This window comes from Dendrobates tinctorius, unplaced genomic scaffold (assembly GCF_039654945.1).
Source record: "Dendrobates tinctorius isolate UK_male_01 unplaced genomic scaffold, ASM3965494v1 ptg000203l, whole genome shotgun sequence".
Taxonomy (NCBI): domain Eukaryota; kingdom Metazoa; phylum Chordata; class Amphibia; order Anura; family Dendrobatidae; genus Dendrobates; species Dendrobates tinctorius.
Window position 1 is genome coordinate 880,374 of NW_027361870.1, and position 144,179 is coordinate 1,024,552.

At 42.4% G+C, this 144,179-nt stretch overlaps 1 protein-coding gene across 1 annotated transcript; it reads right to left on the reverse strand.

The window, feature by feature from the left end:
• Positions 1–20,760: 20,760 nt before the first annotated feature.
• On the reverse strand, positions 20,761–115,332 carry SERTAD2 (SERTA domain containing 2). Its single transcript, XM_073553773.1, has 2 exons — positions 115,098–115,332; positions 20,761–29,243 (listed from the first exon to the last, which is right to left on the reverse strand). The coding sequence occupies exon 2, from the start codon at positions 29,237–29,239 to the stop codon at positions 28,307–28,309; it is 933 nt and encodes a 310-aa protein (XP_073409874.1). The 5' UTR covers positions 29,240–29,243; positions 115,098–115,332; the 3' UTR covers positions 20,761–28,306.
• Positions 115,333–144,179: the final 28,847 nt, after the last annotated feature.

Sequence of the window (144,179 nt, forward strand, 5' to 3'; positions counted from 1 at the left end):
AAAATTTCTTCAATATGACTTGAATTTATTTGTAAAAAAAAAGGAAATTTGTCAAAATTTTTGAAAATTTCGCAATTTTCAAACTTTTAGTTTTTATGCCCTTAAATCAGAGAGTCATATCACACAAAATAGTTAATAAATAACATTTCCCACATGTCTACTTTACATCAGCACAATTTTTGTAACTTATTTTTTTTGTTAGGAAGTTTTCTAACAAAACTTCTCAGTTTTACAACAAAATTTGCAAAACCATTTTTTTTTAGGGACCACCCCAAATTTGAAGTTACTTTGAGGGGCGTAAATGACAGAAAATACTCAAAAGTGACACCATTCTAAAAACTGCTCCCCTCCAGTTACTCAAAACCATATTCAAGAACTTTATTAACCCTTCACAGCAATTTTTGGAATGTGGAAGGAAAAAATAAACATTTACTTTTCTTTCACAAAAATTTTGCTTTAGGCCTATTTTTTTTATCTTTCACAAGGGTAACAGGAGAAAATGGACCATTTGTTGTGCAATTTATCCCAAACATGCCGATACTCCATATGTGGGGGAAATCTACTGTTTGGGTGCACGGCAGGGCTCGGAAGGGAAGGAGCACCATTTCACTTTTTGAATGTAAACTTTGCTGGCATAATTAGCAGACACCATGTCATGTTTGGAGAGCCCCTGATGTGCCTAAACAGTGGAAACCCGCAACAAGTGACACTATTTTGAAACTAAACCCCTTAGGGAACATATCTCAATGTGTATTGAGCACCTTGAACCCCCAGGTGCTTCACAGAAGTTTATAATGTAGAGCTGTGAAAATAAAAAAAAAAATCACATTTTTCCCAGATAAATCTTTTTTAGCCCCAAATTTTGCATTTTCATAGGGGTAAAAGGAGAAATTGCGCCTTAAAATTTGTTGTGTAATTTGCCCTGAGTGCTTAGATACCCAATATGTGGAGGAAAACAACTGTTTGGGTGCACGGCAGGGCTTTGAAGGTAAAGAGCGCCATTTGACTTTTTAAATGTAAAATTAGCGGACGCCATGTCATGTTTGGAGAGCGTCTGATGTGAATAAACAGGGGAAACCCACCACAAGTGACACCATTTTGGAAACTAAACCCCTTATGTAACTTATCTAGATGTGTATTGAGCACCTTGAATCACCAGAAGTTTATAATGGAGAGGAGTGAAAATAAAAAAATGAAATTTTTCCCGCAAAAATCTTTTTTTAACTCGGAATTTTGTATTTTTACAAGGGTAACAGGAGAAAATGGACCCCAAAAATTGCTTTGCAATTACACCTGAGTTCCCTGATACCCCATATGAGACACAGTGCAAAGCTGAGAAGGGAAGTAGCGCCGTATTACAGTGCAGATTTTGCTGCACTGGTTTGAGGGTGCCATGTCACATTGGGAGAGAACAGGTAACAGAACAGCAGAAGCCCACATAAGTGACCCCATTTTACAAAATAAACCTCAATTAATTCATCTAGGGGTACAGTATTGATATCAAAGGTGTGTCACAGAATTTTATACCCTTGGATATTGAAGAAAAAATAATTTACAATTTCACCACCAAAATTGTGTTAGCCCCAAATTTTACATTTTCATACTGAGAAAACAGTAAAAATGGCCACAAAATTTGTCCTACAATTTCTTCTGAATGTAGAATTACCCCATATGTGGCTGTACAGTACTGCTGCTTAGCCATACGGAGAGACTCTGGAGGGACGGAGCTCTATTTGCCTTTTGGAGTGCAGAGTTTCCTAGAATTGTTTGCAGACTCCATATGCAGAGCCCCTAAATTGTAGAAAAGCAGAATCCCCCCTCAGATTTCCCCATTTTGGAAATTATACCTCTTTGAGAATTTATCTACAGGTGTAGTGACGATCGATTTTGACTCCATGGGTGTTTTCCAGAAACAAGCAGCAGTGGATGTTGCTGAGCGAAAATTGCAAACTGCCGTTGTAGTGCCCAGCTCATGCTTCTGGAGACACGCACCTGTAAATTAGGCGGGTTCTCAGTGTACAGAAATGCCAAAAGCGTGCGCTAAATGTGCTTTAGGCACACTGGGGCTCAGAAGGGAGGGGGGTATTTAGAATTTAGAGGGGAGAATTTGCTGAATTTCTTTTGAGGGTGAGGAGCCATTTCGCTTTTCCAGAGCCATTGTGTTACCAGTAACGTGGAAGCCCCTATACAGTCATGGCCAAAAGTTTTGAGAATGACACAAATATTATATTTTCACATGATCTGCTGGCCTCTGGTTTTTATGTGTGTTTGTCAGATGTTTTTATCACATACAGAAATATAATTGCAATCATATTATGAGTAACAAAAGGTTATATTGACAGTTAGAATGAGTTAATGCAGCAAGTCAATATTTGCAGTGTTGACCCTTCTTCTTCAGGACCTCAGCAATTCTCCCTGGCATGCTCTCAATCAACTTCTGGATCAAATCCTGACTGATAGCAGTCCATTCTTGCAAAATCAATGCTATTATTTTGTCTGAATTTGAAGGTTTTTGTTTGTCCACCCGTCTCTTGATGATTGACCACAAGTTCTCAATGGGATTAAGATCTGGGGAGTTTCCAGGCCATGGTCCCAAAATCTCTATGTTTTGTTCCCTGAGCCATTTAGTTATCACCTTTGCTTTATGGCAAGGTGCTCCATCATGTTGAAAAAGACATTGTTGATCGCCAAACTGCTCTTGGACGGTTGGGAGAAGTTGCTCTCGGAGGACATTCTGGTACCATTCTTTATTCATGGCTGTGTTTTTAGGGAAGACTGAGAGAGAGCCCATTCCCTTGGCTGAGAAGCAACCCCACACATGAATGGTTTCAGGATGCTTGACAGTTGGCATGAGACAAGACTGGTGGTAGCGCTCACCTGGTCTTCTCCGAATAAGCCGTTTTCCAGATGTCCAAAACAATCAAAAAGGGGATTCATCAGAGAAAATGACTTTACCCCAGTCCTCAGCAGTCCACTCCCTGTACCTCTTGCAGAATATCAGTCTGTCCATGATGTTTTTTCTGGAGAGAAGTGGCTTCTTTGCTGCCCTCCTTGAGACCAGGCCTTGCTCCAAGAGTCTCCGCCTCACAGTGCGTGCAGATGCACTCACACCTGCCTGCTGCCATTCCTGAGCAAGCTCTGCACTGCTGGTAGCCCGATCCCGCAGCTGAAACACTTTTAAGAGACGGTCCTGGCGCTTGCTGGTCTTTCTTGGGTGCCCTGGAGCCTTTTTGGCAACAAGGGAACATCTCTTCTTGAAGTTCTTGATGATGCGATAGATTGTTGACTGAGGTGCAATCTTTCTAGCTGCGATACTCTTCCCTGTTAGGCCATTTTTGTGCAGTGCAATGATGACTGCACGTGTTTCTTTAGAGATAACCATGGTTAACAGAAGAGAAACAATGATGCCAAGCACCAGCCTACTTTTAATGTGTCCAGTGGTGTCATTCTTACTTAATCATGACAGACTGATCTCCAGCCCTGTCCTCATCAACACCCACACCTGTGTTAATGGAGCAATCACTGAAACGATGTTAGCTGGTCCTTTTTGAAATGTGTTTTGGGGGATAAAGTTCATTTTCTAGGCAAATATTGACTTTGCAAGTAATTGCTGTTAAGCTGATCACTCTTTATAACATTCTGGAGTATATGCAAATTACCATTAGAAAAAATGAAGCAGTAGACTTTGTAAAAATTAATATTTGTGTCATTCTCAAAACTTTTGGCCATGACTGTACGTTTGTTAACAGATGACAGATCTGAGTGGGGGCTTGCTTTTTTGTGGATTGAGTTGAAGCTTTTATTGGGAACATTTTACATAACATTTATGATCACATTTATCCGTCCCTCTACAATGAGCACTTACATCGGAGTTTACATCTAAATCTCTGTGTGACGTGAAAGATGAAACCCTGATGGATCCATTCACTCTAATGAGGCAGCAGAGTTACTCTGGACTCCATCTGGCCTCTGCTCCACGTTGTCCTTTTCAGAAGCACAGAAAACTGTGGCCAATGGCACTTTTATGCAATCCTAAAAAGACGGACACCACTGGATCACAGGTCAGACAGCGTCCACAGTGCTTCCATCTGCCTCATTATAGGTATCTTCCACTAGAAGTTCTGCCTGAATCATGTATTTCAGAGATTCACACGGAAATCCCGATGTAAGCGCTCAGCGCAGGATAAATGTGCACCAATCCTTACTGCGATCTTTTGGAGGCAGAATGAAAAAAATCAACAGCATGTGAAGAATTGGTTTTATTTATATTTTAAACCGTTCTTCATGAGATATAATTGATTAGGCGACTTTATTCTTCGGGTTGGTGCGATTACAACGATACCAGATTAATACCGGGTTTTTATGTTTGGCTGCTGTCACACACTAAAAGACGCTTTTTATTGCAAAAACTAGTTTTTGCATCACCACATTTTCACAGCTAGAATTTTTCCATATTTCTACCGACAGACTTATGTTAGGTCTTGTTTTTTGAGGGATGAGCTTACGTTTTTATTGGTACTATTTTCGGGCACATGACATTTTTTTATCACTTTCTATTCCGATTTTTCAGAGACAGAATGAACAAAAAACGGCAATCCAGGATTTACTTTTTGTTTTTTTATACTCTTCTGCATGTGGTAAAATTGGTACTGCAGCTTTATTCTTTGGGTCAGTACGATTACAGCGATACTCAATTTATATTTTTTTTATGTTTTGGCGCTTTTACACAATAAAAACTATTTTATGGAAAAAATACTTATTTTTGCATCGCTTTATTCTGAGAGCTATAACTTTTTTGCTTTTCTGCTGATGGAGCTGTATGATGGCTTGCTTTTTGCGGGACAAAATTACGTTTTTAGCAGTACCATTTTTATTTATATTCGTCTTATTGCACTATTTGTTCAATGGTGTGATAATAAAGCATTGTTTTTTGCCTCTTTTTTTTACAGTGTTCACTGAAGGGGTTAACTAGTTTGACAGTTTTATAGAGCAGGTTGTCAGGGACTCAGCGATACCAAATAGGTGAATTTTCATCATTTATTTTTTTATTTGCATAAATGTATTTATTGGAAAAATATTTGTTTCTTTTGTTTTCTTTGTTTGGGGATTTTTAAAAAATATTTTTACACTTTTTAATTTTTTTTTTAAACTTTTTTACATTGTCTCATCCTGGGACATCACTGTATGGTGTTAGATTGCTGATCTGATACTCTGCACCACAGGGAACTCAGTGATCAAAAGGAAACAAGAGGAAAAACTCCCTATTGTTGCTGGGTACCAGTCGGCAGATCTCAGCAGGCATACTGCACAGGCGCTTGCCATATTTTTTCTAGGAAGATGACACTGAGGGTCGGGGGATGGAGCATAAGTGACAGGGGGATGGTGAAGGTCAATCACGTGACAGAGGACCTTAAAAACGGCCCTGATCATGTTATCTAGGGTCTCAGATACCCCCGATAGCTGAGACCCTGGATAAAGGTACTGTCACACTTAGCGATGCACCAGCGATCCCGACCAGCGATATGACGCGGTCAGGATTGCTGGTGCATCGCTAAGTGGTCGCTAGTGAGCTGCCACACAGGCAGATCTCACCAGCGACATCGCTGGGGACGGGGGTCGCTACTTACCTGTCAGACGAGGCGATCCTGACGTCCTCCCGCCCGGCTCCACGCGTCGCTCGTCGGCACCACAGGAAGCCCAGCAGGAAGATGACGACGAGAAACAGTCCAGGACGTTCTCGTGCGATCAGCGATAACCAGCGGGGGAGCCGGTCGGAGGTAAGTATCACACATAGCGATATCGCTAGCAATATCGCTATAACGTCACAAGATCAGTGACGTTATAGCGATATTGCTAGCGATATCGCTTAGTGTGACAGGCCCTTAAGTTTCAATGCTGGGGGGCGCTATACCCTTATTTCTCAACGCCTTTAAAAGGCGCATCAGTGGTTGTTAAAGGGTTAATCATATTTTAAGGGATCATGTCATGAATAAAATTGATGATATTTTTATGAATGTCCTTCACTTAAGAAGCAGCTATTTTTGGCTGTACCTCCTTGGTGGTACATGTATTAGGATAGCTTTAAGATCAGGTGCCGATCTTGCAGCTTATGAATGAACTAGACATTATCCACTGCTGCAAGATATCTGGTAACACAAGACCGTTTTGTAAATACGGAGTTTAATGTTTCCATGGTAACCAAATATTTGTGAGAATTTGTGAAATCCTGTTCTTTTTTTTATTAAAGGCTGGCTTGTAAATGGCATGGCTGCGACACAGAACAGTCAGGACCTTTTCATTTCATCGTCTTTTTCTTTAAATCTGTATTGACAATGGAAAACATATTTTATATACAGTGGTGTTCAAAAGTTTACATACCCCGGCAGAATTTGTCAAACTACTGTGATTTCTCTTTTTAAATCATAATGACAACCCAAAACATCCAAATGACCTTGATCAAAAGTTTACATACCCTGGTAATTTTGGCCTGATAACATGCACAGAAGTTGATACAAATGGGTTTGAATGGCTACTAAAGGTAACATCCTCACCTGTGACCTGTTTGCTTGTAATCAGTGTGTGCATAAAAGCTGAGTGAGTTTCTGGGATCCAGACAGGTTCTTGCATCTTTCATCCAGCCACTGACATTTCTGGATTGTGAGTCATGGGGAAAGCAAAAGAACTGTCAACGGATCTATGGGAAAAGGTTGTTGAACTGTATAAAACAAGAAAGGGATGCAAACAAATATCCAAGGAACTGATAATGCCAGTCAGCAGCGTTCAAACTGTGATTATCAAATGGAAAATCATGAGCTCTGTAAAAACAAAACCACGGTCAGGTGAACTAACAAAAATGTCGTCCACAACTGCCACGAAAATTATTCAGAAAGCAAACTCCCCCCCAACAAATAACATCTGCTGAAATACTGGACTCTCTGAAAACTAGTGGCTGTTTCAAGATGCACAATAAGGAAGCACTTGAAGAAAAATGGGCTGCATGGTCGAGTTGCCAGAAAAAAAAGCCATTACTGAGCAAATGCCACAAAGTATCTCACCTACAACGCGCAAAACAGCACAGAGACAAGCCTCAAAAATTCTGGAACAAGGTAATTTGAAGTGATGAGACCAAAATTGAACCTTTTGGCCACAACAATAAACGTTACATTTGGAGAGAGGTCAACAAGGCCTATGATGAAAGGAACACCATTCCTACTGTAAAGCACAGAGGTGGATCACTGATGTTTTGGGGTGTGTGAGCTACAAAGGCACAGGAAACTTAGTAACAGTTGAAGGGAAGAGGAATGCAGCACGTTATCAGCAAATACTGGAGGCAAATTTGCAATCATCAGCCCGGAAGGTGCGCATGGGACGTACTTGAACGTTCCAACATGACAACGATCCAAAACACAATAGCAAATCGACAAGGCATTGGCTACAGCAGAACAAAGTGATGGTTCTGCTGTGACGATCTCAGTCTCCTGTCATTGTGTCATTCTCAAAACTTTTGGCCATGACTGTATAGGGGCTTCCACGTTACTGGTAACACAATGGCTCTGGAAAAGCGAAATGGCTCCTCACCCTCAAAAGAAATTCAGCAAATTCTCCCCTCCAAATTCTAAATACCCCCCTCCTGACCTCAATCTCATTGAGCCACTCTGGGGAGATCTCAAGCACGCAGTGCATGCTAGACAACCCAGGAATTTACAGGAACTGGAGGCTTTTTGCCAAGATGTGTTGAGGGGATATGACTGCTAGATAAGAGAGCAAGTGGGTTTTTCAGCAGTGTCTGAAAAAAAAAAAAGGATATTGTCTGTAGTACAGTCCATGGTTGTTGCCTGTGATACGATTTTCAGTTATGGATAGGAGAAAGTAGGTCTAGAGTGACGGACTCGACCTGTAGGGGCACGTGACGAAAGGGCCCGTCACACTAAGCGAGATCGCTAGCGATATCGCTAAAGCGTCACCGATTGTGACGCAGCAGCGATATTGCTAGCGATATCGCTATGTATGATACTTACCTCCGACCGGCTCCCCCGCTGGTTATCACTGATCGCGCGAGAACGTCCTGGGCCGTTTCTCGTCGGCCGCTTCCTGCTGGCGCCGACGAGCGACGTGTGGACGCGGGCGGGAGGACGTCTTCATCACCGCGTCTGACAGGTAAGTAATGACCGCCGACCCCTGCTATGTCGCTGGTGAGATCTGCCTGTTTGGCAGCTCACTAGCGACCATTTAGGGATGCAGCAGCGATCCTGACCGGGTCGTATCTTTGTCGGGATCGCTGGTGCATCGCTAAATGTAACGGTACCTTTAGAGTGATGCACTCAGCCCGTAGCTAATAAATTGAGGTTTGCCGCGTGATTTAGAGTGATGGACTCGGCACACAAGGGGGCTTGATAATTTGATTAATACAAGGTAATTTTTGTAAATTACGGAACACGGAAATCAGACAGGGACCATGTGACAAGAACAAATAGGAAGTGTGTGCTGCATACTCAGTTATCTTTAGAATCTCAGGTTTGAGTCATCTCCCCCATTCTTATTGTTTGGTGTTTGTTATATTTCTTTTGGCAGCTATTTTGGGAATGGCAAATGTGTTTCTTCTGGCAGTCATTTTGGTAATAGCAAATGTGTTTCTTCTGGTGGCAGCCATTTTGGGAATGGCAAGTGTGTTCCTTCTGGCAGCCATCTTGGCAAAGGCAAGTGTGTCTCTTCTGGCAGCCATTTCGGCGAAGGCAAGTGTGTTTCTTCTGGCAGCCATTTTGGGAATGGCAAATGTTTCTTCTGGCAGCCATCTTGGCGAAGGCAAATGTGTGTCTTCTGGCAGTCATCTTGGCGAAGGGAAGTGTGTGGGGAAGGCAAATGTGTTTCTCCTGGCAGCCATCTTGGCGAAGGCAAGTGTGTGTCTTCTGACAGCCATTTTGGTGAAGGCAAATGTGTTTCTTCTGGCGGCCATCTTGGAATGTTGCTCCAGATCATACAAACTGAGCCATATCATCATGTGACTCACATAGATCTGTCTAAATCAGGGTTCCCCAACTCCAGTCCTCAAGGCCCACCAACAGATAATGTTTTCAGGATTTCCTTTGTATTGCACAGGTGAAGCAATTATCACCTGAGCAATACTAAGGAAATCCTGAAAACATGATCTGTTTGTGAGCCTTGAGGACTGGAGTTGGTGAACCCTGGTCTAAATCGAGTGAGGCAAAATTCAGGAAGACACATACAACTTCCAGTGATGAACATCTTAGATTAAGGCTACACACCACACCACCAAATCCTTGTTAACCAGTAATGACCACTAACGGCCAATACTATATTCCTTTGGGAAGTGAACCAGCTTTACCCATGTTCCCTGTCACAATGAGGTCCAGTGGGCCACCGACCCTCTCCCCTATTACTCCTGTGGTGAACCCAACAATCCATCCACCTGGATCATCTCCAGCACCGACCTTTCCTACTGTCACTTCCACTGACAATTTATCCGCACACCTACACGAGATAAGCCAAGCAACAACCTCTCCTCCCAACGCTTCCACAACAACAGCACTCTCACGCAGTTTACCTAAACCTATACCCAGTAACTCACAGGCTCTCTCACAGCCAAGCGCACACCTGTATGGGACAGTGGCAAATTTATCAAGGGGGGACTCAATCTGGGAGGGGGATACCAACATCACAGGAAGCACAAAGGGAAGGTAATGTTGGCAACCTATTTTTGAAAAAAGAACTTCCTGAGGGACCCTTGTTAGTGGTGGGAAAGGGTGATGTAGCAACAATGGAAACTCACGCTATTGTTAATGCTGCCAATTCTCAGTTAGAGCACATTGGAGGTGTGGCTAGAGCTATAGTGGAAGCAGGAGGGGCGACTATTCAAGCTGACAGTCGACTCTTTGTTGAGTCACGTGATCAGATAGCTGTTGGGGACATAGCAGTGACTAAATCTGACAATCTTCCATGTAGAATGATCATACACGCTGTGACCCCTACTTTTGACCCTATTCATCCAGACGTTAGTACTCAACAACTTCGCGCAACAATAACTTGCATTTTGGAGTATGCGAATATTAGTGAGTAGATTGAGACCTTGACAATTCCCGCTTCAAGATATGCTTTCCGAGTGGCTCATGACTTCGGCAGTATCTGGGCAGCCAGAGGATACCTAACGTCCAGTGGAACTCCTGTAAAATATGCTGCTTCCATACAAGAACTTGTGACCGCTCTAGATCGATCTAAACTTCAGAGGTTGTGGATTGCCCGCCAGAGCAGTGGGGATACTCGGTACTGGGCCGGTTCTCACAGCGGCAGTGACCCAGTCTGTGGCCCTGGGCGTCCAATAAAAGAGGATATTTACAGGGGAAAAATAAAGAGTTTGTAAAGTGTTCTTGACCGCACCTGTGGTTTCTGGTCAGAGGTGACCAGCACAGCAGGAAAGATCCATTGGAACTGATGGTGATGTAGCAGAGTTGGAATAGCTCTCCACAGGCAGAGCTTTGTCCCAGGGCAGTTGTGATAGAGATGTTGTGTTTGATGATGATAGATGTAGCAGAGTTGAATAGGTGATGCAGGAATAATTAGAGGACACAACAGAGTGCAATTTCCTTTACCTTTTACTGAGCTGTGCAGGTATAGTCCAGGGCTCAGGTTACAGATGGTTCTGGAGTCGGTCAGCCTGAAAGCAATTTGGGAATCTCCTTATTCAGGTGGGTTGTGAGGCCTCCTTTCTAGAGCTATTCTCTGAGGTACTTGCTGCTGTAAACGCTATTTAAGTTCCTCTCTCTGTCTGATGCTTAGGTAGAACTCCACTTGCATGACAGGCAGCTGTAGCCTGCTTCAGGGATTGCTCCTATCTTGCGTCTCTGGTTCACACGAGCTGCTGTGTCATCGAGTATCAACTGGGACAGAGGATCTGCGGTCTTCTGTCCTCCAGATTCTGCTGCTGGGGCTTTAGTACCCACACAGCCTCTGACTCTGGGGTCTGGTCTCTGGTGCTCAAGCCTGGAGGTGAGCTCAGCTATAGCTCCTGTCCCCAACTCCTTTCCACACGTCTTGTCTCTCCCCTGTTCAGGCTCTAACTAAAACTAGCTTTCTCCTTCTGACCAGAGAGAGCAGCTCCCCTGAAGTCGGATTTAGAGCTCCCTCTGCTGGCCTGGAGCAGGAACTGCGTTGTATGCTGGAACTACCTGATAAGGGAATTCCTTCTTTGCTTCCAGGCATTACATCACTCCCCTGGAGGGAGGAAAGGCCATTGTGGCAACCCAACTACTGGGGTGCCACAGTTGCAGTGAACAAGATCAAAGCTCATGGGAGATTGGATTCTCCAGAAGCAAGGGGGAACTTCTTTGCTGACAAAACAGCAAAAGCGAATGCTGCAGATCCATTTGGGATAGAGAAAGCAGCAGTGTACGTGTCAGAAGACACTGAAGAAGGGCCTCAAAGCTCTCTTATGAGGTTTATCCATCTACATCAAGACAAGACACCAGATGATGAAAAGAAGTCATGACAAGAAGAAGAAGCAAAAAAGGATGAAGATGGAGTCTGGAGGATGAACAAAAAGATCTGTCTACCCCGTATCTGTAGCCCTTGGTGACAGAATTGGCACACGGTATCACCCATAGAGCCAAGAATCAGATGAATGACTTATATGGCATCTGGGATCTTTACTGTCACCCAAAAATATTGCAAGTCTTGCCTTGTGTGTGCAACATGCAATCCAGCTCAGGCTCAGAAAGTTACTCAAACATTTGGCTAAACCACTCCATCCCTTTCAGAGAATTCAAATTGATCATATTCAAATGCCGAAAGTAGGGAAGTACGAGTATGTACTAGTAGTGACTGACATGTTCTCAGGATGGCCCGAAGCCTATCCAGTAACCAACATGACTGCCAGAGTGACTGTTAAGAGGCTGATGACTGAAGTGGTATGCAGATATGGGGTCCCAGAGGTAATTGAGAGTGACCAAGGACCCGCATTCATTGCAGCACTGACTAAGGAACTATGGACATTGGTAGGGGCTGATTTAGGGTTACACACTCCATACCACCCTCAGAGCAGTGGAAAAGTAGAAAGACTAAATGGCATCTTGAAAAATAAAATACTGAAAGCCTGTCAGGAGGTCAGACTTCCTTGGACAGACATTTTGCCCATTGCCTTATACTCAGTCAGCAACACTCCAAGGGAATCCCACTAAACTCACACCATACGAGATTCTTTTGGGGGGGTCTCCAAGGTTGGGCCAATATTTTCCACAACAGCTAGCCTTAGGAAGTGATAATTTACAAGAGTATGTCATTAACCTTACTAAACAACTGTCACTAATACATGCGCAAGTTTTATCATCCATTCCAGATCCAGATTCCAGTGAAGGTACTCATACTTTCCAACCTGATTACTATGTGCTGGTAAAGAAGTTCATCAGAAAGACATCCCTGGAGTTGAGATTTGAGGGTCCCTACCAAGTGCTTTTGACAACTCAGCTTCTCGCAAGTGAGTATGAGCCCTTATGACGGTAATTTGCTTGCATCAGAAATTTTTAGGGGCTTCATAGCAAAAGGGCTTAATACATATCCACATGCCAATTTTTATTTCTTTGATCCCATAGATTTAATTTATGCCTAGATTTTCCTCACTTCACTAATTTAGTACTGATGGAACACACACAAATAGGATTTCAAAAATATTTAAACACAAGTTGTAATGTACAAAAAAAAGGTAAAAATCCATCGACATCTTTATATCTTCTATCTGTTGCTGCATTTCTGAGAATTTAGGATTTTAATTCCTATGTAAATGAGGCGTTAAGTGCTATAGGCGTAACAGAGCACTTTCCAAGCCTCTACCTCCTGAGGTTGCTTCCCCACCAGCAACAGCCTTTTTAGCTTGATTGACAACCTAGCATATTATTTCCTTGCCTGGTTCCTGATGTCACGGACACTGAGCTATCAATCAAGTTAAAGAGGCTAGTGCTTGGCGGGGAAACAACTTTGAGATGCAAAGGCTCAGGAAGTGCTCTGTCTCTCCCAGAACACTTAACACTTCATTTTCTTATCAATATTAAAACACTAAACTCTAGGGAATGCAGCAACAGATAGAAGATATAAAAGTGTCGATGGATTAATATTTCAATGATCCGCATGTCCAAATGTGTGGTTTGGATGAGCTGATCTTCCGGACAGATTCCCTTTAATGATGACTGGCTATATGAGTCCTATTTTGGGTTGTGCATATCGTTATGTTATGTAGATCTTTGCTTTATGACGGCTACATAAGAAAACATGGAATATCGCTCAGGTCTGAGCTGTAGATCGGAGTTTGTCTTCTCTATTTTCTTTGCTCCGTTTCCTGTTTCTGATCAGCTATGTCTATAAATAGAGCTACATTTTCACTCTTCTTGAAGGTCATGTAATAAGTATTTCCTTGTGCAGTCAAGAATTTGTTCCATAAGAGAAAAGGGCAAACATTTGTAAAAGTGCTAAGCAAATCAGTCAGCATTCAGCAAGCAGTTCAGGAAAAAATGTGTTGTGTGCGCTTCATATGTATCTTCTGCTGATAGGGCGGCTCGCCCAGTTGTCGTGTGCCGGTACACCATCTTCCTCCGCACAGCCCAACCATGGTCGCTCGCGGCTTCCTTAGTGAATGTTCACTCCTGAGTTTTTTTTGCTTGGATTTTTCATGCTTAAAATTCACTTCCAATTTACAGGATGTAAATGACGTAGATTTTTTTGTTGCAGTTTAGTAAGAACGTGTTATTTTTGCTGCTCTTTTTTAAGTTTTTGTCGATTTTTTAAAATTATAATATGGAGTGTATTAATAGGATGTCTTTATTTGGTTTGTTTCTAGTGATGAGCGAATGCACTCAGGTAAGCTGTTATCGGAGCATGCTCGTGTGCACTCTTCGGCGTGCTCGAATAATATGTTCGAGTCTCGGCGGCTGCCTGTCTCGTGGATATTCGACAGCCACAACACATGCAGAGATTGCCTGCTGTTAGACAAGCAGGCGCAGGGAAATTGAACATATTATTGGAGTGCACCGAAGATACTCTATTAGCACCCAAGCAAGCTCAGATGACCCCTTATCCGAGCACTTCGCTCATCCCTATTTGTTTACAATGGAAAAACAACAAAAATGCAGAAAGGAATCGACATGATGCCTCTTTTAACACGAGTTAAAAGCACTAAAAAAGTCGTGATATGTGCATTATAAGCACGTTTTCTCATTCAAATAAACGGGAAGCCTGTTGCAAGAAGATTAAAAAAAATATGTGGATTTGAGTGCCATAAAAACAAGTGAAAAACTCTTATGGGATCAGTGCGTTCCAAGTCCCATTGCTGGTTTTTGTTCATTCCTTCTCTCAAAATCAGAATAGAAAACGATCAAAAAATGTCATGTGCCCAAAAAACGGTACCAATAAAAACGTCAACTTGTCTGGCAAAAACAAGACCTCACATGACTTTGGGCCAAAATATGGAAAAATTATAGCTCCCAAAATATGGTGATGCAAAAAAACAGTTTTCGTAATAAAAAGCATATTTTAGTTGTGACAGCAGCCAAACAGAAAAACCTGATATAAATCTGGTATCACTGTAATCGCACCGACCCGAAGAATAAAGTCACCTAATCACTTACACCGCACGCGGAACGGCATATAAAATAAATAAAAGCAATTTTTAACATGCTGCTGATTTTTTCCATTCTGCCTCCCAAAGATCGCAGTAAGGCTCAGCGCAGATTTATCCTGCACTCTGTGCTGAGCGCTTACATTGGGGTTTCCATGTAAATCTCTGAAATACGTAATTTAAACAGATTCCCCAGCGGAAAATTCCCTATAATGAGGGAGATGAAGGCAATGAGGGAGATGAAGGCAATGTGGATGCCATAGGACTTGTGATCCAGTGGTGTTCGACTTTTTTAGGATTGCAGAGTTTTGTGCACTTCTGAAAAGGACACCGCTGAACAGAGGCTTAATACTGTGCCTCAAAAGTAGCTTTTGACCACATATGGGATATCGGTGAACTCAGGAGAAATTGCCCAACAAACTTTGGGGTCCATGTTCTCCTTTTGCTGTTGTGAAAATATAAAATTTGTAGCTAAAAAAAAAAGATTTATCTGGAAAAATGTGATTTTTTTATTTTCACGGCTTAACGTTATAAACTTCTGTGAAGCACCTGGGGGTTCAAGGTGCTCAATACACATCTAGATAAGTTCCCTAAGAGGTCTACTTTCCAAAATGGGGTCACTTGTTGTGGGTTTCCACTGTTTAGGCACATCAGGGGTTCTCCAAACATGACATGGCGTCCGCTAATTATGCCACCAAATTTTACATTCAAAGAGTTAAATCGCGCTCCTTCCCTTCCAAGTCCTGCCGTCTGCCCAAACAGTAGATTTCCCCCACATATGGCGTATCAGCATGTTCAGGAGAAATTGGACAACAAAATGTATGGTCCATTTTCTTCTTTTACCTTTGCGAAAGTAAAAAAAAATTACGTCTAAAAGAAAATTTTTGTGAAAGAAAACTAAAATGTTTATTTTTTTTCTTCCACATGCCAAAAAATCCTGTGAAGCACCTGAAGGGTTAATAAACTTCCTGAATGTGGTTTTGAGCACCTTAAGGGGGTGCAGTTTTTAGAATGGTGTCATTTTGGGGTATTTTCTGTCATATAGGCCCCTCAAAGTGACTTCAAATGTGAGGTGGTCCCTAAAAAAATGGTTTTGCATATTTTGTTGTAAAACTGAGAAATCGCTGGTTAACTTTTAACCCTTATAACTTCCTAACAAAAAAAAAAATTATGTTTCCAAAATTGTGCTGATATAAAGTAGGCTTGTGGGAAATTTTATTTATTAACTATTTTGTGCAATATGACTCTCTGATTTAAGGGCATAAAAATGAAAAGTTTGAAAATTGCAAAATTTTTGCCAAACTTCTGTTTTCTTTTTTCACAAATAAACACAAGTCATATCAAAGAAATTTTACCACTAACAAAGTATAATATGTCACCAGAAAACTTTCTCAGAATCATCGGACTCAATTGAAGAGTTCCAGAGTTATAACCTCATAACGTGACAGTGGTCAGAATTGTAAAAATTGGCCTGGTCAAGAAGGTGAAAACAGGCTTCGGGGTGAAGGGGTTAAACTAAACCTTTTTTCTTTTCCATGCGGTTTACATTTTGGAAATCTGGCCTTTATTTAAGGGGCATCCCACCCACGAGACTTCATTTAAATAATGATGTCAAAGACATTTTGAAGCAGCGCCTCGTGAATTAGCAGGTGATCTATTCCAGGACCGCTGCCACATTTTCCTTTCCTCAATCTGTGCCCTACATATCTCCAGCCATTTGTTCCCAGTGCTGAGCAACAGCTACAGTGTTACAGCTACAATGCTAGCAGCTGCTGCCCTGACACAGAGCTGTAAGATTTCTAAATGCAGCTCCGGCTACAGCCGGCTGTAAATTCTGAGACCCTGACCAAGGTGCCGTCACTAACGAACGTGCAAGATGGGGCAATGCAGAATATAACGCCCCCATTACAGCGCATGTGGCATTGATGCGCGTCTTGACTCATTTCTGAAATACATAAGTATCTTCTATTATTACATAATATTTAGCAAAAAAAAAAAAGTCAAGAAGGGACGACATGGAAATGTAACGCCGAGATGTGCAGCAGCTTCTATATTTATAAAGGGACCAGCTATCTGGTCGGCTGAACGAGTATTTGGCTGAAAAAGGTATCTAACGTGTATGACGGGCATTAAACAAGTTGTGCACTACTTGGACAACCACTTATCATACCCCACAATTGGCCCCAGTAAAACAAAAAAGCCTATACTCACTTTCCGTGTTGGCGTCGTACCCGCAGTGTCGGCACTTGCTCCTCCCGGGGCTCCCGTGTGGTTATGACACGTGACCCAGGTCCCCAGTCAACGCTGGCGTCAATATCCACGCCTCATGTCGAATTGAACAAGAAGAGGAAGTCAGAGATCAGCTGCAGCCAGGACTTCCTCTTCATATTAAATTCGACAAAAGGCGGGGACAATGACGCCAGCGTTGATTGGGCGCCCGTGTCACATCAACCGCACAAGAGCCCCGGGACCACGACTGTCAACACCCCTGGAATAGGGCCGGCATGGGAGAAGAGTATAGGCTTTATTATTTTATCAGGGCCAAGCATGGGGAAGGAGAAGGAGTTGTCCAAGTAGTGGCTCCAATATATGTATGGAAAAGATGATTCTACGACAGTTCATCTAAGGTAAAAAAAAAAAAAGCATCTCAGACTCAGCATCAGCCAATGATGCAGCCAGTGATTATCATTGACTGAAAAAAAATCCAACATACCCCAATTGGTGTTTTTAACAATAACGATAATTAGATGATCAGGCGACAAAAATTCTTAGGCTAGGATCAGACCGCCATAGATTCTCGCATTCGAGAGAATTGGGCCGATTTTGAAAATTACAGTCTGATCAAACTCTGATTAGATGTGTCATTTATCACGCTAATGTCTGTTTGTGCTCAGAGCAATTTATGATCAGTCTGCAGTGAGCTCAAGAACAAGGTCTCATTATACCCCACACAGGAGTCGTCCAAAACAGGCATGCTGCTCCTGTGTGAGGTGTAATTGCAGCCCCAATCTCAGATCCAGAGCGATAAGGCTACGTAAGCACGATCAGGAAATGGCAGCACTTTGGAAGCAGCGTATTTTCTAACCGTGCAGATTTACTGCATCCAATACATTCTATTGTGGAAATTTGTGTTAAGGAGACTAGCGTTTCCGCAACAGAAATTGACATGCTGCAGCTCGTAAACCCACAGCATGGGTGAGTGTATGCAGTGTCAAATAAAAGCTCAGTGGGCATGGGATTTCTATATTTCCCATCCATTGTGTTTGTATTGTAGAATGCAGCATTTTGGACTCAGCGCAGGTGAGCTGTGTCCAAAACGCTGCTATTACTGATCGTGGGAATGTACCCTAACAAGTTGCCTGAGCACAGAAAAGCTGATAGAAGTTTTTAGAATGTGACACAGCTAAACTCAGCTGCACTGCCCCCTCTCCCCCAAAAGCGATTCGAACAAGAGGCAAGACCAGGAGATCAGGGCTGTCTGACATAATACATCTCCCACACTGAAAAATCTGCTGTAACCTATTGTGGAAGCATGTTCTTCTTTACTGGGAGTGTTGCTTACTCTTGGTCAGTATCATAGAGGAAGAAGTATATGCCCCAAAATACTTTGATAGTTAAGATCTCCGTAACACATTGTGTTTACAGTTCAGCATGATAAATTTGATGAAAGGTCCTCTTTAACACTGTAAAATGATTGTGACTAAGAACGCTCCATTCACGATAATCCAGCATTCTAAACAGGCTGCCAATCACCTAACAAACTAAATGGGCTGCACAACTATTCTCAGTATTATCCTGTGTAAAGCAGGACAAGCACTGCTGCATACAACGTAAGCCTTTGTGCACTGAAAGCTATATCACAGATCATTCAATGTGCATCTGGAGGGTACTCACAGGTTATTAAACAACGATCAGTAAATATAATCGGTGATCGTTTAGTGATCACTCCCCAACACTATGATTGACAGAATGCTCAGCAGCATGTACAGTAAGTGAGCACGGGCTGTGAAAGTGCTGGAGTGACTACAGCGAGCGCACTGTGGAGTGAGCTGTGACTATAACGGCTCCCTGTACCTCCCCGATGATTGGAAGTGAGCCGCTGCAGGATGTAACTTAAAGGGAACCAGTCACCGGAAAAAAATGCTAACAACTTGCAGATATGGAGTGTATCGCAGGTTAATAGCGTTCTCAACCTCCCTGGCATCCGCAATTAGCTGAACGTTGTGGGGAGAAAATGCACTTTATTCCCCCGGCAGCGTTCGGTCTCGGGGGCAGTGCCGGTTAAGTCACCGCTCTGAGCATAAAGAGCAGCAGCTGTAATCGCACCCCCGGCACTGTGACAGCTGATCCTAATGCAGAGCCAGTGTCAGTCAGTGCTGGGGGTGCGAATATAGTCATTGCTCTCTATACTCTGAGCAGTGACTGAACCTGCGTTGGTGCCGCCCCTGAAATCCAAATGCTGCAGAGTGGAATAAGGTTCATTTTCTATCCCCCTATAAGCGATCGGCTAAGTGTGGGCTCCAGGCAGGCTCAGGACACTATTAACCTGCAGATGAACCCGAGGTTCAAGTGTCTATCAGTCTTAAATTTTGTAAAAGGCTGGAGTACTGCAAATTTCATCCCTCTTACAAGCTGCGGTTCAATCCTTAGGCACACATGTGTACAGACCATGCATAACAGAGTTGCCCTAGTTTGTCACTTCAGTGGTTAAAAGTTGTTCTGAAGAAATTCCTATGACACCCTTCATGTTGCTAATACTGTATGATTTGTGGTTGCACATCTGGGCACGGTTTGCTGTCTTGAGTTTTTGGCAGAAGGGAACATTTTTGAACAAGTTACATTAAATTTCACAGAGCAATTCACTTAGGCTTCTTTTACATTTACTGTGTTTTTGCGGGCCGTTTTTGCAGCCCCAATAGATTTCTATGGGGCCGCAAAAATTAGTGGGAGCGCAGTGTGCCGTATGGCCGTTAGGGCCGTATTTGCGGTCGTGAAGAAAGATCAAGCCTGCTCGATCTTTTTCACGGCTTACAGACACGGCCCCCAATGAAAAACAGTGGGGCCGCTAAAACAAACGGAAGTTTGTTTTTGCGGTGCACCGTCACTTCCGGTTTTGTGGAACGCCGGTTTTTTTTCCAATACTTCTTCCATAGCATTGGAAACATGAAAAACGGCGATCCACAAGTTTTTTGCGGTCCATTATTGCGGCAGACCGTGAAAATTGCGTCGATGTGGCCCGCAAAAATGGGCCGCAAAAACCCGGTAAGTGTAAAAGAAGCCTTAGTATTATGGTATGTTTCCACGGTCCGTTAAGGCAGCGCTTTGGACGCAGCTCCGTCCAAAGTGCTGCCAGCTTTGGTACACACGGTGATTCCGCACGTGTTCATCGAACCATGCGGAATCACCGCATCCTATACATAGACTGTGATATTTATCTTGTGGAGACTGTGCATCTCCGCAAAAAAAAAAAAAAAATAGACACGCTGCGGTCTATAAATACGCACCGCATGTCCGGTTACGCAGGTCTGTCACCTGCGTCTTTGAACACATAGTGGTGATGCGATTTCATAAAATCCCTTCCACTATGCTGTAACATCTGGCTGCTGCGGATTGGATGCTGCGGCTGTACGCAGCGTCCAATCCGCAGCAAATACTGAACGTGGAAACATACCCTTAAGCTTTATTACAAACTGTATTGTCTTTTGGTGTGAAATAAGCAAACTTGTAATATTAATCCTTATTGCTCATGTGCCATATGTCCCTAGCTACACCACCTTTAAAGGGAATCTGTCACCAGGTTTTTGCAACCTAATCTGAGAGCAGCATATTGTAGAGAGAGACCCTGCTTCCAGCGATGTGTCACTTCCTGGGCTATGTGCTGTAGTTTTCATACAATCACTGTTTTATCAGCTGGAGTTTATCACTAGAGGACTAGTGAATGTAGTGCTCCACATTCATGAGCAATGTATAACCCCGACCCACCACTGATTGGCAGCTTTCTGACTATGCACAGTCTACACAGAAAGAAGCCAATCAGTGGTGTGGGAGGGGTTATACAGGGCTCAACATTCAGAAAACTGCTAGCACTCAAGCATAAAAAAGCAACACAATCAGCAGCAGAACAATAATACAACTTACAGAAATGCTTCTTTTAAATGTTTATTGTATAATATAAAACTACAAAAAGACTGCTCATTTCCATGTACATTTGCCCATTCGTTTTGCTCTACAGCCCATACCTACAAGTGAATACAGTAATTTGATATCAGACGTGTCTGTCATATTGCATAGAAAAGGCACAGCTGTAAGGTCTGTAGGAGGAAAATGCGGCCTTCATTTAGACAGTGAAAAGTTTCATGCGTTGCCCAATTCTAAAAAAAAAAGAAAAAAAAAATACATTTTCTGCAAAGAAAAAAAAAAAAAAAAAATTTGCATAATAGTCAGAAGTTTGGTGTTCTAGAATTCGAAAAACTGAAAAAAATTATGGAGACGGGTTTTTTATTTTTTTGCAGTTTGTCTATTGAGGGATGTGTCATACAAGGCAACTGTTCGGGATTAGAAAAGTATTATTTACCGTCCCCAAAAACAGCGCCATTCTTGTGGCTTTGTCTGGTACTGCAGCAAGTTGCATTCACTTAAATGGGGGATGTAATAACAGGCTCTGCCCATAGTGAAGGATGTTGCATTTCTGGAAGAAAAACTTTTTTCTATAAAAAAAAAAAAAGGCACAAATAATTTGATGTTTGTTATATAAAAAAAAATACATATAAAGGGTAAACTTTAACATATTAAAATTTTTGGGATAAAACTAAGCAATTGTGGAAATGAAACTAAAATCCAGTAGAGGGCAGGCCTACAGGGCAGCTTGATTTATTTCACAGAGAGTGTATAGAAAGGTTATAAAATATTTTTCTAGTACTAATTAATAGTTTATTGTGTAATACTTTAGCCTTCATCAATATAAACCTAAAAAGTCACCGAAAAAAGAAAAAGAACCAAAACAATAAATTAGCAGAAGTAAAGCTGTGGTATTCCTGATGTCAATCTGTATTATAAGAGATTTTATTTTATTTTTTTTAACATATATTTGGGTAGAGAATTTATTGAGTAAAGATAGATTAAAATGCAATAAAAGGTACAAAAGCTAGAATAGCAAATAGCGTTAATATTACATTTAACAGTAATAATTTTAATGGCGGAGCAGGGATGGACAATACGAAACTGGTATGAGAACTTCTGTAATACTTTGAAAAAGTTTAATAGTTCTAAATCAACTGTGTACGCATTTGGAAAATCCATCTGTCCAGAAAAAGAGAAAAAAAAAAAAAAGGGGCTTGTCCAAAATAAAACAAACAAAACCGTTCTGCTTTCTTGCCGAAACAGCGCCACCCTTGTCCATTGACTGTGTCTGGTATTGCACCCCAGCTCTATTAAAAGTAAAGTTTAGCAGACAGATGTGGAGCTGTCTTGGACAGCAACTATGTTTTTTATGATACAAGACAACCCCTTTATCTTTGGGATTTCGAATACTAGAACACCAAACTATTTTTTTTTTAATTTTTTTTTTTTTTTTTTAAATTTTAGTTGTGCACCAATGGATGGGTATGGCAAACATTTTCCTATCCTTGCCTCACACCCACATTTGAAATGGACATGCATTCCTAAACAGAGTACATTCCTACCATACATTCTGTACATGTTACAATCCAGATGTTAGCTTCACAATAAAATAAATATATTTACAAAAAAAAAAAAATCAAATAAGAAAATAACTTAGGGAAACATCACTTCAAAATCATAGCTGATCGTCTCTGCTCAGTTCTTGTCATCTCATTGCACATGAGTTGGTAGAACATCTTTCTATTGGGGTTTTAACCCTTAAATTGATTTTTTTTTCTCCCCAAATAATTTTAAATAGAAAAAAAAAAAAGTATATTAATGTAAGATGCTCTTAAAATGACTGGATTCGTTCACGTGGCATACAGGTTTTCCAAAAAACAATGAAATTTAATTAAAAAAAAAATAAAAAATAATTAACTATAATTAGTCTTTGCCAAGTATCAGAAGAGTAGCCATTTTGCATTTTTGTAGTTTTTACTATTTTATGAAGTTTTCACATATGATATAGTGGAAAAATGCTTTTATCGATACAAGGTGGGCAAAATGTCCACCAATTTAGTTTTTCCTTATCTTAACATCTGAAATTTTGTGCAAATAAACAGGATCAAAGCTGTTTTTTTTCTGTTACACCCATTCACCTTTACACAGCCATTGTGTTAAATGATAAAATCCAGGCTACCTTCAGCCACCACTAGAGGGAGATAAGGAGCTTAAGGCATACTGCTCCCAGTGAACTCCAAGCCTGTATTCAGTAAGCTCTGAACTCCCCCTGGTGGTGGCGTAGAAAAATGTTATTTCCTCTATAGTGGTAAATCTCCCACCTGTAGTGGGACTGATCCAGAAGACATGACAGGTTATTGCAATTTCTTTATATAATAGTTTACCAGCTCTAAAAAAAAAACCAAAAAAAAAAAAACGTAGCTTAAACACCCATCCATACGCTATTGCATATTGCCATAAATGTTGGACAACTCTCCAGTTTATATCACACCATTGTTAGAAAATTTGGAAAATAATAAATATTATAAATTATAAATTTAATTGCCTTGAATATAACATTAAAAAATAATAAAAAAAAAAAATATTTAAAATAGTATTACAAATTAAATCATCTATACAAAATGGCTATCTTTCCGGGCTTCCATAGAAAAAAAAAATATACATAACATAAAATACATAATCATATCATCTTTGTTATATATTTACATATTTCAGCATGGTGTTGCCTGGTTGTAAACTCATTTTGTAACTTAAAATATGTCCCTTATAGAATGAAATCATACATGCTATAAAATAAATAAACTTAAAAGAAATCTATACTTTTTTTGTTTAGCAAATCATCTGCAGCTGAGTAATTTCACATTTCCCGTGCACACACACACATATATATATTTAATTATCAAGCAAACGTTAATACAAGCCTTTCACAATCAGATACTCCCCGCGACCATAGCCATTTCATGGGCTCCTTTGTAAATGTTGTCAGTGTGGTGCCTTAAAGTGCCTATCACAGACAAAACCCAAGCTGATCAACGGCAAGAAGTGAGCAGAGACCGCTTTATAAATTCGCCAGATGACATAAAAACAATTTAAAATTTCTTAAATAAATTAATATAAAAAGTAAAATTTCTAAAGAAGCAATACACATTTAAAATAGTAGGTTGCAATCTGTAGTTAACAGCTAAAAGTACCATACAGAAAGCAAAGAAATACTGCACAGAGTCTGGAGAAAGGTCTTGAAGCATTTTTCATTTTTTTTTTTTTTCCTTTAAAACCAGCAACACTCTTGTAAAACCCATGATAGATCAAAAGTTGCATTTGTTTCTGATACTTGAGTCTTAAAGAGGACATGTCACCAATTTAGTTTTTGCTCTTGCTTGATTCTCACTAGTCTCCGGTGTCTGCCATTTTTAATTTTGTTCAAATCCGACATACGGTTCCAGAGATATGGGCCTTTTCAGTTAGTGCTTCTTTTGAGGACATTCTAAAGGGGCGTGTCTCAAGGAGTAATTATGCAGAGCAGCCTAAAGACACACCCCATAGAATCCTGTGAGCCACTCCCACTTAGTAAAGACCATAAACATTAGCGGTAAATAAAAAAAAGCCCATATCCCTGGAACCGTAGGGTTGATTTGGAAAATACAAAAACTGGAATACTCAGGTGAGCAGCGGGAATAAAATAGGTGTGATAACAGGTCAATTTTGACTCGGTGACCGGTCCCCTTTAAGACCTTGTAGTAAGGTGACCCATTCAAGACGGCCACCTAAAGACATTTTTGACTTGCATCCACCTTACAAATATACAAGACACAGTTTTCAAAATTAAATAGGAAGGATAAATTAAAGAAAGAAATTAACATTTTTTGTTTACACAATTGGTAAGAGTGAACAAATATACGACAAACTGATATAAAAGTACTGAAACAGCAAAAGACAAGTGATGATGCCATGCTTGACAAACCCATTAAATATAGGTAGATTTGACTACTTCCTGCTTACGGACAATCTGAGGAATCTCATATACAATGGAAAAAAAGCAAAGTGACCCAAATGAAGGCAAGTCATGTACTGCAATGGTAATAGTGTGCTGAAAAGTAATGTGTTACCCTAGAACAACCAATACGATTTTTTATTTTTTTTTCCCCCCAATTTTCATTTTGACCACAAATAACCACTGGGTTCTTACAGCATTTTCCGGTTTAAAATTTACCATCAATCCTTTTAGCATCAGATGCGGAGTCGCTTTATAAATTTGGTGGGAACCAAAAGATTAAAGCTTTTGATCGCGTAAGCCCATTTTTATCACTAATAAGGATAAGTTGTATAAAAATTGCATACAAACCCAATTATGGGCAATTTATGATTCTGACAATGGTTACAGAAGCACAATGCCTGAAAGACATGGAGGACATGGAATACAATGTCTTATGTTGAGAAGAATGTTGACTGCTAAAGTTCATGTGTGCCCCTTTTTCCCCTACAAAAATGTGAATGAGTCATAGTGAAGACTGATAGAAATATGTAAGGGTTTCCCTACAGAATTAGTTCAGAAATGGTTCTTATGAGGTAGCTGGGATGCGTTTATATGGAAAAAAAACTAATAGAAAACTCAAAATTTTGATGAAGAAACATTCAAGTGGACGTGTCTTTGAAGAATTTGATTTAAATGAGTTCTCCACAATTTAGATGTAAATCAATCTCAGTTTTGAAGTGGGGGGAACTTAAAAAGGTTCTTCTCAACTGGCAAGTTATCATCAATCCACAGGGCAGGTGATAATATGCTTCTTGGTGGGGGTCTGAAACTTGGGAGCCCAGAGATGCCAAGAATGGGATTCTGAAATGATCCATTTAAAGAATCCCAGGGTGGCCATGTGTGCATGCCACCGCTCCATTCATTGTCTATAGAACTGCGGAGTACAGCACTCAACGATCACCGGCAGTGTCATAGACAATGAATGGAGCAGTGGTGCGTGAATAGCAACACCTAAATTTGCCAATGGTGCCGATAAACATAAGAGGGTAGATATATACCCTAACTCCACCATAAACACACTCATATACTGTAGGTCAACAGGATGAATATTCCACTAAGGAGAGCCATTTTGCATACTTTTCCCAGGGATCATTGCCTTAATGACCCTCTAACTTTAGCTGGAAATCCCTATAGCATATAAGTACCTTTTGTGAGGCTGTTGTGCAGTAACAACAATGGAAAAGGTCTGGCTGACATCTTTTTCCCATGATTACAGACACAATAAAATCTCTGGCTATGTCCAGCTTCAATTGATAACTGTCAGTCAACTGATGGTTCAGCCGATCAGATGGTTCAGCTGACAGCTGTCTCTCCCGACTGCCCATCCACAGTCGCACTCACTCTACAGACTCCTCCCAACATTAGTTGTCATGGAAGAATCGGGAGGCCTCCATACAAATCTGACTGTTGACCAAGCTCGCCAATATCGACAGGTTCGACCAATGTTAGTCTAATGTCTCTAGGGAGACTTAAAGTCTCAAGCCATGTTTGTATTGGAGCTCACATACAATGAAATTGTATATATGAAAAAAACACTGATAAAGAGTCGCCAATGCAAGCCACAAAAATGGAGGGGCAATATTTTAGGTCATACATGCTCACCATTACTCAGGGCGTATGCCTTATCAGAACTACAGATACAGATGTTCTTTGGTCCTAATTCAGAGGATAATTGACTGGTTACAGCTTGGGCTGTGTCTCTGGTAACACGTTTGTTCACTTTGGACATGAATGGGAAGGTACATGTCTGATGGATAAAAGTTGGACACAACATATGGAGGACATGGTTGCATTTCCCCGAAGTTGTATAATTGTTCAGGCTTTACAAGATCAAGGCAAGTAATTATAGCTTAGCTCTGTATTATGGAGCTGGACTTTATAAGGAAGTATTTTATTCTGTCAGGCATTCAATGAAGGTGGAGAAACAAAAAATGGGTTGTGATAACAGTAAAGGTGGGGGACTCTATTTCATAAATGAACAAACCTTGCCAGGTGGCCTCGCCCTACTTTAATACGTGTAAGCAATTAGGTTACCTAAACACAATATTAAAAGAGTGGTCCTGTTCATGCAACTATAGCCTGTAGAGAATTTTAACTTTTTGTTTAGTTTAAAGGGAAGCCATCAAAAAATGACCTATTGTTTAAAGCATTTTTTTTTTACATTTACATGTATTTATTTTTTTTTAATTTTAGCAATATTTTTTTTTAAATATTTTAATTTTATTTTTTTTTAATAATTAGCAATTTCCACAATGACCACTGGGGCTTTTTTAGACTCATACTTCCTGTCCTTTCAGGAACAGTTTTCAGCAAGGCGCTTTATCATCAGAGGTAGGATTACAATGACAGGTAACATCTTTATGCACAGCTGATAACACAGGATCCACCATTCACAATAGGCGATGTCGCAGCTCACCCTGCCTTCACAATGACCTTTTACCACGCTCATTAGACTCTTCAATACAAAAAGATAGGGTCCGAGTCTGACCATTGTGGCTATGTACATGTGTTGTTTCCTGAAACTACAGGAAGTTAGAGCCAAAAAAGCCCCAGGGCCTGTGTGAAAGTTGCAAGATTTCTATTTTAAAAAAAATAAATGCTAACATTAAAATAATAAATAACACAAAAACATGATTTAAACAATAGGTAATTTTCTAATGATATTAGAGAAACTGGTGGAAGTCTGTGACTCAGTCAAGTGGAGTCAGGCAAGTGAGAAAATAACACTTTTCACAGGGTAAGCCGAATATTTGCCAATGATATGCCATTTTAGCAACTACCTCAATTTCTTTTAAATATAGCTTAAGAAAACCCTACTCTTTAAATTTGGGCTGAACCGTAGAACCTAGAGCTAAAAAGGTATGGATCAATATTGTACATTTCAATTGGGAAGGAAATTCATATGCAAATCCTATCAAAATAACTTTGTCGCTTCATACATTACTTGTCTCGGCACATTTTTTTCTCTTTTCTTCTTTTCTAAAAAATCAATATAATAAATGACAGAATCTGTACAAAAATATTAAAAAAAAACAAAAAACATTTGGGCAAGTGGGATCTAAGCAGCCAGGTATATGCAATTCTTACTGTAAAAGCAGTAATCAGTGCCTCCAATTTTTCCTCCCAACATAAAATGCGAAAAGGGGTTTCGGGCGGGGGAGTGGGATAAAGGGTACGGATTACCAAAATACTAAAAATTTACCTCTTGCAATATCCCTAATTGAAAAAATAGACAGTTATGCACATGCAATTTACAGCGTTCCCCAACATAATTCTTGTGCTTATATACGGACAACTTAAAATTGACGTTTTAAGCTGTCGCTTGACAGTTTTGTATGAAATCTTCAGTGGACTGTAGTATGACCCTCCTTGGAGACGGACTTATAAAGGATCTCCAAAGTGGTCATACCGAAGGCACTCCAATACAGCGTAATGCAATATCTAAACAGGATCCTTGATTTCCAAAAAAAAAAGGCAAAAGTATGCATGCACAGTGCTGTGAATGTGGGGTAAGGAGTTGAAGAGTATGTAGAGCTCTTTTACGACCCAACCAAAACCTCCATTATGTGATCTAATTCTGTGAGGTCCATCTTAAAAGGCTGATTTGGGGTTACCGGTTGGTTGCTATAAGGAGACAACGTTTTGAGGAGTTCATCTGGTGCCATTTTCGAGGTTGCTCCAGTATTGGATGTGCAAGGATCAAAATCGTACATGGACGTGTCAATGTCAGAAAAAAGAATGTCATCTAAAGTTAGGTCAGTAAGAAAGCCGGTGGAGGTCGTTAATTCAAAATTCCCTGGAAGAGAATCCATTAGTTTTGGCTCACTTGTTCTATTCTCTTGTGTTCCCTCAGGCTTAAGTGTTCCTGCTGCAACAGGTTCATCTTTTAGATGGACGGCTGCTTCTGCAGCTGCCTCTGTGGAGGTAGACGATGGACATAGCTCCTCAATTTCATCCAATGCTGAGGAGAAACTGTCTTTTACTGTCTGGACAAGAGGTGGTGGTGTTAATTTGCTGCTAGAAATAAGCTGGACTGTTTGGGAAGTGCAATATGTGTCCTCCTCAAGCAGAGAGGCAGGAGTGAGGCAAGACTCTAGTGGTGTAGTGCTTATTAAGTCAGTGGGTTGAAGAGGCTGGGAGTTGAGATGGCTAAAAGCAGGCTGAGCCTCCTGGTACGTGTCACCAAGTGGATCAGAAGACTGCGAAGTGCTAATAAAAACAGGCTTCAAGCTGCCTTCTTGTTTTAGCTCCTCCTGTATCCGTCTCAACATGTTATTAATTAAAACTGTTTTCTGCAAGCTTGGCTCCGTCAGTGGCCTGTGGTTGTAGAGTTTCATAATGGAAATGTTGAAGATAGTCTGGCGCTGTAAAGTGTAGGATACTTTCGATGGCCCGTCTGTTGGAGACACCACTTTGCCTTCCAGCCCATCTTCATGCTCGTCAAACTTTCGCTTTCCCGGTTTAGCCAACATATATCTAAAAGACAAGGCAGAGGAAAAAGTTGTGACTATTGTCAAATTGCGAGTGTCATCTGAAAACAGCCAAATTCATCATTAATTTAGTGAAATGAATAACAACGTTATTGTAAAACAATCAACTAAGACATTAAGTGGGTTGTCCACTACTCTAACAACCCCTTCTGAATCCCTTTGTCCCCTCCCCCAGTAAAAAAAACATCTATACTCACCTCCGCTGCTGACGCCGATCCAGCGGTGTCGGTACTGGCTCTCCCGGTGATTGCATGACATTGTTATGTCGCAAGATCCCTGTAATCAGTCAGCACTGGCTTCACGCTTCCTTCCTTCAGACAAAGCAAGACATCTGGGGGAATTGAGAGAGCCGCTGCATCGTTCACTTCTTCAGGATGTCAATTTTGTCCATAGGAAGGAAAAGTGAAGCCAGTGCTGATTGGCCACAGGGATCTCATGACATAACCATGACACACAAGTCCAAGAAGAGGCTGTGAGTAGAAGCGTTACCAAAAATAGGGTAGTGTCCGAGTGGTGGACAACCCCTTTAAACCACTCACAGTTAAAGTAAGTAACATTGATCCAAGTTTAAATCTGCCTGAAAGAGACACTGTGTCCACATACCCTAACAGTTTTTGAAGCAGATGTGTGGAAGCAGGAAGAGTGGGCAAGCGTAAGGATTTTAGCAACTTTGACAAGTGCCAAATTGAAGATGTTCTGACCCAGCCATAGATTCCTCACAAAGTGAGGCGCATTGTGGGGTGGCCTGGTACGCAGTGGTTAGCTCTAAAGAAAATGTGGTCAAAAGGAATGACAACCCAAGGATAGCTGATGCATGGAATGGATGAAGGCTAGATTACCTAATAAAAGTCCATGTAAGAGCTAATGTGATATAATATTTCTGACACAGAAGATGGTGGACACATTTACAGGTCTTGTGGAGTCCATGCCTTGATAGATCAAAACTTTTTAAGCCCCATAAGGGGGACTGTCACAATATTAGGCATTACAGTTGAACAGGTTAAAATGCGTTAAAATAAAAAAAGAATTGTTCTTTTTTGTTCTATAACTAAAACATCCGGGGGGGGGGGGGGGGGGCATACTCAAGATCCAAGAAAAAAAACTGATTACTAGATGACTTGATCTGCTGATGATCTGGTTATATAATGTAATACAATTTAGTAGTGAGCTTGTTTGTTCTATAATCTGAACCCAGTTACATGTCAGCAAAAGTATCTGTCTGCAAAGTGTTTGCTCGGACAGGCCTTCTGGGGTCAACAGGGCAAGCGTTTCCATCTTCACTTTCGGACTACTAAACAATAATAGTGAAGCGGTCTACCTCAAACCTCTAAACCAGCCTGTAGTCAAAGAACAAGAGCTTTTTTTCTTGTATGAGTGCTATCAGTGGATTTCACAGAGATCACTTGGACATATGATATTCTGTGGGGCTGTGCACATGTCCGATTTTTTCCTGGGACTGACTGGTCGGTGAGAAAAAAAAAAAAAAAGGAGTCATGTCCGATTTTGATCTGGGGACCAGATCAAAATCTGTAATGCAGGTCTACAGGCCTGTGAAAAAAATCTGACCGCACTCAGATGAAATCTGAGTGTGGTCCAATTTTCATGGACAGACAGTATGGAGAAGGTGGAGAAACTGTTTTCTGTGTTCCCTTCCACATACACGAAAAATCTGATGCCACACTGATCACACTCTAATCAAAGTCTGATCAGAATAAATCGGTCCGTTTCTCATGCATGTGGGAAAATCACTTAACCTACACAAAGAGACTAATATACAATGACATTCATTTTTGATTTCACTGTTTTTTTGGGGATTTACAGTGATGCACATTTCTAAAAAACACTTGCAATTTTTGCCAGTTACTTATCATTCTTGATTTGCATTCAAGAAAAAAAAAAAAAAAAAAACAGGGTCATTCTTTACCAGTTTGGTGAATCCAATTTTCATCCATTTTCCATTTTAGTCCTTGTGTACATTTTTGCCATTAATATGTCAGTTTGTTTCGTTTGCAAACAAAAAAAACACTCTGCTACCAATTAAGCAGTAAAAAATGGACTCAGATAACAGCTGTATGCTGCTGTTTTTTTTTTTAATGGATCCATTTTTTTGGGGAGGGGTCATTACTCCAGGGTTGTGGAGTCGGTAAGCCAAACCTCCGACATTTCCCTGACTCCACAGCACTGGTCACTACTGAGCATGTGCATAAAGTGCAGCACAGATTCATCTCAACTACAACTCCACAGCACTGGTCACTACTGAGCATGTGCATAAAGTGCAGCACAGATTCATCTCAACTACAACTCCACAGCACTGGTCACTACTGAGCATGCACGTAAAGTGCACCACAGATTCATCTCAATTACAACCCCACAGCACTGGTCACTACTGAGCATGTGTACATAAAGTGCAGCACAGATTCATCTCATCTACAACCCCACAGCACTGGTCACTACTGAGCATGGACAAAGTGCAGCACAGATTCATCTCATCTACGACTCCACAGCACTGGTCACTACTGAGCATGTACATAAAGTACAGCACAGATTCATCTAATCTACGACCCCACAGCACTGGTCACTACTGAGCATGTGCATAAAGTGCAGCACAGATTCATCTCAAGTACAACCCCACAGCACTGGTTACTACTGAGCATGTACATAATGTGCAGTACAGATTTATCTCATCTACGACTCCACAGCACTGGTCACTACTGAGCATGTGCATAAAGTGCAGCACAGATTCATCTAATCTACGACCCCACAGCACTGGTCACTACTGAGCATGTGCATAAAGTGCAGCACAGATTCATCTCAACTACAACCCCACAGCACTGGTCACTACTGAGCAACTGAGCATGTGCATAAAGCGCAGCACAGATTCATCTCAACTACAACCCCACAGCACTGGTCACTACTGAGCATGTACTTAAAGTGCAGCAGATTCATCTCAACTCCAACCCCACAGCACTGGTCACTACTGAGCATGTACATAAAGCGCAGCACAGATTCATCTAATCTACGACTCCACAGCACTGGTCACTACTGAGCATGTACATAAAGCGCAGCACAGATTCATCTCATCTACGACCCCACGGCACTGGTCACTACTGAGCATGTGAATAAAGTGCAGCACAGATTCATCTCATCTACGACCCCACGGCACTGGTCACTACTGAGCATGTACATAAAGTGCAGCACAGATTCATCTCCACTACGACTCCACAGCACTGGTCACTACTGAGCATGTACATAAAGTGCAGCACAGATTCATCTCCACTACGACTCCACAGCACTGGTCACTACTGAGCATGTACATAAAGTGCAGCACAGATTCATCTCAGCTAGAAGCAGAGATCCTTAGCTCAGGAACAGAACAGACATTTATATGACATTTCAAAACTTTCCGAAATTATTATGAAAACATTTACAGCACATCCTGCATTGTACTACTGCACCCAATGTATTATATATTTTAGGAGTCGATCAATTTTATACTGACTCCACCAAAACGGACGCTGACTCAACAGCCCTTGTTTAATCCATGACTCGGATCAAAAGGTGGGAATGTCTTGGTCCACAAAAGAACCTGGACATGTGAACATCCCTATAAATTAATTACATGTAAGTGAAAAACGGACATCTGTATTAGGCCTTTGGAACTGGTTCAATACACACACACAAAAAAAAAAAAAAAAAAAAATCAGCAGTGTCACTTTGTAGCCTGCCACGCCAGAGGAGCTGCCAGAAGGCCCAGGTAGTGCTCAGCTTCATCACAGTGCAGGAAACCTGTCATGTAGCCTGTATATCTGAAAGCTGACACTCCTAGTAGGAATAAAGTTCATTTTCACTTTCAGTACAACAGTCGGCACCTTTCTAGTAGCCTGCAGATTAACCCTATACCTGCAGGTTCATAGTGTTATCTGTCCTGATCGGTTTCCTTTAAACATGTTTCAAACCTGAAAAACAAAGTCCATCATAGTTTTGTCCACATTAAAACACACAGCTCCTGGGTGGGAGCAATATACGTCTCGACAGCTGTGCGTTCTCTACTGGCAAAGGCTTGAGAAGATTTGGTGAGCACCACAGACATTTTTTTCCCTCCTATATTGAATATATTATTCTTGGGTCCCGCTTTTCATTTTTACATACAGACAAGATAATAATTGGTATTTATGACTTTACCCATAGAAAAATGGCAAGTGATTGTTTTCAAAGTCAACTCTAAATGGGATTGTCTTCTCCAGAACCTCTGGACCTTTACGGTGTCGGGGTCTGGGCCCACTAGATGACCCTCTGGAACAATAGTCAGCCAGTTAGCCCCTACAGCTATTCTACTAAAAGAAAGTGATCTACAAGGCATTTTTCTACATCTATTTTAAAAGAGTTACTCAACATCTCTCTCAATTCCCCTGCACTACTATACAACCAAACAAGTAGTTTGTCATCATCTTACTTTTAGTAGATTACTGCGATTACCCTTTTGTAGGTCTCGGTCATGTGATGTCAGTGACAACCTTTGGTAGGTCCCAATCATGAGGTGCCAATGACGACCTTTTGTAAATCCCGGTCATGAAGTGCCAATGACAACCTTTTGTGGGTCCTGGTCATGAGGTGCCAATGACGACCTTTTGTAAGTCCCGGTCATGAAGTGCCAATGACGACCTTTTGTAAGTCCCGGTCATGAAGTGCCAATGACGACCTTTTGTGGGTCCTGGTCATGAGGTGCCAATGACGACCTTTTGTAGGTCCCGGTCATGAGGTGCAAATGACGACCTTTTGTAGGTCCCGGTCATGAGATGCCAATGACGACCTTTTGTAAGTCCCGGTCATGAGGTGCCAATGACGACCTTTAGGGAAGAGCAGGATGCCAAGACTGCTGAAGCCAGTGATTGGCTGCAGTGGTCACAGCATATACAGCGTGCAGCCAAAATAAAACACAGACTTGCACTGACCACTGGAGGAGCTGAGGAGGGAGGCGAGTGTTGATTAATTTTTTTTTATTGTTAGATGATTTTTTCAATCTTGGACACCATATTTTCTCCAAAAAAATAAATTAGTGTTAGTGAAAATGCAGTTGCACTTCCCATTGCATCGCCCACGGCAGTAATCTGTGGGCACTGCAGAAGAGAATGAGTGCCGCCTCTTACCTGCTGACGTGGCTGTTGACCGCGGCTCTTTTTTTGATTAGCTGGCCTGGCACGATGATGTCACACCAGGCAAGATAATCAAAAAGGAAAGTCGCGCATGTAAGCATCCATCACCTGTGCGATGGCCACAAACCATGTCGTGGTTGGAAAGGGACGTGCAAGCATTTACTCTAAAAGCAATGTTTCTTCAAGAAAATACTTGCAATGGAACATCAAAAGCTTTAGAAAAAAATAATCTTCATTGTATCGCTAAAAGATTGGAGGGACCTTAGCAGTCCAGAGGTGCCATAATACACATCTGTCATATGCTTTTTTTTCATATTGACCTACTTTGTAATCTACCTGATACTTTACAAATCTAATACCACATCACTTCTTTCTGAGAATATAGTCTGACGACTTTTTTTTTTTTTTAGATTTTTTTTAAATCAATTTTGTAGTGAGGAAAGGAGAAAGAATTAATCCATTTTATGCAGCGATTGTTGTATAAACATGTGGTAGGTAAGAGGTTAACATTAGATGTTCTGTAGAAAAGGGACTAATATCTTCACTAGACATAGCGTCTCTACCAAGGTTACATTCAGTCTTAGTCAGCACAGTACGATTTCTAGCACTAAAGAACAATAGTTTTTTCCCCACAACTGTACCAAAAAATGACTGAACAGAAGTCTGAAGTTCCATTGAAACCGGTAATTGCCTACTGTGATGCTGCTCTTGCAAATACAAAAATTCAATGCCGTTACCAACAGATTTAGTGCTACCATATCACACTTACAATTTTAGCTCAAAGTGATGTCTAGTTTAAAAAATCATTTTCATCTTCCCGATAAGTAATATCTGAATAAAGGGAAGATCTACAACTCTTAGCCAGATCAGAGAGCATTTGATTTCAGTAGGTAGGTGTAATCCCCAACATCACCTCTGATGGCGCTGCAGGGAAAGTGAATGCTTACTGCCAGGGAGTCCCAATCCATTACAGGTGATCGGTGAAGATCCTAACAGGGAAACACTGATTATTTTCAAAGGACCGTCTAATATCTAAGGCGGACAGCATCTTTAGGAATTATGACTAATCACTGTGGTTATCAGTCAATGACAAGATCCTAAAACAGGGATTTGCCAAAGAAGAGACTCATAGAAGTAGCCAAAAATGTATAGTGTTACTTACATATTAGGAACAGGAAAGAAGCACAAACCATAATTGTTAGTCTGTAATCAAACAATTGAGATCTTTTTCTTGAAAGATATGCAAATTTTTGTCGGATTGCACTGGACCGATTTCATTGCATGTGTGAGCGAGCCCCAAGGCCACAATGAGCTGCTGATGAGTTTAAATGGAACCTGTCACCAGGTTTGGCCGATATGCGTTACGGCCACCGCTTTTCAGGGCTTATCTACAGCATTCTATAATGCAGTAGATAAGCCCTCGATCCAACCTGTAAGAGAAGAAAAATAACATTTATTATACTCACCTGTGGGGCGGTCTGTTCCAATGGGTGTCGCAGGTCCTGGTCCGGCGCATCCCAACTTCTTGCGATGATGCCCTCCTGTTGCTTCATGGCTCCCCGGCATCGCTCTCCTGCGCAAGCATACTTTTCTGCCCTGTTGAGGGCAAAGTAGTGCAGTGCGCAGGGGCCTCTCTTACCTTTCCTGGCGCCTGCGCACTGCAGTACTTTGCTCTGCCCTCAACAGGACAGAAAAGTACGCCTGCGCCGGAGTGCGATGCTGGGGAGCCATGAAGCAAGCAGGAGGGTGGGATCGCGAGAAGATGGAAGGCGCCATACCAAGACCTGCGACACCCATCGGACCAGACCGCCCCACAGGTGAGTATAATAAAACTTATTTTTCTTCTCTTGCAGGTCGGATCGGAGGCTTATCTACAGCATTATAGGATGCTGTAGATAAGCCCTGAAAGGTCTTGTCTAACTAATATCGGCCAAACCTGGTGACAGGTTCGCTTTAAGTTGTAGATTCTCTGCAGCATTCCCAAAATACTCATTTTGGCACTTTAACCTAAAAGGTATATGAACAGAATGTCTTTCGGGAAGATTCCACCCGGAACCTGCCTGAAAAAGCTCTAAAAAAAAAAAAAAAAGCCTAATATAATGAACATAATACACTACAACGTCAAAACAACTTGCTCTGCACGTTCCTTCTTTCAGAACATTTTTTAGCTGCTTCAGATTTCAGAAACCTGAAGCGGCTAAAAGAAGTGACCGGTCCAATATTCTGACCTCCTCATCTTGAAATCCGACATTATGCTACATATGAAATAAAAAAAAATGCTGAGTGAAAGATATTTTGACAGACATAAAACAACCGGGAAAAAAAAAAAAAAAGACGCTTCATGGAGAATAACCCCCGATGCTTTCATGAAGTGTCTTCTGCCTTAGAAAAATACAGGTATATTCAGCTTTAGGGTAGGTTCACGCGAGCATGGAAAAAAAGAAAAAAAAAAAAAAAAAAAACACAAAGTTTTATCAAGAAAACTCACGACAATTTTTCCCTCACTTGTCATCGTATACAATCCCTTTTTACTCAGAAATTATTAATCATTTGCAAAACCATTTACAGTTTCCGATGTTACAGAATTGCAATGTATTCAGTGGACTGTGACTCCATACGGCATCTGATTTTTTTTTATTTTTTTTTTACACACACCTATAGACTCGAATGTGCAAGTCTCATTTGAATCACAGAAGCAACTCCTGCATGCTGCCATTCTTGACAACCCAGTAACATGGCAACAGATTACCATTTTTCTAGATTGGAGGAAATTGAAGTACAAATGAAAAGAAAAAAAAAAAAAATTGGAAATCCAAGTTTTTGTGACATTTATTGTAAATTCAATTCACTTCAAATTGATTTGAAAATCTCGGTTTAGACCATTCACCAGCAAGAGAGCTCTGCTGAAAATTAGGCCAGCACAATTTCCTCAACCTGTGGCTAGGAGTTCCCCAGAATACAGTAGCACCTAGAATTTTTTGCAACAGAGATGGGAGAGTTTAAAAAGTTCCCCAAGAGAAGAAAAATTTGCATGACCTTCACCATAATAACCAACAGAACAAATGGCATTCACTGGAACAAAAGTAAAAAAAAAAAAAACTGTACGTATTTTATTAAATACAAATATGATTAAAATGAGATCGGGATGATTAAAAACAGTCACAATGGAGACAAAAAATCAGCATCCCAGGGACAATAACTAAAGTAGAGCACAGTTATAATAAGGATGGGTAATAGATATTGGCATTATGATGTGAACAATAATATTGTATAAGGTAAACCATAACACAAAGAATATATAAAGCGCAAGTACGTGTGTACTAGTGATCTCCATTTGTTCTAAGAGTCATTATCTCCGAGTTTACTTTCATCATTATACTGTATATTCCATCAGTACTATTACTGTGAAATATAGATATATATTAAAAAAAAAAAAAAATTGAGCACAATCCCCATCTGTGGACGTCAGGCACTCAGACTATCCTCATGGAGTCGGTTTCTATCTGTGCAGACACATGCACATTTGTGGCCTGCTGGAGGTCATTTTGCAGGGCTCTGGCAGTGCTCCTCCTGTTCCTCCTTGCACAAAGGTGGAGGTAGCGGTCCTGCTGCTGGGTTGTTGCCCTCCTATGGCCCCCTTTGCATCTCCTGGTGTACTGGCCTGTCTCCTGGTAGCGCCTCCAACCTCTGGACATTACGCTGACAGACACAGCAAACCTTCTTGCCACAGCTCGCATTGACGTGCCATCCTGGATGAGCTGCACTACCTGAGCCACTTGTGTGGGTTGTAGAGTCCGTCTCATGCTACCAGGGCTGTGGAGTCGGTAAGCCACAGTTGCGACTCCGACTCCTGGATTTTATCAGGCTCCGACTCCTTCATAAATGGCCAATTCATAACAACAAATTTACTGTTGTAAATTATTAAACATCGTGCTTATTCAGTTTCTCACCATCATATAAGTAATCAGACCACTTAGAGCAAAAACTACATTTATTAGAATACAATTAGAATATAGCAAATAACTTTTATAAACTTTTCTAAACTGTAAGTAAATATGCAATAAACACTTTTATGCAGTTAATAAGAAGAAATCTATAAATTTGTCCTCAGAAAAAGTATTGCCTCTGTCAGATCCTCCTTCATGGTTGCCCTCAAATCTGATCTAATTATTTTGAGAGCAGAGAACAACCTCTCTACACTAACTTGTGTTGGTGGCAAAGCAGTAACCACTCGGGCAACATCTCTGACAATGTCAGGATACAGAGGAATCGCTTGTTGTACTGTTATTTTTGATGAACGGTCAAATTTCTCAATTTCTTTTAGTGCACATGAAAAATTCTGCTGAAATGTACTGGCTGTGTTCCTTGATGGGGATGACTCTTCTATGCGGGAACGCTTTGCACGGTCCTTGTGATCCAAATATTTTTCGAAATTAAATTCTTCATCAGTTGATGATGAGGGTGAAGATGTGGCAGGACGACCAAATTCTTCTTGTTCCTCCTGACTGTTCTGCAACCCTTTCATCCTTACTGCTATTTCAAACAGAGCTTCTTTTCCTTTACTTAGCTGTTGATCATCTAGAAGAATCTGATGCATTGGGTCTACATAAACAGCTGCCAAAAAAATGTTATTTTGTAATAGTAGCTCCTCTCTCCGTTTCATTGATGTAGCAATGCCACTTGCAATTAACCCTCCTCTTTGGGACAGGCAAAACATCAGGTTCTTCCACTCCTTTAAGAAAATACCTGGAGTTAAGTCCTCTGCTTGTAATTTTTTAGTCACTGTAAATGGGTGCTCTAGCAATTTTTCCAGCTCAGTCACCTGATTCCACTGACTTTCATTTAGCGTCAGTTGAGGGTTAGCCATGTCTACAAGAAAGGTTTTCAGTTCAACCAAGCGCTGAATCATTAAGTACTGCCCCATCGTGTGGCTTGATCAATAATTTCCCCTTTTCCAGCACGTCTCTTCAAAATTGAGTCAACTTTAGGGGTTCTGGCAACAGTAGCCAATTTTCTCACCTTGCCAATCAGTGCAGCAGCATGTCCTTCTTGCAGACTGTCTCTTATAGCCAGCTGTAGCGTATGCACAACACAGCACATGTGATGAATGAAAGAACATATTGACATAGTTTCAACAAGATCTAAACCATCATGTTGCTGTTCATCTGAAGCAACTTCAGTTTGCTCCTCAGTTACAATACTGTGTTCCTCTATTTCAAACATTTCTGTGTCTGTGGACCCAGAATGTTCTTCTAGCTGCTGGTCACCATCATTACTCTCATTCATTAGCTTAATAGTACTTATCATATTTGAAGCATTGTCAGTTACGACAGAAAGAACTTGCTCTTTAAGTTCATAGTCTTGCAGAACCTTTACCACCAAGACCTGGAGAAACTCACTGGTGTGATGAGCTTTGGTGTCTTTTACTGCCAATGTCTTGGTAACTATTTCATTTTTGTCACAAACAAATCGGACATTGATGGCAAAATAGTTCACTCTGTGACGTGTGCAGGCATCCATTTTAAGAAACAGAAAGCGTCCCTTGAGAGTTTTTTTAAGTTCTTCCTTTTGTTTAAAAGCTTCTTCGATTACTAATTTTCTAATACTCTCTCTCTCCAGAGAAACACCAAGCTTGCGGGCCATTTCCCCATTCAGACACATAAAAGCTGGTCGTGAAAATAATGAAATAGGCACACTATCCTTTACAACAAGCTCTATGATCTGTTTTTTAAATGTATCTACTGTCATTGTCACAGTAACTTTGTCACTGACAAAATATCTTGCAACTGATGGCTGCAAAGTTCTCTGCTCCTTTGTTTGGCTGGAAGAGCTGGGCACTGGTTTATTGGTTTGGATGCAGTCCTTCTCATCCACTGCTTTCAGTACTTCTGGATGAAAGCGCTGTAAATGTCTCTTTAGATTAGAAGCTCTGGTAGGAGCATTTTTATCTTTGCCTGAATATGCACTCATCTTGGCTTCACAGCATTTGTTTTCGTCTGGATCATTTGTCATACACTGACAGACATAATGTTTTCTATCTTGAGTGATGGTGAAATGTTCAAATACAGCTGATTTAATGTGATGCTTCTTTGACATTCTCAGGTTTTTAATTCTGCATTCACAATCCAAATGACAATTGTTTTTCCTAAAAACAATTGTACAACATTATTGCCAGGTCGTACAACTGATATAGTGGTAAGTAATACTGTTATTATTCCTCATGTACTCACAGTTAACTGATGCAAAGTTTGTTGAAAGGATAATACTTCTTACAGTCTTCCTCTTCTGAGTAGCAGGCAGCTGTGAGATGCTTGGAAGACGCACACCTAGTATGATCTAGTCTAGAGGAGGAGCTTTACTACTAAGAATTTGCAACACATTTTCACTTTCAGTTTCATACATTGTAAGTAGGGGGGTTGGGGCAGCATGAGGTTAACCAAGTATAAGATTAGATAAGGGCAGTGGAGAACAGTGACACACAAGAAGTAAGAAAGGTCTCTATCTCCAGCAGAACTGCTTATCACTGTTGTTCATAGTTTGATAGAACATATATATTTGAGTAACATTTATAAAATTCATATGAAAGTTCAATTATGAAATATTAATACATTTTTTTTTAAAGCTGGAGTCGGAGTCGGTACATTTCTACCGACTCCAACCAAAACTATCTCCGACTCCACGACTCCGACTCCACAGCCCTGCATGCTACCACGAGTGTGAAAGCACAACCAACATTCAAAAGTGACCAAAACATCAGCCAGAAAGCATTGGTACTGAGATGTGGTCTGTGGTCCCCACCTGCAGAACCACTCCTTTATTGTGTGTCTTGATAATTGCCAATAATTTCCATCTGTTGTCTATTCCATTTGCACAACAGCATGTGAAATTGTCAATCAGTGTTGCTTGCTAAGAGGTCAATTTGATTTCACAGAAGTTTGATTAAGGCTGTGTGCCCACGATGCGTTTTGTTAAGCGTTTCCGCAGCGTTTCAGCCGGCTCAGACGCTGCAGAAATGCTTAAAAGATGCATCAAATTAATTAGCATGCGTTTTTGGCTTTTTGTGCCAATGCATGCGTTTTTAACCGCTCAGGAATCGCTTAGCGGCTAAAAACGCAGCATGCTCATTAATTCCCGCATTGCTGAGCGTTTTTAGCCATCCCCAATGCTCCCAGAAATCGCGTGTCAAAACGCGTCAAAAACCGCGCGGAAAAATATGTGCGGTTTCTGGGAAAGGGGATCCTTTTCCTGAGCATTTAAAAACGCTAGCGTGGGCACATAGCCTTACTTGGAGTTATATTCTGTTAAGTGTTCCCTTTATTTTTTTGAGCAGTGTATGTATATACAGTATATTGCCTAAAATACAAAGGAAATGTGCCATCCTTAAAAGCAATCTGTCACACCATTTTTCGAGTATCAGCTGCTGGCACCGCCATCAGGGGCTTATCTACAGCATTCTGTAATGCTGTACATAAGCCCCCGATGTAACCTGAAAGATAAGAAAAAGGAGTTATATTATACTCACCCGGGGGGCGGTCCAGTCTTGGTCTGATAGGTATTGTGGTCTGGCGCCTCCCATCTTCTAACGGTGATGCCCTGTTGAGGGCAGAGCAGAATACTGCAGTGCTCTGGCGGCGGACCTCTCCCGGCAGGAGCCACGACAGACAGCAAAGAAGAGGACGTCACCATTAGAAGATGGGAGGCGCCGGACTGGACCGCGACACCCATTGGACCAAAACCGGACCCGGACCAAAACCGGACCCGGACCAAAACCGGACCCGGGCCGCCCCTGGGTGAGTATAATCCAACTCATTTTTCTTATCTTTCAGGTTACATCGGGGGCTTATCTACAGCATTAGGGTAAGTGCACACATAGTTTTTAGGTTGTGTGAATTTTGTTGAAAAATCCGCAGGACAAAACCTTATCCATCATAATGGATAAGGTGTGAAACCGCAGCGGAATCTGCACAAAGAATTGACATGCTGCGGATTGTAACCCGCGGAAAAATCCGCAGCATGTGCACAGCGTTTTTGCAGTTTACCATTGAAAACAATGGTACTGTAGAATGCACCTAAATCTGCTGCGGAACCGCAGGGCCAAAACCGCTAATCCGCACCGTGTGCACATAGCCTTACAGAATGCTGTAGATAAGCCCCTGATGGCGGTGCAGGTAGTTGATACTCGAAAAATGGGGTGACAGATTCCATTTAACTTTAGGCCTTTAAGAGATCATTTCATCTTCAACTGACTTAACTGTTCACAATAACAGTAATTTTGACCAGGGGGGCCCAAACGTTTACACGCCACTGTACATTAATGTTACAAAAAAAAATTGCTGATATCTAGTAACCAGTCTGGATACACTTATGACTGGTAAACCGGATCTAATAGTGCAGCTAACAGTGAAACTGAATGCTGTCACTGAATCACTGTCAGATGTTGTAGGGTTAGTCAGTGTCACAAGCAGTTTCTATAAGAGTATGTTCACACGTAAGCGTTTTTCACCCCAGTTTTTTATGCTAGTTTTAGCTGTGTTTTGCAGTACCAGCTATATCTATGAGAATTCAGAAATCTCATGCACACCCCTTCTTTTTTTGTCCTTAGTATTTTGTGCTTTGCTTCGTTTTTTGCACAATGGAGCATGTCACTTCTTTCAGCATTTTTCACTCATTGAAATAAGTGGTGAAAAAAAAAAAAAACTAAAAAAGGGCAGATATTAGGTTTTGCTGCGGTTTTTGTGCCAAAACCTGATGAAGTAGAATCAGATTTTTATTTTGCACTAAACTTTATCGGCATGTACAAGGGACAAATGTAGCATGACTCAAACGCAGAAAAGAAACGCAACAAAAACCAAGCAATACCAGCTTTTCTACAGCAAGTTTCTTACTGCCAAGAGAGCAGGTTTTGTTGCAGAAAAAAAAACACAAAAAAAACCAACGCAATGTGTGAACAACAAGAAAAGACTAAAACACACTAAACTCAAACATGGTTTCACACATTCCACTGCAGGTTTTGATGTAGTTTTTTTTGTAGAAAAATCCAAAAATGAATCTATTAAGAATTTTAAGTGCTTCCTTCACCTCAGCTCCAGCTTTGGCTTAAAATACTGCATCAAAACTTACAGTGGAATTTTACTTAAAGAACAAAAAAAAAGCTAAGAGTAAAACTAACCTGAGGTTAAATGGGGGGTCTTACACCTAAAATGCCCTTTATAAATATCTATTTTTACACCCTGAGCCCTTTTTGAAATTTGCTTCATTATAAAATATCCTACACTTCTCTATCCTGCTAATCCATACTTTATTTTATGTGACATTGTGCTTGAGAGGCTGGACCTGCAATCCCTTCCACTCAGCTCTATCATCCCATCTGGAACAGCTCTATCATCCCATCTGGAACAGGACGTCATCAGGGGGTGGTGCTGCAATCACTTACCCAGTTTCTTTTATTGCTGTCCTCTGAAGATGTTCTGAACCATGGCGCTAATAGAAGCTGTGGGAGAACTGATCACTGCACTGACACTCAGCTTCTGTCCCCGCCAGCTGAAGCTTTTTACTGTGAAAGGCTGTGTCACAAGGTACGGTGATGGAAGCAGGAGAAGTGAGCGCAATTCTGCTTCACAGCTTCTTTCAATGGCCTCAAATCAAATGAACTGTAATTGAGGCAAAACTGGTGTCACACACCCTGATTCTACCAACTAATGATGTCTACTTCCTAGCGGAAGTGTCTAGTGAATGAACACCCTACTTAACTGCTTCACAGTTTCCAAACCCTTAGGCTGGAGTCACACATAACGAATAAAAAAAAAAAAAAAAAAAAAAAAAAAAAAAAAAAAAAAAAAAAAAAAATCGATCCCATTTTAACGGTCCGAAATCGCACAAAAGTATCTTAACCAGTGATCCGTTTTTGATGCGATTTTCATCGCACGTAAGGATCTGTTTGACATCAGTCTGGCGAGATTTTCTCGCAGGGTAGCTAAATGGACATATAATGGAGCCCAATGACAGGTTTCCCCACACAAAGAATGAATAGATCTAGACACACACACACACACACACATTATATATATATATATATTATATATATATATATATATATATATATATATATATATATATATATATATATATATATATATATATATATAATACAGTGCCTACAAGTAGTATTCAACCCCCTGCAGATTTAGCAGGATTACACATTCGGAATTAACTTGGCATTGTGACATTTGGACTGTAGATCAGCCTGGAAGTGTGAAATGCACTGCAGCAAAAAAGAATGTTATTTCTTTGTTCAATTTTTTTTAAATTGTGAAAAGTTTATTCAGAGGGTCATTTATTATTCAACCCCTCAAACCACCAGAATTCTGTTTGATTCCCCTAAAGTATTAAGAAGTATTTCAGGCACAAAGAACAATGAGCTTCACATGTTTGGATTAATTATCTCTTTTTCCAGCCTTTTCTGACTATTTAAGACCCTCCCCAAACTTGTGAACAGCACTCATACATGGTCAACATGGGAAAGACAAAGGAGCATTCCAAGGCCATCAGAGACAAGATCGTGGAGGGTCACAAGGCTGGCAAGGGGTACAAAACCCTTTCCAAGGAGTTGGGCCTACCTGTCTCCACTGTTGGGAGCATCATCCGGAAGTGGAAGGCTTATGGAACTACTGTTAGCCTTCCACGGCCTGGACAGCCTTTGAAAGTTTCCTCCCATGCCGAGGCCAGGCTTGTCCGAAGAGTCAAGGCTAACCCAAGGACAACAAGGAAGGAGCTCCGAGAAGATCTCATGGCAGTGGGGACATTGGTTTCAGTCAATACCATAAGTAACGTACTCCACCGCAATGGTCTCCGTTCCAGACGAGCCCGTAAGGTACCTTTACTTTCAAAGCGTCATGTCAAGGCTCGTCTACAGTTTGCTCAAGATCACTTGGAGGACTCTGAGACAGACTGGTTCAAGGTTCTCTGGTCTGATGAGACCAAGATCGAGATCTTTGGTGCCAACCACACACGTGACGTTTGGAGACTGGATGACACTGCATACGACCCCAAGAATACCATCCCTACAGTCAAGCATGGTGGTGGCAGCATCATGCTGTGGGGCTGTTTCTCAGCCATGGGGCCTGGCCATCTGGTCCGCATCCATGGGAAGATGGATAGCACGGCCTACCTGGAGATTTTGGCCAAGAACCTCCGCTCCTCCATCAAGGATCTTAAGATGGGTCGTCATTTCATCTTCCAACAAGACAACGACCCAAAGCACACAGCCAAGAAAACCAAGGCCTGGTTCAAGAGGCAAAAAATCAAGGTGTTGGAGTGGCCTAGTCAGTCTCCTGACCTTAACCCAATTGAAAACTTGTGGAAGGAGCTCAAGATTAAAGTCCACATGAGACACCCAAAGAACCTAGATAACTTGGAGAAGATCTGCATGGAGGAGTGGGCCAAGATAACTCCAGAGACCTGTGCCGGCCTGATCAGGTCTTATAAAAGACGATTATTAGCTGTAATTGCAAACAAGGGTTATTCCACAAAATATTAAACCTAGGGGTTGAATAATAATTGACCCACACTTGTATGTTTAAAATTTATTAAAATTTAACTGAGCAACATAACTTTTTGGTTTGTAAGATTTATGCATCTGTTAATAAATCCTGCTCTTGTGTGAAGTTTGAAGGCTCTAACTTATTTGCATCTTATCAAACCTGCTAAATCTGCAGGGGGTTGAATACTACTTGTAGGCACTGTATATATTATATATATATTTTATACATGTCATAGAGACACATTTATACATATATTTCAAATTCATACAGTTCATCATAGCAGAATAGCCGCAGAAACATTTGCCGGCTTTTGTATAATCATTCTCCTGCCCGACATGAAATGACACATGGTTTACATATAGTTAACCATTTCATTTCATGTTTTTTTTTTTGTTATGTCTATCACTATTAATTAGATGAGGGTTTGTGGGTAAAATTATGGAGTTGTAGGGGTTAATTCGTTGTATTAAATTGCAGGGACTCCTGCTGATGTCATTGAGGCTGCAGGGAGTCCCCGTAATTTAATACAACAAATTAACCCCTTAAATTAACCCCTACAACTCCATAATTTTACCCACAAACCCTCAATTAATAGTGATAGACATAACAAAAAAAACATGAAATGAAATGGTTAACTATATGTAAACCATGTGTCATTTCATGTCGGGCAGGAGAATGATTATACAAAAGTCGGCAAATGTTTCTGCGGCTATTCTGCTATGATGAACTGTATGAATTCGAAATATATGTATAAATGTGTCTCTATGACATGTACAATATATATATACAGTCATATGTAAAAGTTTGGGCACCCCTATTAATGTTAACCTTTTTTCTTTATAACAATTTTGGTTTTTGCAACAGCTATTTCAGTTTCATATATCTAATAACTGATGGACTCCGTTATATTTCTGGATTCAAATGAGGTTTATTGTACTAACAGAAAATGTGCAATCTGCATTTAAACAAAATTTGACCGGTGCAAAAGTATGGGCACCCTTATCATTTTCTTGATTTGAACACTCCTAACTACTTTTTACTGACTTCCTGAAGCACTAAATTGGTTTTGTAACCTCATTGAGCTTTGAACTTCATAGCCAGGTGTATCAAATCATGAGAAAAGGTATTTCAAGTGGCCACTTGCAAGTAGTTCTCCTATTTGATTCTCCTATGAAGAGTGGCATAATGGGCTCCTCAAAACAACTCTCAAATGATCTGAAAACAACATAGCTTTTCAGGGGAAGGATACAAAAAGTTGTCTCAGAGATTTAACCTGTCAGTTTCCACTGTGAGGAACATAGTAAGGAAATGGAAGAACACAGGTACAGTTCTTGTTAAGCCCAGAAGTGGCAGGCCAAGAAAAATATCAGAAAGGCAGAGAAGAAGAATGGTGAGAACAGTCAAGGACAATCCACAGACCACCTCCAAAGACCTGCAGCATCATCTTGCTGCAGATGGTGTCACTGTGCATCGGTCAACAATACAGCGCACTTTGCACAAGGAGAAGCTGTATGGGAGAGTGATGCGAAAGAAGCCGTTTCTGCAAGCACGCCACAAACAGAGTCGCCTGAGGTATGCAAAAGCACATTTGGACAAGCCAGTTACATTTTGGAAGAAGGTCCTGTGGACTGATGAAACAAAGATTGAGTTGTTTGGTCATACAAAAAGGCGTTATGCATGCGCTGTATTGTTGACCGATGCACAGTGACACCATCTGCAGCAAGATGAGGCTGCAGGTCTTTGGAGGTGGTCTGTGGATTGTCCTTGACTGTTCTCACCATTCTTCTTCTCTGCCTTTCTGATATTTTTCTTGGCCTGCCACTTCTGGGCTTAACAAGAACTGTACCTGTGTTCTTCCATTTCCTTACTATGTTCCTCACAGTGGAAACTGACAGGTTAAATCTCTGAGACAACTTTTTGTATCCTTCCCCTGAAAAGCTATGTTGAATAATCTTTGTTTTCAGATCATTTGAGAGTTGTTTTGAGGAGCCCATGATGCCACTCTTCATAGGAGAATCAAATAGGAGAACTACTTGCAAGTGGCCACTTGAAATACCTTTTCTCATGATTTGATACTCCTGGCTATGAAGTTCAAAGCTCAATGAGGTTACAAAACCAATTTAGTGCTTCAGGAAGTCAGTAAAAAATAGTTGGGAGTGTTCAAATCAAGAAAATGATAAGGGTGCCCATACTTTTGCACTGGTCAAATTTTGTTTAAATGCAGATTGCACATTTTCTGTTAGTACAATAAACCTCATTTGAATCCAGAAATATAACTGAGTCCATCAGTTATTAGATATATGAAACTGAAATAGCTGTTGCAAAAACCAAAATTGTTATAAAGAAAAAAGGTTAACATTAATAGGGGTGCCCAAACTTTTACATATGACTATATATATATATATATATATATATATTATATATATATATATATATATATATATATATTATATATCTCTCTATCTCTATCTAGATCTATTCATTCTTTATTTAACCGGTCTGTGTGATTTTACTGTATTGGAAGAATTGCCGGCTTTTGCTAAAGGACACCGGGTGCGATTTTATCGCAAGTCACACATCTAGTCCGTTTTTAGTCCCATTTTTTCTCGCCCCCATAGACTTGTATTGTCGAATCCGATCCGAAAATCGCTGACAATCGCAGCATGCTGCGATTGTCTCGGTCCGAGGACCGGATCCGATCAAAAATCGCATGATGGGAGCAGCACCATAGAATAACATTGGGACGAATGCAATGCGATTGCTTATCGCATTGCATTCGTCCGATTTAATCGCTAGTGTGACCCCGGCCTTAGGCAGTTAATTGCAGCAATAAAAGATGGAACATGTGCACAGCAATGTTGTTCTTACACTGCAGTGCTTTTTGCTATCTTTTGGCAGAGGTTTATCAGCACTTTTCAGGCAGGTTCCAGATGGGATCTGCCTAAGAAAAGACACTGTGTGCACGTACCCTCATTGCTGTAAGGTATAGCCTTACATGATGTGAATAAAGGGTAGCATTTTGCCTCAGATATGTAATTACAACATAAAAGGAAAACAAAAAAATCCACTTTACCTGAACAGTTAAATGCAGACAAAAATATGAAGTAGAAGAAAATGCAGCATTTATGCTATGTGGGAACATGACGGTACAATGAGAGACTATGCTGCCATAAGGAGTTCACGGATGGCTTCAAAGTTAACTTATTCTGCAGTTTTCTGCTGACTGTGATACACAGAAGCTGTAGAAAGTTAATGGTTTAAACATTTAGAAATGCAACATGTAAAAAAAAAAAAAAAAAAAAGATTTTAGCCAAAAATAAAAGCATTTAGAGAAAAAAAAAATGGCCCCAGAAGGTATCCAAATCCGTTTTTTTTCCTTTTTACTCTGTATATAAATCAAAGCTGAATCCAGGTTCAAACTCCTTTTTAATCCCACTATTTTATGCTTTGTTTTTTTAATCAAAATTATGTTAACCAAGTAACCTGAGTTATTTTCATGCACTTGCCATTTATTTACTGCAGGGTATTTGGGTATCTGCTCATTTTGTTTTTATCTTGGGTTTTGTCTGTTTAGTAGCCAGTGTGAACATGCGTCTACACGTTGAATGTATACTACTAACTTATATTCCAGTTCATTTCTTTAGGTTGCTTAGTTTCAGGTTTTTGCACTCTGTGCAAATTATGGTATGGTCTCGCTTCTCCTTGAGCTGGACATTACGTTTCTATAGCTTCCCATGGCTAAGTGTCCATTAGTCAGAGTCTCGGCCCTTAGTCCCATTTACCTCATTTGACATATGGTAAGGTATTAATACTAGAGATTAGGACCGTCCAGAATAGGGTCACCTTGACGTGGTGGGATGGATTTTATTTTTGTAATAAAAAATATGTTAACCAAGTACCCTACATTATTTTAATGCACTATTGCCATTTATTTACTGCAAGGTATTTGCTCATTTTGTTTTTATCATGGGTTTTGTCTGTTTAGTGGGCAGTGCGAACGTTCTCCTACACTTTGCATATATACCAACTTCAGTCCATTTCTTTAGGTTTTTGTTTTGCTCTGTCATATTGTGGGCAGCACGGTGGCTCAGTGGTTGGCACTGTTGCTTCGCAGCACTGGGGTCCTGGGTTTACATCCCACCAAGGACAACATCTACAAGAAGTTTGTATGTTCTCCCCATGTTTGCGTGGGTTACCTCCGGGTACTCCGGTCTCCTCCCACATTCCAAAGACACATTGATAGGGAATCTAGATTCTGAGCCCCAATGGGGACAGCGATTCTGATGTCTGTAAAACGCTGTGGAATATGTTAGTATTTATTACTATTTTTAAATTATTTATTCCTTATATAACGCTAATAGAATAAGAAAACAAACAGTAGTGTCAGATCCATCACATGACGGACACCAGCAGGGCCCGACAGACCTCGATGAATATAATGGCGTCAGGCGGGTTTCAGTCATAGTGTGATTTTACCCAACAAAATTATGTCTCATGTTTTTGCATGAATTTTCAATGCAGATCTGAACAAAACCTCAGTTACAAAATAAAGTGAAACAGCAATAAAAAAGGTGCTACCATGGAGAGGATAGGTGGCCAGTGATCCTGTAAGCACTTTCATTTACGATTTCACCTTGGGAATGTGCTACTACGCCATTAACCCCTTCGTGACCCAGCCTATTTTGACCTTAATGACCTGGCCATTTTTTGCAATTCTGACCAGTGTCCCTTTATGCGGTAATAACTCTGGAACGCTTCAACGCATCCTAGCGATTCTGAGATTGTTTTTTCGTGACATATTGGGCTTCATGTTAGTGGTAAATTTAGGTCGATAATTTTTGCGTTTATTTGTGAAAAAATCAGAAATTTGGCGAAAATTTTGAAAATTTCGCAATTTTCAAATTTTGAATTTTTATTCTGTTAAACTAGAGTTATGAGACACAAAATAGTTACTAAATAACATTTCCCACATGTCTACTTTACATCAGCACAATTTTGGAAGCAAAATATTTTTTTGTTAGGAAGTTATAAGTGTTAAATGTTGACCAGCGATTTCTCATTTTTAAAACAAAATTTACAAAACCATTTTTTTTAGGGACCACCTCACATTTAAAGTCACTTTGAGGGGTCTATATGGCAGAAAATACCCAAAAGTGACACCATTCTAAAAACTGCACCCCTCAAGCTACTCAAAACCACATTCAAGAAGATTATTAACCCTTCAGGTGTTTCACAACAGCTAAGGCAATGTGGAAGGAAAAAAATGGACATTTTAATTTTTCCAACACAAATTTCCTTTCAGCATCAATTTTTTCATTTTCACATGGGCAACAGGATAAAATGGATGCTAAAATTTGTTGGGCAATTTCCCCTGAGTACACCGATACCTCATATGTGGTCATAAACCACTGTTTGGGCGTACGGCAGGGCTCAGAAGGGAAGGAGCACCATTTGACTTTTAGAATGGAAAATATGCTGGAATATTTAGCGGTTGCCATGTCGCGTTTGGAGAGTCGCTGTGTGCCTAAACACTGGAAGCTCCCCCACAAGTGACCCCATTTTGGAAACTAGACCCCCCAAGGAACTTATCTAGATGCATAGTGATCACTTTGAACCCCCAAGTGCTTCTCAAATTGATCTGTAAAAAAAAAAAAAAAAAAGTCCTTTTTTTTCACAAAAATTATCTTTTAGCCTCAGTTTTTTCATTTTCACATGGGCAACAGGATAAAATGGATCCTAAAATTTGTTGGGCAATTTCTCCTGAGCACACCAATACCTCATATGTGGTCATAAACCACTGTTTGGGTGCAGGGCAGGGCCCGGAAGGGAAGGAGCGCCATTTGACTTTTTGAATGGAAAATTATCTCCAATCGTTATCGGACACCATGTCGCGTTTGGAGAGCCCCTGTGTGCCTAAACATTGGAGCTCCCCCACAAGTGACACCATTTTGGTAACTAGACCCCTTAAGGAACTTATCTAGATGTGTAGTGAGCACTTTGAACCCCCAAGTGCCTCACAAAAGTTTATAACATAGAGCAGTGAAAATAACAAATCCTTTTTTTTTTCCTCAAAAATGATTTTTTAGCACGCTATTTTTTATTTTCACAAGGGTAACAGGAGAAATTGGACCACAAAAGTTGTTGTCCAGATTGTCCTGAGTACGCTGGTACCCCATATGTGGGGGGGGGGGCACTGTTTGGGTGCACGGCAGGGCGCAGAAGGGAATGAGCGCCATTTGACTTTTCGAAATGAAAATTGGCTCCAATCGTTAGCGGACACCTTGTCGTGTTTGGAGATCCCCAGTGTGCCTAAACTTTAGAGCTCCCCCACAAATGACCCCATTTTGGAAACTAGACCCCCTAAGGAACTTATCTAGATGCATAGTGAGCACTTTGAACCCCCAGGTGATTCAAAGAAGTTTATAATGCAGAGCAGTGAAAATAAAAAATCTTTTTTTTTTCCTAAAAAAAAATTTTTTAGTCTGCAATTTTTTATTTTCACAAGGGTACCAGGATAAATTGGACCCCAAAAGTTGTTTTCTAGTTTGTCCTGAGTACGCTGATACCTCATATGTGGGGGGAGACCACTGTTTGGGCACACGTCGGGGCTTGGAAGGGAAGTAGTGACATTTTGAAATGCTGACTTTGATGGAATAGTCTGCGGGCATCATGTTACATTTGCTGAGCCCCTGTGTGCCTAAACAGTAGAAACCTCCCACAAGTGACCCCATTTTGGAAACTAGACCCCCCAGGGAACTTATCTAGATGTATGGTGAGCACCTTGAACCCCCAAGTGCTTCACAGAAGTTTATAACGCAGAGCCGTGAAAATAAAAAAATCTTTTTTTTCCCTCAAAAAAAATGATTTTTAGCCCGCATTTTTTTTTTTTTCACAAGGGTAACAGGATAAATTGGACCCCAAAAGTTGTTGTCCAGTTTGTCCCGAGTACGCTGATACCCCATATGTGTGGGGGAACCATCGTTTGGGCACACGTCAGGGCTCGGAATGGAAGTAGTGACGTTTTGAAATGCAGACTTTGATGGAATAGTCTGCAGTCGTCATTACGTTTGCAGAGCCCCTGATGTGCCTAAACAGTGGAAACCCCCCACAAGTGACCCCATTTTGGAAACTAGACCTTCCAAGGAACTTATGTAGATGTATGGTGAGCACTTTCAACCCCCAAGTGCTTCACAGAAGTTTATAATGCAGAGACATGAAAATGAAAAAAAACATTTTTTTTCCACAAAAATAATTTTTTAGCCCCCAATTTTTTATTTTCCCAAGGGTAACAGGAGAAATTAGACCCCAAAAGTTGTTGTGCAATTTTTCCTGAGTACGCTGATACCCCATATGTGGGGGTAAACCACTGTTTGGGCACACGTCGGGGCTTGGAAGGGAGTGAGCACCATTTGACTTTTTGAACGCAAAATTGGCTGGAATCAAAGGTTGCACCATGTCGCGTTTGGAGACCCCCTGATGTGGCTAAACAGTGGAAACCCCTCAATTCTAACTCCAACCACAACCCTAACCCCAACACATCCCTAGCCCTAATCCCAACCCTAACCCCAACACACCCCTAACCCCAACACTAACCATAACACTAACCACAAGCCTAACCCTAACCCTCTTTTCAACCCTAACCCTCTTTTCAACCCTAACCCTCTTTTCAACCCTAACCCTCTTTCCAACCCTAACCCTCTTTCCAACCCTAACCCTAATTCCAACCATAACCCTCTTTCCAACCATAACCCTCTTTCCAACCATAACCCTCTTTCCAACCCTAACCCTCTTTCCAACCCTAACCCTCTTTCCAACCCTAACCCTAACCCTCTTTCCAACCCTAACCCTAACCCTGATGGAAAAATAAAAATAAAAATATTTTCTTTATTTTATTAGTTCTGCCTACCTATGGGGGTGATAATCGGGGGGTTCATTTACTTTTTATTTCATTTTGATCACTCTGAGAGTGATCAAAATGAAATAATGGAATCTGCAGCCGGCAGATTCGGGCGGGCGCACTGCGCATGCGCCCGCCATTTTCTAAGATGGCGGTGCCCATGAACCGGACCCGCCGGACACCGGGAGCGACGGGGGGACTTGGAAGGTGCCGGGGGCGGTGACAGTGGGTGAGGGGGGGGGATCGGAAGCTGGCGGGGAGCAAAGGGAATGGGAGGGGGGGCAGATGATGACAGCGGCGGCAGATCGCCGCTGTCATTCAGTGGCAGGGGGGGCGATCGCCGGTGGGGGGGGTCAAATCGGTGTCTCCAGCCATGTCCGATGCTACTGCAGCATCGGCCATGGCTGGATTGTAATATTTCATCAATTTTCATTGATGAAGTATTACTATCGCTCTGATTGGCTGTTAAAAGTGAAACAGCCAATCAGAGCGATAGTAGCCACGTGGGGGCGAAGCCACTCCCCCTGTGGTGAATTACAAAGCCCCCTGTATCTGCGGGTCAGGTGACCTTTCATTGACCCCGGTCACCCGTCCCGCAGGGGGGCTTTGAATTCATGACACAGGGTATGCGTCATAGGTCGGATTGGCACCGACTTTCATGACGCATACGCTGTGTCACAGGTCGGGAAGGGGTTAAGGACTATGATATAAAAACAGATTTTACTGCTCGACCCTCACGTGTAAGATGTTCTCCTGATGAGCTGATAGACCTTGAACCGCATAGGAGAAGGGATTGGCGAGAGTGCCCCCCGTACCGTGCTGTGGCGTATGGCGGTGCAGCATGAATTACATTATAATGAGACAGTCAATGTATCCGTTTAATTTTGTTTAGGCAAATTAAATACTAAGAAAACAATTCATGTGTATATAATCACTCCATAAAACGACTCCCTGCTCTGAAGTGGCACCATTGTAACGGTCACACAGAAAGGTCAAGTGTTTTGCTGAAGTTCATCAGAAAATAAAGTGGAATGGAAACAAATATTTTTCTCATCCTTTCCCTATCGGACACTCCCTCATATTGTTTACTACTCCTATAAATTTTCACGACATGGCCATGTACCAATTGCCTTTCCCTTTGCCGTCTTTTAACTAATGAGTAATGATTTCTATGATTTCTAACAAAATTGACTTCAGCATGTAAAAGGTTAGAATCTTAATAAAGCATAGCCAGGATTCTCTACAGAGATACAGAGCACACAACAAAGACCAGATAGAGAGCAGGAATATATTAATTTTCAGCACCTAAAATTTAAGAAAACATAAAAAGACTTACCTGAAAAGGGATTAGCCAACAGATTTGACAATACAAACAATTAGAACCATCTCTTAGACCTAATGAGACTAATGTACTCACTTTGAAAAGCTGTATAATTCTTTTTGAAAGTTCTAATTCAAAATTTCCACCCACCTAGCCCGAATGACAGCTCCTCAGTGTCCCTCCTCCCTGCTAAGAGCTCACACTGCTCAGTACAAGCTACAGCTGTCAATCAGGCTGGGTAGGCAGCCTGATTGACAGTTCATGAGATTCATGAGTTCTAGCCTTATTTGGCCAGGGTTATTTTAATATCAGATTATTAAGCCAGCTTTTCAAAGTAAGCAAACCAGCCTTCTCAGGCATAATACATATAAATAAAAAGTTATTCTCTTCATTAATAAATTATCAGTGTCACATATCAACAGAATAGATGATAACGTAAAGACCAGTAAGTGTTCAACCCCTGGGTTCCCCATTGATCACAAGTATGGGGCTCTGAAATGCCTCATTGGAATGGAGTGGTCACTGTCTCTACAGGACTGATGTAGATAGAGTTCATCGCTTGACGTTTTCTTGCAATTCCATGGAGAATGAATGTAGTGGCGACCACGTCTCTATTCCAATGGGGCTGTTAAGAGCCCCATTCTCACAATGGTGGTGGTCCAAGCAGTCTATTGCCCAGGAGATGACCATTGATGGGGAGAATAACCCTTAAGGAGCAGTTAGTATTATGAAATCTGATGGGAGATCCACTTTAAAATGAATGAATGAATCTCCAGCTTTACTCTTATGCCAGCGTAAGGGTATGTCCACATGTGATGAAAAAAATTGGTGTGGATTTTATTTGCAGGTTTGGTCTGGATATCACTCTACACTGCAAATGGAGAAATCCTCAGTGAAAATCTACACAAAAGGATTGACATGCTGCGGATTTCAAAATGGAGCATACAGTAGTGGTAGTGGCCGCAGAATGTAGGGGGTCTGTAAAAAATACCTGTATATAAGGAAATGGCAAATCAATGTATATATGGAAAATCAATGTACATATAAGCATTACACTTATAAAGGGGATATACATATTGCCTTGAAAAAGTATTCATACCCTATGAAAATTTTCCACATTTCACCAACAAATTTAAGAGTATTTTCTCTGACATGCAAACACTAAGTAGAAAGCGTTTGTGAAATGCAAAGGAAATGATACACGGTTCTCTAATTATTTTAAAAATATAAATCTGAAAATTGTGACCTGCATTTGTTATCATCCCCCTGTATTCTGATACTATGAAAAATCACCTTTCGCTGCAATTACTTCAGAAAATTTTTTGGGATCTGTCTCTACCAACTTTGCACATCTAGAAGCTGAAATTTTTGCATTCTTCTTTGCAAACTAGGCGCCTGTGAACATCAAATTTCAAGTCTTGCCACAGATTCGCAATGGGATTTTGGTCTGGACTGTGACTGGGCCATTCACACACATGAACACATGAATATGTTTTTATCTAAACTATCCATTATAGCTCTGCCAGTATGTTTAAAGGTGAAACTACGGCCCAGTCAAGTTTTCCTCCAGGATTGCCCTGCATTTAGCTCTATCCATCTTCCCATGAACTCTTAACAGCTTTGCTATCCCTGATGAAGAAAATACTCCCCACACCACGCTGCTGCCACCACCACTATGTTTGACAGTAGGGATGGTGTTTTCAAAGTGATGTGGAGTGTTAGTTTTCTGCCACACACAGCACTGTACCCAAAAAGTTCTACTTTAGTTCGCACATGACAAGCAATGAGAAAGTGAAAGAATGTTGAAAAACAACCTGCAACAAACGTTTTAGGGTGGTTTCACATCAGTGTTTCCAGCAGCAGCGTCGGCCTGTGGAGGCCTGGGACGCAGGCCGTGCGCAGGTATGCGTTTGGCGGCGCATGCGTCCTTTTGACGGTGCGCCGAACGCACCAAATTGCAACAGGTTTGGCACTGGTCGGCGCACCGTCAAAAGGACGCATGTGCCGCCAAACGCATACCTGCGCACGGCCTGCGTCCCCAGTGCTAAAGATAGGGGACGCAGGTCGCATGCAGCTTCATGTGCCCCTAGGCGGAGCTACCGGAGGCACGGCAGGGGGCGGGGCTTAGTGGCGGCCGTGCGCAGGCCAACGCTGCTGGAAACGCTAATGTGAAACCACCCTTAGCAGCGTTTATTGTAGCATTCTTTGAAGAATAAAGCTAACTATTTTAAACGTACTATAAACAAAGCACATATATGATTGATGCACAAAATAAACAACAAAAATTCAACAAAATGAACATTTTGAACGCAGGTTTCGACTGCATAAAAATATTTTTTTTAAAAAATTCTGTGTGTGAACATAGCCTAAAAATCTTCACTTAAGAGAATTGTGGAGTTGAAATTCAAATACCCAAACATTTTGTTCTCATGGAAGATAATCCACAACTAGAAGTGTTTAGCACAGGTGTAACTATAATTGGGTGCAGGAGTTGCAGTGACACCCAGGTCTTGAGTCTACAGGGGTCTAAAAGGTCCTTTTGGCCCATATTAGCAGACCATTTTTAATAAGGAACCGTAACAGATGACGGCCCTATTAGAGACTTGGCATCGCAAACTATGAGCTTCAAGTTATGCCATTGTTTGGCAGCGTCTTTTTATTGGGAAATAGATGTTGCCCCAAACCAAGAATTAGTCAACAGATCTCGTGTATATTATGGGCACCTCTACACTTTGCCCAAGGAAAGAAAGTATTGCCAACCTGTGCTTATTCTTCCTTCTCCATTTGTTTTGTGGAAGCCACAATGGATGTTACGGTCCATATGCCTTAGCTATTCTACTTTATTTGCACCACATCAGAAAACATTGGAATAAAATAAATGCCATAAATCCCTGGAGTGATATCCACTATAGCGCCACTACACCTCATCTCCCAGGGTCTTCTCCTAATTTTCCTGTAGTAACGTCCTAAGGCAATGACTACGCATCAGTGTCACAATGTACTTACCCCTCAAGTGAATGAGATTAATGGATACAATATTCCCCAGATTACCTACTGTACAGTGGTTGTGAAATTAATCTGCATGTTCATACCCGCATTTGCATACAAGAAATTGGCTCATAAATCTACGCGACAAGATGTAGACTAAACATAATGGATCTGTGACTGCTCGCCAGTATGTAACATACCAAATTCTCCAGTACTGTAATACAGATGCAAATTATGGAAACACTAGCAAGAGTTAAACTGGCGCAAAAGCAGCTGACTAGACAATCGCGGGTGGTGCCTACATCAACGGGGGGCTACCTGCACGCGGAAAGGGTGAGCAGGCCCGAGTGCCTCATTGTAGGCGAAAGAACATTAACCCCCTTGGGTATACGGCCAGTCTTAATTTTTGCGCTTTCTGATCTCTCTTCATTTTTTTTTTTTTCCTGGAAGGTGACGACCCAAAAAAAACAAACAAAAAAACAAGTGAATCAGAGTTATGGTGTTCACTGTTAAGTGTAAGGGATAAATGTTGGATTTTATTAGTCTGGAGACGTAAGTGCTCAGCGATACCAAATGTTATTTTTTTTTTTTCATTGCTTAGATTTCACTGTTTATGTTTTGAGACAGATGAGAGATTTAATTGTTTTTCTCACCTCTAAATTTTAATAAAATATATATTTTTTTTACATTTGTAAATCTTCCACCTCTTAGGGAACGCGAACCTGCAATCGATTGATCGCCAATACATTACTCTGCAATTCCTTAAATTAACAATCTCTTATGATGCACAAGTGCTTTCATTAGGCCCTCAGCCGCCAAGAGACCCCGCCATCCCCTCGCAATCACGGCACAGGGAAGACTGGTCAGAAGAAACTGCCTCCCGGTCCTAACTTCTTAAATGCACGTTTGACAGCAGCATTTATAAGGCTTACCGTAATTGTCTCTTGGTACAAGCTACGATATAAGCAGTTACTTTAGGGTGCTGGCTGTATAGCACAGCAGGCAGCCGCGTTGTATGGAGCCAGCACATGCATCGCTAAAGGGTGAAGTATACGTCTCACATCACGAATACGGAACGGAAAATACAATGCCAGCAAAGTGGATGAGATTTAACAAAAATCTGTAGAAAAAGTGTAGTATAACTTGTCTTGAGGTCTGGATATTACACGTCGGCTGGGGCTGTGGGTGACAATATGTATATTTATTCCTCTGCATCCTCGCGTTATTCCGAGATCTTACATATCTCCTAGGACTCCTCTGCTACTCTTCCACATTTGATAGCAGCGATCTTGTATCTACAAGAAATACATTCTAGGTTACCTTTATAATTACTATGTTTAAATCCCGGCCTCATTTTTTTTTTTCCTTCAGGGTCTGAATGAACATACTGTGCTTACGGAGTGAAGTGTTCCAGGACTGTTGTTTAATAAGCAGGGCCGTCGCTTTAAATGAGAGCACAAGAGCCTATTCATAAGTACATATGGGCAAAAGGTCAATTTTTTTTTCCACTTTGCAAAAAAACTTTCATGAAATGGTCGTCATTTTCCAAGAACAGGTTTCTCTTCATGTATCGACACAGCGTTTCTAGGGTTAAAAAAAAAAAATATACCACCTCTTCTTATACCCCTGAGAATTTAGGGTATGTGCACACGCTGCGGATTCCGCTGCGTTTCCGCAGCGTTTTTAGCCGCTGCGGACCCGCAGCAGTTTTAGCTGCGGTGTACAGTACCATTCAAATAAATGGTCAAAAAAAACCGCTGTGTAGACGTAGTGGAAAAATCCGCGCGGATTTGCTGCGGTTTTGAAACCGCAGAAAGAATTGACATGTCAATTCTTTCTGCGGAATCCGCAGCGGGTTCCTATCTCCACCATTGTGGAGATGGTGAAACCGCAGGACCAAACCGCAGGCAAAACCGCAGATAATCCGCAGGTCTTTAGACCTGCGGTTTATCGGCGTTTTTTGCAAAATCCGTGCGGATTCCGCAGCGTCTGCACACACCCTTAGTGCTGACGGTCAGAAGGTCCTCCTTGGTTTTATTTTTTTCCTTTTACAAGATGTCAGCATGTAACCACTGCAGCCAATCAGTGGCAGCATCATGGCTCCCATCTTGTAACTAGCAATTACCTAGGGTTAGGGTTTAAACATGGGCAGCTTTAGCGAGGAACTGAACTATCAGGTGACTTTTCAGAAAAGGCTGTTCAGTGTGTGTACATGAGGAATAACTATGTTTCTGGACGTTGTACGAGTTATCCTGCTTTCACAGAAGTTTCCCTCCCCTGCACTAGAAGCCTCTGCAGTTTCTCGTTGCCTTTCTCTGTTCCTGTGTCACTCTAGCTTCTTCCTTCCCTCCCGACAAAGGTTTATAGGCACTATGTGTAATTTGATCCCTCACTGCGGACAGATGCTACACACCTGTCCTGGGTCCAGGTTCTGCTCCCTTCACCCTGGTCCACTAATTGCTGTTGTGGTCCATATTGGGCTTTGCAAATAGCCCGGTGTACTCCCATGTGATCATTTACGCAAGGCAACGATCAGTATCTGGTCAGTATTTTACATCAGTATTTGTAAGCAAATCCAGGAGAGGAATAACCAGAGGACAAGTATAATAGAAACACATCACCACTTCTGGATTTATCACCCACTCCAGTCCCTTTGGTGTGGATAGAGGTGAATATTCATTTCTCTTAAGAAGCTGACACTGCGCGCTACTGAAGAGCAATGAATACTCACTGCTCTCTGCGCACACAGTCCCGGCGTGGGGAGCGGTGAGCATTCCAAAAGCTGCCCTTCGGCTTGCAAGCAGCGCATGATGTTTCTGCCATGTGCTGCTTAAAAGCATAAAACAACTGCTGGCATCAGAACAAAATGCTGCGAGGGAGCGCCGGATAGGTAAGTGTAATGTGGTTTTTTTTTTTTATGTTTTCTGATGGGGCCCTGCATACCAGGAAGGGGGTGGAGGCCAATCATACTAAGATGCTATTAAAGAGAAATGAATATTCATTGCCCTCCATGCCCATGTGCTTGGAATGCAGTGAATATTCATTTCTCTTTAGCAGCGGGCACAGGAGTTAGCCGCAGCAGCCGGCTCCTGCCTCTGTGACTTGCTGCTCCACCGCTTCCCGACTACTGCCAGAGCTGGCTCATCAGGACTATAAGACGTACCCCCATTTTCCTACTCATTTTTGGAGGAAAAAAGTGCGTCTTGTAGCCCGAAAAATATAGTATATGCATAGTTCCTATATAAGACACTGTTTTCTTTACAATTGTTATATTGGGAACCCGATATGAATCCTGAATGCCCTGCCCTCATATAATGAATGCCAGGAGGAAATTTCTCCCTGTGGCCCAAGATGATCCTAATGATGAAAATGTCCATCAGATACTCACCAACAAATGATGTGCTTAGCAAACATTACACAGATTTTGCTTGTATTTTCAATATACTGTATGTAAAAGCAACTTTAGCAATCAATGATATCTCAACTGTAAGTCAACAGCTTTATGCAGAATAATACACGGGCCCAATATATATTTATAAAAAAAAGATATATAATGCCGGGCAGGTAGAGTCGCATAAGACAAGCACCAAGAAGTAATAGGCAGCCATCCTTGGAACAAGATTACACTTCCAAGAAGCTCAGGTCTTACGACTTGCATTTTAATACTCTTCTAGGACAAATGGCAACTAATAAAGAGCAAGGAAAAAAATCACCTTCACTGTACAGAAAAAAGGAATTACAGTGTGCAGCTGTAAAGTACAGGGACATTTCCACCCACAAATCTGCCAACTTTGTGACCGTCCCTTGTTATAAGGAAGAGTTACAAACTGACTTTGTACTAGCTACAGGATCACAAAATAAAAGGAAAGATTCAGGTTCATAATGTTTTAGCCTTGTTTAAAGGGAATTTGTCACCGGCTTTTTGCTACCTCATCTGAGAGCAGCATAAGGTAGGAAAAGAGACCCTGATTCCAGCGATGTATCACTTAGTTTACTGGGTGCAGCGGTTGTGACACAACCAGTTTTTAGATGTAGCAGAGCTCTGAAAGCTCCAGGCTCTCCATGTACATTGTATATTGAAAGTAAGCTGCTTATAAGAGGAGAGATTGTGTTTGGTCCAGGGCTTGCAAACACTGTGATACAAGCAGTGATAATCTCCTGTTAATAAAACCTTCATTATAAACAGCAAACAGCCTAATAAGAGATATTACTGAAATATGTGTTTTAGTCCCTACCTCATGCTGTCCTCAGATTACATAGCAAAAACCTGTTGACAGATTCCCTTTAAAGAGTACCCGACCACAGATTCATGCTGCTAGAACCTCTAGTGCTCCAGATAAAACATTCTTTAAAAAGTCGGCAGGAGATGACGCATTTCAGATGATTAGTCTGAGGCTGGTCCTCGACAGCCTCTCCTCTAGACGGACCGGTCTCATCCAATCCACACAAGTAGGGAGAGACCTGCCGGTCATGGAGAGCGGGGGTATGCCTTTCTACAGGTTTTATGTGAAAGGACAAATAAACTTTAACATATATTAAACATTGCCGTAATAAATTATAAAATGATTGCATGATAAATGTTTGCAATTATCTCGGTGTCCTAGAAGTGCCGCTGTATTTTTGCATTTGCTTTCGTACTGCAGTCACAGCAGATTTGCATCCGCACAGTCATTTGTTAGGAAGTGATGAATAGCTGTATTTTAGAAGCCTAGGTGCTCATGTACGTGAGATAAGACGGACATCACAGACAGCTCCATTGATTTCAATATCAGAGCTTCTCCTAAAAGCAGAAGTTTGCAGTGATCAGAACAACTAGTTCAGCCCACTGTAATGACTGATGGATCAGCTACCTCTACAGAAAATGAAAACACTATGGTGAACAAGGCTATCCTCGTAAGGAAGCTGTGATGGCTCCATCTAATATCGGCAACAGGTCCATCACGAGCTTTTCGCATAGCAGCACAATCATTTGTTGGGACAGATTGTACCTCCTATTATACTCTATGGAGGAGGACGAGTGAGGAGCACTCAGCACAATGAGCGACCAGGCAGACATGGACAGATCGTGCTGCAGATTCTAGCAATTTATATAACTTAAGGGCTGGATTCACAGCCACACAGCTCAGCACTGATGTAATGTCCTCCATGCTGATGAGTCTGTGTGTTACAGAGAAAGAAGCAGGAATCCCTTATGTCTGTGTGTATAGGGGACCTCATAGCAGTCAGTCTCCTCACTAGTTCAGACTGAACTGAAAAATTAGAGGAGAAAAATGCAGGATACAAGTAGATCAATGACCAGGAATGGTGCTGTTCCTAAAGTGAGCTCATTTTGAAAAGTTACCTGAAATGACAGGTTCACTTTAACTGCCTTTATCCGGTTATGTCCATATCCTTACGCTGATATATCCAGTAAAGTTGTAAATACATAAGCAAATGCAGTAATTAAAACCAAATTTGGATGTAAAATGACAATATAAAAAAAGAAGGCATATATTGTATGTAGAATAACCTGATACGCTGTATGTGCGGTATGGTATATTGGGGGGAGGGGGTCTGTCAATACATGTACTCATGTGGGTGACCAGAAGACAAAGATACATCCCACCAATATGGTGGACTATGGGGAGAAACCTTTCGGCCCCCGATAAAGTAGGTAGAGCAGGACATCACTGCTGCCTGGTGTCCTGGGGTGGCATCCAGCTATGAAGAAAAAAAAACAACACACATGGAGTTTGTAAGATCTACTGATGTTTATGTGGGTTTCTTCCAGTTTCTTGGGGGTTCTCCACATACTCCAATAATATACCAATTGGAATTCAGATTGTGATTGACAGAGACCAATGTGAGCGAGGACAATCCTTGTACAATGATTCAGAGTAAGGTATATAGAAATAGATACAATATAAAAAAACTTAAATGGAGAACATTCATATGGAATAAATGGTGATAGAATAAATAATAATAACTTCAAAATGAAAAAAGTTTTATCATTTGGGCAAAGATGCAAATCCCACAACGTCTTCCCCCAAAGTCTTGCTGATCTGTGGTCCATTGTCTGCTGTCTCCTCATATCACATGCTCCCCGTGCTACACCCTACAGAATCCAGCAGAGGGCGCATTTCATTATTCAGGACTCCAGACACACTGCTAAGGTGTCGTTAACCGGAGACACCGGGCGTGGAGATCCAGATGTTGCACTGCAGCACTTTAAAGGCGACGAAGATTCTTTAGGAAGAAGGATCATTCTAATGTAGCCAAATATGGGAGAAAACAAAATTCCGCAAGGAGTTAAAATTGCGCTTTAAATTCGGGTAAAAGTGAGAATGCAGCATGAAGGAGAAGAAGGTCTAAAATCGCAATGTAGCAAACGACAAGAAGAAGCTCGTTTTGCAGAATGGATATTACACAGAGAACTTTTTAGGAATTAGGAATAATTATCAGAATTTAAAGCGGCACCACATGTTCGCTAGTCGCGCGGTCCCAGCAGTCACATCCATGCTAATTGGAAGGCAAGACAAGACCTTCTCTAACAAATAAGCGATGTAATTATAAAGGGAGTTAATAGCGTAGCGCCAGCTAATGTGTTCCAGCGATATTTTGAAAGTGTAATCCGATACTACTGTTTCCATCCTCGCGCTGCTTCCCTCTCCCTTGTTGCATGCTGTACTATTTGGAGCCCAGAGGGCACAGCCGCCCGTCCGCCCGCCCGCCGGCGCTGTTTATTAACGCTCAGCCTCAGACACTGCGATGTACACCGCACGCCAGTCTGTACACGGCCACTTCCCGACAGCTCCCATGGTTCACTTTTTGCAAGGGTTAATGATGAGCGCTGCTCACTGACCGTATTCACACACGGCAGATTTTTTTTTTGTGCAAATTTCCTATTTATCCGGCGAAATGCATGCATATGCCGCAGCTACAACTCCATTCAGATGGCGCCGAAATTTCAGCAACAAATTGGCGTCGTGAATATACACTAAAGGAGACGACTGCTTATAAATAGGCGATTCCTGGCAATATCTATAATGCGGCAAGAGTCCTATTCCACTCTATGCGAAAGGTTCCTCGGTGCTCAGGTGTATAATTGAGTCCATAGGGGGCAGTATTAAGCCTTATTCCTAAAACATACTTCATATCAATATTAGTTCCCAAGTTCCAACAGATCTGATGTCAGTCAACACAGCTTCTCTCACTGTCATGTTTAATATATTTTTTAAAGGGAACCTGTCGCCATGAAAACGCCATCCAATCTAGAGGCGCCATGTTATAGAGCAGGGGGAGCGGAGCAGATTGATAAATTATTAAGATTCAGCATAACCTGTGGTTTAGTCATTAATCCTCTGCACTTTTGGGGCTTTAAGGTCCAGTGGGCGGTCCTATCAGTGACTGACAGCTACTTCTGGGCACACTTCTACAAAGAAAGCTGTCAGTCACTCCCACTGGACTGAAAAGCCCCCCCAAAGAAGAGAGGATTGATGATTAAAAACAAAGATTATACGGAATCTTCTCCCACAAAACAATAAATCACTCTGCTCAAGCTCCTCCTGGTCTATAAAATGGTGCCTGCAGATTGGACTGAGTTTTAACATGGCGGCAGGGTTTCTTTAAAAGACTCTGCTAGTTTTATGATTTTCCTCTTGTTACTTACTCTATAGAAATCAAAGGAGATTAAAATGACCTATCAACAAGTCAAAAGTGACAAGTATATATGTTATTTGTGTCGCTTCTCGGAGTATTGCTTTTTTTTTTTTTTTATCTGCCATGTGGTTCCAGAGACATGGGCCCTTTTACTTAGAGCTAATTTTTATGCACTTTCAAGAGAGCTTTGCTCACAGGGTAATTATGCAGAGCAGCCTAAAGATACACCCCAGAGGATACTGGGGTTCAGTTTGTCTGATTTTTCTTTTTGTTTTCTTGGCCTTTTTTTTTTTTTAAATCATAATGGTAACCCAAAACATCCAAATGGCGGTGTTCAAAAGTTTACATACTCTGGTGATTTTGGCCTGATAACATGCACAGAAGTTGACACAAATGGGTTTGAATGGCTACTAAAGGTAACATCCTCATCTGTGACCTGTTTGCTTGTAATCAGTGTGTGTGTGTGTGTGTGCATAAAAGCTGAGTGAGTTTCTGGGATCCAGACAGATTCTTGCATCTTTCATCCAGCCACTGACATTTCTGAATTTTGAGCCATGGGGAAAGCAAAAGAATTGTCAACGGATCTACGGAAAAAGGTATTTTAACTGTATAAAACAGGAAAGGGATACAAAAAGATATCCAAAGAATTGATAATGCCAGTCAGCAGCGTTCAAATTGTGATTGACAAATGGATAACCAGGCGCTATGTAAAAACAAAACCACAGTCAGGTAGACCAACAAAAATTTTGTCCACAACTGCCAGGAAAATAGTTTGAGACGCAAAGAAAAACCCACAAATAACAGCAGCTGAAATACAGGACTCTCTGAAAACTAGCGGTGTTGCAGTTTCAAGATGCACAATAAGGAGGCACTTGAAGAATAATGCGCTGCATGGTCGAGTTGCCAGAAGAAAGCCATTACTGCACAAATGCCAAGTTTCTCGCCTACAAAACAGCACAGAGACAAGCCTCAAAACTTCAGGAAAAAGGTAATTTGGAGTGATGAGACCAAAATTGAACTTTTTGGCCATAACCATAAACGTTACATTTGAAGAGAGGTCAACAAGACCTATGACGAAAGGAACACCATTCCAACTGTAAGGCACGGAGGTGGATTGCTGATGTTTTGGGGATGTGCGAGCTACAAAAGGCACAGGAAAGTTGAAGTAAAGATTAATGCAGTACGTTATCAGCAAATACCGTAGGCAAATTAGCAATCATCAGCCCGGAATCTGCGCATGGGACGGACTTGGACGTTCCAACATGACAACGATCCAAAACACAGGGCCAAGTTGACCGGTCATTGGCTACAGCAGAACAAAGTGAAGATTTGCAGTGGCGATCTCAGTCTCCTGACGCAATATCATTGAGCCACTCTGGGGAGAGCACAAGCTCGCAGTTCATGCTAGACAGCCCAGGAATTTACAGGAACTGGAGGCTTTTTGCCAAGAAGAGTGGGCAGCTTTACTATCTCAGAAAATAAAGAACCTCATCCACAATTACCACAAAAGATTTCAAGCTCTCATTGATGTTAGGAAGGGCAAAGCATGGTATTAAAAAATGGGGTATGTAAACTTTTGATCAGGGTCATTTGGATGTTTTGGGTTGTCATTATGATTTAAAAAGAAAAAAACACAATAGTTTGACAATAAATGGCTTCACCCAACCACTAACCATGAGTGGAGAAAAAGTTTCGGTGTTATCATTCATATTCTCTGAAAAAAAGCCGAGAAAGGGGTATGTAAACTTTTGAGCACAACTGTATGTATAGATAGAAAACTTAGGTGAACAATGGGAACAAGATAACAGCAAAAACTGAACACTTCTATAAAGAGAATCCGTGACTTGCTGTAAACATATGTAAAAATTTTCCTGGTGTGAATTCCAATGCTCTCTTGAGTTTGGCATTGTCTTTTTTTTTTTTCATGTCCCTCCGTGTTCCTTATATAGGGCTCCATCCTCCATCTCCACAGATCTAGGTTTTTTTAGCCAGCTTTGGCGTGGTCCTCAAGAAGCCCTGGGGGCTATATCTCAGGGAGGAGAGGGAACAAAAGATAAATAACACTAAATTCAGCAGATGAGTGGCATTTATACACCCGGTAAAAACTACATATTTATGGCAAATGTCAGGTCCTCTTGAGATACTATACCACCTCTTGGCTTATCTGATTATATCCATATTTACTATGTATAAGTTTTCTGATTTGTAAGGCAATGTAATACAGCAACCATAAGATTGGCTACCTTACGTGTGCCATTATTTCATATGGAGGAGAACAGAGGGTTTCTTCCAAATAAATATGACAAAAATCCTCATGGATTATTATATTGCTCTGTATTTCTATCAATTGCTTGCAGTCATGTAAAATAAAGCCAGATAGAACTCGCTCTCACCGAGTCTAGTGACAGGGAATCTGACAGCAAATTTTCGCTGTCACTTGTAAGAACAGCATGATGTAGGGGCAGAGGCCCTGATTCAAGCAATGTGTCACTTACTGGGCTGCCGTTTTAATAAAAACACTATTTCATCTGTTGTGGATCTAGCAGTTCTCTGAATGCCGAGCTCTGTATAACCCCGCCCACACCACTGATTGGCAGCTTTCTCTGTACACTGTGCATAGGCAAAAAGCTGCCAATCAGTGGTGTGAACGGGGTTATACAATCCTCATGAATATGGAGGATTACATGGCAGTCAGTTTAGTAGTCCTTTAGTGATAAAAATCAATGTTTTAACAGCAGGAGATTATCAAAACTACAGCAAGCAGCCCCAAAGGAGCACAGGGACAATAAACCCTAGAGTTTCCTAATTTTTTCGCTCAGGAATGCTCGCTGCCATTTGATTTTATCATGTTTGTAATTATGTAAAAATCTCGTCATCCAGGTAACATGTGTATGCAAATATAAAAGGTAATTTCAGTCTACTTTTTTACTTCCAGAATTTCTATTGGATTGCATATTCTGCAGCACTACACACATCTTTGACGTTGGGCCTCGTCCCCATCTTATTTCCTTATCTCAGAGACTCATGTATATACACTACAGCCACCTTCTTCAGAAGCTAATGGACCCATCAGCAGGGGCGTGACCATGGTGGACACAAGGGATGTAGCTCCATCCAAGCTAGAGGCCCAAAAGCCCTTTTTGGCACATATGAGAGGACAAATACTATTAAACACCCTCGATAGTTGGGGACCTCTTGGAGATTTTTCATTAGGGCCCATGAGCTTTAAGTATATGTGGGAGTAAGTCCGAGAACCCCGTGGAGAACCAAGCAAACACAAGACGACCATGCTATGACTTGGCTGAGGTTCACACACGCAACAATAATGAACTGAGTGTAAATTATCATGGAGATCCGATTCCTCTGATCTAAAGCCTTTTATGTCCGGTTTTCACAGATGTACAAAAATTAGAAGTGGATTTTCATTGTAGGGGGCATCCGAGCCTCTTTTAGAAACTTGCCTGCTTTTAAAGCAAATTTTAAACTGACGTACAAGTTATTTTCTAGGTGCCCTGTACGGTTTGGCCAGTGCCCACCTGATGCCCACCAAGATGAAGGAGCTGTGCCTCAGAAGACTCTACGCAAAAAAAAGGTGCAAAGTCATTAAAATAGTATTAAAAAACAACATTACTTGGTCACCGCAGATCCCAAAGTGGGACTCGTAAGAAGATGTGGACCGTCCCGGTTGTAGGTGCCCAAATTGCCAAGATTCCGATGGCCACCTAAAAAAAAAAAAAAAAAAAAAAAGGGGGGCAGCTCCTGGGGATTAAAGGAGAAGAACCGAAGCGCCACAAGGGAGGAGGTGTTGGTTGGCGACTTATGTTTCATATTATTGGCTTCATTCATTCTTATAGCGCCAACATATTCCGCAGTGCTGTACTGAGATTGTCTCCACTGTCCCCACTGGGGTGAACAATCTAATTAAAATTGCCCGAATAATGAGATATTGAGGACACAGCTCATATAAATAATTACATAATGCCGATTTATGCTTTAACTCGCAAGTAAAGTTTTCACCGTGGCAAATGTTAACCCTCTTTCCACCTGCTGCACCCTCCCAAAAGAAGAAAAATCCTGCATTTTCCCTCCTATCGTTACGGTCTCACAACAACCATGGTGGGGACAGAGGGGAATCCTCCATGTAAGCCCAGCCTCACACATGTTGGATTCCTACATCTGGTTTTCTTAAATTCTTGGATAAGGTTTGGAAGCTTAGTGAGGAACAGACGACAAGCTTCCTAGGACTTAGCAGGAAGGACCGCAGGTCGGAGGCCTGGAAAATAAAGTGTTTAGTGTTTGTACTGAGTGTTGTATCGTTACTAGTAGAAAAGAGAAGAAGAAGAACGCCCTCGCACGGTGTCAGACACAGACACGGATACGCACATGTCCTGTCACACAGTTTACGAGACGAGACGTGGTGGGCGTTATCAGAAAACATGGAATCAAATAAATAACCAAGTCTGCTATCCTACAGACTGGCAGCCCTCGGTCTAAGGCCTATACGGGCACCCAAAAATCTACAAATAAAATCTCAGCAAAACAACAGAATAATAAAAAAAAGTAAAAAGAAATGTATAAATGTACTTTCCTATACTTCCCCCAGAATGAAAACCTAATACCAGGTCTAAGATAAGGATTTTTTTCATAAATATTTATTGGTAAGATATAGAAGCCATACATGGATAGGCAACTGACACCATTTCTTCCCACATTGGATGGTGAAATTTTGCTAAAATTTGCCTTTCCTGGTCTCCGGCGCAAACAAAGCAAAAGAACTTGCACTGGAAGGGGCAGATGAGTGACAACTTGGACAACCCCAATTCATATAGTGAGGAGATGGCTTCCAGTGCCACCTTCGCCCTGCAAATTGAGGAGACAGAACACTGGCCCCATTGGTCACATACCGTACTACTGCCATCATAGATCCCATTTTGCATGTGTCGCTGCCGTAGGGAACCTTAGGGCAAGGGGCAGATGGCCGTAGAAGCTTTCATCCAAGAGGATCGGGCCTATTAGTAGAGTGTGAGCATAGTGTGATCTGATTCTTTTGGAGAAGGAAAAGATAGACAAAACAATGTCTCCATCTTCTCTATTGTGTCAGTCCGTGGAAATTGGACTGCATTCAGGATGTCATCAGAGTGCAGCCCAATGGTTTCCACGGACTCATTGACTTGCATTGTCCGAGTGCGATCCGAATATATGATCATATCGCGAGGAAAAAAACCCCAAAATTGAACACGTACATAGTCCCATAGAATAATAGTGTTATCAGTCACAACGACAGATAGCACTTTTCTGATTATAACGGTCATCTGCACAAGTCTTCATACTGGGACTCGTACATGGACGTCTGTAGGAAGAAAGGAAAGGTGGCAGTTCAAGCGCCAAAAATATGCTGATACATTTCCTATTAAAAATGTCATAGCATAGATGCAAAATTCAAAAAATTCAAACGGTTCTAATTTTATGTTTCTTTTTTTAAAATGATGAAAAGAACCTGCTGTGTATTTTGGCACAGATTTCTCCACGTGTCTATGGGATATTTGGTCTATCATAGCACTATTCTACAAGGTATTGGGAAAAACAAGATATCTTTAGGGAAAATAAAGCTACATAAGGGCTGTAAACTAGGATCAACATTCTGATATAGAGAAGGTAAACAGCTGTTTCCAGAGAGGAAATTCTATTTTTATAACAGATTATTTGGTTTGAATAAATTCAACCAAAATATCAAGATATCGAGTCATCTAATGTCATTACCTGTCACATCGTGCAGAACATAAGCAAACAGAAAATAGTACTATAAGTGATAACTGTTAAAGGGGTTGTCCATGACATATATTGATAACCTATAGGTCATCAGTAACATATTGGTGGGGGTCCGACACCTGGCACTCACACACAGTGTATAGGGCCGTAACAGCCGGACTCTGTACAGTATAGTGACCATTTCTGGATACTCCTGTTCAGCTCTTATTGAAGTGAATAGGAGCTGAGCTGCAGTAAACCAAAAACAACCATTACACTGCATGGTGCAACAATTCCTCGCGGCTGCATGTCTCATATGCAGGGATTGCCCAACAGCCGTGAGACATGCAGCTGCGGGGACTCGAACATAATTTTTGAGAACGCCAAAGGCACTCGGTTAGCACCCAAGCATGCCAAGATAACACCATATCCCAGCACGTTCGCTCATCATTAATGCTTGTAAGTAAATACCGCAACCAGACAGGTGGAAGCGAGCGTCCCTAAGGCTAATTTCACACTAGCGTTCTCGGGCGCAACGCAGGGCCGCCGCTTAGCTCCAACCCCAGCCGAGCCCCCTCCGGTCAGCTCCTCCTAGGATCGCATGACGCTGCATGTGATCAGCGTACCTTATATTTAGCGTTGGGTACGCTGACCGTGCGCTGGTATGATTTTGCTTGTGCTGCGCCCTTTTGTCACTGCCCCCTGCGCACAAAAACGCGCTGTGTTGCATTTTTGTGCGCTGGGCGCAGCGCCAGCAAAATCATACCAGCGCACGGTCAGCGTACCCAACGCTAAATATACGGTACGCTGATTGCATGCAACGTCATGTGATCCTAGGAGGAGCTGACCGGAGGGGGCACAGTCGGGGCGGAGCTAAGCGGCGGCCCTGCGCTCGAGAACGCTAGTGTGAAACTAGCCTTACACTTTCACAGAAACATCCAACTCACGTCTGACATTGGATCTGCCAGGAACCACATATAGTGTGAAATTCCCTGACCATCGGCAACAATCTGTCTATTGTCCCTTAAAAGGGTTTTTCCGTTTTACGTAACCAGAGGTACATCATTGCATGAATGAAAAGTTAGAAACTTATTGGTTCGACTTGCTCAAGATCTCGGCTTGAGACTGTAAACATTACTTCTTTACATACAGAAGTTACTTTTGCACATTGCAGGATGCTGTGGGACAAAACTGGCCATGGGGTAAAGCTATGCATTTCCTCCTTTAAAAAATAAATATATAAATGAAACAAGGTTTATGTACGCCAATATTTGTATCAGCGGATAATTTAAATAATAATGCTCCGAGAAAAATAAAAAAAATTGTTTACTACTTCCAGATGAACGTTACAAAGTTTGCAGAAGATATGGAGGAAAGTGGGCGAAAGAGGAAGGAAGTTCTCTGACTAGCCGGAAGATTTTCTCTGCAAATAGTGACCAGACGCTAGGGGAGACAGCTGCTTAAAGCATTAGCAAGCACAAAGAGCTCCTCTAACATGGGCTCCGCCATAAATGAGCGGCATGTAAGTGTCTGACGTAAGCGAGCCGCTAATGGCATTTACACCTATGTATATCAAATATTGCAAACTTTCCCAAAAAGTCTCACAACTGGACACATGTAAGATAAAGTGGTGATCAGACGTGGGCGGATATTACTACGTCAGCATAGAACAAAGCTTTGAGTTTATGTGCATTTGGATTGGTCATTTGTACCAATTCCATAGAAATTCAGAATAATTGGTCATGCACATAAGGCCTTATTCAGACATGTTTTTTTTTTTGGAGCAAAACGGACTGTTTTTCACCAGTGTGCTGGATTCAATCTTCATCCTACTCAATCTTTTGCATGTGGCACTGCTTTTCCTCATATGCAAAAATGCTTCCCCTGCCCATCAAACCATAAACATGGATACTACACGGGTGAAACATGCATGGTATCTGTGTGCAATTTCTTTTTTTCACTTGAATGAACAGGTTTGACCCATGCGTTACCCCTTAGTCTCCAGTCAGAAGCCTCTCATACAGCCAAATCAGATCTCATGCTTTGCACTGAGGAGGGTCAAAAACCCCAAAACAAGTGCCTTTAAATTGAGATTCTGGTTTGGGTTACAGGTTTGATCCAGGAGTTACTTCTTAGCTTCCAGTCAAAAGCCTCTCATACAGCCAAATATGATCTCATGCTTTGCACTGAGGAGGGGCAAGACCCCAAAACACGTATTTGTAAATTGAGATTCTGGTTATGTCTTTTATCCTAGGTCATGTGGCAAGGCCAGTTAAAGGATCAGTATTGACTTTTAGGATTGCTACTTCCAAAAGGTGGCACTAGAGTTCAAGTCCACTGAAGAGGCAACTGGCATTACAAAAACTGACACGTCTCCACGGCTTTTTTTTTCTTTTTCGGATATGTGAACAGCCCTGTAGACTATAGCCGGGTACATGATCTACCTGTGAAAAACATGGATCGAAAACATACGTGAAAAACAGCCATCCAAATCCCACGGAGTCTGTATGTCTCCTAATGTCTACCAGTGGCTGAATGCACGGAGATAATCTCCTATGGTAAACTTCTGTATGCCTCTGTAAGAAATTGGAGATGCACATTAAGGGGGCCATTATATTCCCGTGGCAGCCCCAATACAGATCTGCACAAAAGTGAGCCATGATACAGCCGTGTATATAAGTCCTGCATTTTGCATTTTTCTTATTAATTAGGAATACCTTTCTTTTTGGCAACTTTTTAAAAGAACTGGGTGACAACCCTTATGGCTGACATTTCATCTCCAGCAGCGGGTGTCACTCAACTGGATGAAAAGAAGAAGCTGTCATTCAAGAAAAAGGTATATATCAATTAAAAAAAAACAAAAAAAAAAAACCAACAGCTGAACGCAGATTTATACACACAAAAATCTAAAATTCACAGAAAAATTTTTGGATTTTAGGAATAAATACCGGTAGCTCTTTGGTAATGCACGATTTCCAACAGAAAGCTTATAGACCGCAATTATAACGCTGAAGTTTCGCTATTTTTAGCCTAAGTGCATTAACAATCACTTCCTGTAGAACAGGTGAGGTTACTTTAAATGCCTCATACTTGACTGTACAGTGTACATGCATATGGCCGACTCCACCAAAATATCACCTTCATTATTCATGGCCTCACTTTATATTACACACTATATCAGCTACTGGAGTTCCGGTATATGAGAGTGCGGTCATTTAATTAGATTAGTTAAAATAATAAAAAAACAAAAAAAGCAAACTCATTTCATTTTTTTTTTTAAATCTATAGAAAAATGTTTATAAAAAATAAATACATTTTATTCTCATTTATTTTTTAAATATATAAAAACATTTTTTATATATTTAAAATAAAAAATATATATACACGTGTTATTTTTCATTTTTATTATAACTAAAAAATTAATGAGAATAAAGTATATATTTTTTATATATTTAAAATAAAAATATATATTTGAAAAATATATTTTTATATATTTTAAAACAAATATATGTATATTTTTTAATACATATACACACAGTATATCATATCAGATGCCTTTTTTTTTTCTATTTTGCATAATGGAAAAAAAATGGTCCGTGTGTGCTGGATCCAATTTATCAGTGCCTCGACAGTGTGTCCGAATGTACGGTATATTCATTTTTGCATCCATTTTTCTTATATCCAGAAAAAAATAAATTCATTTTCCAATGACAGGAGTCAGATGTCGGATAATGCTGTGCATTTTTTTCATAGACCTACTGATTTGAATGGTCAAGTTTAATCTGTTACTCGGATCAATAATGAACATGTCTCGTTTATCGGTCCGCAAAAAAACAAACAAAAAACGGGATATGTAATCATCCCCATAAACTGTAAAGTAATGGGTATGTGTAATATTTGTGAAAAACACGGATACAAGAAGGTAAAAACAGTCATCTGAATGAGGCCTTACAGAGAAAAGCTGAGTTGTCGCATAGTAATAAGTTCAGGGATTTTGTGGGGGCACAATGCCAAAAACATGGTACACTACAATCCCATGCAAACTTGCACGCAGTTGGTTAAGCACATACATAGGAAGCTGTAAGGGGAAATCAATTGGGTTTCTGTAGTAAAAACAAACAGCACTGCTGAACTGTGAAAACACAAGCAATTTCATGTGATTTTATAGACCAGACCTGGGCAAGGGGCGGCCCCCGGGCCGCCTCTAGCCCGCCCACTTCCTGTGACCGGCTCGTGGAAGGTCCGGGACGTCTCCGGTTCCTGCTTTCCTCATGAATCATTCATGAGGAAAGCAGGAAGCAGAGGAGTCCCGGCAGATACGGCGGTGAGCGGAGCGGACCCCGACCTCCTGAGAGCCGTACAGAAACATTGCCTCCAGCGCACCGCCCACACACCAGACCTGCGGCGTTGACTGGTCGAGGCTGGAGGGGGCGTGGTCTGAGAGAGGGCTGCGTAGATGCCGCTGGTGGCGTCTACTTGCAGCAGTATACATCACACCACGCCTCCAACTCTGTGCTAAAACGTGCGGGCGTGGAGGCGTGGTGTGATCTATACTGCTGCAAGCAGACCACTGACACTGTGGTGCAATGTAAGGCTAGCAATACTTTAGGCTGGGTCTGGACTGGGTGTTTACGTCGGGCCAGGGTCTGGGACTCTGGGGAGAGTGGTCAGCGCCTAATAAAGCCCCTGTGAGCAGTACAGGAGTGGTCCACAGATACCACTTGCTTCCTCCCCTGTCCCCTGCAGCAGCCACGTTCTTCTGACACTTGGGCAGAGACTCCCATTGGAAGAATTAGGCAAGGTTAGCTGTTATAGCCCTTAAATATGTCAGCTAAAAAAAGATTGATGCAGAATGCAGAGTTTTTAACAAGGAATGGACTTCTAAATATTTACTTGCTGAAGCCAAAGGTAAATCTGTGTGCTTAGTTTGTGGAGAGCACATAGCTGTGTTTAAAGATTACAATTTGAGTCGCCATTACGAGACTAAACATGCAGAGACATACAAGAACTTGACAGAGGCAGAGCGGACACGGGCATTATATTAGTCCGGCCCTCTGACACCAGCCCAATTTCTAATGCGGCCCCATGGCAAAACTAATTGCTCACCCCTGTTACAGACTATCACTGCAGGCGATAATGGCAGGGCGCTTGATATTATCGCGTGACTATACACACTGTGGGGCCCTGGCGGACAGACAGAAGAGCAAGAACAATATATGGGTCCACTGCAGTCCAACAGCTTCTCATAATGCACAGTTCCACCTGCTTTCAAGGTTGTATTGGCCCCCTTAGCTCTTGAGTCTCTATGGGGCTGCACAGTTTACACCAATGATATGACCGCCCCTGCTGTGGAGCCCTGGCCTGGAGCACATTTATATCATTTATGCTGAAGACTAAGTCAATGCTTCTTGGAAAATGTGCACCTTTAGACAATGCCTGCAAGGGAAAACTGACCGTTTCGGTAGGGCCCAGGCTCTTGCCCTCCTTGTAGGGTTTGAAAAAAAAAAAAAAAAAAAATTTTTTATAATATATATATATATATATATATATATATATATATATATATATATATATATATTATATTTACCGCATCTAAATGTATCAGGTCTATCGTTGATGTTGATCATAATATGTTAGGTTGGTATGGACCTCAAGGGTCATCGTGTCCAACCCCCTGCTCAATGCCGGATTCACTAAACCATCTCAGGCAGATGTCTGTCCAGCCTTTGTTTGAAGACTTCCCTTGAATGAGAGTTCACCACCTCTAGTGGCAGCCTGTTCAACTCATTGATCACCGTCAAAAACTTTTCTCTAATATCTAATCTGTGTCTTCTCTCTTTCAGTTTAATTCCATTGCTTCTCTTGTTTCCATGTGCAAATGAGAATAAGGATGATCCCTCTACACTGTGACATCCCTTCAGATATTCCCAGACAGCTATCAAGTCTCCTATTTTTTGCAAGCTAAACATTCCTAGATCCTTTAACCGTTCCTCGTAAGACATACTTTGCAGTCTGCTCACCATCCTGGTAGCTCTTCTCTGAACTTGCTCCAGTTTGTTGAGGTCTTTTTTTAAAATGTGGTGCCCAGAACTGGACACAGTATTCCAGATGAGGCCTGACCAAGAAGGAGTGGAGGGGATAAATACTTCACGTGATCTATACTCCATGCTTCTCTCAACACATTCTAGAACTGTGTTTACCTTTTTTTTTTTGCTGCTGCAATACCCTATTAGTATACTCAAGTCTTTTTCACGTGTGCTGTTGCTTAGTTTTGTTCCTCCCATCCTGTAGATGTAATTTTTGTGTTTCTTGCCCAGATCTTGCATTTCTCCTTATTAAATACCATTCTATTACTTAATAGTGCATGCTTATCTCCATCCTTCTGAATCCTTTGTTTGACTTCTCTAGTGTTCATTATCCCTCCTAGCTTTGCATCGTCTGCAAATTTGATCAGCTTACCTTCAGTTCCCTTTCTACATCATTTATTAAAATGTTGAACAACACAGGACCCAGGACAGAGCCTTGTGGTATCCCACTTGAAACACTTCTGACTGAATGTGCAACCATTTATTACCACTCTTTGAGCGCAATCACTGAGACAGTTATGAATCCACCTAACAGTAGCCTTGTCAATCAGACACTTTTCTCAAAATGCTTTGCTGAAGTCAAGTTATACTATATCTTCTGCATTTCCTTGATCCACCCAGTCAGTGATTCCATCATAGAAGGAAATTAGATTAGTCTGGCATGACTTGTTTGCTACAAACCCAAGCTGGCTCTGGTTAATTACTGTATTCTTATCCAAGTACTTACATACATGCTGTTTAATAATTTGTTCAAAGATATTTCCTCCTATAGAAATAAGGCTCACTGGCCTATAATTTCCTGGCTCCATCTTCTTTCCTTTTTGACGACAGGGACAACATTTGCCCTTCTCCAATCTTCTGGAACTTCTCCTGTCCTCCAGGATTTTTCAAAGATTCTGGCTAGTGGTTCTGCAATTTCCTCTGCTATCTCTTTCAGTAACCTAGGATTAGAGTTGAGAGACTTTGGTCGGATCAGGTTTCGAGAAACCCGAATGAAACAAAATTTGAGTCGGATGAAACTGGTCCAACTAGGGCAAAAAAAGTCCGAGTGTCGTCCGAAACCTGACCCCAAAGCAAGTCAATGGGGAATAAAAGTCGGCATTGAGTGGATGAATGTCATCCGTTCAATGCCGACTTATTTCCCATTGACTTACATTGAGGTCGGGTTTCGGACGAAACTACGACTTTTTTTTGCCCTAGTCGGACCAGTTTCATCCGACTCAAATTTTGTTTCATTCGGGTTTCACAAAACCCGATCCGACCAAAGTCGCTCAACTCTACCTAGGGATGTAATACATCTGAACAGATTTAAAATTAATTTAAATTAAACAAGTGTTCCCTCACCAAATCTCGGTTTATATATAGTGTGGACTCCATTATTCCATTGATAGCACCGTGAAGAACAGCTGATGTTACAACTGCTTTCTTAGAGAACAAAGATGTAAAATAGAAATTTAAAGGGAACCTGGCAACAGTTTTGGCCGTTATAAGATGCGGCCATCACCTTTCAGGAATTATATACAGCATTCTATAATGCTGTATATAAGTACCCACCCCGACCTGGAAGAAATGAAAAATAAGTTAGTCCGGTCCGAAGGGTGTCGCAGGTCTTGATCCGGCGCCTCCCATCTTCTTATGATCGCCTGCATCATCCACACAGGCTCCCTGGCGTCGCGCTCCTGTGCAGGCGTACTTTGCTCTGCCCTGTTGAGGGCACAGAAAAGTACTGCAGTGCGCAGGTGCCCGGGCTCTTTGACCTTTTCCGGCACCTACACACTGCAGTACTTTGCTCTACCTTCAACAGGGCAGAGCAAAGTATGCCTGCACAGGAGCGCGATGCCGGGGAGCCTGTGTGGATGATGCCAACGATCATAAGATGGAAGGAACCGGACCAAGACCTATGACACCGAACAACCGCCCAGGTGAGTATAATAAAACTTATTTTTCAGTTCTTCCAAGTTGGGTTGGGGGCTTGTATACAGCATTATAGAATGCTGTATATAAGCCCTGAAAGGTGATAGCCGCATCTCATATCAGCCAAAACTGTTGACAGATTCCCTTTAAAAAAGATGATATGATCCTCTGAGCCCAGTGATTGGCTACAGCTCACATACATGCACTGTAATCGTCACATCACTGCTGCAGTCTGTCAACAAAGACATGGATCAGCAGCAGAGAGGCAGCGCTGGAACAGATGAGTAAGATCTTATCCAGAGGTCAGTTTTGCCATGTACAAATACCATCATATTTTTCATAGAACACGTACACATTGTAGTCTAGGACGCTCATGTCTGTAAAATTTAAGGGATCGAGTGGTCCACATTAAAACACGTTGATTTGTCCAGTTTTGATCCATGTTACGGATTAAACTCAGCAATACAAGTTTTTATAAAAATCAGACAGCACTCTGATGACATCCTAGAATCCTAGATGCATCCTAGTGCGGTCCGATTTTCAGGTTTGCTTGATAGGAGAAGTTTTAAAAACCCTAATGAATCGCAAAAGGTAAAAAATGACACATGAACCAGACTAATGAAAATCTGATCTAAAAAACGGTCCACTTTTTTGCGATATAAAAAAATAAAAAAATAGCTGCTGTCTCAGCCCCAATGCATGCAGAGTAACGTGAGCATTTATAAATTATAAAAACGGAAACCTCCTTTATATCACTGGGGTCCCAGATGACTTTTTTTTCCCACCACAGCTGGTAACTGAATGAAAACAGAAAATTTGTTGTATTTGCAAATATTCCTAAGGAAATAATGCATTAATTAAATTACCTTCAGAAATAAAGTTTTACCACACAGCATAGTCGACCCCAATATCACCAACTTAGTTTAATGAAGTTTACGAAAGTGTTCTGCAGGCTACTGCTACGACTCAAAAATGGCAGATGTGACTGTCTGCAGGGGAAGGATACACATTTAAAAAGCTTAAATGTTCTCCAAAATGTACATGCAGCCAAACACTAAATACAAAGTCGCCTTGTTCTTGCTTTTTCAAAAATTCCTAAAAGAAGAAAGAACTATTGATATTTCTTATTTTTATTTGGCTTAAAGAGGAATTGGCAGATGTCTACAACGCTCTTAAAATGCTTTGGAAAAGGGCTAAATATTTTAATTCTCATACGAGTGCCACAGTGGTATGTGTAGAGTGGTTCACACTACGTGGAGCACAGCGGGGATCATGTCTCTGTGCAAACGCCCAGAGATTTCAGTGATGTCTGTGGCAACATTACATTGAAAGCTCATAGATTGAGTACTGTCTCCTACTAGAGCTTGATAAGTTGGGTTCACATTTATCTCATGCTCTACACCAGGGTTATCCATCTCCAAAAAAAAAATAAATAAATTATATGGCAGGAACTCCTGATGGAGCCATTTTGGCCTCTGTTTGGCCTCCATTGAAAGTCCATCTTTTTTAGCCTGCTATTTTATTGTGTGTACCTAAAAGAAGACGATGCCGGAACAGAGGTCAAATGGCATCCAAAATGACTCAATCTCTCTCATTAAACTGAAAAAGGGTCTATCTTTCAATCAGAATCCCATCTTTTAGGGAGAGGTGAGCGTAGAGAACTGTATAAACCGGACCCTCAATGGTATATTCAAAACTTTTTTTTTTTTTACAGCCTTTGGTTCGATCTTGAGACATGGCTACTAGATGGATAAACCAGTTCAACCAGGGTCTTCTCCGCCATTATCTTGGTAGTATCAAACCACTGGGTTACTAGTCTTCCTCTTCGTCTTCTTCCTTCTATTCTTCCGACCATGATGCTCTTTACCATTGATTGCTCTCTTTGTATGATATGACCAAAGTAGGCAAGTCAAAGCTTGGTGATCCATGCTTCGTGGCTTGATTTCTTCCAAAATTGATTTATTTGTTCTACTTGCCATCCATGGTATTAATAACATCCTTTTCCAACACCACATTTCAAAGGCATCGAATCTTCTTCTGTCTTTTTTCCTTATCGTCCAGGTTTTGCATCTGTACATTACCGCAGAAGAGACCAAACAATGTACGAGCCGTGTCTCAGTCACTAATGAAATGTTCATCGATTAGATTAGAGTTCAAAAACTAGAGATGAGCAAACTGATTGAAAGAATTCGCTGCAAATTTTTCCACAAATTCATTTTTAGAGATTTGATTATCCCACTGACGCTACTCTCTGCCTGGTTTCTGGATCGCCTTCTCTCCTATCTTGTCCTACCTCTGGGTCTCCTTGCACGCGAGTCAATGACGTGACCACATTGTGCCTAGTCAGCAGCGGTGCTGCATGAAGACTTGGAAAGAGGAAAAGATCAAAGAGGAGCAGATCAGAACTCCAAACACGGAGTGCCAAGCAACAATCATCTGAGGTTTGGGAAGGGCAAAAGAGAGGCGAGTCTAAAGGCTCTTTTATATTTAGCGATGCACCAGCGATCCGACCCGGTCAGGATCGCTGGTGCATCGCGAAATGATCGCTAGAAGGCTTTCACACAGAAAGACCTCACAGCGATGCAGCAGCGACACAGCGGACGATACTCACCTTTCACACACAGCGATCCAGACGTCCTCCCGCCTGCCTCCACGCGTCGCTCGTCGTCAAAGCAGGAAGCCACAGCAGGAAGCAGACGACGAGAAATGGAGCCGCGCGATCAGCGATGGACAGCGGGGGAGCCGGTCGGAGGTAAGTATCACACATAGCGATATCGCTAGCAATATCGCTATAACGTCACAAAATCAATGACGTTTTAGCGATATTGCTAGCGATATCGCTATGTGTAAAACCCCTTTAAAAGTTTATTTTTTAACCGTTTCCCAGCAGATTTGATTAGCTCCAAATTTACTTGATGCAAATCGATCTCCCCTCCAAAATGAGCAAACCTGCTCCAATTGAATTTTGAGAGAGTCACTCAGCTCTATTTAAAACAGTTTTATACTACCGTATATTATTAAGAGCCACAGAAAACATTTCAGCTAGGTAAATACATTAGCATATCTACAGGTGCTTCTCACAAAATTAGAATATCAAAAAGTTAATTTTAGTTCTTCAACACAAAAAGTGAAACTCATATTATATAGAGTCATTACAAACACCGTGATCTATTTCAAGCATTTATTTCTGTTTATGTTGATGATTATGGCTTACAGCCAATGAAAACCCAAGTCATTATCTCAATAAATTAGATTAACTGCAAAGGCTTCCTACGTGTTTAAAAAGGTCCCTTAGTTTGTTTCAGTAGGCTCCATAATCATGGGAAAGACTGCTGACTTGACAGATGTTCAGAAGGCAGTCACTGACACACCCCACAAGGAGGGGAAGCCACAAAAGGCCATTGCTAAAGAAGCTGGTTGTCTACAAAGTGATGTATCCAAGCTTTTTAATGGAAAGTTGAGTGGAAATAAAAAGTGTGTTAGAAAAAGGTGCACAAGCAACTGGGATAACCGCCGCCTTGAAAGGATTGTTAAGAAAAGACCATTCAAAAATTTGGGAGAGATTCACATGGAGTGGACTGCTGCTGGAGTCATTGCTTCAAGAGCCCCCACACACAGACGTATCCACGACATGGGCTACAAGTGTCGCAATCCTTGTGTCAAGCCACTCATGACCAATAGACAACGCCAGAAGTGTCTTACCTGGGCCAAGGAGAAAAAGAACTGGACTGTTTGCTCAGAGGTTCAAGGTGCTGTTTTCAGATGAATGTAAATTTTGCATTTCATTCAGAAATCAAGGTCGCAGAGTCTGGAGAAGAGTGGAGAGACCCCAATCCAAGCTGCTTGAGGTCTAGAGTGAAGTTTCCACAAACAGTGATGGTTTGGGGAGCCATGTCATCTGCTGGTGTAGGTCCACTGTGTTTTATCAAGAACAAAGTCAGCACAGCCCTCTACCAAAAAATTTTACAGCACTTCTTGCTTTTCTCTGCCAACAAGCTTTTTTGGAGATGGAAATTTCATTCTCCAGCAGGACTTGGCACCTGTCCACACTGCCAAAAGTACCAATACCTGGCAAAAAAAAAAAAAAAAAAAAAAAAAGTGTCACGGTGCTTGATTGGCCAGCAAACTTGCCTGACCTTAACCCCATAGAGAATCTAGAGGAAGATGAGAGAGACACTAGATCCAACAATGCAGACGAATTGAAGGCTGCTATCAAAGCAACCTGGGCTTCCATAACACCTCAGCAGTGCCACAGGCTGATCGCCTCCATACCACGAAGCACTGATGCAGTAATTGATGCAAAGGGAGCCCCAACCAAGTACTGAGTGCATTTACTGAACATACATTTCAGTAGGCCAACTTTTCGGATTTTAAAATCATTTTTCAAACTGTTGTTATAAAGTATTCTAATTTACTGAGACAATGACTTTTGGGTTTCTCTCCCTCCGCAACCCCGCTCTCCACCCGCCGTCCCACAATCTCCCTCAGCAGCCCCACTCTCCATCCACCGTCCCGCTCTCTCCTTCCGCAGCCCGTCTCCACCGGCCGTCCCGCTCTCTCCCTCAGCAGCCCCGCTTTCTCCCTCCACAGCCCAGCTCTTCATTCACCGTCACGCGCTCTCCTTCCGCAGCCCCACTTTCTCCCTCAGCAGCCCCAGTCTCCACTGACTGTCCCGCTCTCTTCCTCTGCAGCCCCGCTCTCCACTGGCCGTTCTGCTCTCTCCCCCTCAGCAGCCCAGCTCTTCATCCGCAACCTGCCCTCTCCCTTAACAGCCTCGCATCATCATCCGCCATCATGCTCTCTCTCTCTCCACAGCCCCACTCTCCATCAGTCAGTGGGCAGGGTTATGTGGAGTGGGTGTGGCTTGATACACACTCCTACATACACTCCGCTTTATATACAGTATATTTATATAGATAACTAAAATAAATTAACTTTTTGATGATATTCTAATTTTGAGAGAAGCACCTGTATACTATTGTTTTTTTATGCTAATACCAATTGAACTTGATAGGTTAGCTGGATAAATATAAAGTTAAAAAAATACACCCGATTCACTTGTGAGGATGGAGATTATTCATAGAGACATATCTACACAGCAAGGTGCACAAAATATGGTTTCATTCTAGTGTAATATCCTTTAAAAAAAAGCAAGTAGAAAGGGCATCTGATGGGTCCTGCATTATTACAGTCTCCATCTTGGGACAGTTAAGTAAAGAGGAAAAAATACAAATATAAACTTTGCAGTCATTTATAAAAAAAGGTCTTCAACATAAAAGCAATGATGCCACAGTGGTGTATATAGACAGTAGGTAGTGGAAATGAGGATTAGCTGTAACACATTGTCTAAAGTGTCTTTCTTGAGATCTTTGTTTGGACAAATAGACATGATTTATAAAGGGAGAGGGAAACCTGCTCCTTACAGGATAATTGGCCATCTTGTGAGCCTTGAAGGTCAAAAGGGATCTGTTATGTTCTGAAAATTCGGTTTGTGTCAAGCTCAAAAGCAATCACCAGTAAAGAACAACAAGCCAATGCATATGAAATGCCAGAGACAGACAGACAGACAGACTTAAGGTACTGCTGTATTCTATTCCTGTAATTCTTTTACGCACATATTTCTCTAGTTGTGTGATTGGATGAACAAAGATAAGTAAGGCCTCATTCAGACGTCTATTTTTCACACACGAGTTCTATCTGCATTCTTCACGGATAGAACACGTACCCATTATAGTTTATGGGACTGCTCATACGTCTGTTTCTTTTGCACACCAAGAGCATGGGAAAAAAAAAAAAAAAAAACGGAGACAAACTCATTTTTGATCCAAGTCTCAAACTCCCTAATGAAAGTCTATGGTTCCATGAAAACCTCAGACAGCTGCCATTCTAGTTGCATCCTAGTAATGTCCGAATTATGCTGTTATCTAAAAGAAGCTTGAGATACCTGCATCGTTTTTTTTTTGGAAGCCTCAAGTCAGGCGTCCTTTTTTTCCTTGGAGGTAAAAAAAAAAATAGCCTGTTTTCCATCATTGTGTAGGATCAGATTTTCACCAGTGTTTATTTATGTCAGTTTTTACACGGATTGTCAGTTATTACTAATAGTCCTGAAAATCAGATCCAGGACAATGATGGAAATCAGATTTTCTCCATGTAGAAGAAAATAATGAGGTCTGAGTGATGCCTGACATCCATACATTTTAAATGCTTTTATGATTTGCAGTTGGGTCCTGTGCTCCGCCCCGTGACCACCGGTCCTGTGCTCCGCCCCGTGACCACCGGGTCCTGTACATGTTCTTCTGTGCAGGCAGGCAGGTCAGTCTTTAACTTCCTGTGATGTGTCATCACCTTTGCCTCTGGGCAGCTCAATTCACTCTTGTTCTTTCATTCTGGCCTTATAAAGGAGAGCATGGATACAGTATTGTTTCCCATGGGTGAAAAAACGCTGCAAATACGCTGCGAAAACGTTGAAAAAGTGACATGCTGAAGTTTGCAAAAACGTAGCAGTTTTCCAAATCAATCAGGGAAAAATATCTGCAAGCGCAGCCCAGGTACCGTGTGCAGAACTTCCTGTGTATCCGATCAGATGTAGCTTCAGTCCGTCTTCCCTGCATCACGCAGGATACGCTAGGACTCTGCAGGGCGAGTCAGGAGATAGCAGTTCTAGGTCACGGTCATAGCACTAGCTGCCATTAGATAGCTGAGCAATTTGATGAAGTGGGAAATATAGGCCACATTAGAGTAACTATATCAGAAGGAAAAAAATAGCAACAACACAGACTAAAACAGGTAAAATGCAAAACATACAAAAAAAAAAACTACATTATTCTTCAATAATGGCCTATTTTTTCTTATTACTGCTCCCTTGAGTATTTAGTTTTTTTCTTTCAAAATCTGCCATACGGTTCCAGCGATATCGTCCTTTTCATTCAGTACTATTTTTTTTAGTCCTTACCAAAGGGGCTGTGCTTACAGGATCCTCTGGGGCGTGTCTTTAGGCAGATCACAAGATCCTCTGGGGCGTGTCTTTAGGCTGCTCTGCATAATCACCCTGTGAGCAACAGCCTCTTAGTAAAGAACATAAAAATTAGTACTAAAATGTAAATATCTTTTATCTTTGGAAGCATATGACAGATTTCTAAGAATCAAAAAGCAGCATACTGAGGGGAGCAGTGGGAATAAAGTAGGATGAAAAACTTGTCACCTTTGACTCCGTGACAGGGCTACATTAATAAAACTTTCCTATAAACTGTTTTTTTTCCGTTCATGAATGCAATATTAAGCTTTAATTTATTGGAAAATATGACTAATAGTTTGGAGTGATCTGATTCAGAGTGACTCAGAGATAAAAGATCATTAGTACAAAAAAAAAAAAAAAAAAAAAAAAAATAGAATCACTCATGTATAACATTCACTGGGATGTAATAAATCACTATACAGATATTAAAAACTTCTCGTACCTGTACAAAATAACTACGGTACATATGTCCTATACATACAAACAGTGCCGGCGTAGACTGTATGAACTTTCCAGAGACACCATTTAGGATCCATCAATTGACAACCTACACAATGTCTGTATTTTCAGACAGAAAACAGAAAGGCATGAGAAAGAAAACTAAATCTAGAAGAAAAAAGAAATAAAATAAAATAAAAAAAAAAAAAAAAAAGTCTACTATGCGTTCTGCAGTCATTGCTGCAAAAGGGGCGTGGATTAATGAAAGGGACATTGTTCTGCTAACCTGGTCTGTTCTACAGACAGAGCGAGGAAGGTTCCTGCGGCAGCAAGCAGCTTCCTGGGCAGACAAGGAGCATGGCCCTTTAGTCAATCGGCCACTGATCCATTATATACAAGATAATAGATGGTCGCTTACTGGCCTCTTAGGACAGTCTGACAAACGAATAAGTGCGGCCAATAATAATGATTTTTAAGCCAGCTTATAGGGACTCTGTCAGCACAGAATGACTACGGAAACGAAGTCCAGCTGCTCGGTGTTTTACAACGGGGCCAATCATTTAGCAACTATCTCCGACCTTCTATGGTTCTATGAAGCCAGATCTGTCAATCCAAGAAGAAGGGGCTCCAGATTGAGTCACGCCATTAAGCATCGAGCGGCGGGACTTAATTTGAACAGTCATTTTGTGCTGACAGAGTCCTTCTAAAAACCATTGCACCCAACAAATGAGTACTTTAATAGTTCACAGGGCAATTGCCGGCCTGTTTAGCTGGGCCGATATTCATGAATGGGCTTGCCACCCTATTATTGGCGCCTTTATATGGACCATAAAGTTGACCGTACACATTATTTTGCTCATTTAAAGGGAACCTTTCACAAGAAAAAAAAAACACTATTAACCTGCAGATATGGGGTTAATCAGCAGGTTTATAGTGTTCTGACACCGTGTGATGCTGGCGCTTAGAGAACCGCGGCGTGTCGGTTTCAGTCATGGGGTGGCACCAGCGCGGGTTCAGTTACTGCTCTCTGTATAGAGAGCAGCGGCTGTAACCACGCTCCCGGCAGTGACTGACAGCAGCTCTGCATTAGGGCCGGCTGTCAGTCAGTGCCGGGGATGCGGTTACAGCCGGCGCTCTCTATACATATAGCCCGGCGCCACCACCATGACTGGAACCTGAATCCTACTGGGAAGAATACAGTGCATTTCCTCCCGGCAGAGGGAGTCGAAGTGCGTGAGCCGGGCACGTTCAGAATGCTATTAACCTGCAGATTAATATATGTATATTTCTGGCTTAATTATTGACTCTTAAAAATAAAATATTTGACATGCACATAATAGAGAGAGGAAGGGGGTAGAAGGGACACAAAAATAATGCTTTCAGGGATGTAGAAGTTATTTTTCATATTTAGACAACATCATAAGATAAGAAAACAGTTAAATGTTGCTAGTATTTTGTCTCTAATCCTAGTAATGGTCTCTAAATTATAAATAGGTGTATGTAACAAAGTAATGAACTGAGAAAATTGCCAAAAATGTGACAAAAATCCTCTGTCCATATGTCCTATTTGGGTATTGCACCAGTAAAGTCCTTCTCTATGAGCTAGAACGAAGAGAGGGGCTCTGATCCTGGAGGACTCCAGGTGCTCTTGCAAACCAAGCACAGCCATTCATTCCAATGGACACCACATATTGCTATATTTCCCAGGGTTTCCCAGTATAAAACAGCTGTTTGCCGGGAGTGGGACCTGTCAGCTGCATTTTGAAAGGGGGATTTATATCCACTTCCTACTGCACCTGCTGTTTGTTAGGATCATAGACATATTTTTTAAAAATGCAAAGGATGAAAGCAATCAGTAAAACTAGTAGAATTTCAAGAACCTGTCAGTTTCCTCCACACATCAATTGTCTTATTAATAATTGCCTTAATAAGAAGATAAATCTGCCACAGTAAATTCAAAGGGGTGCATTAGAAAAAAAAAAATCAGACCGAAAAATGGGATCCTGCTAGCTCTGTCCCAAATCTGACTACAAAGAAACAAGCACCTTCCCATAATAATAAATGTTATTTCTATAGCGCCGACATATTCCGCAGCACTTTACATTTCAGATTCTGCTTCCTTCTCCTCCTGAGCTGATCTTTCATTCTCAATTCACAGGTGAAATCTGTTTTCAGTAAAAACAGATTTTCCCATTAGTGAGATAAGAGATGGCAGTTGGTGCTCATAATGTTCTATGGAGAACTATAACTGACGTTTCAGGAGAACTTGCAGCAGAATGTCTGTGTCTTTAGCCCTATTCAAGCCTCTTGTTGGACGAAACGTTGCCCATTTTCACTGTATCTTTTACATCGATATATTTATATAAAAATATTTATACGTTTTAAATATTGTTATAATTCTAACCCCGATCCATCTGAATCGGTCCCATGGAATTTATTTCTAGGGCTTTGATCTGCACCAAGAGATGGTGGCACCCAGGGCCATATTGGCACGATGAACGAGGTTTGGTGCTAAAGGACGTTTTGATAAGTTTGGATTTAATTTATGATATAGGATATATAAGTAGCTCTCTCTCTCTCATAAATCCTATTAAATGAAGCAGATAATATGGATGATCCACTCATACACAAATAAAGAAATAACACCCGCCAAGTTGTTATAACACCCATCCACCTCCAACAGTACGTATTGTCAAGTGCTCTGATATTTTATGGCAATTTTTAAAATCCCAAATAGGTTTATAGATGCCTATCAAAGTTGTCTATCCTCAGATTCATTAGATGCAGGAAGTTCTTAGTATAAAGGGAATCTGTCACCAGATTTTTGTTACCTAATCTGAGAGGAACATAATGTAGAAATGGAGACCCTGATTCCAGTGATGTGTCACTTTCTGGGCTGCTTGCTGTAGTTTCGATAAAATCACTGTTTTATTAGCAGTAGATTATCACTAGAGGTCTAGTACCATGGCGTCCTCCATATTCATGAGCTCTGAATAACCCCACCATTGACTGGGAGCTTTCTGCCTATGGACAGGGTACACAGAAACCGTCCAATCCGTATTGTGAGCGGGGTTATACAGAGCTCAGCATTTAGAGAACTGCTAGATCTGCAGCAGAGAGAAAACAGTGATTTTATCAAAACTGCAGCAATTAGTCCAGTAAGCAATGCATCGCTGGAATCAAGGTCTGTGCCCTAAATCATGCTGCTAATAGAAGTGGTAGCTAAACCCTGGTGACAGGTTTCCTTTATAAAAGACCTGTTACTTGCCATTAAATGTTTTTTTTCCCTCTGGTATAAAAGCAGAATCTGTGCGCCCGAATCTTTCTTTTTTTTTTTTTTTGTGTGTGTTTCTATTCTTCCTGCATGTTTATATTCCTGATATATGTGGGAGGAAAACCATGCAACCACGGGGAGAACATAAAAACTCCTTGCAGCTGTTGTCCTTGGTGGGATTTAAACCCAGGACCCCAGTGCTGCAAGGCTGCAGTGCCAACCACCGAGCCACCGCACAGTGCCAACCACCGAGCCACCGCACAGAAGCCAACCACCGAGCCACCGCACAGTGCCAACCACCGCACAGTGCCAACCACCGAGCCACCGCAGTGCCAGCCACCGCACAGTGCCAGCCACCGAGCCACCACACAGTGCCAACCACCGAGCCACCGCACAGTGCCAGCCACCGAGCCACCGCACAGTGCCAACCACCGCACAGTGCCAGCCACCGAGCCACCGCACAGTGCCAGCCACCGAGCCACCGCACAGTGCCAACCACCGAGCCACCGCACAGTGCCAACCACCGAGCCACCACAGTGCCAACCACCACACAGTGCCAGCCACCGAGCCACCGCACAGTGCCAACCACCGAGCCACCGCACAGTGCCAACCACCGAGCCACGATGTTAGTTTACTTGTTATGACCTCCTCAATAATAAGGCTATAACCCTACTTTTATGAATATACAGCACATTACAGACAAAACGAACCCACACAGTAATGAAAATGCCCCTAAACAGATGTAAATTGGAGCCATTTCGATCCCAAATTCTCTTCCTAACAGAGTACGGCCTCGGCCTCCAGGATTAGTAACAATTTGGGTATCTGATTCGAATAATTGTGCACATGGGAAACCAGAATGCACTTCTGAGTATAATTCTATCATTAAGGGGATGTGCACACGCTGCGGATTGGGGTGCGGATTTGGCAGCGCAGATTTTGTTAAATCCGCAGGTAAATCTGCAGGTCAAAAGACCTGTGGTTTTACCTGCGGATTGCTCTGCAGTTTTGCCCTGCGGTTTTTCATCTCCACAATGGAGGAGATGGCAAACCGCAGCGGAATCCGCAGAAAATTGACATGTCAATTCTTTCTGCGGTTTCAAAATCGCAGGAAAACCGCGCGGAAAAATCCGCACCGTCTGCACTGCGTTTTTTAATTCCCATAGGGAATAATGGTTCTGTACACCGCAGCAAAAACTGCTGCGGACCCGCAGAGGCCAAAACCACTGCGGAACCGCAGCAGAATCCGCATCGTTTGCACACACCCTTAGCCATCTTTCTGTCCTTTGTAATGTAGTCGCACTAACCCGTTCCAGGTCTATGGCCTGAGAAAGATAGCGTTTAGTAATGAATCAGGCAGAAATACTTCAGTCTTGCAACTCTTTGCAAATCTCCCTCCAGGCAATCAGAACTAGTCAGACCTGCTGTGGCAAGCTTGTGTCGCACTACAGAAAATGGGAAGGATAGCGAAAAAGAGAGCGAGACAGAAGTGGCGTCCACAGTATTCCAGCATCCACCCACAGTGATCTGCATAGGTTACCTCCAGTCATGGGCGTTCCTATACTGCTGCAGCTTGGTGAACGAGAGAAGAAGAAAAAAAAAAAAAAATTTAGTGTGGAAAATATTAAGAGTTCCAAACCTAAATAGGAACCAACCGCATCGATCTTCACGGAGCTCCAAAAATGTAAAGAACGGGCATTCAAATAAATAATTCCTAGAATGTGTATTAATACCCAATAAGATTAATAAAATCAATCTTTAGGGTGCAAAGGGACGCCTCGGCCTCAGTCAGCACTATTCTTGTTAGTAACACAATTATGGACCCTGTTACAGATCATTGGGGTCCTTTGATTGCCACAGAGGGTATATGAACTCTATCCTGTTACGGTTTGATTACATAAAAAGCAATTCCCTTATATACCACTTATCAGAACTGCTCCAGTTGTAATAACGCACATATAAAGGGCACTAGCAGGAAAATTAAAGGGGTCTTCCATAGAATTAAAATTGTTTCTAAACTGACAGCAGTTGTTAAAATAATCATCTTTGCAATTCACTTCTATTAAAAATTCTGTATTATTTTTATCGATTGCAGCCCTACTAGCAGACAACTTAAAGGTCTCCACTTTCCTTAGGAGAAATCAGATCCTGTGTTGTGATGTCACAATACCATGTGACCTGTAAGTCTCCGCCCCCTAGCCAGCACTGTTCACTACGGGAAGGTGATCCTCTCCACATTACTCTTGTTCTGACCCCTAATAATGCAGATAGCAGGGATGACTTCTTAAGAATAATGTCTGGAGGACCACCTCCTCTCAGTGCTGGTGAGGGGCGGGACATAGATTTAAAGGAGCCGGGTCACACGTATAGCAAGTGCTGGAGGATGAAAATGGTGATCTGCGCTGCTGTTGAAGTATCTCCCACTAAAACTCCAGACACCATCATCCTACTGATACCATGTGGTTTATTCTCAACGCGTTTCGAAGTTAGTCCAACTTCGAAATGCATTGCCCTTATACCACGTTGTATTTGGAATACCTCTTCGGCAGCACAGATCTTCCTCTGTAAAGGCTCAGGAACGTAGCCCTATACGGCCCACTGCTACAAGGACATAAAAAAAAATAATAATTCAGTATTTTAAATAGATGCAAAAATAACAAAGATTACCGTTTTATCAATTTAGGGCCATTTTTTTTATTCCTCCGAACTCTCCTTTAAAAAGCCTCTACAGGCACCCAGACAGAGAACGTCATGTGATAAACTCAACCCGATGCGTTTCATAACTCTCGAGGAAACGGAGCAGTGGATTATCCAGAGACATGATTTTTTTTTTCCTGCACTTGCCAGATTTTGATCACTTTCAGACTATAGGTTTGCACATGTTCCAAAAAAAAAAAACAAACAAAAAAAAAAAAAACACCACAACTACAGCCAGGGGCCAGTGTGAAAATCTATGAATAATGATCAAGGATATGCTAACCCAATCACATGAATTCACAGAGGATGGAAAAGATTGAGGTAGTGTACATCCGAGAGATGGAAAAGAATGAAGTATCTGAATGTAGTTCATTCATATTCAAGAACAGATGACATATTTCTTCTATCGAGCGTGGTGCTGGGATGACTGGTAAAAAAATTCAGTCGCACGTGTATAGAGAAATGCAAACACAAACATGTAACACCGTGAAAGTGAAAAGAACCTCAGTAGATAAAGTGGATTGACCACAAAACCACTCGGCCTCCCACCATCGGAGGCAGATGTGCACCTCACGTTGGTCAGAAGTCAAGGGGAAGAGCAAGAGGTGAAGTGCATCTCAAAATGGCGATGGTGGTTCAGTCCTTAAACGCTACCCAGAGGCGCAACCTGAAGATTTTAGGCCCCTATGCGAAAACTGAAGGGCACCGATAAATACCATAGGCTAGTTATGTATGACTATACCTTCCTCGTTAGTACATTTTGGCAGAACCTTACCGGGTGAGTTGCTTGGTATGAGTTACACCCATGACTCCCCTCTACACGTAACCAGATTTTAAAGGGTTAGTCCCAGAACTGAAGTCAATTCCTAAGGCCTGTTTCACATTTCAGTTATTAGACGTCAGTCGAAATCCGCCAGGTTGTGCAAAAATCGGATCCGTGAGCGTTGTGACACAAACGGATGCCACCGTTTTTGGATAGATCCGCCTTAGCAGGTAGTGACCGAAATTTAAAGGAAAACGAGTCTGGGGAAAAAAAAAGGAGAGAGAGATAGAGAGAAAGAGACAGAGAAAGAGACAGAGAAAGAGACAGAGAAAGAGACAGAGAAAGAGACAGAGAAAGAGACAGAGAAAGAGACAGAGAAAGAGACAGAGAAAGAGACAGAGAAAGAGACAGAGAAAGAGACTAAATTTGACAGGTCCGTCAAAAAACGGGTGGGACGGACGACCGTCAGTCAAGATCCGCCGCTAATGTAAGTTTATGGGGGAAAAAAAGACGGATCCGCCCCTTTTTTGGCGGATACGTTTTTTTCGAAAATTGGCGGATTTTGACTGACGTCATAAAACGGAAGTATGAAACAGGCCTTAACCACAAAACAAAGGGGGTTTGGAACCATGAGAACGCCACCTTAAATGGAGTGGAGGTGCACATGCTTGACCTCCACTCCATTCACTGTCTCTTCAGAGGCCAGTTCTCATGGTTCCAGTCCCCACTTTCCAGAATCATTAGGGGTCCTTGTGTTCATACTCCCAGTGATCAGCAAGTTATTCTCTATCCTTAGGATAACGAGTGAAATGAACCATGAGAATGGCGCTATGCATAGCTCGGTCTTGAATGCAGAGGAGATGCGCATACTTTGACTTCTGCCCCATACATCTTTACAGAGACCCATTCTTGTGGATCCAGATCCTCATTGTCATTCTCTGTCCTTAGGATAACAATTCTTGTTGTTCCAGACCCTCATTCTTAGAGTTGTTGGGGGTCCTTGTGGTCACACCCCAGTGATCAGCAAGTCATTCCTTGCCCTATGGATAGGGTAAACTGTACCTTACAATTCTACTATTTAACGTTGACAGCACATGGAAAATTACCTTGTGGGTCACCTCTTTCCCATCCGTTCCAATGTTTCTTTAGGAATAAATTCTTGGACTTTTAGGTGCGCTGCCAGACAAATTCCATAACCACACAAGGTTAAAAAGTTAACCCTTTAATCCCTACGCGTTTCGAAGCATAACACTTCTTCTTCAGGGATTGACACATCAACACACATTGTGTCAACCCCTGAAGAAGTGTTATGCTTCGAAACGCGTAGGGATTAAAGGGTTGACTTTTTAATTTTGTGTGGTTATGGAATTTGTCTGGCAGCGCACCTAAAAGTCCAAGAATTTATTCCTAAAGAAACTTTGTTGCGGTCACCGCTGTGGACCGTTGGACGTGCAGCAGGCTGACATACTATACAGGCTTTACTTTTTCTTTGAAAAGGTGAGTATAAATATCTTTTTATTTATACATTTTACCCGGATAAGACCCTATTGCGCTCTTGTCTCAACCTTTTAGTGCATACAACCATCCGTTCCAATAGAACAGCATGATTGGGGTTCCCAATGCTACTATGAACCCAACAGATATCGGAGGTTGCGTGGGGGGGGGGGGGAATAGTTTTATTTTTTTGTGGATCTATACTTTATACATATATTTGTGCCTAATTATGATGTACATGTGAGAAACTCGCAAACACATAGTGTCTGACCCTGCATCAGTGGGGTCCTCAAAATCAGGACTCGGACCGAAAATTCATCCATTCCTCTATTAACACACCACAGGTTCTATAGTCGGCATCTGAATTCTGTTCATTGTTTTATTTTATTTTTTTTTTTAAAGAAAAAGAATCCTAATGCTATGCTGTAAGCCAAGTGATTTATTCTCAATATATGAATATTAAGAATTTGCTGCAAATGTAATCCACCAATATCTAAAGTTTCACCGAACGTTTGCAGTACTTCGAATGCGGAGCGGTGATCCAGGTCTATTTTGGGGCGTCTGCAATCTCCCTGAAAGTGAGTGAATGAATGCCGACAGCAGGGAGAGAACATGATGTACTTACTGGAAGGAGAAGTAACAGCCCTCCTCCTTGTGCTGGCTGCCTGCTCTGTACTGCTGCGGCGGCCGAACGTGAACATGAAATGCCGAGGAGCCAACAATGGCCACAGAAAGACCTACACAATTTCACCATACGATTCCTGCAAGACACGGGCGTGAGTCTCCGGTAATAAACACGTGACTCACTCATGAATCAGTTATTTGTTCTTACCCAAATGATTCACCTGCAAACTAGCCAAGAACGGCATCTTTACATCCCCAGCCTCATCCTCCAGGCTGTTACCGTCGTGCGGATCCCCAATAAAGCGAAGGTCTTCTGCAATGTATGCACAATAAAAAGGTATTTTATACCACATTATCGTTTGAATATTTTTTTATCATATTATAGTGTCACCTATTTCTGTATACTAAACTTTATCCTCCATGTCATTATCCCGGAGGGAATCCCCAGCTTTTAATTGGGTCACTTGGGGACCAGACAAAGAGGAGGTCGGAGGCCTGTGCTCATGTCATGGTCAGAGACCAAAGCGTTAAGTGGTCAGGATAAAAAAAAATATTGGGTCTAGATTGGCATTCATGGTCCAGAAATTCCAAAAGTTCAGCAAAGTACAACGGAAACCCCTAAAACAAAAATTCACGTCTTTGTGAGTCACCATTGTGTGTCGCTCAGTCTTCTGTATTGGAATCACACTATTTTCAAGGGGAATAATGTGCACACGCTGCGGATTCTGCTGCGGTTCCGCAGTGGATTTGGCCGCTGCGGGTCCACAGCAGTTTTTGCTGCGGTGTACAGTACCATTATTCCCTATGGGAATAAAAAAACGCAGTGCAGACGGTGCGGATTTTTCCGCGCGGTTTTGAAACCGCAGAAAGAATTGACATGTCAATTCTTTCTGCTGATTCCGCTGCGGTTTGCCATCTCCTCCATTGTGGAGATGAAAAACCGCAGGGCAGAACCGCAGAGCAATCCGCAGGTAAAACCGCAGGTCTTTTGGCCTGCAGATTTACCTGCGGATTTTACAAAATCCACGCGGCCGAATCCGCACCCCAATCCGCAGCGTGTGCACGTACCCTAAGAATAATGTGTACATTGGTTACAGTCACACTCGGATCCTGGAGCCGGGGGGCGGGGGGTGGTGGGTTTGGGAGTCTAACAGGCCACTTAGGCCCATATTAAAAAACCAATACCAATAAAGAGCCATAATTAATGGGAGCCATGATGGAGATTTTGCATTGGGGCCCACAAGCTTTAGGTTACACTACCACTATTTCCTAGAATGGTCTGATAATCTGAAATGTTTAATAAAATATTGGGTTAATGTTGGATAAAAAAAATAAATTCTGTACTACTCACTTTTCAGGTAAGCTGCATACATTATTGACTGGCAACGGCAATTCTCTTTACTAGTGGGATTCGCCAATAGGGGTATTTCATGGCTTTGTTGACATGCAGAATTTTTCCCTGCAGCCAAAACCTGCTCTCTTGGCAGTAAAAATGGAGAGTTCAAAACGAGAGTTTTTCATCATAACTGCAGAATTTTTAAAGTGATTTTTGCAGCGTTTTTGGGGTGTGGATTATTCACCAAAATGCTGCAAAAAACGTTGCCTTTTTTCACGTTCAATTAACTTTCTGGGGGTGAAAAATGCTGCAAAAATGTGGAGAGAATTGACAGTGCAAATTTCAAAAACAGTTCTCAAATTCAGTCAGGGAAATAAAACAAAAAAAAAAACAAAAAAAAAACACAACATGACGTTGGTAGTGTCGAGTTGCCACCAGAGAGGAGTGGGAACAAATCTCAACCCATCACCAAACCTCCCGCCGCATCACTTCCAATAATCCCCACCACAGAACACGGAGACTCGGAATTTCTTTGGAATGTTATGGCCACAGCAGCCTTTATTATAAACAGCAAAACAACAAACAGTGAATCATAAATCACATTAAGGCTGTGTGCCCACGTAGCGATTTTTAAGCGTTTTTGCTGCGATTTTCGGCGCGAAAACGCTTAAAAATCGTGTACAGAACGCCCCCCATGCATTCCTATGGCATTCCGCACATGCTGTGCTAATGCTGCGCTTTTTTCCGCGGCGGAATCGCATCGCGGAAAAAAAAAAAAATCGCAGCATGCTCATTCTTTTGTGCGGAATCGCAAAGAATTGCCGCGATTCCGCACCCATAGGAATGCATGAGAATCGCTTACTTCCCGCATGTGGCTATGCCCACCATGCGCAAAGTTAAGCGTCTCATGTGCGGTTGGTACCCACGGTGTGGAGGAGAGGAGACTGTCCTCCAGGCCCTGGGTACCATACCCCTGTGAAAAAAGAATAAAAAAAAAAAATCGGGGTATATTTACCTTCCGGCGTCCCGCGCTGCATTCCCGGCCTAAGCGTTCCCAGTAATGCCTTGCGGCAAGGCCTTGTGATGACGTGGTCTCGTGAGATCGCTATAGCAACGCGAGACTACGTCATCACAGGTCTCGCAAGGCATTACTGGGAACACTGAGGCCCGGGATGGCAGCGCGGGACGTCGGAAGGTAAATATACCCCGCATAGGCGGCCTCAATAGTAAAAACCTGCTCACACTTGTCAAACACTATGTTTGATGAGTGTGACCAACCTGTCAATCACTTTCCAAGCGATGCTTCAAATCGCTTGGAAAGTGCTTGAATATCGCACGCGAAAATCGCGGCAAAATCGCGAACATAATCGCGGTAAAATCGCGGTGAAATCGCGCGGAAAAAACTGCGCGATTTCTGGGAAGGAGTCTGGTTTTTAGTGAGCGTTTTAAAACACTACGTGGGCACATAGCCTTACAATAACATGAACCTGAGGAGTCCTTGAAGCCCCAAGATCTTGGTGAATAACCCCAAAAATTGCTGTGGACAAAACCCATCATGATTGCTCCCAGCCGATACCCCACTGGCTCGGGAGCACCAACACAGATATATCTTGTCCACTAAGCTACTCGGGGATCCGCCACTTCGGCCGGAAACTCCCCCACCACCTTTCACCAGATCACCCCCAAGATACCTGTTTAACGAAGGAGACCCTGAGTCTCCAAACCCAATTTTTACCGACTTCAAGGACTCTCCCCCCCCCCCTCCCTCTCGAAACCGCCATGACCCAAAATAAAATAACCAACAACACACCAAGAACACAAAGGGAGGGCGGGAGGGACTTCTTCCTGGGGACCGGATCCAAAGAGGAAGGGGACACCCACACCCCTCCTCTATATACTCCCCCCAACTCCATGGTACTCCCCCTGATAGCCGACCCCCCCCCCCCCCCCCCCCCCCCATCATGCTGGCCTCCGCCTAGGCCTCCTTGGGGGGGGGGTAGGGGAGGCTCAGCTCCGGCCAATTCTTGATATACTGTATCTGAAATTTCATAGCTTTTGCTGGTACTACTGTAAAACGCAACTTTTAATTTGCGTAAAAAAAAAAAAAAAAAAAAATGCAAAAACGTTGCCACACCATCGGATTTTGTCGGATAGGGCCGATTACGCAAATCACACTGATCATAGTGTGATCTGATACTTTCAGATGAGGAAAAAGATAGAAAAAAAATGTCTTCCTAGTCTCCATTATATCAGTCTGTAAAAATCGGATTGAACTCAGATGTCATCCGAGTGCAGTTCGATGTTTTTCACAAACTCACTGACTTGATATAATTGGATCCAACTTGGACATGCTGCGCATTTATCCTAGAACCATCTCGACCCGAGGGGAAAAAAAAAAAAAAAAAAAAAGTATCGGACATGTGCATGTCCCCATAGACTAACATTGGTCCGAGTGCGATCCAATGTTTTGTCGGATTGCACTTGGACTGAAAATATGGTCATGTCCATGAGACCTGACAGTAAGATAAGTTTTTCTCATACGTAAAAAAAGAAAATGTTGGAAGTTTCTGAAGCTTCTCCCATTAAATAGAATGTGAATATCGGACAGCACACACGACATCGTTTTTTTTCCCCCGGACCCATAGACTTGCATTGGCGAGTTTAATCTGAGACTTGGATCTAAATGAGACGTCTCTGTCCTTTGGCGCTGACCACTTGGTCTGCACGAATACCCAGACATGTGAACAGCCCCATAGACTACTATAGGTTCTATCTGTGAAAAACACGATGTCTGATTGAGCCATTACTGCTTCCATACACCACATCTCACTCCTGCCAAACTTTCTTTCCCACCAGGGAGCCCGACTTTTTCATGTAAAACATGCAGCCATGAACACCCTAAAGAAAGTAACCATAGTAATCAAAGAAATAGAAAAAACATGGCTGACATGGTAGCATAACCGCATGACTAAAGAAATGAGGCTTTATTTCAGCATGTGCCTAAAGTGAGTGACACAGGGACGGCAGTCTCTTGGTTGGATGCTACAGCCCAGACCCTTAATGGAGGCCGGAGACCACGTCAGTCCTAGGATCTGCCTTGGAGCACTTGTGGAAATGCGATGTGCCACAATAAAATGTAATTTGCTTAAGGAAGGAAAATGACTGTTCAAACCAAGCACAAGAGCTCGGTGTACCCTTGGCGCCGCCGATAAGTCCAGTACACCTTCCCATCTGCTTGTTTTGCATCTTTCTGTGCGCCCTTTTCCCCTGATGCCAAGGGTACACCAGGCGCCTGTGCTTGGTTTGAACAGTCCTTTTGTGCTAAAAGACTCCCTTTACAGTTCCACTGCGATTAAAGCGTACAGGAAAATGGTTAAGCAGATTTTCTACAGCTATAGAAGATTTTCAGCCCTGCTTACTGACAGACTCCATGCGAATAACATTAAACTATACATATATGGCCAGCTGTCCACCATGTGAGGGTGCAGCACACCTCCTCCTCCTCCTCGGGGCTGATGATGGCCCCCGTGGTCAAACATCTAATACAGGGAACCCCTTTCAATTAAATTCTCTCAAATTATTTTTTTTTTTAAAAACCGTGCTCTTCAAAACATGATCGGAGCTGTCGCGACTTTTTTTTAGTTCCCGTTACTTAACATCCAGGGCGTTGATGAAAATGTCCAGCCGCTTCTCCAAAAAGCGTGTGCTGACGAGGACGCTCCTCCCGACTCCTCTTAGGGGCCAGTCACACACACGCATACCGGACGCAGTTTACGTCCCGACGATGCAGCTGTCGTAGAGAATCCGCGACAGCTGCGCCCCGCACCCAGTGCCAATAGGGTCCGGCCGCAGGAGTCAGCGGCCCACCGGTGTGACCCCAGCTGCTGTAATAGCCATTTTGTACTTTAAGATTTTCTCTAACAGCAAAACAGCAGACATCGCTCTATAATAAAGAATATATTGTGGTGTACAATGGTAACCAGTTGCCCCAGTACATTGCACCAGTCTATCCTGGTCTGCAAGCGTTTAATTTATTTCCTGTCTTTAATAATCAAATCGAAAGCAACAAAGTGAGTGATCTTTCTGCCGCTCACACCCGCAGACATCCAGTGGAAGGAAATTCTAGATCTTCTGGCAAGCAATGTGTTACTGACAGCCCAGGGGAAGAACACAGCGCTGGGGATCCTGCACATAATGCCGGCAGCCAGTCTACATTTAAATGGACCTTGGCCCTTTTCTTCTGGCTTGTAAGAGTGCGGCGTGCGATCTTTGGACTCGGTAATGAGCCAGCTTTCTCTACTACACTCTCTGTATTGCCAAGTGCTGTTGCAACTGGAGCCATCTCCTCTTGTGTCCAGCACACAGAAAACAGAGCTGCAAAGAATCACTGCAGCCATTATTCAGAATCCGCCATTCAATGTTCCCACGCATGGCCACCGCTCCACCAACGACACGCAGACCAGACCTACAACAAAAACCTTCCCATGCTAAACGCTTGCATATTAAAATTACATTAAAGCGCACATGCAAAACACAATAATGACAAATTAATTAAAAATATATTCGTGAGAAATATCAGATCTGTAATGCTAATAATCTGCAAAATTATATTGTGCCGGCAGCAATCAAGCTGGGAAATGCACGCATTTTTTTGACCTTGGCATAGGTCACACCTTTACTAAAGGACCATGAAATAATGCTTAGACCTCCGTGTTCTTCAGGTATAGAACACATACCTATTATAGTCTGTGGGACCGGTCAAAGGGCCATTTTTTTGTAGGCCGGATGTCCTCAAAGAAAAAAAAAAAAAAAAAAGTTCGCCATTTTTGATCCACATATCAAACTTAACCATTAAAATCAATGGGTCTGTAAAAACAAAAAAAACAAAAACGAATATGACTGTCATCCATCTGTGTTCCACCCGCCATCTATTTTTTAAAGGGTATTCCCATCTCCCAATATGTGTTAAGTGTAATAATATTAATATTAGAAAATACTTCCACTTACAAATGTAGTATAGTTCTTCTGATTCGCTATGCTGCTTACCCCATGTGCAGGGCATTGCAGTAGCTTTAGGCCATGTGCACACGATGCAGATTTGCAGCGTTTCCGCAGCGGATTTTACCGCGCAGAAACGTTGCATATCCGCATTGTGATGTACAGTACCTTTAAAATGAATGAAAAAAAAAAAAAAAACGCTGAGCAGACGCTGCGGATTTTTCCGCGCGGTTTTCCTGAGGTACAAAATCCGCAGCATGTTGCTTCTTTTGTGCGGTTTTCTATCTCCCCTGTTACCAAATCCGCAGGGGGAAGACCGCAATGGAAAACCGCACAAAATCCGCATGAAAACCGCGTGAAAAATGGAAGAAATCCGCAGGAAAAATGCAGGTCATTTGACCTGCGGTTTTCTTCCATTCTGCACGGAAAAATCCGCAGGGCTCAAAACTCCGTCTGCACTCAGCCTTATTATCCACTAACAACAAGCTAACTAACTATATGTGAGAGGTTATAACCATGCACATGGGGTAAGCGACATAGAAAATCAGAACTAAACTACATTTCTAACTGGAGATATTAGGTTTTTAGGTTTTGGAATCAAAAATGCTGCAAAAACCGATACCTGTGTTTTTTCAGTGGTTTTTTTGCACCACCCATTGCTTTCAAATGGGTGAAATACGCTGAAAGAATTGATATGCTCCATTCTGCGAAACCCAAGATTTTGTACAAAATACTGGGAATAAAAAAAAAAAAAAAAAAACACAAGCCATGTGCATGGGATTTCTGAAATCTCAAACTTTACTCGTACTGTAAAACAGGTAAAAATTTGCATTGAAAAATTGAAGATTTTTTTTTTTTTTTTTTTTAAACCACCAACTGCAATTTTACATTTGAAAACCTAGTCAGATTCCTGAGCCCAGGGCAGTTTGGGCAGTTTTTTTTCACACCAAAAACGTATAGATTGCCACAATTTTTTAAAAAAAATTGCCCCATCCCCGCAGCGTGTAGTAGAGAACATGTTTACTATTGGTGTTTGCTAAAAATTCACTGTGTGCTATAGTTCCAGCGCTGGGGATGCGATTTTATGAAATCCCTTCCATGTGCTGCGGAGAAAATTTGCAGTGGAAATTGATCTGAAACGTGCAGCATGTGCATGCACAGGGCGAAAGATGCAGCAAAAACTGCAAGAAAAACTGCAGACTTTTATCAGAGGGGTCAAATAGACCGGGGACTGACCCTGATTTTATCAAATGTTCCAGGAAAATTCACATAAGGGCAAGTGCAGACGAGCTTTTTTTCGGTATGAGTGTGATTCGTCAAAACATCGGATTCCACTCAAACTAATGTTAGTCTATGGGGCCGTGCACAAGTCCAATTTTTTCTTCGTACTGAGCCAGCCCGAGGAAAAAAAAAAATTCAGTATGCCAGACTTTGATGCAGTATTTGGACATGCAAGTCAATGAGTCTGTGGAAACCATCCACTGCATTTGGATGGCATCTGAGTTCAGTCCAATTTCCATGGACTTACACTCCTCCTCCTCATCCGAGAGAATCAGTTGACACTATGATCAAATTTTGATCAGCGTGTGATTAGCATCATCGACCTGATTCTCTGCGACGGGAGAATACAGAGTCGCCTGACCTGCCCTAAGTCTTAGGCCTCATTTAGACACCTGTTTTTCATATACATGTTTCATCCATGTTTTGCACAGATAGAACATTTACTGCACATAATCTATGGGGCTGTCCACACTGCAGTTTTTTTTTTTTGGGATGTGAGAAACACAAATGTTGGTAAAAATATACACATGGGCCAAAAATACAGGGATATTGGATTTGGTACACGGATGTAAAGTGTCAACTTTTTACTCTAATGCAAAAATAACATGAAGTCCTTAGGGCAAGTGCACACTGTGCGTATGGGGGAAGCGGATTTTGACCATCTCTTAGGATTGAAAATTAACCTGCACTTCATCCACAATGAAACACGTTTTCCCTGCACATACCCTCACATGTTACGAGTCTGCAGCTGTGGTGGAACTACAAATACAAGCATGCCATTACAGCATCTGGCTAGTCTGATGAAAGAATGTGATGGAAGATGCCTGAAAAAGCCAGTGACATCATTGCATCTGAGAAAAGGAATCCTGGCAACCTCGGACAGACGAAACAGTATTCTGCCAAGAATTATGCCAGTGATGATATGAAAATCAGCAGCTCTTCCACTTAGCCCAAAGTGCAGCATAGTGGAGGCTTATCAGGTCAGATCCAGTGTCATTTACTACCATTTATTACAGAGCAACACAAAAGGATGATGCAAATATTCAGAACAGCCACAAATATGCCCTGAATGTACAGTAGATGGGGGCCAAAAAGTCACAGAAAGTGTATGTTCACACTGCATCTTTTTCCATTTTTTTTTTTTTTAAGAGAGGTCAAAAAACAATTGCGTAAAAAGTGCTTAAAAATGATCAAAGAACGGTCCTATTCATTTATATGGGTAAATGACTCGCTGTTCATGTGTTCAGGATTTTAAATTTGTCATGCATTTAAAATATATACTTTCTTCTGGCGTTTTTCGGCTATGAAGACGCTCAATAGTTTACAATAGACGTCAATGGGAAGGTTAAAAATAAAGAAATAAACAAACATGCCAGGCTGTCTTTATGAACATTTTGTCAATTTTAAAAAATGTCTGAAAAATGGAAGTACGGTAAAAAGACACCCAAAAAGTTATGAAAAAATGTTCAAGTAAAAGGGTAACAAACATTGAAAAGTGCTTGGAAAATAAAAAAAAAATGCTAAGAAAAAAAAAAAAAAAACCACAACACTTCAGGCTTGTAAAACTCCACTAAAAAGGAGCGATTCCTGAAACGCCTTTTATTGAAAAAAAGTCATTTTTGTCAATCGGAAAAAAGTCATAGTGTGAACTTACCCTAAGGCCACATGCACACATTCAGTATTTGGTGATTTTTTACCCTAGTATTTGTCAGCCAAAGCCAAGTGTGGGTGAAGAATACAGAAGTGGCGGAAATGTTTCTATTATGCTTTTCCTCTGACCATTCCACTCCTGGTTTTGGCTTACAAATACCGAGATAAAAAAAAAAAAAACTCACCAAACACTCAATGTGTGCACATGGCCTAAGGGTATCTTCACATGGAGCTTTTTTTTTTTTAAAGTGGATGTACTTTGAAATCCATGTCGAAAGACTCTGAGAACATACCTTGCACGTGTGGGATGTGCATGTCGCAAAAGTTTGGGATGATGTCCCACTACAGAGCGGATCTAGAATAGAAGTGCTGTAGAATTCTGCATGGTCTCTTTCTATGGAGAGTGCATAACTGTTACATATGTTCACTGCTACGTCGCCAGGCCTTTATTCTAATGATGAAGGCTTTTCTTTGCCAAGCCAGCTGTTTTTGAAGTACTTTCCAACTTTTTCACAGGCCACAAATATGGCATTTCCTAAATATTCATGAGCAGCGTAGTTCACGGAGAGAATGAGGCGGATATAAAACATCCAGCCCTTTTTAAATATGGACTGACAGCTGGACGACCTAAAAGAGCGGAAGATTTCTTCATGCATGGAAAAGCTCTCAAAATTATATTTATAAAGAGAAAAAAAAAAAATCCCTTAAATTTTTACCATCCAGCATTCTAGATGGCAAACCATGTTCGAGGAACAGGGATCTGCACTGATAAACTATCACCCATCTTCATAAGATCACTCAGAAAACCCATTCAGGATCATTTCCACATATTTTTGGCATTTGTGGCACTTTTTAAAAAAAAAAAAAATGATTTATAGACATTTTTGTGCAGCCAGATGTGCGCTATGAAACACATCACTGACAAAGTATTTTTTTCCCGAGGTGCGGGTTACTTTTTAAGCTTTTTAGTAAACCAACTTTCTTAGAAATAAAAAAGACAATTTAATTACCGTATATGTACATGTTTACACACAGCGGAGAATCTGCAGATTGTCGTGGATTTGATGATTTTTGCACAAAAAAAAAAATAATAATAACAAAAACCCTGACACTGCCGATATAAAAATTTGCAGCACATGTCATTTTCCACGTAAAAATTCTCAGCAATGCGTACACGAGAATTGTGGACATCTCATCTATTAGCCCGCTACTGCAATACGCTGCAGATTGTCTTCACCCCAATTCACAGCACATATGTAAAGTGTGAACATGCCTTTAGGGTTCTTCCAATGAGAACATTTCCATTGCAAAATTTTTTTACAATATACAGAGACAATTGCGAAGAATAAAATCAGCCGTAAAAATCTACACTATAAATTGACAGGCGGCAGAAGTCGAATCCGCAGCACCACTCAGTTAAATATTTTCTGCAGGATGTGGATGAGATTTCGGAGATTCCGCTACTGTAAGGGTATGTTCCCACAGTCAGTAAACGCTTCGTACATCCCCAGCGTCAAACCTACAGCGACCAGATGTTACAGCATAGTGGATGGGATTTCATGAAATCCCATCTCCACTATGCGTCCTGAGACGCCTCCGGCTTCCCTGCTGAGACGCACATGCACTGCGTCTTTCCAGACCGCAGCATGTCAATTTATGTAGCAGAAACACTGTCTCCGCAGCATAAATTACCCTTTCACTATCATTAGATCCGGTAAAACTGCATTATCTTCCTAGTCACCTAGTTCCTAGTCGGGTGCAGAGAAGAGCGCCAAGGTTATTAGAGAACTGGGGGTCTGCAATACCAAGACAGGTTATCACACTTGGGGTTATTTAGCTTGGAAAAAATCGAAGGCTTAGGGGTGATCTTATTACAATGTATAAATATATGCGGGGACAGTACAAATACCTTTCTAATGATCTTTTTACTCTAAAGCCCCCGTCACACACAGCGAGATCGCTAGCGAGATCACTACTGAGTCACAAGTTTTGTGACGCAACAGCGATCTCACCAGCGATATCGCTGTGTGTGACAGGTACCAGCGACCCCCCCCCGCCGGATGTCGCTGATTGTTCTGGAAAGCCCTGGACATTTTTTTGATCGTTGGTCTCCCGCTGGCCAGCACGCATCGCTGCGTGTGGCAGGCGGGAGACCAGCGATCAGCGAGCTGGTAGCCAAGGTAAACAGCTTGGCTACCAAGCTGTTTAACCAAGCTGGTAACCAAGGTAAACAGCGGGTTTCTAAGCGCCGCTTAGAAACCCGCTGTTTACCTTGGTTACCAGCTCACTGCACCAGCGCGCTGGTATCTAAGATACACTGCGGGTAACTAAGCGACGCCCTCGCTTGTCGTTGCTGGTCCTCATCGCTGGTGATATTTGTCTGTTTGACAGCTCACCAGCGATCATGTAGCGACACACCAGCGATCCTGACAAGGTCATATCATTGTCGGGATCGCTGGTGTGTCGCTATGTGTGACGGACCTTAGACCTGTGACGGGGACAAGGGAGCATCCTCTATGTCTGGAGGAAAGAAGGTTTAAGCATACTCACAGACACGGATTCTTTACTGTAAGAGCAGTGAGACTATGGAACTCTCTGCCATATGATGTTGTAATGAGTGATTCCCTAATAAAATTTATGAAGGGACTGGATGCCTTTCTTGAAAAGTATAATATTACAGGGTATATACACTAGTTTCCTTAATATTGCGTTCATCCAGGGAGCTAGTCTGATTGCCGTATGTGGAGTCGGGAAGGAATTCTTTTCCCCAATGTGAAGCTTACTGTTTGCCACACGGGTTTTTTTTTTCCTTCCTCTGGATCAACATGTTAGGGCAAGTTAGGATAGGATATGGGTTGAACTAGATGGACTTAAAGTCTTCCTTCAACCTTAATAACTATGTTACTATGTTACCTGCATATTAAGTGCGGGAAAGCAGCTTACTACGCATGTGCACTAATTTAAATAATTTTGTACACTGCAGTTCTCGCAGTGAGGTGAGCTGACCGCTGATCTTCAAGCTCTGTAGTGTCTGGATGTCAGGCTGAGCGGTGGCAAAATGCCACCATTCAGCCAAAGGCATCCAGATGTAGCAGTGCTGGATTCTTTGTGGGACAGGATGTATATCTTCTCAGCGAACAGTTATGGTATACTGCGGCTTTTATATTTTATTTCTCTTCCAGGAGACAAGGGCATCGGTGGAATAGGCGATGCAGTAAGTATGGTTTAATTAAGATCTATTAAAGGAGTCGGTGTCATTTCAATTAAAGGACTTGATTCTGACTGCGTGTTTATTTACCATGTAACTATAGAATTATTAATGATTAGGTGTCTTATAGATGCTTCTCCATTATTAAGCCGTGGGCTTGATGTCACCAGACAATAAAAAAGTGACATCAACTCCACAAAATATTACCCCACTTGCCACTGCTACAGGGCAAGTGGGAAGAGTCGGGTAAAGTGCCACAATTGGTGCATCTTTGGATGCGCCAATTGTTGGGCAGCTGTGGGCTGCTATTTTTAGGCTCGTGAGGGCCAAAATCCATGGGCCTCGCCAGCCTGATAGTACCAGGCCACAGCTGTCTGCTTTTTCCTTGGCTGATTAACAAATATAGGGGGACCCCACTATTTTTGCTAACCATCCAAGGTAAGCAGACTGCTGCGGCCTGGTACGGTTCATGGATATTGGATCCTTACCACCCTGAACTACCAGTCCCAGTAGTCTGCTTTACCCTGGCTGGTTAACAAATAGGGGGACGCCACACTATTTTTTTTTTTTAATTATCATTTATTTCTTAAAAAGGAGGGGGACCTGTCTCTTTGCTTTCCTCCACTTCCTGTGTCGTGTTCGTCCGGCTGTGTCACAAGATTCACCATTATTTAAATTAGTACACATACGTAGTAAGCTGCGTTCCCGCACTTAATGCGCATTTGACTAGGAAGATAATGTGGTTTTACCACATCTAATGATAGTGAATGGGTAATTTACGCAGCTACATAAGTTGACAAGCTGCGGTCGGGAAAGATGCGCCACATGTCCGTCTATGCGGGTGATCCGTCAACATCGGTGCACGAATAGTGGGCATGTGAGTTCTTGAAATCCCATCCACTATGCTGTAACAGCTGGACGCTGCAGGTTGGACATTGTGGATGTAGGGTCTGTGCACATGTTTTGGATTCGTCTGCGGATCCGCAGCAGATTTGGCTCTGTGGATCTGCAGCATTTTTCCAGCGGATGTACAGTACCATGTTATCCTATGGAAAACAAAAACCGCTGTGCACGTGCTGTGGAAAATTCCACGCGGAAACGCAGCGGTCTATTTTCCGTAGCATGTAAATTTTTTGTGCAGATTCTGCAGCGTTTTTACACCTATTCCATTATAGGAATCCGCAGGTGTAAAAACGCAGGCAAAATTCACACGAAATCCGCAGGTAAAACCCAGGCATTTTGACCTGCGGATTCTACAGATTCCACGCGGAAAAGTCCACGGACGAATCCGCAACGTGTGCACATACCCATATGCAGCGTCCAACACGCAGTATTTACTGACTGTGGAAACATACCGCAATAAATCTGCAAACAGGAAATCACTTTTTTTTCCATCCCAGAAGCCAACTTTCAATTAGTTTCATTTCAAGTGACAAAAAAACGCAAGCAATGAAAAAACGCATGTGGAAAAAAAACATATCAAAATCGCACATAAAAACCGCATCAAAAACGAAGGTGACCTGCCAGTGAACTCAGATGCGGATTTGGTGCAGATTTTCACCTGCGTTAAATCCTGAGCAAAGGCTGAGCCATTCCTGATCGTGTGCACATACCCTAATAAGTAGTGAATTTTCCATACAGAGAATCTGGACTGAAAATTTGCTGTGTATATGACCCCTGTAAATACACCATTACAAGCTGACAAAGGAAGAGAGAAAGTAACATGTTGTTCTTTAAAGGCATTCTTCCCTTTCACTTTGTTTTCCATCTTAGCACAGTTTGTTATAAATCAGCATACAGTGCTGTACTTACCGTCCCCAGGTCCAGCGGTGAGTCTCCACTGCTACCCCCAGTACATGGCATTGGCTGATGCACTGACGGTCTGACGCCTTGTTGACAGCCAATCAGTGATCTTAGCGGATCAGAAAGGGACGTCCTATCTACGCTGGCAAAGCCGCTTAATTCACTGCTTGGCCACCGAGCTGTCAACGTGACGTCAGCGTTGCAGTCAATACAAGACACCAGGAGCAGCGTCGGAGACTTGCTGGCGGACCTGGGTAAGGCGAGTACAGCACGGTTTGTTTCTTTATAAGTGGAGAAACTTAATTGAATGGGACCAACCCCTTTAAGACGTATAACATTTTTATACTGATTATTTTATATGAAAACAACAATTCTCAATTTATGGAGCAGAAAGTCAAAGATTAATGTGCACAGTCTGGAAACAGAAAAGGCTTGGTATCCATACAGGCTTTCATGGCATACTGAGCGCCTACTAGCAATCTTCCCATAGAAGTGGAAGGATAGAGATCTGCATGCGCCGCCACCTCCCATCCCTGTGCACAAGACTGGACCCGCGTCTGTCACACATTTATATCATATCTTGCACATGTGCCATAACTGTTGGAAATGGGAGAATACCCCTCTGTGCAGGGTGAGCTATCCGCTCCTCTACAGGTTACCTGGAAATGAGTAAGGCTGCGTTCACACGTTGTGTTTTTTTCGCGGAGGTTTTAAACGCGTGATTTTGGGGCGAAAACGCAAAAATAAACAGCATCCCATGCAATCCTATAGGATTCCGCAATACTGTGCTAATGCTGCGGATTTTCTAGCGGCGAAATTGCATAGCGGAAATATCCGCAGCATGCTCATTATTTGCGGAATCGCGGCAATTCCGCCCACATAGGAATGCATTGTTCTGCTTACTTTCCGCATGTGGCTGTGCCCACCGTGCGAAAAGTAAGCAGAATATTTGCTGATGGTACCCACGGTCCGGAGGAGAAAAGACGGTCCGGAGGAGAGGAGACTGTCCTCTTGGCTCTGGGTACCATATACCTGTAAAATAAAAAAAAAAAAAAAAAAAAAATCAGGTTATATCCACCTTCCGATGTCCCGTGCAGCGTCCCCAGGCTTCAGCGATACATGCGGCAGGTCCCGTTCCCAGTAATGCATTGCGACAACCTTTGCTGACGTCGCGTCTCGTGATACTGTAGCAGTCTTGCGAGACCGCGACGTCATCAAAGGTCATTGCCGCAATGCATCACTGGGAACGGGACCTGCCGGAGCATCGCGGAGGCCTGGGGACGCTGCGCGGGACGTTGGAAGGTGAATATAACACGATTTTTTATTTTTTTTAGCATTCTTAACATTAGATCTTTTTACTACTGATGCTGCATAGGCAGCCTCAATAGTAGAAAGTTGGTCACACTAGTCAAACACTATGTTTGACGAGTGTGACCAACCTGTCAATCAGTTCTCCAAGCGATGCTACAGATCGCTTGGAAAACGCTAGTATTCTGCAAGCTAATTACGCCTGCAAATCGCGTTTTTCCGCGGGAGTTCCGCTGCGTGTGAACTTAGCCTAAGTCATTCCCAAGTCATAAATGTAAGGCTAAAAATTATTTTGTGATGTCTTGTTGTCAGACAGTTCCACTCACGGGAGATAAACCAGAATACTTAGTCACCGCTCCTCAAACCAACGAAGGACTCTCCAGTGAGCCAAAACTGGAAGCCATAATTAGTAGGTAACTGACTATACCCATCAGTATAAAGCCCCCCATACAAAACAGATAGCTCGAGAGCCGTGGTCAAGACTCCTCTGGTAACATCTTATGACGCAGAGAACAAAAGGATCGAGTGGTTAAAATCTAAGTTACTTCCCTCTTTCCACTGAGAACACATGCACATATGGTCGTGTAGAGTATGCATGTGTATGGGGAGGTCGGGAGTAATAGCTGTTGGCTAAAAGAGTAATAACCTGACAAGTATTGAAGGTGTTTGGCTTATTTACAGGGGTTGTCTGGTCTTAAGTTACAAGTCTGCAGACACTATGTGACTACAGACTTGTGAATCCTCACACCACGCACACTGCATGCTGTGAGGATTTTAAGGTGCCAGGAGTGACGGGCACAATGAGAAAAAGACTTCAGCTGTACATGTTAGCAACACAGACTCAACTCGAGTTCTACCATGAAGGCCTAACGCAAAGTCTCCTGTGATGGATCTCTACTAGGGAGACCTAAATCTTCGGAGCCCTAACATCTATAACCCGGTCTACAATGTGCCATGTATAACACTGCCATTGAGTTATAAGTCAGAGGGACCTCCATGTACCAATGCCTGGGTGAAATTGTGTCCTGTGCACCACCTAAAGCTGCAACGCTGATAGCACCCACAGCCTGATATATACTGATATGGTACATTAATGCTACACTAACTTGGTGCACATACTAATATATATATATATCTGTTTTTTTTCTTAAAAATTAGGTATGAATATAGTAGAAAACAAAAAACTGTGTGATGTGCCATTATATGCCATAATGTGGAAGTAGGGATCTGTAGAAGCATTGCTGCTAGGGGAGAATAGTCAGCCACCTGCTCCCTAAAAGTCTGCGGGCTTCTGACCTCTTACTGTGCACATGGCACTGTCTAATGAATAGAAAGCCCTAAAATCTCCTAAAATTTGCTAAGTCCACACACTACATTCTTATCTCTTTTTTTAGTTTCTGGACTATATAATACAGTTTGTTAAAAATTGGACCCCAATGTGATATGTACAGTAGTAGCACAGCAAAACTTGTAGTATAACTTTTGGGGGCTGAGTATCAAGGATACGGTCTGCACTAAAGTAAAGTAATAGATTTGCTTGCAGTCCTATGTAAAACTTCATAAAATACATTGTGATGTGACAGCAATTACAATCCCTTGTCCACTCTGGTTGAATATTTAATGATCCATTCCCCAGTATCCAAATATTGACTGCGTATAACGGTGGGTGCGTGATGATGATAATGGTGCTTTGTGACCAAATTATAAGGTATGGTATATATCTGTCGGACAGAGCAGGGCACTATTATTTTGCATCACTATAGCAAAAAAATAAATAAAAAAGGAGATAACTAATTCCATTGTGCTGCAATTACATTACAAAGTTTGAGGAAGAAGAAAAACATCTAAATTAAAATAAGTAAATAAAACAAAAACAGGAAAAATAAAAGTAAAGTGTGACATTATTGTATCAATATAGAACATACTATGGAAAAAGTCACATCCAGGCTCTGTAACAACATTCCCACCTGTTTTATGGTCTTCTAACATGTAGTCACTGGGGCGATGGCAAAGTCTTCTGACAAATATCTACCAAGCCTGACCCTACAGTTAGGAAATGCTGAAGATACTCAGAAGAAACGCAGTAAGACGGGGCCATACTGGCGAAGCCTACACGCTTGTGATTGTCTAGAGAATCCTAACTGGAGACAAAAGGTCCAGGAACACATTGTGGATTTCTGGCCATCTGTCTACAGCTGCAGATCCCTAGCGCTCGTCCGCCTGCGCCTCCGAACATGAAAAACACACCACCAGGATGGCCTTTCCTGCTATGTGCAAATCCACAGGACGGGTATTTCCTCATCTGTAAAGCGGAAAAAGACGAAAAATTCAGGACTATGAAAATACACAATAAATTTCGCCGGAGATTGCGTTCGGCTTTATTAACCCTTGTGTCCACCTACAGCGGCAAAGTGCACAGATGACACCGCATTAACTCTTAATGCCTGCGATACAAAAGCCAAGTTAAAAAATTCAATTAATTACAACACTGAAGTCGGTCATTACCTATGAAACTAAACAAGGGGGTTTAATAGGAAGATCAGAAAGAGAAACTAAGTTTCCAAGCAGACGCAACTTTCTTACAACCGACTGTAGTAGCTGAACCTAGAGCCAACCCCTGTCCTCTAACTCTAGGGAAGCGCCTAAAGTAGCTGACACGGTCACACAGCTACCACCGACGGTGTCATCTGACATTTTCCTACGTCTTGTCTGTCAACGACAACTGCAAAAATCCTCTCGCTACGTTCAATGAGAATTGTCTCCCTAAGGAATGTGGCTCCCAGAAGAGCAGGTCATCTGGACGGTGGATGGCTGCTCCGGGTCATTCAGTGGAAAATACGATGATAGATACATAGCTACAAAGATAGATAGATAGATAGATAGATAGATAACATGCAGGTAGTGTGGTGGGGGAAAAGGTTGATTTTACTACCCAATGCAAAGTGGCCTGTTGGCCACCCCTGGCTTAGTACTGTGGCCCCCTCACAAATACTATACTGGATAGATCGATCAATCGATAGATAGACTTCCATTCACCAGGGGCAAAGGGTCACTTTACTACCCGAGCCAAGGCGAAGTGGCTTGCTATCTCCTGGTGGCTCTTAGCACTCTGATGCCCCAGCAGCCATCTCCCAACTCATGGATGGAGGGAGGGATAGATATATAGACGGACAGAAAATTGTAGGTGTGGGGGGCAAAGGTTTAGTTTGTTACCCAAAGCAAAGTTGGCTCACCCTGGCTTTAAGCACTCGGGGCACCTGCCCTGGTAGCCATCTACCGGCTGCACTCCTGGATAGATGGATACATAGAAATGATGAAGAACCTATGTCCATTCCATGGAAAGTAAACATTTGTATCACACCGTTTCCCATTTTGCCCATAAATAACAAACAATGATACATCTCCTACTACCAACCTGCACACAAGTACAACTACACCCAGAGGAGAGGGCAGCACAACCAGACTTACAGAAGACCTGTCACAAATCATGTACACGCTCCTGCAACAACTCAAACCCAAAAACGTATGCATTAACACAAGTGCTGGAACTTTACAGATCTGCTGCTGCCCAGCCTGTGCCAGGGGGCACACATAAGAGTTTGCTCCTAGATGAAAAAAAAAATAAAATAAAAAATCCAGAGCAGGGATGAAATGACTGGAACTTACCACATGCAGTTGCACCTGAGGTCTAAAGCATCAGGATGGCCAAAGTCCCCTAATCCAGCACCAGATCCATGGGTCCCTGGTGCTGCACAATTATGAAGCCTTGTGCATAATACAATGGAGGAGGTGAGGAGGAGAAGCCACTGGCTTGGAGGCTGCCTGTGCTCCCAGCACTTGCCATGAAACAATATGACGTGAAGTGAAGGCTCTTGCAAGCTCCTTGCCCTGTAGCTCACGTCAAAGCTCCTCCTATGTCCCTGGCAGAACTCCCTCCTCCTCACAGCTCTCTCTTGTCCCCCTCCCTCCTTGTGTTGTCTCCCTTCCCCTCCCCCTCCTCCTCCTCCTCCTCCTCCTCCTCCTCCCTTCAGCCTCTGATCTGCAGCTCCAGACTCCGAGGCTAGAAAGTAGCAGCTCGCAGCCACAGCCTAGCACATGCCCCACTTGGCGGCTCCGGCCAATGGCGGAGGGGAGGCCTCTCACATATCACTTATGTGTCTTTGTCCCAAGAGATGAAGATATGGTAATGCAAATCTGCAGCCAGGCAGTGAGTGCTGCCCACTGAGGTGGCCATGCTGACCTGTCAGATCTCACTCTGCCTCATCTGCTGCAATGTATGAGGGAGAGGAGGGGGGGGACCTACAAAAAAAAATGGAGAGGTTTATTTTTGCTTCAGCAACTTCTCATCCACTACTGCTGTTATTTTAGGAGAAGGCAGCTTCATTTTTGTTGCATTATTCATGGGTAAGGTGCAGTTCTTCACCCAATACACAGTGTCCTCATTATACCCCATCACTGTCAGGGGCTGGGAAAAAAATGGCCATTTAATGAGAAATTTGGGAGGTGGGAATTTCGAAATCTAAATCCCAGAGTGGTGTGAAAAAAAAAGTGTCTGTCACGGTTTGTATGGCTGTAACAAGGGGCTACCAGATGTGTCCGAGCCTGTCCGGTGCGGAGTGTTGCAGGGGTGACCTCTGTCAGGCCGTGCAATGTCCCTGCGATTGATAGAAGCGTCTAGTAGCAAATGTAAGGTTTACAGATCTGGGCAGCACATGGGCACCTGTCTATCGGGCCATGTTACACACCTGTAAGCTGTGTGCCACTGATGTACAGGTTCACAGAGGTGCCATAGGGCAGCACATGGGCACCTGTCTATAGGGCCATATTACACACCTGTAAGCTGTGTGCCACTGATGTACAGGTTTACAGATCTGGGCAGAACATGGGCACCTGTCTATCGGGCCATGTTACACACCTGTAAGCTGTGTGCCACTGATGTACAGGTTTACAGAGGTGCCATAGGGCAGCACATGGGCACCTGTCTATAGGGCCATATTACACACCTGTAAGCTGTGTGCCACTGATGTACAGGTTTACAGAGGTGCCATAGGGCAGCACATGGGCACCTGTCTATAGGGCCATATTACACATCTGTAAGCTGTGTGCCACTGATGTACAGGTTTACAGAGGTGCCATAGGGCAGCACATGGGCACCTGTCTATAGGGCCATATTACACACCTGTAAGCTGTGTGCCACTGATGTACAGGTTTACAGAGGTGCCATAGGGCAGCACATGGGCACCTGTCTATAGGGCCATGTTACACACCTGTAAGCTGTGTGCCACTGATGTACAGGTTCACAGAGGTGCCATAGGGCAGCACATAAGCACCTGTCTATAGGGCCATATTACACATCTGTAAGCTGTGTGCCACTGATGTACAGGTTTACAGAGGTGCCATAGGGCAGCACATGGGCACCTGTCTATAGGGCCATATTACACACCTGTAAGCTGTGTGCCACTGATGTACAGGTTTACAGAGGTGCCATAGGGCAGCACATGGGCACCTGTCTATAGGGCCATGTTACACACCTGTAAGCTGTGTGCCACTGATGTACAGGTTCACAGAGGTGCCATAGGGCAGCACATAAGCACCTGTCTATAGGGCCATATTACACATCTGTAAGCTGTGTGCCACTGATGTACAGGTTTACAGAGGTGCCATAGGGCAGCACATGGGCACCTGTCTATAGGGCCATATTACACACCTGTAAGCTGTGTGCCACTGATGTACAGGTTTACAGAGGTGCCATAGGGCAGCACATGGGCACCTGTCTATAGGGCCATATTACACACCTGTAAGCTGTGTGCCACTGATGTACAGGTTTACAGAGGTGCCATAGGGCAGCACATGGGCACCTGTCTATAGGGCCATGTTACACACCTGTAAGCTGTGTGCCACTGATGTACAGGTTCACAGAGGTGCCATAGGGCAGCACATAAGCACCTGTCTATAGGGCCATATTACACATCTGTAAGCTGTGTGCCACTGATGTACAGGTTTACAGAGGTGCCATAGGGCAGCACATGGGCACCTGTCTATAGGGCCATATTACACACCTGTAAGCTGTGTGCCACTGATGTACAGGTTTACAGAGGTGCCATAGGGCAGCACATGGGCACCTGTCTATAGGGCCATGTTACACACCTGTAAGCTGTGTGCCACTGATGTACAGGTTCACAGAGGTGCCATAGGGCAGCACATAAGCACCTGTCTATAGGGCCATATTACACATCTGTAAGCTGTGTGCCACTGATGTACAGGTTTACAGAGGTGCCATAGGGCAGCACATGGGCACCTGTCTATAGGGCCATATTACACACCTGTAAGCTGTGTGCCACTGATGTACAGGTTTACAGAGGTGCCATAGGGCAGCACATGGGCACCTGTCTATAGGGCCATATTACACACCTGTAAGCTGTGTGCCACTGATGTACAGGTTTACAGAGGTGCCATAGGGCAGCACATGGGCACCTGTCTATAGGGCCATATTACACACCTGTAAGCTGTGTGCCACTGATGTACAGGTTTACAGAGGTGCCATAGGGCAGCACATGGGCACCTGTCTATAGGGCCATGTTACACACCTGTAAGCTGTGTGCCACTGATGTACAGGTTCACAGAGGTGCCATAGGGCAGCACATAAGCACCTGTCTATAGGGCCATATTACACATCTGTAAGCTGTGTGCCACTGATGTACAGGTTTACAGAGGTGCCATAGGGCAGCACATGGGCACCTGTCTATAGGGCCATATTACACACCTGTAAGCTGTGTGCCACTGATGTACAGGTTTACAGAGGTGCCATAGGGCAGCACATGGGCACCTGTCTATAGGGCCATGTTACACACCTGTAAGCTGTGTGCCACTGATGTACAGGTTCACAGAGGTGCCATAGGGCAGCACATAAGCACCTGTCTATAGGGCCATATTACACATCTGTAAGCTGTGTGCCACTGATGTACAGGTTTACAGAGGTGCCATAGGGCAGCACATGGGCACCTGTCTATAGGGCCATATTACACACCTGTAAGCTGTGTGCCACTGATGTACAGGTTTACAGAGGTGCCATAGGGCAGCACATGGGCACCTGTCTATAGGGCCATATTACACACCTGTAAGCTGTGTGCCACTGATGTACAGGTTTACAGAGGTGCCATAGGGCAGCACATGGGCACCTGTCTATAGGGCCATGTTACACACCTGTAAGCTGTGTGCCACTGATGTACAGGTTCACAGAGGTGCCATAGGGCAGCACATAAGCACCTGTCTATAGGGCCATATTACACATCTGTAAGCTGTGTGCCACTGATGTACAGGTTTACAGAGGTGCCATAGGGCAGCACATGGGCACCTGTCTATAGGGCCATATTACACACCTGTAAGCTGTGTGCCACTGATGTACAGGTTTACAGAGGTGCCATAGGGCAGCACATGGGCACCTGTCTATAGGGCCATGTTACACACCTGTAAGCTGTGTGCCACTGATGTACAGGTTCACAGAGGTGCCATAGGGCAGCACATAAGCACCTGTCTATAGGGCCATATTACACATCTGTAAGCTGTGTGCCACTGATGTACAGGTTTACAGAGGTGCCATAGGGCAGCACATGGGCACCTGTCTATAGGGCCATATTACACACCTGTAAGCTGTGTGCCACTGATGTACAGGTTTACAGAGGTGCCATAGGGCAGCACATGGGCACCTGTCTATAGGGCCATATTACACACCTGTAAGCTGTGTGCCACTGATGTACAGGTTTACAGAGGTGCCATAGGGCAGCACATGGGCACCTGTCTATAGGGCCATGTTACACACCTGTAAGCTGTGTGCCACTGATGTACAGGTTCACAGAGGTGCCATAGGGCAGCACATAAGCACCTGTCTATAGGGCCATATTACACATCTGTAAGCTGTGTGCCACTGATGTACAGGTTTACAGAGGTGCCATAGGGCAGCACATGGGCACCTGTCTATAGGGCCATATTACACATCTAAGCTGTGTGCCACTGATGTACAGGTTTACAGAGGTGCCATAGGGCAGCACATGGGCACCTGTCTATAGGGCCATATTACACACCTGTAGGCTGAGTGTCACTTATATAAAGGATTACAGAGGCACCATAGGGCAACACATGGTCACCTCTCTATAGAGCCAAGCTGTGTGCCATTAATGTAAAGGTTTACGGAGGCACCATAGGGCAGCACATGAGCGCCTGTCTATAGGGCCATATTACTCACCTGTAGGCTATCTTTGCCACTAAATAGCAGTGCTCACTGTATTGCCCATTGATGCAGCAAAAGGGGTTGTCTTATACATTTATATTGATGACTTATCAATACTTCATCAGTGGAGAAACCACAACTGGCACACCTGCCTATCAGCTGTTCCCAGAACTGGCGGCAGTCAGGTGATCAGTTGTGGAGCAGAACAGCTCCGTCAACTGCACAGTGGCCAATTTGCATGAATAGTGGTGTATTTGCAGTACCCCAATGCAACCACTCTAGTTGTGTTGTAACGCCCCAAAACTCAGGAGCGTATATATCATTGGTGCAACATGTATGGCCGCACAGGTCCTCAAGAAGAAAAGAGGCCAATTTCTACCCCTAAGGCAGGTGCAATTTTGCATTTTTAGGAGCTCTTGGACTGCAAACTGTTTGCACAGGGGCCTTTTTCTGTCTGTGTCTGCCAGTGCCACAACTGATCTTAACGGTATCGGGAACAGCTGTAGCACCCCCACACTGGTATTGATGAACTCTCGACCTGCAGCTGGTATCCAGTTAAATGCCTCTGTCAATCACTGACAGCGGCATTTAACATGCGCAGACAGGAAGCGCATAATTGATCCCGCCCATCGGCGCGCCCATCACGTGGTCGCGGGGTGCCAATAGGTTTTAGGGAACTGCTGAAGATTGGGATTTTTGCTATACATAGCAGTGCTGAAGCCCTGCTATGTGTAGCACAGGCGATCGGACGATCGCAGCTTTAAGTCTCCTAAAAGACATAAATACAGTAAAAAAAAAATTAAAAACACAAAAGTTCAAGTCATCTGCTTTTGCCCCATTAAAAATAAAACAATAAAAAATACCCATATTTGGCATTGCTGCTTTCAGAAATGTCTGATATATCAAAATGTAAAAGAAATTAATTTGATCGGTAAACGGCGTAACAAGAGAAAAAAAGGCATAATTGCGTTTTTTGGGGTGGCCGGAATGTTGCAATAAAATGTAATAAAAGGTTATTAAGGGCGTGGCATGGCGGGCGAGGAGTGAGGACGCACACCGGAGAGCTCCCGCTCCTATTCTGAGAACCAACGATATAAGAGACTCACCCTGATGTTTGGCATCCCAATGCCCACAAGGAGAAGCCGGGGGAGTGCGCCTACAGGCCCCGTGGCACCTGAAAAAGCTCCCCACAGCATCTCCCGCTACTTTATGGGAGCGGGGAAGAGGAGGACTGCAGGCGCAGGCGCCATGTTGGAACCGGCGCGCAGAGGACAGACGGGCCCGCCGACAGCAGGGAGCAAGGTAACGGAGGTGAGGGAGCGGAGTGGAGGGAGAGGAGACAGCGGGGGGACCTCCCGGGATCTGGTAAGGCGGCCTTGGCGGCTGTTAAGGGAGCGGGGCAGACTTCTCACGGCGAGGGAAGTGCCACTGAGCCCCTGTCACCATGCGCTCCACAGGGAGACCCCGCAGACAGGCAGGAGAGGTCTGACGCTGATGCAGCGAACAATGCGGCCAGCACAGGCCTAGAAAGGGCCCACCTGTTATACCCTACAGCATACTCGCAGGGACGTAGCTCCAATCCTCCCGGCAGCAATCCTGTCACCATAGGAGATGAGACAATTCAGGAGAGAGTGGACCCCAAGACAGGAGAGCGGCCTAATCACTCCACAACAAACGCTCATCAGGAGAACTTACCGCCTGACATGTCTCCCCCACCTGCTCCTCAGCTAGTTACACCTATAACTTCACAATGCGGGCCTACGACCCCCCTCCCGATGGGACAGCCTATATTAATTACAGGAATCGATCTCGCATTACTGTATAATAAGATAAAGGATATCCCGACGAAACAGGATATGGAACAATACATTGTTCGCTTGGAATCTTCTTATAAAACGGAGCTTTCTATACTTAAGGATGACATCCAGCAATGCAGAGAGAAAGTTGAATCTCATAACCAACTCCTGACCTCCCTGAATGAAAGAGTAGAGGCTCAGGAAGCTGCCATGGCTGCTCAGGCTAGACAGCTACAGACTCTGGCAGAGATGTTGGACGATTCTGAAAACAGGGGACGCAGGAATAACATAAGAATACGGGGATTACCCGAATCAGTCCCCCCTCAGGAGCTGAAAACCACCTTGAGAGACATTTTCAATTCGGTTTTGGATAGACCCCAGGATACCCCACTGGAATTAGACCGTGCCCATAGGGCCTTAGGCCCGCGTCCTAATGCACAGGACCCACCGAGAGATGTGATCTGTCGGGTACATAAGTACCAGCTTAAGGACGCAGTCATGTGAGCGGCGAGGAGAGCAGGACCCATTAAGTATTTGGATACCCACATACAGCTCCTACCAGATTTATCCAGATGGACCTTACTGAGACGTAAAGCCCTTCGCCCGCTATTGGAGGAGCTGCGACAGCAGGATCTTCCCTATACCTGGGGGTTCCCGTTCTGCCTTCGAGTTCAGAAAAGGGGCAGAGTGCACCGTCTGAGCCACCCCAGCGGAATCCCAGCATTCTCGGCTGCCCTGGACCTACACGAGGTGGACGTCCTCGACTGGCCACCCCTACCATCCCTTTACAGAATGGACGACGCTCGAGGAGGACAACTTCCCCAAAGACAGCGCCAACCCGGAAGACAGCCCAATAGACGTGGACGAGCACAGCTGGGAGGAGAAAATAACTGATAACGGGTTCTTGTGACTTTGGGGGGTTCTCTGCGTGGGTGGGCGGGGGATGGGATGAGGGATAGGCTTTATTAGCAATGTAAGAGACAGGACTACACCAGATGATGTGATTGGTCAGTCTCCCCTTTCCTTTTTCCTTTCCTCTCCTTCCCTCTTTCCCCTCTTGCCCGCCCTCCCCTCGCCCCCCTCCCATTGTTCCTGGATGGACGTGTCTTTGTGCTGAATATTTACGGATACGTGGTGGGACCGCCATCTTATAGAGTTTCATTTAATGGGAAATATGACTAATGAAAGTTTCTGGTATCATGGGATTTATGGTTGTAAAGCTGTCATCACTTTCAGTTTTAATGGTACTGAAGACGAATGCGAGATGTGATATATCAACGATTTAGGGGGCTGTTGAAAATGGTAAATATAAGTTTAAGGGGTTGATTTTCTTGCTTCAGGGTCAAGCAAATATTACTTCATTATAAGGTTGGGGACCGGAGGAGACGGGTCTCCATTTCTCTTCTTGCCGTACACTCACCCCCTTGGAGGTGTTGTCTTGCCATCGAGGCGTACAGCAATTAGCACATACCTCCACCTGGTTTCATGTTATTAGTGGGCGTGTGATTAATCCCACCCGCATTGTTAACTTGTTAACTTTACCGTTACTTTTTGCTTTTCTAGTTTCTGACTCCTTGTCTACCCTTTGTGTTTACCCTAACCTCACCCCACTAGCCTTTCCCATTCCCACAGCGGGCGCTGGACCCCGGAACGGACCCACCCCTTTGGAGGAGGCCTGATTCTCTCGACCCTAGGCTACAGATAAGATGCCTGGTAAGACTACCACACCAAAGATCACATTGGGCTCCTTAAATGTCAGGGGCTTTAACACGCCACAGAAACGGTCACAAGTTCTGTACGGTATGCACAAGAAAAAAGTTAATGTATTGATATTACAAGAAACACATTTTAAGATCGGACATGTTCCTAATATATCCAACCGCTATTACACATCATGGTTCCACAGCGCCAACCCGGATTCACGATCGCGAGGGGTTTCCATTTCACTCCACAAATCCCTCCAACATACTATACTAGACACACTGGTTGACAAGGAGGGGAGGTATGTGATCTTGAAGATCCAGATTTTTTCAACAAAGTATACCATAGCGGGATGGTACGCCCCCGGCAGGGATCAAATTCGAGCTGTTAGGTCTTTTTTGAAGACTTTAGCTGATTTTGCTGACGGGGTTGTTATACTGGGGGGGACTTTAATTTGACTCTTAACCCAACACTAGACTCCACGACGGCGAGGTCCTACCTCTCTCCCCGACAGATGGCCTCTTTGAAGAAAGACCTTCATGACCTGCACCTCACCGATGTATGGAGGCTCCTTAACCCTAATGTGAAGGATTACACGTTCTTCTCCACGCCGCATGACTCGTATGGTAGAATAGATTTTTTTCTTCTTAGCCACTGTGCGCTGGCTTGGCATCCAAAACCGACTATTGGTAGTTTTCTGTGGTCGGATCATGCCCCAGTCTTTCTGGACATCAGCCCCCCTGATTCAGGGACGAGGCAGTAGACGTGGAGACTGAATGATAATCTTTTAAAAGATCCTTCATGTGTAGCTGACGTTAAAACTACCATAACGACATTTTTACAAGATCACACACATGACGACACCGCTATGCCCATCAAATGGGAAACTCTTAAATGTGTCCTTAGAGGGGTACTCATTAAACATGGTTCCCGTCTGAACCAAATGAAAAATAAGGAAATAAGGGATCTTACGGAAAAAATTCTAATTCTGGAGACGAATCACAAGAATGACTTAAGAGCAGAGACACAGAGTGACTTGATCAAATGTAGAGACGACCAGAAGTCCCAGTTAAATGAGAAGTTCCGTATTCATAGAAATCGTTTTAAAAGTCTCTTATATGGCCAAGCTAATAAATGTGGACGTATGCTGGCTAGATTTCTACATCCACGTTGTCAGACCTCATATATTCCATCCCTTCAGAAGCAACATGGACAGGCGACGTCGAATCCAACCGAAATCCTAGACATAATGAGACGATATTACCATGCATTGTACAACATAAACGGAGGTGACCCCTCTCGGTCACCTCTGGACCCCCAACCGCAAATCGAGTCTTACATACACGATACCGCACTTCCGACACTGACTACAGACCTAACGGAACCATTAGAAACTGATTTCACCATGGAGGAGATTGATGAGGTTATTCGGAGCACTCCGGCCGGTAAGAGCCCGGGACCGGACGGCTTTTCCCCTCATTTTTACAAAATGTTTCGGGAACAACTTAGCCCCACTATGACACAGGTCTTTAATTCCATTACCGGCGAGGCCCCATTTGTTCCACAATCTTTAGAGGCTTTCATCACAGTGATACCGAAACCGGGTAAGGACCCTACGGTGGTGACCAATTACCGTCCGATATCACTCATTAATGTGGACGTGAAACTTTACGCAAAAATTTTGGCCAACAGACTGGCTCCCCTTCTGCCTTTGGCTGTAAACTTGGATCAGGTGGGGTTTGTACGAGGAAGGGAAGCGAGAGACGGGATAAACAAGACCCTCATCCTGACTGCACATGCTAAAATAAAAAATAAACCAATGGCACTACTGTCGATTGACGCAGAGAAAGCCTTTGACCGGGTACACTGGGGGTTCATGTTCTCGGCCTTACGACAGATAGGCCTGGGGAGCCGCTTCCTACAAAGAATTGGGGCACTATATTCCAGCCCTTCGGCGAGAGTTAGGGTCAATGGCGCATTGTCAGACCCTATAGTTATCGGAAACGGCACACGACAGGGATGCCCTTTGTCACCCCTCTTATACACGGTGGTCATGGAACATTTGGCAGTAGCAATTAGGAAGAACCCCAGTGTGCACGGTCTATGGGTGGACCGTGTCCATTATAAGGTTTCTCTTTATGCGGATGACCTTCTATTGTATATATCTGAGCCACACATTTCCCTCCCATCGCTAATGATGGAGTTTAGGAAATATGGTGCAGTCAGTAATTTTAAAATCAATCTTCAGAAAACTGAAGCCCTTAACATATCCTTGGGACAAGCAGAACTTACGAGAACAATGGGGAATTTCCCCTTTAGATGGAAGAACGGAGCTATTCAATATTTGGGCGTTCAAATTCCTACTGACATGACCGACCTTTATAAACTCAATTATTTACCCCTTCTGGAATCGACCCTGAGGCGTTTGCGGGAATACGGACGAAAAAATATCTCATGGTTTGGGAGGATGAACTCTTTTAAGATGGATGTTCTTCCCAGATTTCTGTATTTGTTTCAGGCGGTCCCGATCACTCTGCCGAAGGCATTCTTCCAGACCATCAGATCCGCACTGATCCGATTCGTTTGGCAGGCTTCTAGGCCCCGTTTAAAATATGCCAGTCTGACTGCTCCAAAGTCCAGAGGCGGGGAAGGTCTCCCTGACTTAGAACTTTATCATAGGGCATCCACATTAGTGCGCCTGTTTGACTGGCGATACAGCCATCGCTCTAAACAATGGGTCCAACTGGAACAGACATCCTTTGATATTCCCTTAAGACACCTCCCTTGGATCCGATGCTGTGATTTTGCGGCAGGCGGCTCTGAGGGATCGACCGGTTTTTTGGTACAGGAGACATTACGACTATGGAATCGCATAAAAATTAAGAAGGGATTAATTACTGCCCTGAACCCGTTGACACCAATTTTTGGCAACCCAGACTTTCTTCCAGGATGTTTCAGGGACCGCTTCTTGGGCTGGCATATTAGTTCTGATTTACTCTTGGGACAAGTACTGGTAGGAGGAGATATTCCATCTTTGGGGTCTCTACAAGATCAGTTTCCCACTGAGAGGCTCTCTTGGATGGAATATAATCAGTTGAGGTCGTTTGTTCAGAGCCACATAGCTGATCGTACATCTCGCCTCCCCGAGACAAGACTGGAAAACTTATTACAGCAACAAGAATCCCCTTCCCACTTGATCTCTCTATTATATAAAGAGCTCCATGTTGAGAACTCGGAGACGATCCCGAGCTATATCCGGGCATGGGAGGAGGAGATGGGATGTAGATTCTCGGTAGAGGATCTTAACAAAGCATACCAATTCACACATAAAATGTCCCCGGCCGGGGGCGCACAGGAGAAGAATTTTAAGATACTGACCAGATGGTATTTGTCCCCCGTTAGATTAAAGTCTATCTTTCCGTCGGTGGAGGACACTTGTTGGCGGTGTGGAACTGAGAGGGGCACACTATACCATATATGGTGGCAGTGCTCCGCGATACAACCCTTCTGGAAGAGAGTGTTTCTGGCTTATCAAACAATTACTGGTGATGATGTCCCCCCTTCCCCACAAGTCACCATCCTCTCGATCCTCCCAGGCTCCATATCAGCTCAGAAATGCAGCATTCTCAGATTTTGTTTAACTGCAGCATGTATGGTAATCCCACGCCATTGGAGGGCAACATCACCGCCAACCATGGCGGAATGGGTGTCAGAATTTGCAGAAATTTTCCGAATGGAAGAGCTGATGGCCGAGATGGAGGGGGACAACTCCCGCTTGATTCGTACTTGGCGTCCATGGATCTTGTTCAAAGAAACTGCTGGGCTGCCTCGACTGGTTGAAGAGGCTTCTTAGGGGCCGGTTCGGGAGTCTAGCGCCCAATTCCCCTCTTTCTCCCCTTCCTCCCACATTCTCCCTTCTTTACTACCCCTAAACGTTCCAATTATAATTTTTGTGTTCTTTCTTCCCCCTCTTTTTTTATCTTTCTTTCTCTCTCCTTCTTTCTATAACACACCCCCACTGAGAAATGTAAAAGATATTTCGAACGACCGCTACTGCACTGTTCCTGCCCATCTATGGTATTAAGAATTAAGATAATGAGAGGAAGGTTTACTCCCCTGGCTGCACCACTTCATGTAAGCAGAATGTTTAATGCAACCCATATAGTGGGGCTAATTAATACTAAGGGTCAATCATTCGGGTGGAACTTGGGTAGCGACAGTGGATCTGGGTATACTCAAAATGCATTCTATTGGGAAGATGCGAAACTTTACCTTAAGCAGATGTGATAGAGTTATAAGGGATTGTTATAATGTGAAATTGTTCAGATGATGTACAATCTTTACCATTTTGTATGTTTATTTTGTTTACTCTGTCTGTCTATTTGATCTTTCGTTCAATAAAAATAGATTCAACATAAAAGGTTATTAAAACATTATATCTAACTCAAAATGGTATCAGTAAAAACATCAGCTCAGGGTACAAGAAATAAGCCCTCACCCAGCCCCAGATCCCAAAAAATAAAAGCAATCAAATAAATAAGACAGCACTCTGTAGCGCCATAGCTTGCAAATATGAAATATGAAAGTTGAACTGCATAACTGCATTAGAAATATGAAATATTGATAATGTTTAGCGGATAAATTGGCCAATTCATGTGTACCTGGAAGCCACGTTAAGGCGATTCTCATTTTCCAGGACCTAATACTGCCAAACCTCTCTTAGACTAAAGTCTTCATGAGTATGGGAACCTGTGATTCCTCTCTGGGACTGAAATCTATATCTTTGTGGAGGGGTAGGGTCCTGCTATGATTAAAATACGCCTGAGGCTAAAAGTGTTTTAAAAAATAAAAGCGTTATGGGTCCTGGAAATGGCAAAAAAGCGGAAAAAAAATTGACAAATTTCTGATTTTTTTTTAAATAAAAGCGTTATGGGTCCTGGAAATGGCAAAAAAGCGAAAAAATTTTTTGACAAATTTCAGATTTTTTTTAATATTTAAATAATAACATTGTACATTTGGTATCTGCATACTCGCACTGACCAGGGGAATCATATTGCCTGATCAGTTTTACCATATGTTGAACATGGTAAATACATTTAAAATTAAAAAAAACCATTGTGGAATTGCGCTTTTTTTTGCAATTTCATCACACTTTAAATTTTTTCCCAGTGCACTATGTAGCAGAATGAATGGTGTCATTCAAAAGTACAATTCATCCTGCAAAAAAAATAAGGCCTCATATAGCTATATGGCTGGAAAAATAAAAAAAATATGAAAGTTTAAAAAAAAAAAAGAAAAAGATAATTGCCCAGGGGTGAAGGGGTTAAAAACATAAGCAACAAAATATGTATATATATATATTTATTTATTTTCCTCCAGTGACGATAAAGACAGGAAAAAATTGGTAAAAATTTGATATTGCTGTGTTTGTAACTGTTTATTCTGTTAAGCTATGAACTAATTAATGCCTTCAATAAATGAAACTAAGGCCAAAAAAATAAAAAAAACGCCAGAGTTGCGTTTTTTTTTTGGGTGACCTCACTTCACAAAAAAATCCAATAACAAGCAATCGAAGCATCATATGTACGCCTCAGTTCAACGCAAAAAAGAAGTCCTCAATCAGCCCCATCAACAGAAAATGTAAAATGTTACGGGTCTCAGAACATGGGGACGTAAAGCAATATCGTCAGGTTTTTTTGTTATCACTTAAATAGAAAAAAAAATCGATAAAGGTTCAGTATCACTGTAATCAGACTGACATGGACAATCATGTCAATTTTACTGCACAATGAACCCCGTAAAAAAAAAAAAAAATATAAACAGTGGCGGAATTTAATTTTTTTTCACCATTTTATCACATTTGGAATTTTTTTCCTGGGTTTCATTACATTATTTGGTAAAATGCCATTCAGCACTGCAACTCGTCCTGCAAAAACAATCCCTCGTAGGTCTATGTCAAGGGAAAAATAAGAAAGTTACCGCTCTTGAAAGAGAGGAAAAAATGAGAGTGTAAAAGTGAAAATTTCACTGGCCCTTAAACGGTTAAGTTCCCACGATAATTTTTTTTTTTCCCCATAGAATTGCATTAGATGTGAAAATTTCACAGGTAAATAACGCATTTGTGTCTTTTAGGCGTACACCTGCGCAGGAACCACGGCAGAAGTAAGGAGGAGGATGTCATCGCTAGAAGATGGAAGGCGCCGGACCGCGACACCCATCGGACTAGACTGGACCCCGGGGTGAGTATAATCTAACTCGTTTTTCTTATCTTTCAGGTTACATCGGGGGCTTATCTACAGCATTACAGAATGCTGTAGCTAAGGCCTCTTTCACACTTCAGTTTTTTGCATCAGTCAAAATCCGCCAAAAGGACGGATGGCGGATCCGTTTTAGTACTGATGACAACGGATGCCACCCGTCAGTTTTTTTGACTGATCCGCAAAATGAAGAATTTTAAAGGAATAGGAGAGAGAGAGAGAGAGAGAAATTTTTTTTTTTCGTCCGGCACCCAGAAAGAATTTTGGGTTAAATCAGTGTCTGGAGGCCAGAGAAAAAAACGTTGCAAGCTCCGTTTTGAAATCTTTGAGGATGGTGACGGACAGCAACTTTTGGCGGATCCTCAAAAAAAACGGATGCAACGGACGGCAATCCGTCACAATCCGCCATTAATGAAAGTCAATGGGGGAAAAAAACGGATCCTCAAAAGAAAATTGAGGATCCGTTTTTTTCAAAACCTGGCGGATTGTGACTGATTGTAAAAAACTGAAGTGTGAAAGAGGCCTAAGCCCCTGATGGCGGTGGCCGCACCTCATATCGGAAAAATAAGGTGACAGATTCCCTTTAAGTGTCACTATATGAGTGGTCAAATCCATGGATGCCTAAGCTACTGTAATGCCCTGCACAGTGGGTAAGCGACATAGCAAATCAGAAGAACTATACCACATTTCTAATTGGAGGCATATGCTTATATTATTATTATTACACCTACTACATATTGAAATAGGCTCTTGGAGATGGGAATACCGGGAATACCCTGTTAATGAATCGCCCCCATGTGTGCACTGCCACCAAATGAAGGGGTCCTAGGAGTTTACCAAGCTTCAGGAGTCCGGGGGATGCATGCAATGCATGTCACATTTGCAGACTCTCAGCAGAGGAATGCAAGAGAGTAAAATAATACATATAACATATTCTGAATTTCTGACTTTTAGGTTATTCACTGATCTTAGTAGTTTGAGGGATTTTCAAAGGTGAAAGATTCTCTTTCCGTTTCTTGCACACGACCTTGTAGCATATTTGGCTGAAAGCACTCCATGTGATGCCATGTGGCGACGCCGTTTGGCACCATACTTTTGGAGTATTGTGTATGTCTAGCTCTACAACAGCTTATAGTAATTTATGCCAATTACACTATAGTAAAAAAAAAATACTAAAAAACAATTACAGTGCATGGTGATATAAAAATGGGACAAAAGGAAGAACATTTTTTAAAGTTAAGTCAATTAATCAAATAAAAGTCCATGAACTTTAAAAACACAAGAACAATACAAATGTTCACTATCTAGAATAATAGGCTTATTACATCTGGAAGGGTAAACCAGGGGATGTTCTGATAAAGAAAAATTAAGATGAGAGAAATTCAAATACAATAAAAAAAATCATATAATTTGTACCTAAACATCATTGGTCCAAAAAATCTACAACTTATCCTGAAAAAACAAGACCTCACAATCGGCTTTGCCTTAAAAACCAAAAGATTAGCAATGAAAGCATTTTTGGGTGCATAAAGAGTTTTTCCGGGGTCACTGTTTAGGGAATTTGAACACTGGTCTCTTTAAGATGGACTCTGCCTAGAATCCGCCTAAAAATCACCGCAAAGTCTCTGCAAAAAGTGAGCACAGCAAGGTAAAAACAACATTGCTGTGCACACGTTCAGACTTTCTTTACTTCTTTTAACCTCTTGAAGGGTCAGGACTCAAGACCTATGACTAAAAGCCCTGAGGCTGCCGGGGGGAATAAAGTTAATTTCGTCCTGGCAGTGGGGCTCTCAGTGTAGGCACTCGGCAGCTTCAAAACGCTATTAACCTGCAGATTAACCCCATAGCTGCAGGATAATAGTGTTTTTTTAGTTGACAAGTTTTTTTGAACGAATTTGACACATCTTTCAGTAATTGACACCACTTTTTTGGCTTAACCTATGATGCTACCTTCTCCAGGCAAAGCCATGCCCACTTTTCAAAAGGTTTCCCGAGTTGGCCAAGACTGGGATAAAGATGCCAAAAGTCTTTATGAAATAAAAGTGCTATAGACTTGTCCTCTCCAGTCTGATTTATGGATCAAATTAGTCCATTAAAGTTTTTTAGGTCATGAGAGAAAAAAAATGGACAGGCATAAACATGGCATCAAGTCAAAGACCTGTTTTTAATGTGAGTTAAAAACAGATGATGTAAAAATATTAAATTATTATTTGACATCCAGAATGCAAATAAATTAAAAAAAATGATCGTCACAAAACAAAGAAAGTTAATTTTTTTTTGGACAAAATACAAACATGATCTAAGGATTTAAGGAGTCCATTCCTATAGATATACATATATACGAGAGGCTGCTGATAAGTCTTTGGCTTTGTGAACTTTTTTGTTTCTATGGTAAGGAATGTTACATCACATGAAAGCCTTATGTGTCTAATATATGTTTTCAAAATTTTGTGTTTTCAGCTTATGGCAACAGTGTTCTACGCACGCGGGAAAACAAAATGGCTGAGTATGATGCGATTTTCACAGCAAATGAGAGCAGAATAGTGATAAAATTTTTGTTTCTGCAAGGAAAGTCTGCAAAGGATATTCATGGTGATATGTCACTGGCATTGCGGGATCAAGGCCCTTCATATTCTACAGTTAAGAACTGAGTTGCCAAATTGAAAAAAGGCCACTTCAGCACCAACGATGAGGAACGTCCTGGACGAGCGAGAGTGGTTGTTGTTCCGGAGATCTTCGATGCTATTCACAACCTCATACTGGAGAATCAGCAAATTTCAGCTAAAGCAATAGCAGACATCATGAGGATTTCCCATGAACATGTTTGTGTAATTATCCATGAACATTTGGACATGAAGAAGCTATCTGCAAAGTGGGTCCCCAAATGTTTGACTCTAAAATCAAGGAGCAGTCAAAATAGTGGAGGAACAGAGGTTCTCCTCGTCCAAAGAAGTTCAGGGTGCAAAATCAGCCGCTAAGGTGATGGCGTCTGTGTTCTGGGATAAGGAGGGCATGCTGCTAGTGGACTACCTTCAAAAAGGTTCCACCATCAATGCAAGGTATTACATTGAACTTTTGGACCAATTAAAGGCAGCTCTGAAGGCCAAAAGACGTGACAAGCTGTACAAAGGAATCTTGCTCCTGCAAGAAAATGCCTCCGCTCACACTGCACAAGCGACCAAGGCAAAACTGGCGGAGCTGGGCTTCCAGCTGATTTACCAACCACCTTATTCACCAGATCTAGCTCCCTCCAGCTATCATCTGTTTCTAAACCTGAAGAAACACCTCATGGGTACCAAATTTCACACCATTTCTGATGCCATGGCTGTTACGAATGCCTGGTTTGAGGCACAACCGAAATCCTTCTTTTTGGAATACCGATGTAAGAAGTGTGTTGACATCAGTGGAGAGTATGTGGAATAAATGTAAAGTTTCATCTTCCTATCTTGTTTCTTTCTGGGTAAATCCAGAGATTTATCAGCAGCCCCTCATATCTATGTCTTAACTCTTGTTTCCTCTAAGGGAGAGCATTATATGCTGTTGTCAGAGCTCTGCCTGGAGAACAAATGGATTGGACATTTGAATTCAAACTACCTGTTCCTAATGTTCCCAACATACCGGTAATCCATAATAGAATGTCAGCAGATCCCCCCAAAATTGGTTTGTTTGGCCAAATTTATTCAAATGTGTAAATATCTTAAAGTGGACCTGTCACCGCCAGTTGTTGCTCTTATTTTATTTCAGTGGTTCGTCTGATAATGGTTTTTTATATTTCTAAATTCTGCCAAACAGTTCCAGAGATATGGGCTTTTTATTTATGTACATATGTTTTTGTTTTTTAGCAGGGGGCGTGGCTCACAGGATCTTCTGGGGCGTGTCTTTAGGCTTCTCTGCATATTACCCTAGGAGCGCTGCCCCCTTTGCTAAACCACAAAAATTAGGACAAATAACATAGTCTATATGTTAGGCGTCGGGTTCTTGTCGCTGCACAGCGGGAATCCCGAGCCTTTCTTCCGGCGGTCACCCATTCCTCTCCAGCCGCAGAGGAGGTTGCTCAGCAGACTCGTCGGTCCCGGCGCTCTGCCCAGACTAGCGCCGTGGGTTTGGTTGCTGCTGCCACCTCTGGTCCAGCTATAGCAACGCATGCTGGTCAGCAGCGAGCTACTCCAGGGACTAAGTCCTCCTTTCGGTCCACTGAGCATGCCCGTGGGACGATCTCTCATTCGATATCGGAGGTCACATACTCAGGTCCTTCTCCAGCTCTGATTGGACCATCAGAAAGGTCAGGAAGGTCTTGGAAGGACGCGGCTATAAAAGATTCGCATGGCCGTTTGGCCATGCGCTAGTATAGACTGCATTACCATACTATGAGGAGTGAGTGTTGTATGCAAGTATGAATGTCTCTGGTGACTAACTCATTTGAAACCCCTACCCTTCGTACGCATGTGTTGTGCAGCCTAGCCTGTTAAGCGCCCAGGCTTAGGTGTAGGTAGAGGCAGAGTCTGAGACTCACATCAGTGTCCACCGGTGGCTCTGCACGCCACGGTGCACGTGCTTGACACTCCACCATAGTCAGCATCTATAGTGGTGTCCGCAGGTGCAACGCCACGCGCTCAGTAGGTCTAGAGGGACTCAGAGCTTGTGTCCTTGGGACTGAGTTCTGTGACCGCATACTGTGCTGTCTCTTGCCGAGTGCTGTGATTTTAACAGGCTCCGGAATTTATGCTCAGTGGTGGCGCGGCTCTGTGTCGTAACAGAGTTCGCTTCTGTTCACACTGGGTGACGTTAACCCACGTGTGACCTCTTGTATACCACTTTATACTTCCGCCATTACTAAGCAGCAGTTTACCACCCCTGCACGGTGGACCCCGGGCTGCGAACGCACCTTACTATTATTTTATTATTTGGTGCGTTACGCCAGCCCTAACACTATATCTCTGAAACCATATGGCAGATTGAAAAAATATACATAAATAAGGAACAATTGAGTACTCAAGGGAGCAGTGGGAATAAAATAAGAGTAAAGCTGGCCATTTTTTAATTGGTGACAGGTCATCTTTAGGTCATAAAAGTCATACCTGATTAATTTAATGTGTAGTAGGAAATGTATGATGGGTTAAAGATTTTTTTTAACAACTCTGTTTCACTTAATATAGGCGTAAATAGAAAGTTGTTGTGTAGTACAAGTCATAAGTCTGGACTGTCTGAAAATACGATGCAGAAACTCTAATCTTTATCACTACAAGATCTAGCTTCCCTTATATCATTGCTGAAATAATAGAAAGTTCCCCATTCAGGAGTAAGGCAAACTGAAAATATAGATCACAAATATCTGAGAAATATAGATGTCTGCAGCATGCTATTAAAGTTGGCCCAAAAGAGAATGTTGTGTGCACCCGAAATGTTCCAGGTTTTTTAAGTCAATATTCACGTTAAAATTTAGGGAAACTGGTCCACATGTTTTAAAGGGAATCTGTCAGTAGGATCAACCCTCTTAAGCTGCCTATATGGGCATGTAAGTTATATGGGCATGTAAGGGTAAACTGATTAAATTCGCCGATGACACAAAGCTAGGAGGGATAGCTAATGCTAGAGAAGAGAGAGGGAGGATTCAAAAAGATATAAATAAACTGGAGCAGTGGGCAGCAACTAACTAAATGGTTTTTAACAGGGAAAAATGCAAAGTACTACATCTGGGCAATAAAAATGAAAAAAGCACACACAGAATGGGAGGAATAGCGCTAAGCAACAGCACATGTGAAAAAGACTTGGGTATACTAATAGATCACAGACTGAATATGAGTCAACAGTGTGATGCAGCAGCAAAAAAGGCAAATGCAATTCTGGGATGTATTAACAGAAGCATACAGTCTAGATCACGTGAAGTCATTATTTCCCTCTACTCCTCTTTGGTCAGACCTCATCTGGAATACTGTGTCCAGTTTTGGGCACCACATTTTAAAAAAGACATCAACAAACTGGAGCAAGTTCAGAAAAGAGCGACCAGAATGGTGACCGGTCTGCAAACCCTGTCTTATGAGGAAAGGTTGCATGATTTGGGAATGTTTAGCTTGCAAAAGAGAAGACTGAGAGGAGACTTAATGGCTGTCTACAAATATCTCAATGGCTGTCACATTGTAGAAGGATCATCTTTATTCTCATTTGCACAAGGAAAGACTAGAAGCAATGGGATGAAACTGAATGGGAGGAGACAGATTAGATATTAGAAAAAACTTTTTGACAGTTAGAGTGATCAATGAGTGGAACAGGCTGCCATGAGAAGTGGTGAGTTCTCTTTCAATGGAAGTCTTCAAACAGAGGCTGGACAGACATCTGTCTGGGATGATTTAGCGAATTCTGCTTTGAGCAGGGGGTTGGACCAAATGGCCCAGGAGGTCCCTTCCAACTCTATGATTCCATGATTCTATGATAATAAAATTATATCTTGATATCAGCAATCTGATGTCTTATTCTTGAGAATCTCTTGTTTTTCCAAATATGTAAATGAGCTGTTAAGACCTATGGGCCGGACATAGATCTCCCAGAGAATCTGCCTCCTGAGCTTATTTTAAATGAAATGTGGTATTACGAGTTTGAGATGTGTAGATCAGGAGAGCAGACTGTCAGTCACTACAAGTCTCACGCTAGCTAAAATAAGCTCTTCAGGCAGATTCTCAGGGAGATCTATGTCCAGCACATACTGTAGATCTCAACAGCTCCTATACTTAAGAAAAACGTGGATTTCTCTGGAATAAAACATTGGTTCACATATATCAAGGTATCATTTTCATCAGCTTCCTATAACCTACATGTCCATATAGACGGCTTAGGAGGGATGATCCTACTGACAGAATCACTTGCATCACATACAGCATACTATCCTTATATTATGGGTTTTTTTTCGATCCATTATAATTATTAACGTAGAAAACTTTATTTGTTCTTTCATTATTTATTAAATTGTTCGTGCAAAAACAAGATGCCATATGACTTTAAAAAAAATGGACTTTAAAAGGTTGTCCACTACTTTTACATTGATGACCTATCCTTAGGATGGATCAGTGGTTCCCAAACTCCAGTCCTTGTGGACCCCAACAGGTCATGCTTTCAGGATTTCCATAGAGTTACACATAAGAGAAAATTCCTGATGCCTTGATAATACTTCCATCACCTGTGAAATACTAAGGAAATCCTGAAAATATATGTTGGGGTGCGCGAGGACTGGAGTTTGGGAACCACTGGGATAGATAATCAATCTCTGATAGGCGGGGGTCTGACACTCGGCAACCCCGCCGATAAGCTGTTATCGATGTTTGTGGCGGCCGCCACCAGCTGTAAGTAAATCTGTGGTGCTTTTATTTTTTTGTCATTTTTTTCAAAGTTTTTTAAGGTGTTTTTGAAAATGAATGTGTGAAATATATTAAAAAAACTAGCCTTTCATGCCTCTTCATAAAATTTGGTATACTTTTTCCTAGTCCAAAATAAAATCTATGCCACCTAGTTGGCCTATACTTCCTCTCCTGTTTTCCGCCACACATAGTAAATTTGTCAAGCTGATCCCATTCTCTCTTACTAAGCCTCACCCACTTTTTAGAAAAGAGGCTAAATCAAAATGGAAAAATTGCTAAATTTTTGTGTGATTGCCCCATTCTGACTCCAGAAAATGACTCTCACCGTTAGTTTGTGTGCCTGATTTTTATTCTTACATTTCTTTAGTGTTGTTTTTAATATTACAAGTCATGTGATTTCAAAAACACAACAACTAATACACTAAAAAATGCAAGGCGCAAGAACACATGTATTTTTTAGCAGTTGACTTGAAATCCACACTACAAAAAGCTTCCTGAAAAATACTCAATACCTAGAATATGTTGCAATTTAAAAAAAAAGTCACAAGCACAGTTAAAGGCTAAAAAAGTGAAAAATAAATGTAGTATATGCATTTCATTTTTTATTGCTCAAATTACAGTGTTTTTGTTGCAAAAAAAAACACTTAAAAATGAATGATATATTTTTTTTAAAGAGAACAAAAAGTCAACATAAATTGACTTTCATATTAAATTTCCGGACATTCACCCTTAAACTTTTTAGCATTTCAATTTACATAACAAAAGACCAAGTAAGCCAGTGTTGCATCACACTTGGTATGATTTGTAATGCAGCATAATAGAGTTTTACCCCTGCTTGTACAAACAAGGAAAACTTTTAATTTTTTTAACCCAAAATATAATGCACTGAAATGTCTTCAAATTCCTCTTTTTGGGGCCAAGACTTAAAAGTAAACAAAAAGTCTTCAGTAAGGCAGATGGGCGGTAGGAATCAGAGGTGTAGAAAGAAGGGGGATGGGAAAAGATGTGGAAAGAAGAGGGCTGGAAAGGACAGCACAAAGAGCATTCACAGAGAGAAGAAAAATGAAGTTGTATTGTGAGGGAGAGTGCGTATGGAAATCGTGGAGCGGTGAACTGAAAGGCTTACTATTACATATGGTTACATATGTAGACATGCAGAAAAGAAGTGCGGTATGCGGGCAATAGGAAAAGTATAAATGAATAAACTAGAAAGTTCCTGGCGCTCACGTAGAGATGCCCAACCAGAATCTATGGTTTATGCAGCCATCCAGTTCTTCAGGGTCATCACATTAGCATCACACAGATATATGTGACAATAGAAGAACGCCTTTCAGCCCTTTAAAAGCCCCGAAACACTTTAGACTAACCGTTGGAATAGGTGGCTTGGTTCACTGTCTAAAGTCCATGGTGGTCTCCGGACTCTCTCTTGACATGTGATGTTGGGGGGATAAGGATCCGGCATATCTATTTTCAGAGTGCTGATACTCTCCAGGATATCGTGGGCCCTGGGTGAAAGAGTCTCAGTGGGCCCCTTTAACACATACCACAATTCATGAGGCACAGATACAGTAGAGAAATATAGGTATAGTACACTACCAAAGATTTCACTTCTTACATTACATGAGTGATATCTATTGTAAATTCTACAATAGCTCAGAAACCAGACAGTATGGACCTCCATACAGTATTATGGGGACCACATAGTCCTTCATACAGTATTATGAGCACCACATAGTCCTTCATACAGTATTAAGGTCACCACATAGTCCTCCATACAGTACGTGGGCTTCCTCCGGTTTCCTCCCACCTTCTGAAGACATACTGATAGGGAATTTAGATTGTGAGCCCCATCGGGGACAGTGATGATAATGTGTGCAAACTGTAAAGCGCTGCGGAATATGTTAGCGCTATATAAAAATAAAGATTATTATTATTATTATGGGCACCACATAGTCCTCCATACAGTATTATGGGAACCACATAGTCATCCATACAGTATTATGGGCACCAAATAGTCCTCCATACAGTTTTATGGGCAACCACATAGTCCTCATACAGTATAATGAGCCTCATATATTGTTCCATACATTATGGGCACCTCATAGTGCTCCATACAGAATAATGAGCCCATATATTACTCCATACAGTATTATGGGCACCACATTGTGCTCCATACAGAATACTGAGCCCCATATATTGCTCCATACAGTATAATGAACCACATAAATTGTTCCATACAGTATAATTAGCCCCATAAAATGCTCCATGCAGTATATTATGGACTCCATATAATGCTTCATACAGAATGGGCCCCATATCATGCTCCATAAATAATAAATCAGTAAATGCCAAGTCTTATAAAAAAAATGAAATTAATTAACCCATAAAGTAAATGCTGCAAAGGAAAAAAAATCAAAACGCCAAAATTGTGTTATTTCGGTTACCATATCCCCCTAAAAAATGTAATAAAAATCATTTAAAACAAACCCCAAATTGGTATCAGTAAAACCTTCAGCTCACTATGCTAAACACAAGAGCTTTCACTGATCCATCCATGGAAAAATAAAACCGTTACAGCTCTCAGAAAATCGCGACACAAACCCCAATTATTTTTTTTTTCTACAAACGTCAGTGTTTTTTTTCTATCACTTAAATAAAAAAAACTATGCAAGTTTGGTATCACCCCAATTATACTGACCTGGAGAATCATGTTTCAAATTAATTTTTACAATGCAATGAATAACACAAAAACAAAACCCCCAAAACGACAGAATTGCAGTTTTTTTTAAAACTTTTTTCCCACTTGGCATTTTTCTCAGCACTTCTGTAAAAAGGATGGTGTCGTTCGTAGTAACAACACCGCAAAAGAACAAGCCCTTATCTGGCTATGAAAAATTTAAAAAAAAGTTATGGCTTTTGGAAGAATGGAAGGGAAAATTGCAAATTTAAAAACAAAAATTGGCTGAGGAGGGAAGGGGTTAATTACATTAATCACTGTCGCAGAATCTGGTTAAAATTGATGGGTAAGGTGAGGAAAAGACTACAACAGTGACATCGATAAAACAGCCCCCAGTCTGATAATCGTACGCAGACTGTACTGCTATAGATTGCAATGAAGACTTGTCTGAATGCCTAAAACAAAGGACACCCTTGTGCTGCTCAGGAGGATCTGCCTAGGCAAGACATTTTATAATGTAGCGGATATTAACAAATACATGGTTGCCATAATAATCATCAGTTTCACAACTCATTTAGTTAAAGAAGTATTTTAAATTGGTGTTCTTATGAAGACAACCCCTTTTATCTCCGATTGATGTTATTTAGATGAAATTCCTGAAGGGTCAATTCATTATAATGAGGCAGCAGAGTTACTCTGGACTCCATCTTCCCTCTGTTCAGCGGTGTCCTTCTTTTCAGAAGTGCATAAAACTGTGGTTGGCTGTGTATCGTAGGCCAGATGGCGTCCACAGTGCCTCCGTTTGCCTCATTATAGGGAATCTTCCATCGGGGGTTCTGTCTGAATCACGTATTTCAGAGATTTACATGGAAACCCCGGTGCATGTGCTCAGCGCAGAGCACAGGATAAATGTGCGCCGAGCCTACTGCGATCTTTGTGAGGCAGAATGAACAAATGAATAGCAGGTCAAGAATTGGTTTTATTTATCTTTTACACCGAGTGGCATAAGTGATTAGACAACTTTATTCTTTGGGTCGGTGCGATTACGGTGATGTCGGATTTATGTTTTTTATATTTGGCTGCTGTCACTCACTAAAAGGCGCTTTGTTTTACAAAAAAAAAGGGTTTTGCATTGCCATATTTTGAGAGCTATAATTTTTCTTTATTCCTGCCGACAGAGTCATGTGAGGGATTGTTTTTTACGGGATGAGTTAACGTTTTTATTTATATTATTTTCAGTCATATAACATTTTTGGGAGGCAGAATAATAAAAAAAACAGGAATTCAGTAATTGTTTTTCGATTTTTTTTTTTTAATGCTGTTCTCCGTGTGGTAAAAGTGATGACAGCTTTATTCTTCAGTTCAGTACAGTTACAGTGATACCACATTCATTAGCATGGTCTAACAGGCGTCGCCGAGGCTCCGATCGGATGGAAGAGTGCACCCTCCCTCTCCTTGCCTCCTAAATGTTAAGATTGGTATTGAGCACGGCATTTAGGGGTTGAAATAGCCCAGGGCTGCGTGGACACCCCTCCTGACAGTAGCAGCCGGGTCTTGGCTATTACGTGCGCTGATCTCCCAGCAGCAATCGCCCGGGCACTGATCATCGCCATGATGTAAGTTTATGTCATAGGTTGTGAACCCCAAATCCAATCATGATGTAAATTAATTTCAAAGTTGTGAAGGGGTTAAAGTGTAACCATCATTTTATTTTTTATTTCATAAACCAATATTGCACATGAAAATATGAAACTTTGTAATATATCAGATCAGAGAAATCGGCTTCTTTCACCTCCTGGACTAATCATTCACTCTCAATTGAGTGGTAAAAGCTATAAAAATAAAATCTGCATTCAGTGAAGACAGATTTCACATGACTGAGATAGGAGTTGGCAGTTGCTGCTTTTAAAATTCAATGGACAGTGGAGGAACTAGAGGCAGACAGACATTCTACTGCAAGTTCTATAGAACTTTATGAGCACCAACTGTCATCACCTATTTCAGCAAAAGGGAAAGTCTGTATTCATTAAAGATTGATTTTAGCTGTAAATTGAAAATTTTGAGCATGAATGCCAATCCAGGAGGAGAAAGAAGCAAATTCTTCTAATAAGATATATTTCAAAGTTTCTTATTTTCACAAGTACTAAGGATTTATGCAGCTGCTTGCTGTACTTTTCATAAAATCACTGTTTTATCAACAGGAGATTATCACTAGAGGACTAGTAAATCTGCTGACAGGTAGTCCTCCATATACATGACTCTGTATAACCCCCGTCCCACCACCACTGACTGGCAGCTTTCTGCATATGCACAGTGAACACATAAAGCTGTCAATCAGTGGTGTGGGCGGGGTCAATCAATGAAGAAGAACAAGGATCCAGCTCAACCTACAGTGAACAGTCTTTATTCACATGGATATAAAGTGAAGGATAAAACAAGGCTTCTTCACATGACAGGAGGCATCCAGGCGGGGTTATTCAGGGCTCAGTATTCATAGAACTGGTAGACCTGCAGCAGAGAAAGAAATGGTTTTATTAAAGCTCCAGCAAGCAGCCCAGTACCTGTTACAAAGAAGAAATCAAGGTCTCTGCCCCTACATCATACTGCTGTCAGGTGGGGGTAGCGAAAACCTGATGACAAATTCCAATGTGACATCATTTATTGGGATTGGTAGACCCTGTGTTATCAGTGGTGATGGTGAATAAAAGTATTGCTTGTTATTGTAATCCTGCCTCTGAAGATAAAGAAACTGCTGAAAACCCTTCCTGAAAGGACAGGAAGTGTGAATCTAAATCAGCTCCAGTGGCCAGTGTGAAAATTATAAGATTACCTTTTTTTCTTAGGGCAGGTGCAGGCGACTGTTTCTTCCACATCTGAGAAAATTGTTCCAATTATGCTAATCTCACTTTGATTAGAGTTTGATCAGAGTATGATCTTCTCGGAGGTGAAGGTTAAAAGAAAAGTTTCTCTACCTTCTCAAATGATGTCAGTCTGTGAAAATCGGACCGCACTCGGATATGATCCGAGAGCCATCCGAGTTTTTCCATGGACCCATAGAGTTGAATGGGCAAGTGGATCCGATTCTCAGAGGCAAATCGTGCATGCTTTGAATCTTTTTTCTTTGGACCAACCTTATAGAATAACATTCGTCCAGGAACGACTCTTCAAAACGGCGTATAGCACTTGTCCGAGTTATACGGTCATCTACACAAGCCCTTAATGGGAACCTATCAGTTTGATACGTGCTGCCTAACCAGTGTGCAGCATGTATCAGGCACCGGATGTGGCGTCTCAGATACAAAACATACTTTAAATGCCACCAGGGACCGAGTCTGCGCTGTACAGTAGCCGGCTCCAGTGGGGTTGTCAGGAATTGAGAGGTGGCCGCACATGTGTGACTTTCTCCAATCATCTTTATGGGATCTCTACTGATCTATTTATTCAGAAATCTTTCTCATAAATGTCCAGGGGCAGTCAAGAAGGGGGCTGGGGAGGGCACAGCCTAGAGGAAGCCCCCCATGACTGCAATTGGCGGGCAAGTTTTGAATTTGTTGGCAGTTTTAAAATGATTGGTTGGAAGGGGGCAGGGGAGGGGTTCGGGGTGGGGGGGGCAGCCTGGTTGTGGAAAAAGTGCGGGAAGAAGCTACACTTCATCATCAGCAGAGGAGAGAAGACCCACCTGTCAAGTTGTCAAGAAGATGGAGACTGTGGAGCAGCTTTTTTCCAGGCTTCAGGATGCTGCTCGTTCCAGGAGGGGAGGTTGGCTCCGGACACAGCTGTCCTCCCTCCTCAGGGCGGCGGATCCCCCAGGCACCAGCAGGCGTGGAAGACGGATCCGGCCCCCTGAAAGGCTGTCACCGGAGTTGACAGCGCGCACCAGGCGATGGCTGCGGAGCCCCTCCAGGGACCCTGCGGGCGGCACTAGCGCTTCTCACCTCAGTGCCCATCCCGGCAGGAATCCGCCCAGCCGGCCTGTCAGCGCTCGCAGCAGAGATCCGGGAGCCGCACAGGACCAGGAGGCAAGGGAGGATGTGACGTCGCGGGCGGGAGCCGAAGTATCGCGGGGCGCAGCAGCGCCTGGCCGGCTCCAGGGAGAAGAAGCAGGCCGAGGCAGGTCCCTGTCGCAGCGGGGAGGACTACAGCGGGCGGCGCCAGAAAGCTCAGCGGTGGGTGAAGCGGCAGATGCCCCAAGTGAAGAGGATCGTCACGGGGTGCCTGGCAGTCGGAGAGTCAGACGGGGAAGTGCGACGGGCAGGAGGGGGCATGGTGAGGACGCCCTGCCTGGCCCCAGTACATCATGTTTTGAAGAGGGATCAGCGGGTGGGAGGGAGCAGCGAGAGGACTCCTTGCCTGGCCCTTATGCAGCGCAGAGGTCAGAGAGAGCAGGGGGGTTACTGTGAGGATGCCCTGCCTGGTCCCAGCACATCGTGGGGTACAGAGGGTGCGGCGGGCAGTTAAGAGATGATGTCCGGCAGTCGGCCGGAGGATGCTGCGGGCCGGTCAGGCTGGACCGGGTCCAGGGACCGTCGCAGGTCCTGCTCCGGCGGGAGTTCAAGTGAGCACCGGGTTTCGCGAGCTTGGGTCCCCCCTGGTGACGAGGAGGCCAGGGGCGCAGGCCTTGAGCAGTGAAGCGCCCATCGGGATCACGGAGGACGTCAGGATTCCGGATATCCAGCTGGCGGGGACACAGCACCCGCGCAGCTATGTGAGTATGGCTCTATGTCTTGTGTGTCGCCCGCAG

Excerpts from the sequence above, each read along its gene's own strand:
- SERTAD2 (XM_073553773.1), bottom strand. The coding sequence starts at position 29,239 with ATGTTGGCTAAACCGGGAAAGCGAAAGTTTGACGAGCATGAAGATGGG.